General features: G+C 37.1%; 8 protein-coding genes, 2 long non-coding RNA genes and 1 pseudogene across 13 annotated transcripts in view; 3 read left to right on the plus strand and 8 right to left on the minus strand.

Annotated features, from left to right (window-relative positions):
- Positions 1-25,058: 25,058 nt before the first annotated feature.
- On the minus strand, positions 25,059-30,678 carry LOC122137420 (spectrin beta chain, non-erythrocytic 4-like). The gene is made up of 6 exons (XM_042723735.1): positions 30,212-30,678; positions 29,611-29,671; positions 28,702-28,955; positions 27,850-28,019; positions 27,066-27,108; positions 25,059-26,947 (listed from the first exon to the last, which is right to left on the minus strand). Exons 1-6 carry the CDS (start codon positions 30,580-30,582, stop codon positions 26,938-26,940), a joined length of 909 nt encoding a protein of 302 aa, XP_042579669.1. The 5' UTR covers positions 30,583-30,678; the 3' UTR covers positions 25,059-26,937.
- Positions 30,679-33,146: 2,468 nt separating this feature from the next.
- Positions 33,147-33,754, minus strand: LOC122137421 (spectrin beta chain, non-erythrocytic 1-like). Of its 2 annotated transcripts, none has more exons than XM_042723736.1 (2): positions 33,586-33,754; positions 33,147-33,465 (listed from the first exon to the last, which is right to left on the minus strand). In XM_042723736.1, the coding sequence occupies exons 1-2, from the start codon at positions 33,738-33,740 to the stop codon at positions 33,240-33,242; spliced, it is 381 nt and encodes a 126-aa protein (XP_042579670.1). In that variant the 5' UTR covers positions 33,741-33,754; the 3' UTR covers positions 33,147-33,239. The 2 variants fall into 2 exon arrangements, with proteins under 2 accessions (XP_042579670.1, XP_042579671.1); XM_042723737.1 differs by having other exon boundaries at positions 33,215-33,423.
- A 330-nt stretch (positions 33,755-34,084) lies between these two features.
- LOC122137346 lies at positions 34,085-37,386 on the minus strand (annotated as a pseudogene).
- A 5,256-nt stretch (positions 37,387-42,642) lies between these two features.
- LOC122137422 lies at positions 42,643-52,239 on the minus strand. The gene is made up of 3 exons (XR_006154824.1): positions 51,677-52,239; positions 51,304-51,454; positions 42,643-42,694 (listed from the first exon to the last, which is right to left on the minus strand). It is a non-coding gene; the product is annotated as an uncharacterized LOC122137422 (long non-coding RNA).
- A 4,595-nt stretch (positions 52,240-56,834) lies between these two features.
- On the plus strand, positions 56,835-59,738 carry LOC109051776 (60S ribosomal protein L36a-like). The gene is made up of 5 exons (XM_019069260.2): positions 56,835-56,934; positions 57,336-57,441; positions 57,533-57,600; positions 58,942-59,064; positions 59,655-59,738. The coding sequence occupies exons 1-5, from the start codon at positions 56,932-56,934 to the stop codon at positions 59,673-59,675; spliced, it is 321 nt and encodes a 106-aa protein (XP_018924805.1). The 5' UTR covers positions 56,835-56,931; the 3' UTR covers positions 59,676-59,738.
- A 784-nt stretch (positions 59,739-60,522) lies between these two features.
- Positions 60,523-73,334, minus strand: LOC109051796 (glycine receptor subunit alpha-4-like). Of its 2 annotated transcripts, none has more exons than XM_042723739.1 (10): positions 72,896-73,334; positions 71,406-71,533; positions 68,595-68,662; positions 67,758-67,981; positions 67,595-67,677; positions 67,372-67,509; positions 66,637-66,851; positions 66,305-66,463; positions 61,738-61,842; positions 60,523-61,017 (listed from the first exon to the last, which is right to left on the minus strand). In XM_042723739.1, the coding sequence occupies exons 1-10, from the start codon at positions 73,207-73,209 to the stop codon at positions 60,730-60,732; spliced, it is 1,722 nt and encodes a 573-aa protein (XP_042579673.1). In that variant the 5' UTR covers positions 73,210-73,334; the 3' UTR covers positions 60,523-60,729. The 2 variants fall into 2 exon arrangements, with proteins under 2 accessions (XP_042579673.1, XP_042579672.1); XM_042723738.1 differs by having other exon boundaries at positions 66,299-66,463.
- A 2,444-nt stretch (positions 73,335-75,778) lies between these two features.
- LOC109051775 (apoptosis-inducing factor 1, mitochondrial-like) lies at positions 75,779-88,072 on the minus strand. The gene is made up of 19 exons (XM_042723740.1): positions 87,922-88,072; positions 86,592-86,725; positions 86,072-86,171; positions 85,906-85,932; positions 81,923-82,180; positions 81,752-81,817; positions 81,076-81,230; positions 79,571-79,701; positions 79,371-79,461; positions 79,109-79,193; positions 78,936-79,012; positions 78,141-78,249; positions 77,869-77,976; positions 77,542-77,630; positions 77,291-77,431; positions 76,957-77,099; positions 76,748-76,872; positions 76,429-76,619; positions 75,779-76,343 (listed from the first exon to the last, which is right to left on the minus strand). The coding sequence occupies exons 1-19, from the start codon at positions 88,004-88,006 to the stop codon at positions 76,272-76,274; spliced, it is 2,187 nt and encodes a 728-aa protein (XP_042579674.1). The 5' UTR covers positions 88,007-88,072; the 3' UTR covers positions 75,779-76,271.
- A 5,026-nt stretch (positions 88,073-93,098) lies between these two features.
- LOC122137363 lies at positions 93,099-95,034 on the plus strand. The gene is made up of 3 exons (XR_006154795.1): positions 93,099-93,210; positions 94,332-94,577; positions 94,967-95,034. It is a non-coding gene; the product is annotated as an uncharacterized LOC122137363 (long non-coding RNA).
- A 14,878-nt stretch (positions 95,035-109,912) lies between these two features.
- On the minus strand, positions 109,913-118,184 carry LOC122137347 (non-POU domain-containing octamer-binding protein-like). The gene is made up of 11 exons (XM_042723384.1): positions 118,028-118,184; positions 117,187-117,334; positions 116,911-117,104; positions 115,888-116,189; positions 115,707-115,802; positions 115,070-115,266; positions 111,693-111,877; positions 111,577-111,607; positions 110,661-110,740; positions 110,508-110,571; positions 109,913-109,935 (listed from the first exon to the last, which is right to left on the minus strand). Exons 2-11 carry the CDS (start codon positions 117,332-117,334, stop codon positions 109,913-109,915), a joined length of 1,320 nt encoding a protein of 439 aa, XP_042579318.1. The 5' UTR covers positions 118,028-118,184.
- A 315-nt stretch (positions 118,185-118,499) lies between these two features.
- LOC109083162 lies at positions 118,500-123,778 on the minus strand. Of its 2 annotated transcripts, XM_042723741.1 has the most exons (7): positions 123,473-123,778; positions 122,971-123,090; positions 122,359-122,547; positions 122,163-122,261; positions 120,762-120,832; positions 119,986-120,116; positions 118,500-119,653 (listed from the first exon to the last, which is right to left on the minus strand). In XM_042723741.1, the coding sequence occupies exons 2-7, from the start codon at positions 123,005-123,007 to the stop codon at positions 119,419-119,421; spliced, it is 762 nt and encodes a 253-aa protein (XP_042579675.1). In that variant the 5' UTR covers positions 123,008-123,090; positions 123,473-123,778; the 3' UTR covers positions 118,500-119,418. The 2 variants fall into 2 exon arrangements, with proteins under 2 accessions (XP_042579675.1, XP_018953539.1); XM_019097994.2 differs by lacking the exon at positions 122,971-123,090 and having other exon boundaries at positions 118,502-119,653; positions 123,473-123,777.
- Positions 123,779-131,707: 7,929 nt separating this feature from the next.
- LOC109083145 (melatonin receptor type 1C-like) overlaps positions 131,708-144,179 on the plus strand; it is a 13,662-nt gene continuing 1,190 nt past the window's right edge. The window contains exon 1 of the mRNA XM_019097974.2: positions 131,708-132,062. Within this exon, the coding sequence (XP_018953519.2) occupies positions 131,867-132,062 (196 nt within the window). The 5' untranslated portion in view covers positions 131,708-131,866. The remainder of the gene's footprint in view (positions 132,063-144,179) is intronic.

Consider the following 144,179-nt stretch of genomic DNA (forward strand, 5'->3'; position numbering starts at 1 on the left):
CAATCTACTCATTGGTAAAACTAGAATGCTATGGATTTAGTCCAACTGCCATCGATTTTATGAAGAGTTATCTCACATGTAGGACGCAACAGGTTTATTACACTGGCAGCTGGGTCTCACTCTAAGGTCTTGGACTGTGTGGGGTTCCGCAAGGGAGCTGTCTGTGACCACTCTTATACGCCATCTTCACAAATGCATTTACCATCTGTTTTGTGTAAAGCAACTGTACAAATGTATGCTGATGATTCCACATTGTATTATGCTGCAAAACCGTCAGTGAACTGGATTATGTTTTATCAGCTGAGTTAAATATGGTTTCTGATTGGATTTTAAAACAGAATAAGTTGGTGCTGAATCTCTCAACAAACCAAATCAATTATTTTGGGATCGAGTCATAAATTGTCATTAATACCAAAGATGAGTTTTTGAACTTGTCTGGGGAACCTATAGAACAGGTAGATAAAGTAAAATTACTGGAAACAATAGTGGATAGTAAGCTGTCATGGGTATAACATATTGATATCATAGTGAAGAAGATGGGTAGTGGTATCTCTATGGTGAGGGAAATGTCTTTCTTATGTCCCTATACATATTGTGGAGCAGGTGGCTAAATCTTTAAATTTTATGTCATTTGGATTATTGTGCCCCTGTATGGTCATCTATATATAAAGGTCAACTAAAGAAATTACAAAACGGGAAAAACCCCAAAACAGAGCTGCCAGGTTAGTATTACATTGTCCCATTAGAACAAATACTATTAGTATGCACTGTCAGGTCTCATGGTTAACGGTGGAGAAAAGGCAGGGTTTTTAATACAATTAAGATTTTAGAAACATTGTCTGTTCTTTCTCAACCAGTTTTTTCTTTTATATAACCAAATTGTTGGGTGTGATCAGGTACCATTCTCATGTGACTAGGTCTGTGGATGATGGCCCGGATGATGTTACCATGCCCAAAATCAAATGCTTAAAAGAGAACTGTTATTTATCGTGCCATCAAGTCATTGGAATAATTGCCCATTGAATATACGTAAAATGAATGGCAAAGACTCTTTTAGGTACCATCTGAGAATGCACTATTTAAATTTGTGAGTAAGGAAAGGACGTATTTATTTTATGAATGTAATACTGTATCATTTATTCAGACTATTTATGATGATGTGCATTGATGTATATAATGTTATAGTGCTATACTGTTTTTTATATTAACATTGTTATGTGATTTCTTTTTGTTGTGGCCCCCCAGGAAGACTAGCTCGTTCACTTTGGTGACAGCTCATGGGGATCCTTTTTTACAATAAACAATATATTAATTCAGTCAACTTTATTCATGTGACCCCCCAAGGGGCAATTAGTTTATATATTTTATTATAATAATAATTACAGCTACTGGCGGGCAAGTCACTGTCTTAAATGAATGAGTCATTGAATCATTGGTTTAGTTCAAAAGGAAGCAAGTAACTGATGACTTTTTGAATTGGTAATTTAAAACAGCATTTCCCAACCTTTTTTCAGACATGGCACCCTTTCAAAATCTTTAAAAAAAAACTGTGGCACCCTACACAAAACAACTGCTCTACAGGGCCCTGCTGCAGTCTAACCCGCTCTGCAACGAAGCTGATGGTTTACTTCAGAAGCATCTTAAAGAACACTTCAAGTATACAGTAGGCTACTTCTTTGATGCCCCAGTAAAACTACTAGCCTAACTTATAATGTACAAATATTATAACTGACAAGAACAGTCAGTCTTAAAATATGAACAAACAAACAAATTACAACTATTTTACTCATTAGTAACACACTCATAAGTAATGAGTCATTACTAATGAGTGTCTGTTACTAATGAGTAAAACTGGACCACATCTGCCATACTGAACTTGTGGTTACTAAGTAAATCACTATACCTCGCTCGGTTTCATCAGTAATCACGAACGATTCATTCATGCTTTTTAATGTGATGATAGGGTTACTCATTGACTTTCTTCATGGTCTACACCTGGGTCCCTTAAGTAGCACCCCTGGCCAGCCCATGTATAAAAATCTAGTCCGGCCACAGAGTCATTTACTGTTGCTAAAGTGAAAATGAAAGTAGGCTATGCAGCAGGCTCCTGGTGTGCAAATCGAAGCAATAATTTCTTTTCTTTTTCTTTTCTTTTTTCTTTTTTTATTGTTTACAGGTAAAAAGATACAGTATCAGAACTTTTAGACCTTTTCATAAATCACATCTAGACTACTGCAAATTCTTCCAAGTGATTCTGAAGCGGAGGCAGGAGTAAGTTAGGCTATAGCTTCATGCTAAAGTACAACACGACGTTTTATTTCTCGTTTAAAAATCATGAAAAGTCATGACCTCAATATGAGTTTAATTTTCTGTGGATTCCAATAGATTGTGCTTACGTCATTGATGTGGCTGCTTGTTCTATCAGTCGCAGATGGAAAATTTAGTTTTAAATACTAGGCTAACTACCAGACGACACGGAGAGGATCCTTATCCTATGATTTCTAAACCATTCGACACACCCCCAGCACGTAGCAGAGGATAAAGTTGTTTGAATGTAGGCTATACTATACTATATATATATAAGTTCACTATATATTATATATATATATATATATATATACATATATATGATTATCTAACAGGAGGCCCGGATGCTCTGGCTAATCGGGCACGGTTCTTTTAGCTTTTTTTTTCTTTTTCTTTTTTAATTATTATATTTAACCGCAGGGCCCACTAGTTTTATTTATTTTCTCGCAGGCCCCCTCCGCAAGTGCAGATTAATGAGCTAGCCTATCTTTTGACCTCCCCCGACAGCGGCACCTTCTCAACTAATAAAAAACAAATAAATCAGTTGTTGAGAAAGGCGGACTGCAAAAAATAGAATACAAAATGGATAATAGAGAGCGCAAAGGCGGGCCTGAAAAAGCCCAGAATAAAAAATAAGAACGCTCTAAGAAACTGACGCGGTCCAAATATAGCCTATTTTTTTCCTAAATCCAGCGGAGATGAGCGTAGGAAGACGATGAGCGGCCAGTATGTTGTGCCCAGTCCTGACCAGTAAACTAACAGTATTAGGAGCAGTTAAGGGTGACCCTTACGTACTCCTTTTTTCCTGGTGTTCCTGACATTTTATCCTACCGCGTGTCAAGATTTTTCCTACCAGTGTTACTGCGCATGCGCCACACGCCATAATTGCGTCACTTTTTCATCATGCTAAACCCCAATATTTAATGTATCTGCATCCACTGCAAGGGTCGGTTTAGGGTTGGGGTGGGTATAGCCTTTAATAAAAAAACACAATCTCTAGGTAAGCAAAAAAATTAGTTTTATGTTGGTTTCTTTAGCTGAATCACCCTTATAGCTTCAAACCGCGAATATAACACATAATACCTGTGTTTTTGCATTACTGTTAAGGGTGGATTTAGGGTTGTGGTAGTGTGAGATGTTAATAAACCATAATTTTCTCGGCAGCATTTTGTCGTGTCTGTCGAATTGTACTACCACTGTTCACCAACGCACATGGATATGCTTTGCCAATCAGAGCACAACCTCGCTGTTCAGACCGATGAGTCCTTGTAAGAATCGACTTGTTTCAGGAAAGGTGGGCATAGGAAGAGAAATAATAATGTACAGTAAATGTGAAAAATAATTTGTGTTGCTATTGAACCTTAAAACCGCATATAAACACATTTCAATTACACCAAATACACAAAATAATGTTCTTTTTCGCAGCATCATATGACCCTTGTAAAAGCATGCACAGGACTGTTTTTTCTTAATCCTGATCCAGCTGAATTTTTCTGTACCAATCACCGCCTGCGCCTCACAACGGGTGTGTTTCCGCTCCCGCAAACATTCTAATATTGCATATAAAATTTTCTTAGCGTCGGTTCCTTGCCCAGTGTCTGGCTGGGTCCCTGGCCCCAAAATGGCCAACACACTGAAAAAATACAGAAACAAGTTTCCTTCTGGGCCCCGAGGCGGCCCCACCCTGGTTAACCGCATACCTTTAAATAATTATACCAGCAAATATGTGGGACTCTTTTGATGGTGTTGTCAAGAGTCACCAATAAAAAGTCTAGAATTGCACCTATGCAATGTCGACTATCTGTATCCGATTGCTAATTTTAGATTCTGAATAAATGTAAGATGTTTAAACATCTCACAAAGGTTTGCTGAGCACAGCTCGGATAACAGCATATTAAAAGCCCTTTTTTTCAGATATGGACAACAAATGGTCACTGAGCATGAATCAATTGAAACTGATTCTATTTGGTTTTTCTACCATTCCTCCCTCGGTTGGTGGCTATGCAAGCCAGGTAGACACCAATTGCTTTAGTGACAAATTGTGACAACAATGTTCAATGCATCACAGAAATACAGTTGCTTACGATCCTGTATGGCTACAATTCGATTATCACAAAAAACATCCAGTAAGACGCGTTGAAAACACAGTCCTAGACTAGGCAGTCAGTAAAGTTTTGCCCTGTAAAGAGTTACCATTATCAAACCACTCATTGATTTGTTTGTTTTTCAGGCTAAATAAGCAGTTATCCTGGTTACTGTTTCACGTAATATGGATTCAGTGGAGTGAAGTATTGAAACTGCAGCTCTGTGGGGGAGACCCGTCCAGTCTGGGGATGCTGTATGACTGAGAACGATTTGCACTAGTACCAGGTCCCAGATCAGGGAGTTAAAAAGAGATAAACAAGCAAACACACAATAAACACAATAGCAAACATCATCGTTTAAGGAAGATGGAAGAGGGATTGATGCATTTATTGGTTAACCTATATTTTTTCAATTTTAATATATCTTTAGGAATCAAACCCTATGGGATGATTTAAAGAGCAGCTTGCAGCAGAGTATACGGGATCAGTCCTCAAATTAATACAGTCTCAATGTTACAGCTTCAGACTCCATTGAGGATAAATCTAACTTACTGAACTCTTTAAGTGGACTCCATCAATGTAAGTGAAGCAGCCAAGTATCTCAGTGACATGCAAGAAGTCATTCAAACAGGAGAGACTGATGCTGATGCATTATCATTCAACCACCAAGTTTGAAGAACTGACCATGAACCACCTGGCTTCAGGAAATATAGCCTCACTATGAAGTGTTTGATAATGAGGATACAGCCACACATGTGGTAACAGCTGTGCCTTGTATGGGGGCAGATGCTTGCTTTATTTTTGAGAGAGAAGAAGTTGCATCAGATGAAGACTAAAGCATAGTAGAAGGAGAATTAAAAGCTGTTCTTTGATAAACTAAAAAAGGCCATTTCAGTGGGTGCACAGATTGATCTGAGCTTCTTGAATGACAAGCAGAAGATCTGTGGTTCAAAAATTCAGTTGCAAATTTATGGTGACTTCCAGTTACAATCTAATCCAGCCTCTTTTGAAGATGCTCTGAAAGGCGTGTTTTGCTGACCTTCCAAAACTGCTGGGAGAGAGAGAAAAAGGAACTTGCAGTTCCATTGAGAGTGTGGCTTTATCCCCTTGGACAAACTATATTCACGTGCTGCAAAACTTCAAAAAGGACATCAGCCTAGGTCTAATTCATTGATATGGACACTTCAGGATAGACTTTGACCTGAAATAACTCACAAATGAATGCAGTGATACTTTAGCACGACACCACCATCCTTTGCTTCTTTTTTGCTGGATTTTGTCGATTAAAATAATGACATGACACATGGAAGAGCAAAATCTTGTGCTTTTTTTTCTTTTTTTTTTTTTTTTTTCTTTTTTTTTGTAACTGATAAATTTAAGTTGCATAAGAATGTGGCGCTCGCTGATCGCCAAAAATCCGTGGGGATATAGAAACAGAAACAGCACTGACTGGCTGAGCTTTGCGTGGAGTACTTGAAGAATGTAGTTTCAGAGGAAAGTGATCTCTTGGAGCAATGGGTGAAAGAGGAAAGAGAAGGCTGATTCTGTCATAATAAAAACATCTTCTCAACCAGAATGATCGATTTTGGTGCCATGGTTGAAGAGAATCTAGATAAAATTTTTAATGGATCTGAAAGGTTAAAAATATGGAGAAGCTATACTTTCTACATCATTTGAGTGGCCAGATGTGCTCCTTTCTAAAATAAAAGGCTCTCTCCTGTAGGTCCCTTCACATAAAGGCAAGACCAAGGATGAGTATGATTCCAAAACTAAAACACTCTGATTCACTACTCTGAACATCGAGAAATGAGGCTCCAGAGGAGCAATCTTGACTATCTTTAAAAACTTGAATGAATCATAAAACAACATGTGAACAAGCTTAAGATTTATATGTTGCATCAAAAGAAAGAGATTCAAAACAAACCCGTGGTCGGTTGCATTCTTCTCTATGGTAATGGACTACTGATGAAGGAACCCTTGATTCACTCCTCCATTCAGAATCAGCTGGTCCAGTCATTTGAACTTGGATCAGTGGTCACCAGTGTTGGTTTTGAAGGTGGGTCTCCAGCATTCGTTCTGCAACCAAAGTTATTTCCAGGTTACTGTACAAAATGAAGGAAGAGGAAAGACTGAAATCCTCTAAGTCTGTAAGCAGAGCCATGACACAAGTTAATCTGGAACAAAAGATCTCAGTCCAGAACACAGAGTATGAGATGAAATAACGCAGCTCTTGAGGAAGCTTCGAACTACACAGTTCACGAGTGATTGCCATCCACCCCAGATGTCATAGACAAGAAGCTGCATCGATGCCACAGAGAGACGTCTTTAGGAAACACTAAGCTTGATTGAAAACACAAGTGCAGTGAATCCCATGGGAGAACAACAGTGCAGTCACATTCAGGTGCAATTCACAGGGGAAGATTCAAGACATGATGAAATATCTGCCAAACCTATAAAACAAGATTTACATAACAGAATTAAATCTCAATGATTCAGTCTCCAGTCTGCAGCCTGTGAAAAAAGATATTAGTGCTCTGACAGACCTTCTGCAAGCCCCGATGAGGAGTTCCATTTAACAACAAGTGATCTTAAAGAGTGGCTCACAGTTGAAGAAGAAAAAGGAAATACATATTTAAAAGCAGTTGATGGTTTCTTCAACAACCTGCGTGACTCTGGAGCTGGGAAGTGGAATTAACTTAGACTGTACTTTTGTTAGATACTAGTATACAAGAATTTTGGTGTGCTACAATTTAGTTCCTCTTGATCTGCTAGATGATCTGCTTCTGATCGAGGGAAAAATTTCCGAATCCTCAAATGATGTTGAAGGAGAAATTCAAAGTTAAGAAGATACCACAATGCCTGGTCCTCAAACATGGCTCACAGGACGCCGGGAGACTAAGCCCCCACACCTAAAGCCCCCATCCTGAAAATGGATTTAGAAGATCTGGATAGGGTCCAAGGTAGATCGCAGACAACAGTATTTTGGTTTGCTTCAAAAGAGCACACAATCCATCTGGTTCCTGTATTCTCCTCTATGAGAATGGATTTGATGAAGCCTCCTGCTTCACTCCCCTCCATCAGGAACAAGCTTGTCCAGTCATTGAACAGATCAGTGGTCACAGTTGTAGGTTTTTGAAAGTAGTCTCCAGCATGTCCTGCAACAGAAGAGCTCAGGTTACTGGGTACAAAATGAAGGAAGAGAAAGACTGGAAAGTCTCAGTCTGTGCTACAGAGCCATGACACAGTTACTCTGACAGATCTCAGTCCAGACACAGAGTATGAGATGAAAATACGCAGCCGTGGGGAAGCTGAAATACAGCCGATTCACAGTGATGTCATCCACCTCAGAGTCATAGACAAGAAACTCATCGATGCCACAGAGTCTGTCTTAGAAAAACTAAGCTTGATTGAAAACAAGTGCAGTGAACCATGGGAACAACAGTGCAGTCACAGTTCAGTGCAATTCACAGGAGATTCAGACATGTGAATACTGCCAAACCTATAAACAAGATTACATAACGACAATTAAATCAATGATTCCATTCCATTCACTCCTGTGAAAAGATATTAGTGCTCTGACAGACCTTCCTGCAAGCTCATTAAGGAGTCCCTCCAGTTAACAAAAGTGATCTTAAAGAGTGGCCTCACAGTGAAGAGAAAGAGGAATTAAAAGCAGTTTGGATGGTTTCTTCAACAACTGCGTGACCTCTGGAGCTGAAGGAATAATAACTTAGACTCATTGTGTTTGTTAGACTAACGAGTATAAAGCAATTTGTGTGCTACACATTATAGTTCTCTTGATCTGCCAGATGACTTGCTTTCTGATCGAGAAAATTTTCCTGAATCCTCAAATGATGAAGAGAATTCAAAGAGAGAAACGACCAATGCAGGGTCTCAAACATGGTCTCACAGGAAGCATTTGTGAGAACAATGAAAAAGCACTTGAAATATTTAAAGATCTGATACTTTCAAACTGGAGATCAGACAACAGTATTTTTGATTGCTTCAAAAGAGCACACAATCCATACGCTGGTGTCCTGTTATTCTCCTGCTATGAGAAATGGATTTGATGAAGCCTCCTGCTTCACACTCCTCCATTAAAACCAGCTTGTCCGGTCATTGAACAGATCAGTGGTCACAGTGTGGTTTTGAAGGTGTCTCCAGCATGTCCTGCAACAGAAGAGCTCAGGTTACTGTACAAAATGAAGGAAGAGAAAGAGCTGGAAACTCTCAGTCTGTGCTACAAGAGCCATGACACAGTTACTCAAATGGACAGATCTCAGTCCAGACACAGCGTATGAGATGAAATACGCAGCGCGTGGGTGAAGCTGAAATACACCGTTCAAAGTGATGTCATCCACCTCAGAGTCATAGACAAGAAGCTCATCGATGCCCACAGAGTCTGTCTTAGAAACACTAAGCTTGATTGAAAACAAGTGCAGTGAATCATGGAGAACAACAGTGCAGTCACATTCAGTGCAATTCACAGGAAGATTCAAGACATGATGAAATACTGCCAAACCTATAAACAAGATTTACAATAACAGAATTAAATCATGATTCAGTCCAGTTCAAGCGCGGTGAAAAAGATATTAGTGCTCTGACAGACCTTCTGCAAGCTCATGAGGAGTCTCCATTTAACAAAGTGATCTTACAGAGTGGGCTCACATTGAAAGAAAAGGAAATTAAAAGAAGTTGATGTGTTTCTTCAACAAGCTGCGTGACTCTGGAGCTGAAGTGAATAATAACTTAGACACATTTTTGTTAGATACTAGTTATAAAAGAATTGGTGTGCTACACATTTAGTTCTCTTGATCTTCCATGATGACTTGCGTTTTCTGATCAAGAAATTTCCTGATCCTCAAATGATGAAGAGAAATTCAGAGAAGAAACCCAATGCAGGGTCCTCAAACATGCTCACAGGAAGCATTAGGGAGACAATGAAAAAGCACTTGGAAAATATTTAAAGATCTGAATACTTTCAAATGGAGATCGACAACAGTATTTTTGATTGCTTCAAAAGAGAGCACACATCCAGCCTGGTCCTGTGATTCTCTTCTCTATGAAAATGGATCTGCTGAAGACACCTGTCTCACTCCTCCATCAGAACCAGCTTGTCCAGTCATTGAACAGATCAGTGGTCACAGTGTGGTTTTGAAGGTGTCCCTCCAGCATGTCCTGGAACAGAAGAGCTCAGGTTACTGTACAAAATGAGGAAGAGAAAGACTGGAAATCTCAGTCTGTGCTACAGAGCCATGACACAGTTACTCTGACAGATCTCAGTCCAGACATGGAGTATGAGATGAAATACGCAGCCGTGGGGAAGCTGAACTACACCGTTCACAGTGATGTCATCAGAGTTACTACACACACAACCAACATCAGAGAGGTACACTGCTAATTCATGAAATACTCACTAAAGACATTTTTGAGAGGTTTTTTTTTTTTTTTTTTTTTTGTACAGTAACTATGTAGGTGTATGGGGGACTGATAATAGATTTTCCTGTTAACTGGTAAAAGTTACTTCTTGTTGTTAGCAGGTTGTTAGTAATATTAATGATTTTAATTGTTTCATTTAGGAGAAGGCAAGGAGCACAATATTTAATAGTGAGTATAACACCCGGAAGAGCATGTGTGCAGAGTAATGTACAGTATGTTTTAAATTGTTTTCTCTATCTCGCTCTCTCTCTCTCTCTCTCTCTCTCGTACTGGATTTTAAAAGAAACGTTTTAATATTTTGATTATCATAGTCATTTTTGTAAGATCATATTTGTACTTATTTTATCACATTGTTATTTTCCAGAGGGGGTAAACATTTTTCTCCATTTTGACTGAAAAAAAAACAGCTAATTCTCACAAACCAACATTATTAGTACTTTTGCAATACCATTGAGGATATGAGGGAAGTTGGTACAGTGGACGAGAGTGACATCATTTTGATTTTCTGTCCTATTGTGTCCCCGAGGCTGGAACTGACATTGACCAGCACTTGATATATTCAATCACAATACAGGTTATTTGAGTTGACTGTCACTTTTAAGTAATAAATATTTTTATTATTCAGAATATTCTGGAGTACATGATATTTTAATGGTGAGAACATTAGACAAATTTGTCTGTTTTCTGAACAGTCTCAGAAGCTAACTGTTCTAGTGGTGTTTCATCACACGTTTGACCCAGAGAAAATAGTCCCAGACAGCAGCAGATGTGTCAACAGGACAGATGTACTCACAGTGGACTGTCTGTTCTAATGAGGATACAGGATTACTGAAGTGTCAAAGAATTCAGATGCAGTTGACACAAAGTTGTGAACTGGTTAAGACAACAAACAGGTATTTAACACGATGCCCTCCATAAAAATATTTCATTTGAAAAACACATCACTGTACTCATAAGCTCATGTTTTTTTGTAATCATTCTCTACAGAGGAGGCAAAAAGGTGTCAAAATACGTCTACGTCAAAGTAGGTTAAATAATAGTAGGTTGTCGTTAAATATAACGTAAGTAAATATAGCATTTAAGTAACATTAACTATGTTGCTCATTGTTTTAACTTAATATTTTCTTCTGCTTTACCAAACAAAAAAGACTTTTTTTTACAAACCCAGGACAAAACCGAGATCAAGAACCTGAAAGATTGGCCAAAGTAAATAAGGTAAAATGTATATTGTTGTGCTTAAGTTGCTGTTTAAAATGCCCAAACAGTGTTTATCCAGAGACTGCTGTGACTGAATTTCACTATAAGTGTGTGGTCTGTAAAAAATATACAGAGGCAGAAAATGGCAAACAACGAACCTAGTACAAGTAAGTTTGTATCTTATGAGGGATCTCTCACAATAATTGCTTGTCTAGTCACACACATTAATTTTTTCATTTTTATTTTATTTTCTTATTTTTTTTTTTTTAATTTTTATTTTATTTATTTATTCATTTATTTTTGTTGAATTTGTTGCAGCCCTAGATCATACCTCAAATTCCCTTTATTTATACCAGTAAAATATGTTGTTAATTGCAGGTATTGTACAATTCCCTGTTTTCTTTTATCAAATCTTCCCCATTTATTTTCCAGAAAAGGTCAAAGTGTTCTCAATTTTGGCTGGAAAGATAAAAAACTGTCACAAGGAATTTTTCGACATTCTGAGAAACCGAATTGAGAATCTGGAGGAAGCTCGTACAGTGGACAAGAGTGACATTATTCTAGTTTTTTGTTCTATTGTTTCTCGAGCTGGAACTGACATTGACGCAGCACTGAAGAATTATGTTTACCCCTACAGGTTGTTTTATTATCATCGTCACACTATTTTAAATATAGTTATTAATTCTTAATTCTTAATAATTAATCCTCAAAGTGATATGTGTATAAGCATTTTCAGATGAAAATTATCTTTTAAATTTGTCTATGTCCTTAAACAGATAAGCTGGCAGTTCTAGTGGTGCTTCATCACACGTGTGACCCAGAGAAAACAGTTCCAGACAGCAGAAGATGTGTCAACAGGACAGACATACTCACAGTGGACTGTCTGTTCTATGAGGATATAGGATTTACTGAAGTGTCAGAAAGAATTCAGATGCAATTATGACAAAACTGTGTACTGGTTAATACAGCAGGTGGTGTAACAAGATGCTCCATAAAATAGAACACTGCTCTAAAATGTATTGAACACATACATATTATAATTAAGCTCATATTGCAATTTTTCTGCAGGGGGCAAAAATAGGCATCACAATATCCCCATGTCAAAGTAGGTTAAAGTCACTTTATTAACAAATTAAGGTTTATTAAAGTTTGCGGTATTATTAAATAAAGTATTATTAATTCTTATTATTTGGGCTTTTTTATTTATGTTTTGTTTTTTTTTTTTTTATTTGGCATGTCCTAATTCTTAGTAACACACTTTCATTTTTTTAAACTGTCTCTTATTTGAAACAGACAAATCTAGCATTACAGATGTAATTCCATCTTGGATAAAGGTAAGAACGAACTCTTTTCTGATATTGACTGTCTGTAAAAACACTACAGTGCAACAGAACAAGTTTTTTCAGAACATACAGCAGCTTTCTGATGTCCTATAGTTTGGCATGAAGAACTGATGTAACAAGTTTTCATTTATTAAGATATTAATATTTTTGTAAAATACATTCTTCAACTTAAAAAAAAAAAAATTCTACAACTTTAATATTTTATTTTATGGTGGAGTAACACCTGTTTCTTTGGAAACAGCTTTATCATTAAGTGGAACTTAAGTGCATAAGAGCTATCAGGTCCAATAGTTCTGAACAAAGCTAATATAATGTTTCAGTATATCCAGGAATTTTTCTATCCAACACTAAAAGAAGAGCAGAAATACTGGCTAATGCACAAATTACCTGTTATTTTGTTGGGGTGCAATTAACATATAGACTTTGATAGACAGTGTTTCAGAAAACACAAAACATATGAACATATGAGTACACATGAAGTGGATTATTATAGATTATTGCACTGTAGTTGTGCTCCTTTGGTGGATATATATATAATATTAGTGGATATATATATACAGTATATACAGTGTAAAAAATTTCCCTGTAAAAAAAAACGGTAATCTACTGGCAGCTGAGGTTGCCAGCAGCAGCATACTGTAAAAATACAGCGCACTACTGTTTTAGAAATTAACAGAATGATACTGTTTTGTTAAATACAGCATTTAGCTGTTAAATAACATGCTAAACACAACCACAATATTTTAGATTAAAATACTATTCTGCACTACATTTTATGTTTGTCTATGTGAATGACAAACAAAAAAAAGGAAAAATGCTAATTATTTTTTATCTTTTTTATTTTAATACAACACCATAAATTCTGCACAGTGCTTGTTTATACACTATTCAACAAAACAGGCAAAAAAGTAATCAAGAAGTATTCAGTGCATACTGTACACTATGGTGCAACAAAAAGCACCAATCAAAAAAATCAAAATGCAAAAATGGCTTAGGAAAAAAATAAAATAAAATAACCAATACACAATATAAAAATTACTTTCCTGTACATAAAATACAAATCTAGCCTCTAATCAAGATTCAGCAAACACCAGCCCAAAAACTGCAGTTTCACTAAAACAAACAAATTACTTAAAATTATTACATTTACTGAACTCTCAAATCAGCCTTTAACAAACAACAGCTCTTTTTTAAAAAAAATAAAACGGCCTCTAGTGTGCAAATCAATATTAGAAAGAGAAAAAAAGCAAACAGGGAAAAGAACCAATAAAAGCACCAATCAACATTTTAAAATTCAAAAATGGCTAAGGAAAAATGAAACACAAAAATAGACAAAACAATATAGAAATCACTCTCCAGAACATAAAATACTAGCCTGGGTGCCAGCCCGAACCCCGCCCCCAACATTTTTTGGACGGGAAGTTCGGTCTGGACTCGATCCATTGAGGAGTAATTATGCTCGGCTCCCAAAAGGCCGAGCCAATCAAATTGCCAGGGCGGGCTTTTAATCGATGATTGACAGGCTATCTGCGGTTACGTAACCACCCACGTCATCAAAGAGCGCTTGGGTTGAATGGTTTTCACCATGGTTTTTCACCAACGATGACTGCAGCTGGAGAAGTAAGATGTTTAGATTCCGCTATCACGTCTGCAATAAAAGAAATCGACAGCGCATTAATTTTAAAAGACGAACAAAGAACCGCAATCAAGGCATTTGTCGATGCGAAAGATGTGTTTGCCGTCCTTCCAACGGGATTCGGCAAAAGTTTAATTTATCAGCTGGCTCCGATGTTTTTCAAGCCAACGTAATGGGTATCGTCGTGGATGAAGTTCATCTCATTTACAAATGGTAAAATTTAATCTGACTGTCTGACTTAGAAAATAACTCATGACATAGTGACATGAAGCAAATGTTGTAAAAAATATATTGTACCTAACGTCACTTACTGCGTTGCTCTGATTGGTTGTAGGTCTATCCAATTGAGTGCAGTTTTTTTTTTACTGGTTCGGTTAAGACACGCCCCATAATTCAAGTGCAATGGAGCAGTATCAGACTCACATTCTGCCTAGAATATGAGTATGACGAAGTCAGGCTAATGAAATACCAAATCTAGCCTAAAATCAGCCCAAAATGGCATCTAGTATACAAATCAATAACACAGAAGGAAAAACCCAAACAAACATCAGCCCACTACATATTTCTGAAAAACAACAGCATGAGTTCCAGCTACATCTTAAATAAAGTGCCATTCAAAGTCCATAAGTCTTTTTAAAAGATTTGACACTTTGGAATGGATGGTCATGGTCTTCTTCTGAACAGTTTTCCCAGTTTTTTTAGATGTCATTTTTCCCCTTGCAGCCTTGGTCACCTTTTCTGGATTTATCCCAACAAAGCGTCTGAAAAGTAAGAGTAAAAGATTTTCAGTGAACAATACTTTAAAACGGTATGATTTACACAAAAAATAAATACATATTAAATCCTTTGTATTATTTCTGGAGAAAAAAATGACTGATTTTGTGTTCTTTCACAGAAAATAAGTGAAACAGCACAGGCTGTTTATAAAGTACTTTAATGTTTTTTTTTTCCTCCACCAAGATAATGTAACATGATAAAATATAAGGTCTGGCTGTCATGCAGGTGCATCGAAAATGAAATTTTGAGCTCCAAAAAGACAACAAAATTTTAAAGGTAGTCGCAAATGGTTTAATCTATGACTTCTGAAGCAATCCCATTTTTGGATGATAAGAGTATAAAATGGGAAGATCTTTTTCATGTTCATGTGTGTCAATTACTAGAAAGTGTCCTCACGACTGAAGTCATGATACCGACAGACTGCAGTGGCATATGAACAGTGAAAGTGTTAGATTTTTGTCTGTTCTCACCTAAAACTAAACCAAGTTAAACCACTGTACTTGAATTAATTATATGTATGATATTTTATGCCCTTTGTAGCTTGAAGTGATATATACACACACACAGGTGCATCTCAGTAAATTAGAATGTTGTGGAAAATTTCATTTCAGTAATTCAGTAATTACTCAAATTGTGAAACTTGTGAATTAAATAATTTCAGTGCACACAGACTGAAGTAGTTTAAGTCTTTGGTTCTTTTAATTGTGATGATTTTAAAACATCTGCAAAGGTTTCATGAGCGTTCAAAATGGTCTCTCAGTTTGGTTCACGAGGCTACACAATCATGGAGAAGACTGCTGATCTGACAGTTGTCCAGAAGACAATCATTGACACCCTTCACAAGGAGGGTAAGACACAAACATTCATGGCCAAAGAAGCTGGCTGTTCACAGAGTGCTGTATCCAAGCATGTTAACAGAAAGTTGAGTGGAAGGAAAAAGTGTGGAAGAAAAAGATGCACAACCAACTGATAGAACATCAGCCTTATGAAGATTGTCAAGCAAAATCGATTCAAGAATTTGAGTCAACTTCACAAGGAATGGACTGAGGCTGGGGTCAAGGCATCAAGAGCCACCACACAGACATGTCAAGGAATTTGCTGAACCACAGATAATGTCAGAGGGCGTCTTACCTGGGCTAAGGAGAAAGAAGAACTGGACTGTTGCCCAGTGGTCCAAAGTACTCTTTTCAGATGAGAGCAAGTTTTGTATTTCATTTGGAAACAAAGGTCCTAGAGTTTGGAGGAAGTGTGGAGAAGCTCATAGCCCAAGTTGCTTGAAGTCCAGTGTTAAGTTTCCACAGTCTGTGATGATTTGGGGTGCAATGTCATCTGCTGGTGTTGGTCCATTGTGTTTTTTGAAAACCAAAGTCACTGCAAACGTTTGCCAAGAAATGTTCTGCTGACCAGCTTTTTGAAGATGCTGATTTCATTTTCCAGCAGGATTTGGCACCTGCCCACACTGCCAGAAGCACCAAGAGTTGGTTAAATGATCATGGTGTTGGTGTGCTTGACTGGCCAGCAAACTCACCAGACCTGAACCCCAGAGAGAATCTATGGACTATTGTCAAGAGGAAAATGAGAAACAAGAGACCAAAAAATGCAGATGAGCTGAAGGCCACTGTCAAAGAAACCTGGGCTTCTATACCACCTCAGCAGTGCCACAGTAATTAAAGCAAAAGGAGCCCCTACCACGTATTGAGTACATGTAGAGTAAATGAACATAGTCTCCAGAAGGCCAACAATTCACTAAAAATGTATTTTATTCGTCTTATGAAGTATTCTTATTTGTTGAGATAGTGAATTGGTGGGTTGTATTAAATGTGAGCCAAAATCATCACAATTAAAAGAACCAAAGACTTAAACTACTTTAGTCTGTGTGCATTGAATGTTTTATATATATTAACTTACACTGTATGGAAAAACCAATATCAGAATAGCTTTTGTTTGTGTTCCCCAAAAGTCACAAAATTTTTAATTCAGGTATGCCAAAATTAGTACAAATTGCAAAATATGCTGCACAGCTGAAGAGGTTAAAGGATTACTCCACCCCAAAATTAAAATTTTGTCATTAATCACATACAGAAAAGTATGAAAAACATTGTCTAAATACTCCATCTGCTGTCAGTGGTTCAATCTTTTCTGGACCTTGACAGTGTTATTTACTTGGCAGTCAATGAGACAGTCAAAAGCCTCCCGGTTTTCATCTGAAATATCTTAAATTGTGTTCTGAGGACGAACAAAGTTTTACGGGTTTGGAACGACATGGGGGTAAGTGATTAATGACAAAATTTTAATTTTTTGGGTGGAGTAACACTTTAAATGAGAACATTATTTTAGGGGGAACTATTCCTGTAATCACATACTAATATAAACAAAAAAACACAAGTAAGTGCAAACTTGTTACCTTTGAAGCAATTCCAGTGTGCATGCTGTTTCCTCCTGGTACCGCAAATTAAAGATGTAATACAAAGAAAACAATGCAGCAAGTCCAGAGAGAAAATCTGGCTGTACACCCTCGCAGATTATTCTGCCTTCCATGCTGATCAGCCAACGTTTCATCCACTGCCCAGGAGTATCATCTGGACCTAAAAGAAATGGATTGATTAAAGTATAATTTATTATTTATTCTGGGGATTTATTCTATGATTTGTCATTTATTAACTTGGTGTAGAAAAGACAGTTTTTATTATGCAGTCCCTGACTAAGCCACACAATGTCATGTCTTTCATGATTTAAATAAATTATTTACAAAAACCAATTAATTAATTAATTAATGAAGGAACACAACCTAAATGAAAACAAGCCATGTGATTTGAGACTCACGGATAATTCATTGACATTTGAAAATGAACCTTTTATTGCTTGTAATTTGTATGAATGTCTTCAATACAGCAAAAAAAAAAAAAAAAAACAGAAAAGAAAATAAATTTAGGCAGAATATTAGGAAATGGAAGCCTCAGCTGCCATTCACTTTGAAGGCATCTTTTTCTGTAGAAAAACTGAAAAGATAACCAATAATGTAGGTTTCTAGAAATGTAGTTTTATAGGTTTGTAACAATCTTACTGTGAGTACATGATTACAACTGAACAACTAACTCGGTTTCAGTTTTTAGCTTAAAGGGATAGATCACTTTAAAATGAAAATGTGGTGTTTATCAGCTTACTCACAGGGCATCCGGGATGTAGGTGACATTTTTTCTTCATTAGATCCAATTTGGAGATTTTTAAGTCAAACCGTTGTAGTCTGTCAGTCATAGTAGGTACGTATAGGGAACTGTCTCTATGAGAGGGAAAAAACATGCACAGAGAAATCCAAATTAAAATGTTGCCCCTTGTAGCTTCACACTGTTGCCCTAAGACACCAAAAGAGCAAATGCTTTACCACACTGCCTGAAAGGGCATGTCACTTTTCATCCCTCTTTAATGTGCATTTTGATATGAGAAATAAATTCAGGGAAAGAAGAACTTTTGGCATGGCAAAAATCAACATGGCATTCCAGAGGAAGTGTAGTGCACCTTGTGGTTTCTGCCTTATATCCTTTCTGGTGCCTGTACACATGAGATTTTAATGCTGCATGCTTTTTAAACTTACTTTTACAGTTAGGTATGCAGCAACGAAACACAACATTTGAAACATTGCTGTGTATTTTCATATGAGTCACATAGGTCGCAGTGGTACCACGTTTTCCCGCAATTCTGACAAGGAAACATTATGTAAAGAACAGATGTCTGTAGTTAAATAACCAACGATGCCATCGAATGTCACTACAAAGTTTTCATAAAATGGTCGACACAGATGTGGTGCAAGACATCTTGTCATGCCGCTAATAGTTCTGCGATAAAGACAGCAGCAGCTTGAATAAGCACGTTCACAATAATCAGAAAATATGAATTTTGTTCAGGCCTCACTTACCTATTACTGACATAAAGATAGCTGTGCACGTTTTATAACACCGGCAACTTTAGCTCACGGGCATGGATTATGACCGTAATACTTTTCGATTATTAAACACGCTAACCGGATATAAAATTACAAAGGTCTCACTGAATCTTCAAAATGATTTTTAAATGTTATTGGTAACGGAGACGCAAATAACAGCGACACGTAACGTTAACCATAATGTCTCTCGTTACATAAACGGAATGCGCATTTTAGAAAGTATAACCAGGCTGGATGAAACTTTAAAATTCTTACCTGTAGCCTATGTGTGTGTGATGTGAGTACAATCCGAATCTTACGATCACTTGCTCGCTCAATGAACGTTACTGCTTGGCCTGAATAAAACACACAGACGAATCATGTGATTTAAATAAAAAAGGCGCATTAGATGTTCAAGATGTAATATTTAAAGTTAATAGGTAATTTCAATCATAGATACACCTGCAAACTTGCCTCGTGCAGATAATCCAAAATGTCGTCTTGTGCGCGTTGAAAAAAAATATGTTATAATACTGTTAAATTACAGCGCTGTACTGATGTTGTTCGACCACACAACCTGAAGAGAACAAGTCTTCCCATAATGCATTGTTTAAAAACGGCAATTTACTGGTAATACATGAAAACAGCATTTTGCTGTTAAATTTCCATGTAAATTTACGGAAAGATTTTTTACAGTGTATATATATATATATATATATAATAATATATATATATATATATATATATAATATATATATATATATATATATATATTATATTTTATTATTATTATTATTATATCATTATTATTATTATTATTATTATTATATAGTTAAAAACTATGATGCTGAAAATGACCATTCATATTTATTAATGCAATTTTTTTCTGGACAGGCATGGGGGGCAGCGGGATCTGCAAAACAGAAATCTAGTAGGTTAAAAGTACTGTCTTTGGTTACATTTGATATAATTATGACTTTAATCAAAACTAAATTTTAAATTAATATATCACATCTCAAATAAATAAATATGTTATCCAAAAATACTACAAATTAATATCTTAGAAATTGAATTTTCTTTTTTGAATCTGGACCCTTAAAAATTACTAATGTAACCTAATATAGTGAAGAAAAAAAGTAATACACTCTCAGAAAGAAAAGAAAAAAAGTTACAAAAGCTGTCACTGTGGTGGTACATTTTACAAAGGAATGCCCCCAGTGACAGCATTTGTACCCTTTTTTCAGAGAGTGTGTAAAATTTTTTAATTAAATAAAAATAGTTAAGATGCTCCATGAGGCACGTTGTGAGCTTTTTTTTTTTTTTTTTTTTTTTTTTTAGCTTTTTTTAGAATGTGTTATTCCATAACCCATATATTCAGTCAATGTGTGTTTCTTTAACGAGTTAAAAATGTACTTCATGTGACTTTATATCACGGTCTGGTTTTATAAATGTAAATGTGTTTTTTTTTATTTTTTTTTTTTTTTTTGCAGATGTGCATGAGATGACATGCAATTCCTCCCGTCCAGTTGATTATTTTATCTATGTGACTAAAGACACATACAATTGTGATGTGGACTTTATAGACGCTTTACACAAACAGGTTCAGCTGAGGAAAGTTTCTAGAGTGCAGGACAGTGAAATCATTCTGCTCTTCTGTCCTGTTTGTTCACCATCTGACATCAGTGCAACATTACAAGAGTACCACAAGAGGCCAGGTGAGATTTTAGAAAATTGAAAAAAACAAAGACACCATAAATATTTTTATTATTCACTGTCAACTTGAATAAATGTGTTCATTAGCTTTAGTATTGATCAGGTTAATATTAGTTTGGTAAATGATCTGATTTCATTTAAAATTAGCTTCGCTTCTTCAGCTTTTCTTCATTGCAAATGATTTTTCTCAACATTATAATATAGGTCTATTGACAATATCTTTCTCTCTTTTTGTCTTCAGATAAGCCTGCTGTTGTCATTTTTCTCCATAAGACACTGGATTCAGACTCTGTCCCAAACAGCAGTGGACATGTGAAAAGTCGGGATGTTTTAGTGGTGGACTGTATTTTCTGTGATGGTAAAGGACTGCCTGACTGCGAAAAAAATAGGGAAGCAATTTCTGCAGTCGCAGACTGGATAAAAAATAAGGTAATACTTATTTTTTCTAAAAATAAAATTAGTTATTGCAGACTTCAAGCAGGAGGTGATTCCAAGGTAATAACTGAATGTATATCACTGTAACAATAAATTCTGTGTTTTGTATAGTTAAGAGGACGGTGAGCATGATGACACTGAGGATCGACAAATCACCTCATCAACTATTCAGAAAGATCCTGTGACTCTGACAACTACATACCTCAACTCTTCACAGTTGAGATCCGCTTTAGCTTGTGTCTATCAAATACAGATGTTTTTAGCGAGTGCAGATATTTGCAATAATGTAATCAGTTATCCAATTATTATCCAGTTTATTTCAGCCACAGTGAACTAAAAACAAATATCATTTGTCTCAGACAAGTCACTGTCTTTGTTTGTTTTTTGACTCATATCATGTGCATGAATTGTATTTACAGAAGCCTAGCATGTTGACGGGCATTTACTGTGCAAACCATAATTCTGAATAGATAAAAACTCCTATTGACTACTAATGAATGCAAATAAATGACCTGACAATGAGTGTACAAAGGAGTAAATATCTCTTTGCTGCATGATAAAGCCCATGTATGATAACAAACTAACGTTCAGGTCTTCTAATTCCTTATGTTGTAGAGACAACTAAAACTAGTTAACAAATTCTGTGTATTTAATTAAGAGATTTTCAGTGAATTGTTTCTGTGTTGGTGTTAAGGATCTATACTGTATTTAATCTGCATGATGTATTGATAGATTCTTTCTGTTTTCTTTCTGTGCCTTTTACTCTAAATCTTAGCCTGTAATAAGAAAAATACTTATAATTACAAATTACAGTAAATTTGGTGTTAAACTGTAAAGTGTGATTGTGTCTTGTGTTTAAATGTGGAAAATATATATATATTTTTAAATAAGGTTTATGTTAATAATCAGTAATATAGACCTAAAAAAGTACATCATATATACATAATATATAATTACATAACATATGAAACTAAGACCACCAGTAGGTGGCAGCAAGTCATTGTCTTAATGAATGAGTCATTGAATCATTGATTTAGCTCAAAAGGTAGCAAGTAACTGATGACTTTTTCAATTGATAATTTAAAAGAGCATTTCCCGACATATTTCAGTCATGGCACCCTTTCAAATTCTTCAACAATGTGTGGCTCCCTACACAAACACAACTGCTCTACAGGCCCTGCTGCAGTCTACCCGTTCTGCACCGAAGCTGATGGTTTATTTCAGAAGCATGACACTTCGTACTTCTTTAATGACACAGTAAAAAAAATACTAGTCTAACTAATAGGCCTAATGTTCAAATATTTGACAAGAGAACAGTCAGTCATCAAACATGAACAAACACACAAATTACAACTAGTTTTAATCATTAATGAATAAAACTGGACCACATCTGCCATACTGTACTAATGGCCTACATAAATCACTTATACCTCGCTTGGCTTTGTTAGTAATCATATGATTAATTCATGCTTTTTTGATGCGATAATAGGATTACACATTGATTTTCTTCTATTCCTGCATCCCTGAACTATATCACCCATGTACTGGCCAGTCCATGTATGAAAATCTAGTTCCGTCACAGAGTCATTAACTGTTGCTAAAGTGAAAATGAATGTATGCAGCAGGTTCCTGGTGTGAAAGGTGAATTGAAGAAAATTTGTTTACTGTTTTTGACAAGATGCTCCAAAACATTGAAAATGCTTTAAAAACATTTGAAAAACATCACTGTTTACTTATCATCATGCACTCATTGTGATGATTCTCTACAGGGGAGGAAAAGGAGTGTCAAAATATGTCCATGCCAAAGTAGGTTAAAGCCACATTAAATATAGTCTATATTATTTATTTCTGTCACGAAAAAAAAAAAAAAAAAAACTTTTTCTGCTTTATTGTGAAAAATTTGATGCTTATGTTTGATTTCTCTGCTGTATATCCTCATGCTCAGTAATACACCTTAAAAGTTTTTCTTATTTGAAACAGACAAATTATTCAACAAACCTGACTCTCAAGACAAGGGTCAATAGTGCTTCATGTTCTGTATTAAACAGAGACAAATGTAATTCATTTGTTTAAGAAATGATTATTAGCTATTAAATGCATAGAAATTAACTCAATATTTTCTTCAATGCAACTTAATAATTTTTCTTTAATTTCATGCGTGAAAGAACTAACTTCAAATACAGGAGGGCAACCCACACTCTCCATCTAGGGCTTGTTTTGTTTCCCTCAACCCCAGTAACTATACAGTAACTACACAACTTTTGTAGATGCTTGCTTAGATTAAATGCATATGGTAAATTTATAATGAAAGAGAAAGATAAAAGAATTCAGACTGTCTTCTGAAAATAACACAAAAACTGTGGCAAATCACGAACAATGAAGTGCACTTTTTAAGTCTGAGCATTTGTACTGTTAAAATCTTTTTAGGTGGCGCCATCTAGTGTCTCAAAACCTTTATTAATGATAAAAACAGCCCCAACTTCAGATTGCCTATGAAGTGAACACAAAACTTTTAGACGTCTATAGAATACCAAAAATCCTCTTAATTATTGTTTAAATATAAAAGTTAACTTTAAAAGTGTACTGTAAAATATTCATTAGTGAATAATCAAATGTTTAAAATATTTTCATAGACGAAAAAACAATTTAAGCAAACCTGCAAAAGCAAACAGATACCAAAATCAAAACTCCACAGCAGACTGATATATATACAACCTGTATTTATGAATTAGTGCAGATATCAGTACATAAATGATTTAATGTCTCATTTCAGCTATACAAGTGATCTGCTCATTCCACTCATTTCCGCATCTCCATCATCATCATCATCATCATCCAAACTCAGTGCTTTGTTGAAGATTGAAACCCTTTTGATAAACATGCACAGCTGTTGCATAGAAATCATCTCTATATTCTCTTTCATGCAACTTAATAGTGTTTTCTTTAATTTCACGTGTGAAACAACTGACTTCAAATAAAGGAGGGCAACCCACACACTCCATACATTTTAGAGCTTTTTTTCTCCATTCTTTCAGCAATGAATTGAAATGTAAATACTTACTGGTGAGGTCAAGCTGGAGAGAAACAAAGCAAGGCTTAGCAAAGCAAAAATGAGCACATGGTCTAAAAAAAAATCACAGACGAATATATACGTTTAAAAAAAGGTAAATTGAAGTTCAAATAAAAATTATTTTAGCCTTTGCAACAGTGATCTCGTGTGGCAGCTTTAAGAAATGCAGGGATCATGCTCTTTTCTAATACTCCAGACTGTTGTTCAGGGAGAAATTGTGCTTTTTTCAGGCAGACCATAGTCAAGGTCACTTTGAAACAAATGTTGGATATGTAGAAGTGTCAAAAGGTTAAGTAAAATATGTCCAAATTGTTATTGAATGCTTTGGGAGGAGGAGAGTTGGTAGACTGGTTGTTAGGAGTGAGGTTGCTTCAGCAAGACAGAGACATACACAGCAACAATTTGCTAACAGACATTCATTCACCCTCAATCACATTTATCAGACACCGATACGCAGTGCAAAACAAGCTTATGCTCTAGTAATGCAGTTTCTATGACAATGACCAAACACATATCCACTCAGATTTGACCCTAAGCCTGACTGAAGGTGTGTGACTGTTTATTGTCGTCACAGGGTATGTGTTCTGTGATATGTGAGAGCAGGAACTCACTTATTTCTGAAAGCAAGTGCACACAATCAGCTCAACTTTTAAACTGCAGATCAATATTGCATGTTTTTACTGGAGCTGATCAGGGCTCAGGTGTGTCTGTAAGCAATGTTTTTTTGTCATGAGTGTTTTATTCACATACTGAATACAATAATGGAGGTGGTGTCCACATCTCCTTATAACATGCATTCATAAGGCACCCACAGTGAGAAAAAACTGACACATTAGACGAGTCCTAATGTTACTGATCTTCCAAACAGAGATTTGTAGATTTGTGTTGGATTTTATTACAAATGTGATTATTCACAGATTTAGGTAAGGACTAGTTTCCACACAGATTAATCTCAATTTCAGAAATTGTTTTTTGTATGGCGCTGATATTTGCTGTTGCATAGACAATAAGGGCCAGTCGGAGTTTGAACTCAGAAGAACACGTTTGTGCGGTGAAAACAGAGCTTGACCTCACCAATGTGATTTACAATGTAAATTAAAGCATTAGGACCATCATTACAAATAAGTAATTGGTGAAAAAAAACTTTAAAAAGAGAAACTGAGTTTTTCTTTTAAATGAATGATTCTGGTTTACTCTGATATTTTTATTTGTATCACATCTGTGTAAATATAATTTGCACCTATTTATTTTAAGGGGAAAATCATTGTCTTTGTCACAGGAATTGCAACAGCTGTCAAGAGACAGTTTTCTTTAAACTAAACACAAAACAGTCTCTGATGAGGGTTTTAATGGTGATTTCTTTTTACAAGGATCCTGATCTTTTGCCCTGGCCAAAATAAAACTGTAAACAGTAAAAGTTGCATTTCCGTATACAAGAGATCCCGGAAAATGTGGTTAACGCACATGTTTACTGTCTGAATTCAGCCAGGGGCATTTTAAACAACTCTTTTTTCTTTTTTTTTTTTTCTTTTTTTTTTTTACTTGTTACATTTTCATACATTGATAAAAATGATATTTTTTTGTAATTAGACGCTGCAGCTCATAGAAGTAAATCTCGTTTAGTAGTATATATACAAATATATATATACAGTCTTTTTCTTTATAGCATGACAAAGTCACAGACACCCTATTTTTAATGTGTACTAATCATTTTACAATCAAAGAGTGATGTAAGGGGGCAGAGATGATAAAAAGCAGCATATTTGTACACGTACGGAGGTGTTTGATCGTACTTCATTTTAGCTCAGGGAATAATAATCTCACATTTTAAATTTGTATCGTGATAACCTAATAAATACGATCAATGAGATTATACATAGTACATTGATCTCCTTCTGGATGGAGCTGTATTCACACACACATACACACACAAACACACACACACACACACACACACACACACACTGCCACATTATATTCACATTTTGTGATCGAGACTCTTCATCGAGTGTAATTTGGACTGACCACAGTACTTGTGAAACATCTCGCATGATTAAAACCATTACTACAAGCAGCAGGTGGAAGACATGTACGGCCTCGGGTGAGAGAATGGTGCTCCATACCAAACATTTTCCCATGATGCACAGTGCGTGTGCGTATGCTTGTGTGGGGCTGTGCAAGGATGTCGATCAGGAGGAACTACTACTTCCCAACTACCGCACCAGATTTCTCTCTGAAAGACTTCTCTGTCACTTTCTCTCTCTCTCTCTCTCTCTCTCTCTCGCACTCACTTGGAAGAGCAGAGCAGCTAAAACGAGCGGGATTGGTTACTACATACAGTATATTGCTTCGAGAAAACGCTTCTAAAATATTAAGGGCTATAGTCATCCTCAATAATCTAAAGTGCCTTTTCTGTGAGAGTCGAGCAGGGCAGCTGAACTGGCCCTCTGATGCTGGGATACGGCCTTATACTGTTCATTTTGTATTCTTTCACAGACAATCTCTTCAACACATTGGCACACGCACACAGACGTACATCGACACATTCAAGGGACATCAAATACGTCGGTCCTGAAGTCAGGCTGTCAGGACAAACAGAGCGACAGAGACAGAGAAATTCAAGTCCTGTCTTCTCTCTGGAAAGATGGAGGGATGGATGTGTAAATAAAGGTGTGGAGAGATGAGTCATTTGCTTTTTCCCGAAGTGCTGGAACCCCTGGAACCCCGGTCTCCTCGTTCGCCCCTCTCTCCTCTTTCAGCTCTATCTCCTCTCTCCTTCTCGGATGTGTCCCTCTTTTCTGAGCTTTTGTCCGATGCCTCTATTTTATCCGATCGGTCTGAACGCTCTGACTTCTCTGACCTCTCTGATCTCTCCGCCCCCTCAGATGGCTCCGCCCCTTCAGAACGCTCCTTCCGCTCTGATTTGTCGGGGTCGGTGGAGGAGTTTGTGGCTTTCTCCCACTTGGCGATTTCTTCGATCTCCTTCAGGCTAGTGTTGATGCTGTTGACCCAACCTTTCAGATCCTCCTGTAAGACAGAACACACACACACACACACACACACTTGTAATATAGACCACAATAGGCAGAATATTTACCAAACAACTCTGATCTTTTTCACTCAGGTGGGGCTTTGTCTGACATACCTCATCCTTAGCCAGGAAGATGTAGTCCCCTTCAGCAGTGGTCCTTAAAAAACATTAGAAACGCATACATTTATAAAAAGTGGTAAAGTGTTCAAAGGGAAAAATCAAACAGAATTATGTGTTTGTGGCTTTGGCACAAACAGTATGCTACAATTCAAATGTTTCCGAAAGAAGTCCCCTTATGCTTACTGATTTTGCATTTAAGTAAAACTACAGCAAAACAGTAATATTGTGAAATATTATTATGTTTCCTATTTTAATTTATTTTAAAATGTAAATTATTCCTGTGATGGAAAGGCTGAATTTCCAGCAGCTATAACTCCAGTCTTCTGAGTCACATGACCCTTCAGAAATCATTCTGATATGCTTATTATTAATGTTGAAAATAGTTGTGCTGCTTAATATTTTAGTGCAAACTGTGATGCATTTTTTTCAAGATTCTTTGATGAATAGAAAGTTTCAAAAGGCAGTTATTTTAAATGTAAAGTTACAGAGTAACAATGTTGCAAAGATTTCTGTCACGTTTGATCAATTTAACGCATACTTGCTGAATTCAAGCATTAATTAATTTATTTTTAAAAAGGAAAGAAAAGGGCAATCCTTCAGTATGTCCCACTCCATATCTTTTTGTTTCAATAGGAAAGAAACGAACACAAAAACTGCTCAAAGCACTGGGATTTTAATAGTAACTTTTCTTAAAATTCAGTTCCTGCATGGTTATTTGTAATTTTTTTGTAGATCATTAAAGGTCAATTTTAATTAATTTAATTTTAGTTAATTTTACCTGAGAATGAAGACATTCTTCTTCTTTTTATATCCGTTGGTAGTGTCAAATTCGCAGATGGCCAAGTTGAGAAGTGGCTCATCGTTGTAGGGTGTTGTTTTGTGTCGGGAATCCTTGTATAAACCGATCTCCCCTTGTTGAGCACGCAGAACAGATTTACCCACGACTTGCTGCAGGAGGTTTAGAAAGTTAGGCATAACTTTGTGAGTTACTAAGCCTCACCAAGGCATTTAGTATTGCCATTAGCAAGCAAACACACTCATAATGACATTTCAATGCACTATTGGGCCATGACCACAACTGACAAGTCCCCTCCAGTATTCAAAATAGTGTTTGATCACAATATGCATTTTAAATGATGGATTCATTTGTTTCCACATCTTTCATTATTCATAATTCGCTTGAATGATGAACCGCATGCCGTATACAACCCTAACCCTATACTGGATGTAGTATCCATTCAGTATTTCCAGATCACTCTAAATAAATCAAATTCAGGTAGGGGTTATTCACCATGCTATTTACCATGAGGTACATCATTTACCAGAATGGAATCTTTCTCTAGCTTGTAAAATGGCAGGGTAGGTCATGCAGCACCAAGTTAATATACAACAACTGATGTAATGTTCGTATACTATATAATAGCAATGCATGCTATTCTGAACACAGTGTTAACATTATCATAATTAGCTATTAGCTTGGTAACAGGATTTCTAGTGTATTAGAAGTAGTGACAAAAAGCACTTAGATTATTCATAACAAAATTATAGTTACTGGGGGAAGATTGTGAAAAAAAGTCAATAGAGATCATGTCAGGACATTGCAATTTTTATCAGCTAGTAAGAAACACACCTATTTGGGCTTCTCTCTTTCCCCTCCTCTTCGTGTTTCCTGTACAGGAAGCCCTCATGTTGAACGGTGTGGGTAGGAGGCTGAGGTGTGGATGGGACGCTCTGAGCCGGCGCAGAACGGGACCTCCGTGGCTTCCTCAGGCTCTTTGGACGAGGTCTTCGTCGTGGTTTGGGGCGGTCTCGAGCTCGAGGGCGATCCAGACGGCTCACTGGTGCAGAGAGGCTGCTGGGGGGTCTGTACACATCTCCCCTCGCCTGAAAAATACAGTTTGTGAATGTGCGAAGCAGAATTATTTATTATAAGAAAAAAAAAATACTAAATGAGTTTATATGGAAATCAGGGGTGTTCTGCATCACAATATCAAATCTTCCATCTCCAAATAAAAATATATAAACACTGTATCTGCATACGGCAAAGTCAAAGTCTGCATAAGATCATTCTTACCTGAACAATAAAATGTATAGAGATACTTAAGAGTCTGAGCTGCTGACTAAAATGTTTGGGGATCAGTCCCAAGTTTCAGAGGATGCAAGGTGACCCAGAAAGTGGAGAATTACTGAGATCACAATTCTGCTCTATCACTATTGTGCCCTTGAGCAAGACACCAAACCAAGATACTCCAGAGGCACTGTACCTGCAGTGAGTCTACTCTTATTTCTCTTTGCATGACACAAATGGTAAAAGAATCCTCAAAACTTTAAACTTTAGCGGGTGTGTGGACTGATTTTCTGCAAAACAAGAATCGCCTGAACATTCACTACTGCTTAAAAGTTTGGGTTCATTAAGAATTTGAATTGGTAAAGTATTACTTGTGTAGATGATGCATTAAAATTGTAAGGGGGAATATGATGCATGATGTGAATTAAATCTATAATAAATATTAAAGTCCAGTATGGACTCAACACATACATGACAAGCTTCTTTCTCCTGTGCTTGCTCAACAATCTCAGCCATAGTGGAACGCTTCTCCCTAAAAAAAAAAATAAAAAAAGATGAGAAAGCCAACTAAGTTAGATAGTGACCCACATACAAATAACAACACACACACTTGTTATTTTATCATGACAGGGACTTTGACTCTATGTTTTCATATTAAACTTTTTTTTATTATTTTTTATATACTATTATTAATATTTTTAATTAGGTTTTAGTTTTCCTTTTAATTTGTCATTTAGCTTCTTTTTTTTTTTTTTTTTTTTTTAGTCATTTTAGCACTTCATCTTATTTTATTTCAGTTAGTTGCCACGGCAGCGTTTCTAATTTTCAGATTTCAATTACTGAAAATCATATATTATCATTTCAAATAAGCAAACGGCAACACTTGTAGTTAAAAGTTTTAGTTAACAATAACAACACTTCATTACTTTTGTTTATTAAGCTGATTTTGATACTACTGGCTGACGTTTTGGTTTTTAGAATAAAATTTTAGAAGAATTTTTACTTTTAAGGCATCTCAGAAAGGAAGTTTTGTTCCCAAAATATAGCCAAGCAAACATACACAAACACTCACCCAGATGGTCTCTTGTCAGATGGCTCTTTCCCAGATTCTGCATCACTGGAGTCATGTTTCTGTACTCTCTGCCTACCGCTGCCCTCCTGCTCACTAGATGACTGTCTCTCCATTCTTCGACGGTAGCGTTCCTGCCTTACAATTAGCGGGAGCTCGTTAAGTCGTGCCTGGATCTCCTGCTCGCTGGAGGTCTGTCGGCCAAGCCGGTACTCTCTCTCCCGCCTCAAGTGATCCATTTGCGGGTCAGATCGGCTCCCGCGGGGGTCCCTCTGTAACCGGCTGTGGATCATCTCCAGGGAGGGGTCCAGGCCCGTAGGAGGAGCTGGCATGTTTGCTGCTCCACCGGCGAGCTGGGCTCGGTGCGCCTCCATTAAAGGTGGAACAGCTTTGTGAATGTGGTTGATTTTGGGCTGAAAGCAGTCAGCTTTCAGGTGCTGCCAAGCATATCCTATTTTGGGCTCCACCCCCACCCCACACAGCACCTAAATGGTTCAGGCGACTGTGGTAGCTGGAGCTGTCTTCTCCTAAAACACCCTGTTGTTTAAGTCCAGTGTAGCTGGAGCTGTTCACCCCCAAGACACCAACTTGTTGGTTTAAACACCCTGATAGCTAGAATTATCCAACCCTGAAACACTTTGTTGTTTTAGCCCATGGTAGGAAAGACCCTCGTGCCCACAACCCCCCTGATGGCTGGATCAGCCCGTGGTACGAGGAGCCGTTCATGACGGGGCGTGTAAGGGTTCAGGGTGGATCCGAGCCGCTGAGCAAGTTGTGTTCGCCATGGTGTGTTCTGTGTGGTGTGCATGAGGTCCGGCCCGGGCTTGGACTCCAGAAGTGAGTCCTGAAGAGGTTCATCGGGAAGAGAGAGGCGAGGAGAAGACGAGGAAGAGGAGCTGGGCACAAGACAGGAGAGAGGGAACATCTGCCTGCTGAGGAGAGAGGAGGTAGAAGGCTGCTTGTTCAGGGATGATTTCCTCCTTCATTTTCTCTGCCTGCAGATGGAGAAGAGAGATATTTGTTGTTCTTAGTTTTTATGTTATTTATATGCAGGGCCAGCGTTACGTCGCCCAAACAATCTTCTTGCCCCCTCAGTCACAATTAATGTCAAAAAGGAATTTTAATGGATAAAGAAAAAAGAAAAAAATCACAACTGCCAAGTGCATTAGCTTTTCTAACATTAATATTAGATTACTACACAGCAACATTTTAGTTTAGGACAGTGTGTTTCACAAAGTCACATTTTGATGGGCACATTTGACACATTTTGAACCTACATTGCATTGAACTTCCCATGCCATTACAGAATGCATATTTATGGAGTATGCACAAAGTTATGATTCTTTTTTTTTTTTCATGTTCAGTAAAGAGTGATTGATAATTGGTCGTAATTAGTTTATTTCACTGCATTATTAATGTTGTCGCCTCCAGTTGCAGTTCAGGCTGTTCTCACCTTACCCTTTGTGCATCCGTTTAATGGGTCGCAATGAGTGTGAAGTAGTCACACAGTACTGTAGATGCAAATTAAATATATTTGGTTGTGGTGGTATCATGGTAAACTTGTCTGTATTCAATGCAGGCCTGCTGAAAATGTGTATCTTTAAGACAGATCTGGTGTTCTAAAAACATCTTTATGTCAGATATCAAGTCAAATTTAAAAAGAAATAACAAAAAAATGTATATAGTAATGTTATTCAATGTTTTCCTATATGTTAGTTGCTCAGTAGCTTTTAGTTTTTCATAGCTGTAGCAACAGCAGGTTTGTTTATGCCAGACAAATACATGAATGGGCCACTTCAGCATATAGACAGAGTATATGTTATTCTGCCTTATGTCATCAGCCCCTTTTGTTTACTTTTCAGGACCCTCTGCAGTGTCTGTGCTGGTTGCTGACTGTTTTATACACAAGTCTTTGTTTCCATAATGACCTGGCGTAACGAAGCTGAAATGATCCTTCCACTCGTTGGACGCGGCCTTCCGGAATGCTTCATGCCGGCGAATCAGCTCCTCCACATCGTCTGTCCCCCACCCACCACCTGCCTCACGGGTATTTGGAGTGATTGGTTCCTTGATTGTGAGCCAGGACTGCTCCACTGATCCCGGCTGGTTGGACTGCAGCCTCTGCTGGGCTGGAGGGTACAAATAAAGGTGGTTTGATAACTCTGAGGAAAGCATCAGACTGGCAGAACTTTAATATGATGTTACAACAATGACATCACTGACCTTGCTGAAGCTTCTCCCAGTGCTGTTCCCATCGCTCATTCAGATCTTTTCTGCTTTGCCATGATATACTCCAGCCTTCTCCTTTACCTGGAAATATACTGTTTAGTTAGTACGGACACATCATTCTGAAGGTAAACACATTTATAATGTTACATTCTGAACTTTCTGTTCATCAAAGAATCCTGAAAAAAGATCCATGTGACACTGGATGATGTTAAGCTGACAAAAAAAATATATATAGTTTTGCCATCACAGGAATGAGTTACATTTTAAAAATATATTCAAATTGTTATTTTAAATGTGAATAAATTTCCACAATATTACTGTTTTTTTTACTTTATATTTGATCAAACCCTTGGTGAGCATGACATACCAAAAAAAAAAAAAAACGTTACAAACCTCAAACTTTTTTGAATGGTGTTTTGTGTCAAATGTTTTACTAAAATCAGCCCCTGTGACATTAAAGCTCAGATAAACCCTTAATCCATATAAAAGTAAACTTTAAGACATGAGCCTGGTCATTTGTGTTTTTTGGAAAATGCCTTATTATATGATGCCGTGAGCACTGTTAACGTTGACAAATTTTTAAATATTCTTCTACCTTCTAAAAACACTTATAAACACTAGGTGAGTCTATATAAATTGTCATTTATGCATAATTCATTTGGCACTATGGAAAGGGACAAAAATTTACACTCTCAAATGTAATGTAATGTAAATATATCTGTAGCTTTTTAAATTACATAGTAATTAAAAGAAAGTTAAGCTTATCGGGTTAACTTTAGTTCCATGTATGTGTTTGCACATTTTAAGGCGTGCACATAGAGGGTTCAGTGTTTGAGTTTGTGTGTACCTCTTCAGCTGCAGGGTTGCGTGCAGCGAGCAGCATCTTTCCCATCTCCACGCAATGCACAAAGTTCTTGCTCTTGTTATCTATTTTACTCTTCAGATTCTGATGTTGGGACATCATGCCATCCAGCACAGAGAGGTCCCTGACACGTACACAAGGACCCGCCCAACACCAAGACCCACGCCCAGACACAAACAAGAAACACGCACACACATTATCCTGATGCATATGGGTCTACTGTGATTGGTTTAAATCCAACTGTAGATTCAGGATGACTCAGATGGTTCTATAATTGATCTGGTACCTGGCATCATCAGTTAAGCCAATCTGTCCCATTATTCCATCCATCCACATGCTTAGTTCCCGCACCACAGCGAAGAACTGGATCTTATCGGTTACTGTGGTGACCTGCACACGGCTGCCCTCACATGCAACAAGGAGCTCTTTCCAGGCCTGCATCACTTACTGCTCACGGGGATAAAATGGCATCTGCCTTCTCTCCGGCATAAATGGCACGCAGCTGAACTGCGATTTCTTGCAGTTGCCGTACCCTGAGATAAAGGTTAAAAACAAAGGCAAAAAATTACTTCTATTTACTGACACTAAGGGGCATCTAAAAATATTTGCCACTTAAAACATTTATAATAAAACTATTAAAAGTAAATTACAATTAAAACAATTTAAATTTAACTCATTCTGATAGGTATTTTATAGAAGCTTTTTTCAGCCATGGGATAGAAAAATAAAAAAGGTAATTGTGACTTTTTTATCTCACAATTCTGAGAAAAAGAAAAAAAAAACCGTCAAAACTGCAAGATGAAAAAAAATTGGTGACATGTAAAATTAGAATTCTGAGTAGAAAAAAAGTTCGAATTGCGAGATGTAAACTTGCAACTGCAAGTTTATAACTTGTATTTCTGAGGAAAAAAGTCAGAATTGTGAGATTTAAACTTACAACTAAGACAAAAAAAACTCAAATAATAAAAAAAAAAACCTCAAAAAGTTGCAAATTACCTTTTTTATTTTTTTTATTCCATGGCATCAAGAAAGTTTCCATGTTACTTCAGCACTGTGTGATGGTCGTAACTGTGTTTTTGTGTTATATTGTGCTTCTGGACTGAAATGGGAAGCACCCCTTGCTGGGTCAGGAAGATGAACCAGCCTAAACACTTATTTATTTTGGCTGCTGCACCTGGTCAGAACAGGTGTTGTTGTTTTGTGTGTTTGTGTGTGTGTGTGTGTGTGTGTGTGTGTGTGTGTGTGTGTGTGTGTTTGTGTGCTTGTGTTACCTGTGAGACCAGCAGCAGCTGCAGGGAGTGCTCAAAAGAGTGCAGAAGTCTATGCAGTGTGCCAGGGTTGGCCGAGCTCACCTGACATGACCTCACCTCTGGCAGCTGTCTCATCTTCCCCTCGATCTGGACCAGCACCTACAAAACACAAACACAGACACAATGATGATTCCTCATATTTCAGTCAACTGTGAATGGGTTTCAAAAAAACGTGTTTTATTTGGCTGTATGTGTGCTTGTTTACCTCCTGACAGTCAGTGAAGAACTTGTGTAGCTGGTACGAGGCTGCAAGCATCTGCGCTCTGGTCTCCATGAGCTCCAGAAGATCTGCCCAGGACTCATTCAGCCCATCTTTCCACTCTGCAATGGTGGCAGCATCAGAGTGACTGCAGTCAATCATCTCATTCACCATCTTATTGACTGAATCCATCTGTTTCTGGCCAACTGCACGTGTCTCAGTGGAGAACTGAGTAAAGCTGCTCTGCAGAGACTGGGAAAATTAAACAGGACCAAAACAACATGTCAGAGATCAGCTCACAGAAGCTTCAACAGGAGAGAACAACAGCACAGGACTTGATTTAATCCATTTGCAAACATTAAATGTGATATCACATTAACTATTAGCAAGAGTTTAGGAAGAATGCATTTTTCATTCAACAGTAGCCTAAACAGCTTCTTTTTTTTTTTACATTATTTCCAACCAAAGTGGCATTAGCAGAAAAGGAAAATTATTTTCAGTGGCAGAATAATGAATAGGAGGATTAATAAGTAAAACAGGGTCAATATTGATCTCATCTGGATTTTAAAGTTGATGTCAGTATATATTGCATCCTTGAAGTGTGTGTGTGTGTGTGTGTGTGTGGTGTGTGTGTGTGTGTGTGTGTGTGTGTGTGTGAGTGAGTGAGAGAGCTGGTGATACCGTGACGTGCTCGAGGTCCTGGCCGAGTTCAGTGGAGCTGGCAACAGCCTCCCTCTCAGAGATCCATTTCTCCAGCGCCTCTACCTCTCGCTTCAGCTGATACAACCAGTATTGCTGCTCCAGCTTTGTTTTCCTCTGTTCCACCAGGTCTTTTAGAGATACATATAGCCGGTCTATATGAGCCTGCTGTTTGGTGATTTTGCTCACTGAGAGAGAGAGAGAGAGAGAGAGGGGAGGTAAGAGAGAAGAAAGAGACAGACAGCAGATAAACTTATTTTTGGTTACACCGCCGTACTTGTAAACAGTTAAATCTACATTCAACATCTGGGGTCGAATTTAAAAAAATAATAATAATAATTTTTTTAAGATGTCTCTTATGCTCACTAAAACTGCATTTATATGATACAAACAAAGTAAAAACTGTTACATTGTTAAAATAATTGTTTTCTATTTTAAAATGTAATTATTCCTATGAATTAATTTTCAGCAGTCCTCTGTGTCGCATGATTCTTCAGAAATCAATTATTTTTGCTTTTTTCACACATCTGTGAATATTTATGTACCTGTCTGGATGTCCCAGCTCAAGCATGCGACGGCACTGCTGGGACAGTGAGCTCACTGTCTCTGCATAATTCTCCACTGTTTGCTCTAATGCCAACTGCTCTTTCAGTAACCTAAAAGTGCTGGCCTCATCCTACGGACAAAGAGGATAGAGAGAAGAAAGAATAAATCTTGGTTTACAAAGTGAAAGACAAGCAGACCACATCACACTGACCACAGTTTTTACCACAACCCTGCTATGGTCTCTACTCTGAAAGACTTCTTTTAAATACACATTAGGCTGATGATACACAGGGCAAGTTTTTGAGCAATTTTGTTGCACTGATTTGGAGCAATGTAGTTTGGGTACTTTCCCATTTGAGAATGGGGTAAGAAATTTCTATCTGGATATTTTAGATCGGTCATGGGCCCTGTGTCTCACCTGGTTTGCCCACTGACGGCAACATTGCTCAAAATGTTGCCCCATGTATCATCAGCCTGAGAGATAGTTCACCCAAAAACCTAGTTCACCTTGAATGTAGTACTTCCCTTGCTGTATATGGTGGGTCAGAAACCACTCAGATTTAATGAAAATATCTTAATTTGTGAAGATGAATGAAAGTCTTACGGCTTTCGAATGACACGAGAAGGAGTAATTAAGGACAGAATTTTAATTTTCAGGTGAACTATACCTTTTAACCCAACATTCCTAAATACTGTCATTTAATTTATAGATGGACTGAGTTTTAGGTACTGTACATACGTTTCCTTTCTCCTCATTGAGGGGACCTGAAGTTTCTGTCCACTGAGCCAAGACTCCACCTTCGCTGCCTGGGTGTAGTACTGCTGGGCATGGTTCACGGCATCCAGCATCACTGTGCGACGTTCCATCTCTACCTGAAGCACCTCCCACAGCTGCCTCACATGCCCCGCCCCCTCACGCACAAGCTCCACCTCTGGGGTCCGCAGGGCAGCAATGGCCTCCGCCCTTTCCAGCACCTCCTCAACCCGCCCCCTCTGAGCTTGTATCTCCATCTGCAGTGCCTGCATGTCCAGTCACACACAAGTGAGCTGTCAGTCAAAGCTCTACGGCCAACCAAATCACATTACTGGAATCAGAAGCCATGAGAACCAGGCTATCAAGGGCAGCTGAATTAAATATCCCCAGGCTTAAACCTCAATTGTATCCAGAAATTTGCAATAAGACTAACGATACATCAAACAAGACAGGTAATTAATAATTAATTAATAGTTGGCTTTTAACCATTCATGTAAGTTTCCATCATTTATGAGATGATTCCCCGCCACTGAGGGAAATCTTTCTGTGTTTTCACTGTTATACAGTAGGAGGCGCTATAACACACCTTCTGAAAGAGTACTGAATTCCTGGATCAAAACAAGGCGAAGAAGCAGAAACAAACGATCATGTATGTAAGCAGATGCATATGTAAAATATCACAATCATCAAGCATTAAACACAGCATATAAATCAAAACTGCCTAATGTTACCATTGAAATGTTGACCCAGGAAGTGGTATAAGACTCTGCAAGCTTTGGGAGTGTTCTACTCCATCTATATTTGATCATCGTTCTGAATCTAATCCAGACATATTCTTCTACAAAAATGAGATTTTCTCAGCTTTTTGTGCAGAATAATGCTTTTTCATGAAACTTACCTACATTCAAGCATTTATAAAAAAAAAATAAACTAAAAAAAATATGAAGCTTAAATAAAACTTTGTTTTCTTTTGCTTAAAAAGCAGAGGCTCTGCTCTTTCTTTTGACATATTGCAAGTTCAGACATTTATACAACAAAATATTTTTGGGGCCATGAAAATTTTGTGAAAATGATAAAAAACACTGGCAGTGGCTGGCAACTTAAAAAAAAAAAAAAAACAATGGCGGGGAAAGAGTTAAGGCCAGTTCAAACTAGATGTATTATAGTTAACTAAAACTAAAACAGCAATAAAAAAAATGCTTTCATTACGAAAATAAAAAACAAAACAAACTTTGGAATAAAATATTTTTTAAAACTATTTCATTACAGTTACCACATCTCATTTTCTTTTAGTACAACTCTAAGTACTAAAATACCTAAAACAGCATGAAAACTAAAGCTTATAAATTAAATAAATAAAAAACTACATAGACGTATTTAAAAAAAATAATAATAAAAATGAAAAAAAACAACAATAAAATTACTCAATGTTGAACTAAAATTAAAGGAGAAAACAGAAAATATAAACATTTAAAATATTAATAAATACTATACTAAACTATTAGTATGTTAATGATACTTAAATAACTGGTTTACACCAAGAATGATTACTATAAAAATATCTAAAACAATAAATATATTAGGATCAACACCAATGATAACATTCTGTTTGTTATAAGTGTGTGCTGTAGCTATGTCGCCTGCTGCTTTAAATGCATGAGCTCTTTTAAGTCAAGGGGATTCTGATTGGCTGTCAATGTTTATTTATCGTTCATCAGATGGGAAAAAAAATCATTTGAAAATGATTTCAACAATACTGTTGCTTTGTGTTGTTATACAGTAGTTATAGTGTGGACTTCCCTTTTCTCAAAGAATTACAACGATTATTAAAACACTATTATTGTTATATGTCCTTGATGTGAGCGGGCCCTTTACAAATTAAGACCGGTTAATCAATCCAACTGATTGAGGATTACTGAGTGAATTGATTGACAGATTCCAAAAGTCATTTGTATCATCTTTGGGCTCTTGGCCTATAAGATACATCAATTCCCAGACCTCTCATACTTTACTCTGCTCTCTCTGTCTTTTATAGTCTTATAGTTAACAGATGTTGGCAGGAAAAACTTCTTACATCATTTTTATGAACGTACAAATAAGTTGAAGTTACATCAGATGAGTTACATTATATCTGATGCATCTGGTGTCCCAAAACGATAAACCTTCACTGTATCAGGGCAAAGAGTAGTACTGACTGTTTAAGTCACCATGATCAATGCTAAACCCTTCAAATTGTTTCAGATGGACACTTTCTCCGAAAAAAATTGTGGGGTTATGGGTATGACAACCTAATGAAGGTGATATAAACTTTATGTGCATGTTTTGGCATTCATAATGACTTAAAGGGATACTCCACCCCCAAAATGGAAATTTTGTCACTAATCACTTACCCCCATGTCCTTCCAAACCCGTAAAAGCTGCGTTCGTCTTCGGAACACAATTTAAGATATTTTGGATGAAAACCTGGAAGCCTGTGACTGTCCCATAGATTGCCAAATATATAACAGTGTCAAGGTCCATCAAAAGGTATGAAAAGTCGTCGTCAGAATACTCCATCTGCCATCAAACATGCAATCTGGGTTATATGAAGCTCGTTGACAGGAACACTTTTTGTAAGCGAAGAAAACAAAAAATAACAACTTTATTCAATAATTCCTTTGTCAACGATCTCCTCTGTGTCTTTTCATATCACCATATGCTGCGTATGCTCTATTCTGTATCATCCGCGCCACAAGGATGCGCTGTTTCTACGTGTATTTAGCTTTGATTTGAAATAAAACAGCGCATCCTTGTGGCGCGGATGATACAGAAGAGCATAGTCGTTATTTAGAGAATAAAGTTGTTATTTTTGTTTTCTTGGCTTACAAAAAGTGTTCCCGTCGCTTCATATACCCAAGATTCAAGATTTTTATTCGTCACCATACACGATTATATAGAGAGAATATATAACCAGCAGTGAAATGTGAGTCAGGTCTGCTCCCATGGACAGTGCAATTATTAAAGGATACAACACAGATGAAAATATACATAAATATATGTATGAAAGAATTAAATAAAAGTTAAACAATAAAAATATAAGAATACAATATAAAAAAGATGTATACTGTAGAATTAAATATAGAATAGAACATTACTGTGCATGAAAGTATACTGTAGTCTTAAATTTTAAGATACACAGGAATGTGCAAGAGGCAAATGTGCCATCATGTGCATTATACTGCTTAATCTTAAATAACAAGATACACAGGATGTACAAAAGGGAATGTGCCAACAGGTTGATACTGTCAGTATGTCAATATGAGGTAGAGAAGAAGAATATCCTTACTGATTAAGTGACATCTTAGAGTGTGAGACATGTAGATTGTTGTTAAGAGGCTTGGTTTTGATGTTTTAGGAGCCTGATGGCCTCCCTAAGTCTCTTGGTTTTTGCCATCAGGCTTACCCAGATTGCACGTCTGATGGCCAGATGGAGTATCTGACGACGACTTTCATACCTTTTATGGACCTTAACAACTGTTATTTAATTGCCGGAAGTCTATGGGACAGTCTCAAGCTCCTAGGTTTTCATCCAAAATATCTTAAATTGTGTTTTCCGAAGACGAACAGAGCTTTTAAACGGGTTTGGAACAAAGACATGGGGACAAGTGATTAATGACAAAATTTTCATTTTAAGGGTGGAGTATCCACTTAAGGCTTTGAAACTAAAGGTGTTAATTTTTAACACAATAATTTTAGTGACTAACTGTTAAAAAAAAAAAAAAAAAAAAAAAAAAGAACCTTATCCCACTGTGATTGTCTTTATTCTGTATTTTTCGTTTATAAAAGAAAAAAACACTGTCTGTCTGAGAAATGTACTAGAATCATGTTCTATATCAGAGTTTAGATAAAATAGTTTTTTCTTTTAACTTTAGTCTCACCTTATGGGTTAATGATTAAATGTTGGACACTCTGCCAGATTCGTGCACCATATTGCTGTAGATGCGGCCAAAAGTAACCGATCCATGAATCCATTACCTAAAGAAGGCGAAAATCCAGAAATGCTGAAGGTGTAAACACCATGTGATGTTTTCGAATAACTATTAAAGTCGGTGTACCCATGCATGAAAAACATTACAGACCTTGACAGTAGCTAATGTATTTGATGTTATTCGCCCAGCAGAAACGAACAATGGAAACACAAAATTTCTGCGAAAACATCCTTCTATTGTGCAAATAAAGTTTCGTACGCACACCTCTTGAGGTGCGTTTTAAAAAGGTCATGTGAATCCTTTGCTCTGATGGTGACGGCATCATAAACTTTGAAGTAATCAGCACGACACGATCTACATCGCACCAGAGCATCCTGAAATGTTACAGTACATGCTGAAATGCCTGAGATACCATTCCCTAACAGCATGGCATCCACCTCTGACAAGCATTGGACTGCATTTATTTTTAGGTTTTCATAGCTGCCTCGCCCATGCAGGCAACAAGTAGTTTATCACTACTGCAAAACTCTATAATATACAGGCGCTTCTACCTACTTTTCCTTAACAATATTTAGTCCAATTTTATCAGGAAGTGATGATTCTTTGCTTTTTGATTATTGGATGTAGACGCAGATTTGATGCGATATATTCCAAGTTTGCGCATTAGATTAACTCCATCAACTTTGGTTGGAAACATAGCAGTATCGTGTGGTTTGGAGTGCAACTTTGTTCTTTTTACACATGAACAGTTCATGATACAGGGTTTTTAGCGCGGCTCAGCGTGGCTCAGTTTCACTGTCCATACAAGCTCATCTCTCAAACTCAAAACTTGTCTAAGGGCGTGTGAGAGTCTTGGGTCACTCTTAAAGCGGCATTTAGCCGAATGCAACCATCTTCCCCAAACACAGCTAAAGAAAAAACGGCTTACCAAACATACGCCTCGCTGTCGACAAAAATCAGCTTCCTTTGGTTTACAGCATCAAAATAAAAGCTTGATAAGGTTAATGCTTTAAAAATTAAGAAATTAAAAAGACCCAAGACAGCTTTAGTATTGGATTTTTTTTCGATCCTTTTAACAGTTGACTTTTTTAAATAATTGAATATTTTTTTCTTTTATTTATTTGCTTAATTTTTTTTTTTCAGTAATGATAATAATAAGGAATAATATGATGAATATTAGTTCTTCGATTATTTATAATTGATATTATAATCACAAACTATCTGGCGAATAGAAAGTGACACTCACAATCTCATTCTACCAGGTCCTGGGTGACTTGGTGCATTTCTTTTGAGGGCGAGAAGGATCCGCCTCCTTACCTTCAGAGGCTCGATAAGACGCGCAACAATTCGGAGTCTAGTCACGCCATCCATTGCTCTTATCCTTCTGGTCTCCTGTGATCAGCACCAGCCCTGACTTCACACAACACCTTGCATAAAGCCTGCATCTGGGCTTTCCATTGAAGACTAAGAAAAATAACGTTCCGATAACGTGAGCTTACCTACAAAAGGATGTGCAATTTCCAACTTTTTAAAAAAAAAATAAATAAAAAAATCACTTTTCCAGGTCTCACTTGATACCTCTGGCTTGTTGCTGGCTGAAAGTGGGAGCCGCAGAGGTGTGAAGGATGGGTGGTGGATGCTGGTTGTGGGTGGAGCCTAGGTGTCGGGCGGCTGGTCCTGTATGGCTTTTTGGAGATGTGCTGGTCCAAGGTGCGTCTGAGGTGTTACAGTGGGACCAGGTTACATCGTTAGATGCGGGTGCCGTTCTGCGTTTACAACAGCTGGCGGGCCTTGTTGACTTTTGGTGGTGTTCTCCAGGTGTGAGACCAGCACTCTTCTGATTTGCACCTTCAAAACTTCAGCCTAACACCCTGATCGCAACTCTCGGGCTGTTTCCTGGATCAGCTCTCCTCGCCCTCCTAAACATACAAATGTAACATAATCTCATCATGAACGGGTTCGTCTATGCTCTGACCCTCAACCCCGTTCATCCTTGCCCAGTTTATGTTGTATGTGCTGTGTGTGTATTGTAAGATGGAAAGGGATCAAAGTTAAAGAGGAGTATCTGTCTCTTCCGAACCACGGCTGTCGAAGTATGTCCAGCCTCCTAAAATAGGGCCGCCCATTCACACACACACCTCTATATATACACACACACTCACTGCTCTCTCTCTCTCTATGCATCAGTGTGTCAAGGATCATCTCTTCCTTCACTCTGCAGAAACGTAACATGAGAAATTAAATTTACTTCATGATTCTCTTTTCAAATAAACGATCTACATCCCTCTTTTATCATCAAGAGCCGTCACTGTGTGTGTGTGCCTGCTGTGTGTGTGTGTATCTGGTGTGTGTACACGTGTGTCAATGTCCATACCGTGTGTGCGTTTGTGGTTCAATAATGCAGTGCGAGGCATTTCTCCTTTTGGCACAAGTCGCCTGCTCCCCTGTACTGCAGAGAGCGGAAAGAGTGTGTGAGAGAAGGAGAGAGAGAAACAGATGGAGAAAACAAGAGGAGAACAGAGTAAGGAACCGAAAAAAATGGGATGGCTGTTGGATGCCGAAAACAAAAAGATGGAGAAGAAGATCGAACTGAAGGTGGAAATTAAAAACCTATTGACAGATGGATGCTGAAGTATTTCTGACTTGGTTGTTAAGCATTGCTAGGGTGTTCTAGCTAGTTGCTAGGCATTTGTTAGATGTCTTAGCCGGCTGCTAGAAATTTCTGAAGGGCGATCATGGCTGTTTGTGCCAGTTGCTAAGGAGTTCTAACCATTCCAAGTGTGTTCCAGCCATAGTCCTATCTATGTATATGACAGATGTCTTATTAGCTGCTGGTTTCTATCGGGCCGTTATTAACATCATTTTTAAGCCCGGGCTCTGCCATATTGTCCGGTGAACACTCAAGAGCAAGCTGGGACTGTGCATCGGCAAACCGTGGTTATAATGCACGTATATCCTATATCTGAAACAGACTTCAGCAGATGATTTTTGCCCTAAACTAACACAAATACAACAAGACAAGCACACAACAGAACATTGTTAAAAACTGTAATATTGAAATTAATACATAGTAAAAACACAAACCACGTGTATTCTCCACCTATGAAAGTTTATCCCATTTCTTAAGGATTAGAATTTAACCAGGAGGCTGGTGCAATGGGCGAGCCATATTGCAAAACTCAGATTTTGATATTGTGAGTAATGACCACATTTACTGTTACAAGATGACGTGACTGATGCTTTAATGTGTCTGAAGCGGCGAGTGTGGCATCTCTTCCTACCACATATCTATGGTTTCAAAACTGATTGCTATAGGAATTGCTCAGGTGTTGTGGCTGGTCTATAGGCATAGTAAGGTGAATTGGGGAGGAAGTAGAAAACATTATTATGAGCATTAAAAAAGTTTATATATAAAAGCTGCTGTGATGTGAAATTTTAGATGTTTGCATTTTTTTATTTGAGTGTTGATTATGACATTGACTTACTTAGTATTACAAATTACTTAATCTGCATATGTGTGTGCGAGACAGAGAAAATGATGTGTGAGTCTAAAACTATGTTATTTTGCATATATATAGTACATCATGTGTTCTCGTGAATTGGGCCTGTGTGAAACAAGGAGGCAAGGTCCAGCTCTAAGGACATCATCGTGTCCTGTGATTGGTCCCAGCCGCATGTCTGTCATCGAAGGATGCTGAGCTGAGTGAGTCTGGAAGTGGGGGGGAGGGGGCGGGGGAAAACACACTCCAGTAAGGACAAAGAGTTCACCAATCACAGCTGGGGGACGCGGTGTCATTGCTTCTGCTGTTTCTCAGGTTACAGCCTCACATTAACTTGCGTTTTCCACGGCTACGTACCACTATCTAAGAGTGAAGCGTGTTTGTGTTTGTGTGTGATGCCTGTAATTGCTCTCTCAATTCAGCTGGCAGCTCCTCAGGGGCTACAGAAATCAGTTGCCAAAGGTTCGGGAAATACTGGCAGCCATCTTAGTTCAGCCAAACAAAAAAAAAAAAGTGCTAAAAATGAAGAAACTGTTCTCCTGCAAAAAACATGCCATGTTGCTGCCCATATTTCTTGCACATTATTGGCCACCAAAGAGGAAACAGACAGTATTTTTAAATTGTTAATATGCCTAATTTTTTATGTACTGTAGCAAAGTTTGTAGTACTGAAGAGATTTCAAGACATGTATCCAGAGCCCCCCATCACTGAAAATAAATAAGGATAATATGAAACTTATGAATTTGAGTTAATAAAGCTTATTATAATGGCTAGGTATCCTATGTTTCTTAATTACGTTTTCTGGTGGCTGTGGCTTTAGCTCAAGATGCACCAATACTAAATCATTACATTTGAGTGAGGATGGGCCACGGGGTAACGTTTTCTCAAAAGTTACAGCAATTAACAATCATAAAAACAATGATTGGGTGACTTTTAAAGGATGTATTTTTCTTTGATGACGAAATTAAACTTAAGTGCAAGTTGTGCACCACCAATCTGTCAAAGAATTAACATTAATCAGACATCATTATCATATGCATCCACAATGTGTGCTACAATTCTAACTTGCACAAGTTAATTGTGAAAATGTAAGTTGTAGAGGTGTAACGATTCACTTGCATTGATATTACAAACCCTGACGATGCATATGCATCGATCTTGAAACATGATTTTTGAATCATGAATAGCCAATTTCAGACAGTAATCGATTTAAAACGCTAAGAATCGATTCCCTCCCAGAATTGCAATTTCTATAGCGATTCAATGCTTTCAAAATATATACACATTAAATTACTACAATCACAAATTGATGGAGAGGTTAATACAGTGTTCGTGGCCTCGGATCTCTCCTTCACACGCTCCACTGTTTAGGGACTCCTTAGGGACTCATGGCAGTAATGCTAAAGTGAAATAGTTTTACTTTTCTGTAGTTTTTCAAGGTCGAAAGCTGCGTATTTTATTGCATGGACGGCGGAGCAGAAATGTAAGTGTCTAAAGCATACGCACAGTTCCACTGAATGATAAATGGGTTTTTAACAATGGTGCTGAAACTGAATGTACGAAAGAAACTGTTAAAATAAACCACAGCATTAACAACAACCTTGAAATAACAGCGCAAGGTTTATTTGATAATCAGATGCATGAAAGTAGCGTTCGTTGATATAGAAACAGATATCGGGTGTGTTTTCTTTCAGAATCATCATTCGCCGATGGAGAGGAAAAGTTAAATACTATAGCATTTTATTTTATGAAAATGAGATAAAGAAGTTTTCGCACTGAAAGAGAAGTGATCTCGCGCTCATAGACGTGCCAGGCTATATCTGCAGCTAAGCTGAATAAAAAGCAGAATGAACTGATGAAACGTTAAGACAAAAAAACACAATAAATAAATACAATTTATGAGTGATGCAGGGCTAATTGACATGTCATTTATTACAGTACAGAAAATATAAAGTATAATATAAAGTATATTTTCTACCTTATTCTGTACAGTAAATTTAAATAATTGTTTGTAGTAGCCTATATAAAACAATCATAAAATTGCTATTAGGAAAACATTATAGATTACAAATGATTGATTATTGTCCAGGAGTGTATTTGATTTCTTATAGCAAATTCAAAGTAATAAATAAGAAAATAATTCCTTGTAAAAAATAATAGTAATAATAAAAATAATTATGATAATACATACATACATAAAATTTTTGTATTTTGACCTTTCCGTCCCTTCTGAAATGATGGCTACGCCCCTGGTGTGACAAAATGTTAGCCTATTCATAATACTTTTAAAAAGCTCTTTTTTTTAAATCTTGGCTTACATAAATTTCTACATATGTCATGTCCTGTCATGCCATAGCATCATTAAACTAGCATCTAACAATGGACAAAAGTGTTTTTCCTCTAACCTATGGTTCTGTAACCATAAAGGCTGCTGTGTAATTTGCACCCTGACTAAGCATTTAAATAATCCTGTGAATGCACTTAAAGAATGTAGAATCTAATCGTTATAATCGAATAGAATCAAATTTAATTGTGAATTGAATATAATTGAATCGTTCTAAATTTGCAAAAATTGTTCTTGAATCGAATCGAAAACCTATGAATCATGAATCGAATCAAATCGCTGTCTACCCAAAGATTCACAGCCGTAGTAAGTTGTAATGTTGTATACATAGCTGACTGATCTTATATAGGAAGCGTTTGCTTGTGTTATTTAATCCATTGATAAAGTGCTTCAGTTTACCAGAGTTCATTCACTTTTCAGCTTTAGCCTCAGCTCACGTAGATCAAACAACAGTTGAATGATTGAATATTATTGAATAGTATCAGTGTAACTAAACTGATGATTTTATTATTTGAACCAATCACATTCCTTATAAAATGTCATTTTCCAAAAACACTGATTCATTAAAAAAAAAAAGATACATCTAGAATTCTACAGAATAAAAATAAAATAATTCTAAATTCTACAATGACCTGCACAACTGTAAAATAGATCCTAGATTTCTGACACAGCTGTAGTCCTGAAACAAAATCCTGAAGAACTGGGAGAGAAAAGGAAGCATGTTGCAGATTGCACAGAAAGCAGAATTAGACTCTCCTTCTTCAAACTGAACAGAACAAGCAAACATCTGACAATTCAAAGTCAAATGCACAACACGCAAAGACATAAAACTTTGTCTTGACTTAGTGGGGGAAAAAAAACTATTTTCTACATCAAATATTCAACATATACACATAAGCCCATGCATATGCTGATGAATCTTATTCACTGCAGGATTCAGATTATAAAAAGCTATTTCACTCATGAGATTGGTTTGCATGTTTGATATGGTCCACTGAAATCACCCGAAATAAAGCTTTGTGAAACACTGGCACTGAAGTACCAGAACAACATTAATCACAAGTTTCACAAAAGGCCTGGAGATACATGACAGTCACATCCACATAGAGCAGCCAAGAAGCTGCTGATTTCCACTGGCATTTACAGATCAAGAAAAGAAAGATTCGCACCATTTATTACAACTGAAGATATTATGTAATGCTATGATATTACACTTTCCAAACCATGATCTGACACTGATCCATGTCAGGGCTGGGCGATTCATTGAATATTCACAATATATTAAAATTTACTTTTATAATGATAACAATATATGCAACACAGACAATGCTGTGATGATATCTTAATGCTTTTTAATTGTAAATTACATTTCCCAAAGACTGTCATTAGAGTTGTACACTAGCAATTCTTCTTAAGACAAAGTTAAGACAAAGATGTTTCAATAGTAATGTTCATTTAAGTCTGATTGTATGGGATTAGAAGGTTGTAGCAATAAATAAATAAAATAGTAATGTTGTATTTTTGTTTATCAATTATATGCACATAAATTAAATAAAAATAAAAATTAACATAAACCAATATCCATACAAATATAAATCTAATTTTTCCTGTATATTTAGAGAAAAACAGTGTGTATACATGCCTTTAGGTTAAAATTCTTTAAAAATTTTGAATATACATGCTAAAACGTCTGTTTGTTTGAAATGCTGATCTTTTTGTTTGCCTGATTTAAAAAATATATTTATTTTATTTCCCTATGTCACATTCATTACAAAGAACTATATTAACAGAACCAGTATTTCTTGCCACATGACAAGATTTTTTTAAGAGTACAAACCAGTCTGATTTCTGCCTGGAAACTAATTGTTGATTTTAATAATTCGAGTAAGAGGGCTCCTCCTCTAGGCAAGCTCTGACACATAAGCATAAGAAAATACACGAGTGACATTTGAAATCAGCTTGAATAAAGATTAGCTTAATTATTATAAAGTAGTGCGGTCAGCCTAAATGCTACAGAGTTTAGAATCTTACATCATCTATTCTTTGGTGAACTGTAAATAGCACCGAACTTCATTCAGTCAAACATGGAAGAAACATGAGAAGAGAAAACAAGGCCAAAACAGAAAGATAGCAGGCCCACAACATCTAATAGGACATTCAGACATGTTGTAAATCAGTGTATTGCGGTACAAATCAACCACAGGAACACAGTGACGAATCAGGAACAAGGCATTTGAGATATTATTAACCAAATCATCAATGCAGCAAAATGATTCTGAAATTTCTAGTCAGATCGGGAATGTTTACCACTTAAAAACACACTAATCAATTAAGACAGAAACCTTTGTGGAAGAGCTCCTTCACCTTCACCTATGTTTAGATCTTCTTGCCATCACAACCCCAATATAATACAAAAATAGAGAAAACACACTTGCAACACTACCACATACTAGCATCTCGGTCCACACAGCATCATGCATCTACCATAAACTCACACACACGTATGCCACTTCATGGATTCAGATAATGAATTCATATTTTGCACAGTTTAATTCTTGGTTTCGGTTTTGTAAATATTTTTGAGACAATTCAGCACCACATCAGTGAGGTTGATTCTCAGCTTTCCACCTACTTTCAACATGAAAGAGGAACAGTAGCAGCATCTACGCAGTCATACAGTGACACACAATGCATCATGTCATGGTTCCTTGCCATTTTCTGTGATCAGCAATACTAGCAAATATCCCATTAAAACCCATCATACCTTTAGACTGATTTACATGATACTAATCATATTAATGCCCCTGCCATCACACAAGGTGCTCTATGGTTTCAGACACTTCACAGTGCCATTCGAAACCCAGCCATCACACTTCAGCAGCACCAGGATGTCCTGTCGTGTATCAGGCCATGATAAGCAATCTTTCAGGACAGCATGTACCGGATCAGAACAGGTCACCTGGGATCAAATATTGTATTGCAGGGCATCATAAGGCACCATAGACCAACTGAAACTGAACATGTTATATAACATTTAATGGCAAGTGATATTTAAAAAATAAGATAAGAAATAAGATCTTAAATAGGAACACATCGAAAATGTAAAAATTCTAGTTGACACCAATAAGCTGATAACTGGCTGATAACCAATACATGGCCAATAACACACGAAAATCTAAAACCAACATTTGTCATCAATGTCAGATCAGTGTTTTGGTGTTTAAGCAAATGTAAGCATCACAAACATTACAATACGGATAGCCATTTATTTTGAGAATGTGAAATGTTCTATAAAAGTGAGATAGCAGCATCCTTCAAGAAACTGTGAAACGGTGTAATCTTAGCTGTACTGTAGTGTTACACCTATAAGTTAGATGACTGCAAAAGTAATCTAAAATAAAAATAAAAATGGTATATTGAATAAATGAGCATGCATACCTAAATATCCAATACACATTGAAACAATTTATGTAAAATTTATTTAACCTTGTTATAAATGAGTAAATATGGAAGTAACGAAGAGCGAAGAAGAAATCCTGCACACTGCCTGATACTCATTGGATCATAACCAACACTGGATTTCCTGCAATCTATGGCGATTTTGGGATTTCTTCTTATCTCAACACTAATTTAAGGAAAGAAAAAAACATGCATGATTTTGGACACTCCTTTTTGAATAAACATCCCAAATTCTACACCTATATGCCAGAATCTGTCATCAGTTCATCTTCAATCAACCCCAAATTTGTTCTAAACCCATTCTCAACCAACCATCAAGCATTCGCCTCAAATCTATTCTCCGTTCATCCTCAATCAAGGCCAAATGCCCTCAACTAAACCACAACCAAAGCTCGGCCCATCCATAATCAATTTTCAATCTAAATCCTTTTTTCAACTAATCCTGAATCTTTTCTCAATTCATTCTAAACCATTCCTGAATCTGTTCTCAGTTTTCAGCTAATTTTTTTGTCTTATTTCCTTCATACTTCTCATGCGCTCCAAATTCAACTGAGAATTCATACTGGCTCAGTAATGTTTTTCACAATTCCCAGGATAAAAGTAAGGTCTAGGAACAGAATTTACATTTATTAACCAAGAGTCACCAAGCCACCAAGGCTGCATTTATTTTGATCAAAAGTATAGTAAAAACAGTAATATAGTGAAATATTATTACAATTTTAAATAAAATAACAGTTTTTTTATATATGTATAAATTTTAAAAAGCAATTTATTTCTAAATATTCAGCAGTCACTACTCCAGATGTCAGAGACACATGAGCTATCATCAGAAATCAGTCTATATGCTGATTTACAGTTCTTATAATTATCAGTGTTCAAAACAGTTGTGCTGCTTAATATTTTTGGGCAAACCATTTAAGGATTCTTTGATGAATAGAAGGTTCAAAAGAATAGCATGTATTTAAAAAATAAATCTTTACTGACACTTTTGATAAATTTAATGCATCAATGCTGAAAAAATTAAGTCCTTTTGTAAACAATTGCATCCTTATAAATTTATATATATTTACGAAGAAACTGTGCTCATAAAGCCAATGTGTTGGAAAGGAGTCAGAGCCCATGCAGTTACCTGAAGAGCACCTTATGTACAAAGTGCCCACCTGTATATTCATTTTTCCCTTCTTTACGCCATCCCATTTCTTTAATTTCATCATCTGTGACTCACCTGTTCGATCTTGGCGAGCCATTCTTTGTTACGGGCCAGTTCGGCCATGAAGGCCTGGTGCTTCATCCATTTCCTGTGCAGCTTCTGAGCTTCATCTCGAGCTCCATCGCGAGCTGTCAGCATCCTATTGGCCTCTGGGAGCTCTACTCAGCTACACCATACACACACATGCACAGAGCAGTCAGCAGACAGCTACGACACAGACACACTCTGTCACAATCTTTTAGCCATCATTTCCACACGCACACACACAGCACCAGGCCCTCTACACTCCACATCAATACAACACTGCAGCACCACGAAAAACCTCTTCACCTGCACCACCAGCACACACACATCCCAAAAATGTCCAGAGCAGAGGAGAGAGCAGCACCTCAGCAGAATGTGCAGCAGCAGTGGGGTCTGGAGCTCAGGGGTGGGGGATCCACTGGGTCCTCATGTCCTCCAAGTTAGCGTCCAGGCCCCTGCAGTTCTGCTGCAGTATTCGTGCGTCAGTCCAACGGCTCAGAAAAAACAACCGGTACGCACACACACGCAAGACAGACACCCACTGAAAGTGCTTGGTCTCCTACAGAAACCTTCGGTAGGGCTGTTTCCTGTAAAAAATCACTGCATTATAATCCTTCAAGCCACATGAGAACCAAAAGCAGCGTCTTCGCCTGCTTGTGTCCACGTCAGGGGCGAAGCTCTGGTTTGAGCGCTGAATGGATTCGCCGTCCTGCTGTCGACGTGGGTGGATGTGGGGTTCGGAGGAGTGGGAGGAGTCGCTGATGTGCGTGTATGTTGGGGGGGGGCAGCAGATTTAGACACCTAAAGACACAAGTTACCCTCTTTGAATGAGCTCACGCACTCGCAAACATCGTGCTGCGGAGGATGCGACGGCTGAATGGATGCACACGTGTGCTTTTGTGGGCAGATTCTCATGTGCTCTAGTGTGATTGCAATGCAGCATGCTGCAGTCTCTCTCTCTCTCTCTCTCTCTCTCTCTCTCTCTCTGTCAGCGCAGAGAAAACCGCCTCAATCCTATCAACAGACTTTACTGCAGTGCCTCAGATTGAGGGAGGGAGGGAGGGAGAGAGCAAGAAAGAGGGAGAGGCAGAGAGAATGATAGAGAGAGGGAGAAAGGGAGGGGGTGATAGAGGATGAGGAGAGAGAAAGGAAAAAAATAGGCTTAAGGATGGCACATTGGCTACAAAGGGAGATAGAAATACTGGACAAACACACCTTGTATAGGCAGGGAAAAGGGGAAATGGGAAAGACAGGTGTAAAGAGAGGGAAAAGTAAGCGGGCGACATTTTTTAGTGTAACTAGGGATGTTTAACTGCACCACGAGGACAGATGTCTATGTGTGTGTGTGTGTGTGTGTGTATGTGTGTTGGGAGACAGTAAGCAAAGGAGAACAGATCGGTTTAGAAAACAACCACAGGGATGCTGAGGAACTGGAGGTCACAGCCTCAGCAGTAGTGTTGGGTAGTTGCCACAGGGGTGTGTGTGTGTGTGTAAGAACATCCAGAAGGGAAGATGTGTCTTACATGAGCACTGAGAAGAGACTAGAAAAATTAACTGGAGAGGTGGATTGTGTTATTACAAAGGTAAAAGGGGACATCCAATGGTTCAGTGGGAGATATCTTGACTGTGTGTCTATAAGGAATCTGTCATCATTTCAAACAGCTGAGTGAGAGCAGGGGAAAGGACACACACGTGTCGCTGTAGCATAGCTGCTTCCAATTTAAAGAGACAGACACATGTTTTAGAAATGCACACACCCAAGAAACAGAGGTTTTGGGCTGGAATACATCTACAGAAATGTACGGATATGATTTCAGAAACAACTGAAGCAATTAAGCATCAGTGTTATTAACTGCAGGATTTGGATTAACAGGAAATAAAAGACAAAAAGTGTACCATGTGCCTTACAGGATCTGTATGAAACCCTGCGTGCTTGTCATATTTTACATTTGCTGATAGTCTAATTAAAATTTTAAAAGTTTTGTAGCTTTAAGCCTATTATATTTGAGATCACATTTATGCTACTGCTGTGGTTTTCAAACTAGGGTATGCAGATTATTTTAGGGGGGGGGAATCCAAAAAGAAATTTACACTTGACATTTTTAACAGTGAGGAATTGGAAATTATAGATATTAAGAAAAGACATTTCTTAAGAATTCTTATGAATGAAAATACATATGTCTTTATATTTGTATAATTTTGAAGGCTTACAAAAAAAAAACTTGACGAAAAAATGTTTTTGGTTATATATGCATTTAAAAATGTAGGTTACTAATTTATAATTGACATCTGCCACTATTTTAATGCTAATAAAGTAAGGAGACAGTAGCTCAGAGATAGAAAATCAAATAATTATAAAAACCTAGCATTTAAATGAATCAGAACTGCCAGCCTCAGATCTTGGTTTGGATATGGCCGTACTCCAAAAACGAATCAGCATTCTGGCACGTCTGCAGGTACAGCTGAAGGTGGTGGTGAGAAATCCTTCAAATTCAAATGAAAAGTGTCCTTATTGCCTCTTTTCATGATACAATCTGTGATATAACTGACCGAAACTACTGTGTTGTAGTGTCACTGCATTAGGCTGTTTGCTAATACTATTAATATTATGCTTAAAAGAGGCACACAAATAAGCTTTTTTCATTATTATTTCATTTCATTGTTTGTTTGTGTTTTTCTTTTAACTATAATAATTAGAATAACAATTAAATGTTCTGTAACCCAGTGTGCCCAGTCCAATAATTACAGATTTAAAGAATTACCAAACTGAAACGCAACATATAGGAAATGAGCATGAAAGAGATATACAAATATTCACCTTCGTTTTCATAATTTGCTGGACGTCAGCATAAACTTGTCTCCTTCCCTGTTTAAATAAACCCAGAGGCCTCCAGCTGTTTGGCGCCCCCCTGTGGACAACACGCTCTGTGATGTGGGGACAATGCCCTTCTACTACAAGAAACCACATATATTTAGGGATGAAATCATTTACATTTTTACATTTTCTATTTACACACACAATTATGTCACAAATAACGGGTTAGCACTACAAACAGCATGCCAAAGAGAGCCATTCATTTAAAGACCTTTCAGCTGTGCTGCCATTCAAGACTGCATAAAGAATAGGATTCAAGAAAACTCAATACCTTTTTCTCATTCACACACACACAAAATAAATAAATAAATAAACACACACACACACAAATGTTATGTCTATCTAAAACCATTTTTGCTTATTAGCATGGTTGAATTTGATCTCTGAAGGTCAGCAGCAAATACACTGGTTAATAAAATAGAATTTTTGTGTTAACATTTAATTTTATTGCAGGTTTGCATAATATTCTGAGTTTTCCTTTCACAGTTTTTTATTAATTTTGGAAATACTGAATCTGTTTTTGTGCAAGAGAGATGAGTAAATGCTCATTCACATTTAATCTCGAACTACAGTAACAATCATGTTCCCACATCACACACAACACCTCTGCACTTACTCCCGATTTCTCTCAACATGGGAACAGGAGAACTGTCAGTTAATAAATGGGAAAACAAAGTAACTCACAAAGTAATGCACAAAGTAAGGCATTACATATTTAAAAAATTAACTCATATTTTCTTGTAAACTAAAACGTAATGCGTTATTTAACTAGTTACTTTAAAAAGCAATCTGATTACGTAACTCAACATTAATTGCAATGTTTTACCCCCAACACTGCTTACAAAAACAGTTGATGGAACAGTGCTTACCTGGTGCACTAACATTACTGGTGTTGAAAAATATCATTGGCCAATGTTGTGTCAAGGGTTGGTGAATCACCAGGGATCCTGCAACATCCAAAACATTGCTTTATTTCTAACAAAGCTTTAATTTCAACACATGGATGTATTAAGCTTGGATGTATTATTTATGGGCTTGCCAATCAGACACATTTTCCTCAGTCACTGGCCCTTTAACAACAGAGCAACCTCACAATGTTTGTTCTTTGTCTTTTCAAATTATTTCCCTTTAATTAACCCCGTTAATCTGCAAGAAAGGAGCCAAAGGCGAACATGTACAATCAGGTGTTATTAATCCAAGCTCCGTGGAGATGCAGCGTGTGTGTGTGGATGGTTGAGAGGGTGTTTTTTCAATCCAAACGATTGCATGTGCATGCACGGTTATCTAGTAACATCTAGCAGTCAAATATATTGTGCAGAATGCACCTTGAAGTCACTGGGTCAGGCAGATGTTATTACAGCTCATAGGGAATGACCTAGTGAGTGTTGCCATGGTGATAGTGCCAGTCCATATCAGCTTCTCAGACGGCCAGCAGGCACAGCAGCACAAGCAGAGTGGTTTCCTTTTCTGCTAGCCGTTTGTTCTTTATACTTCATTATTCACTGACAAACCAAAACTGACAACAAACAAAGACAAATGAGACACAGCAATAGAAAAAGAACAGTTTGAAGATTATTCTTATTAAAATATCACCATGTTTATAACATCACTTCTTATTTCAATATATGTCTTTGGTTATTTGTCATTTAGTACAAATATTCCCTATAAACAAAGCCTACCACCACACCTGTTATATCTTTCTGCCCCATTTCCAAAAAAACACTCCAGGTTCAAGATCTGCTAACGAGTTACAAAAATTAACTCAAACACCAATGAAAATATAAACTTAACACTGAAACAGCACAAAAAAAGCATACTTTCCTGGTCTTTGAAACTTCTCTTCCCTTTTATAATTGTGTTTTTGAGAACAGACTTCTTCAGTTATTGTGATTTCAACTCTAAAATCAGGCAAAAGTAATGTGTAAATATAAATATTTGTAATCTATTTTCATTCCGCCGTAAAAACAGTCTTTTTTGTGCCACAAACAATTGTATATTGTAATTTAGAGGTATTTCCTCGAAATTATGTGATACTAGTCGCATTTTCAGTCATTTTTATGAAATGTTGATCCTTTTCCAAAAAAAAAAAAAAATGTTTGGTAAATAAAGTCGCTGGTCGTCTTTTCTGAGCAGATATGAAAAAGGAACTCGCGTTTTGGTCACGTTTCGAAAAAATATCGCGATACCTGGTTATTATCGAGCTTTTGCGTGTTCTGTGATATTAAAATAATTAACGTTACACATCAAATAAAACAAATACTACTTATTTGTATTCATATATATGCTTGGTGTGTCGACCATTAGGTGGTAGCATCGTGCAACAGCAAACAGCGCGAGACCCCAAGTACTCTTAAGTGACGTCTACACTTCCTCTTATGAAAATCAAAGGATAAAATTAAGAGATGAATTAAAGAAATATGGAGTGAACACATTAAATCTTAAAAACCTATTTAAAGTTGGAGATCAGATAAATAAAGCTTTGTGTACTTTTTTGAAAGAAACTGGTTTAATGAAAAAAAAATGTAAGTGCTTGGGGTTTATTGTATTAATTTATTCATTGGTTTCCTTAATGTTTTATAGATATATATATTTTTTCTTCTTCTCTTAATAAATATACGTTTCTGGTCCACACTCCAGCACAGTAGGGGGCGGATATGCATCTTAAACGTTAGTTGCCACCCGCCATTATAAATACAAGAAGAAAAAGTACACTTCCTCTTTGCTCCTGCTCCGCGAGGGCAGCCATGGTACGTAATATTGTCCTGTGGAATTTCATCCAAAATCTGTTTTAATCCTCAATATGAGAACAACCTAGCCCCAAATAAACTATACGGTGTGAATGTATACATTCTCGGCACCATATAAAATGTTTTATTGGGTCGTTTATGTGACGAATGAGATGATTATTGTCTTTTTGCAGATTTCCCAACGCGTAATGCAGATGGTTTAGTTGTAGCCGCCTCTGAGTTGTATTTTGGGATCATCTTAATAAAACACTAGTTTTTTTTGTCTTAATATATTCGAAATGATTATGCACACAGTTTAACTTAAGAAATTGTGTGTGTATTTAGTGAAAATGCCGATTAGCTTGAGCGCTAACGCTAGGCGGTGTCTTGAGATCTCTGACGACACGCGTGTTTATCTTCAGGTGAACGTACCGAAGACCCGCAGGACCTACTGCAAGAAATGCAAGAAGCACCAGCCACATAAAGTGACCCAGTACAAGAAGGGCAAGGACTCTGTGTACGCACAGGGTAAGTTCAGAGAGCTGACTGAGAGATCAGCAGTGTGCTCTTTGTCTGTAAGTTAGACCTCTACCTGCATTTGTTTGTGTGTTTCTTCCAGGAAAGAGGCGTTACGACAGAAAGCAGAGTGGTTATGGAGGACAGACGAAGCCTATTTTCCGGAAAAAGGTAACGTTATGCAGATGGGTGTATGGATGCAAGAATTGCCATGCTTAACACAGACCAGCAGTTTTCAAAGTCTTTTATTTTAATATTGCGCCAAAGCTATGTTGTTGTATTTTAAAGCAAGTTTCTATAATTAAAACACTTTAGGTGTCGTTGCAACGCAAAGTAGTTTACATATACTTAAAATCAGCGGTGTAGACCTAGAGAGGTTAATTTTATTTAATTATTCAGCAAAGGGTGTAACGTTTCTTTATACAGTAAAACTAAAAGAAATGTATGGTCATCTAGTTCTTGACAAAAATGAGGCCCACTGGTGTAGACTGTGGTTGAAACTTATCAACACATGGAAAACTACAAGCCTGCCGTGTCTTAGGGTTAGTGTTAGGACCGTATATGTATTTTCTGACATGGTTAAATGTCTTTATATGGCATTTTACTAAATATTGCTGTATTGGAATTTGGATGAATATTGAGTGTATTGAGGGCGAATTCCAAATGGCTTTTTTGTGCCCTTGAAGGGCACTTCAGGAAGGGGATGCCATTTGTAGGGATGTTCCAAACAAAAGTGAACAACTGAATCCCTTTACGAAGGGCCCTTCCAGAAGTCCGTTATTGTGAAGGGAACATGCGATGGTCACTTCACGGAAGTGATTTCTGTTTGTGATCATGTGATCCGCGGTTAGATCTTGCGATGCTTTTTTTTTTAAATTTTTGGTTGATTTTTGGTTTTATTTTAGAGTTAATATAAATGTTTTTTTAAATTTGTCTATTTAAATGTAAGACACTATTTTTCATCAGTGATGGAAATAAGATTTAAGATGGTAGTGCAAGCAAGTTTAGTTTGAAAAAGTTTAAAAGTAAATCAGACACAATTAGGCAATATTTGAATAAAATATTAAGAATAAGAAATATTGATTTGCAACAACTGATGGAGTGCTGAATGCTGCACACATGCAGAGCGTTGTCAATGTAACATTGGGTCAGTCATTCCCTTCGCCAAGGGAGTTCCAAACGCTTATGAGACCGTAATGCCCTACACCCTTCAAGGGCTCTGCCCTTCGAAGGGACTAGGGCATAGGGATGCTCACTTCCATTTGGAATTTGCCTTAAGACTCTTTACAAGTGGTGTAAAGAGCTATCCGATTACAAGTGGAATGTACTAAATACAAATGAATGAGGTTCTTTGAGCTTCAAAGCTTTGGACGTTCCACTAATGACCCCCTAAGCATTTTATTTGAGTCTAGATCTACTTTGTTTGTGGGAGTTGGAAAACAGAGGTTTTGCTATAGATTGATTGGATTGATGTTTGCATATCAGGTGTGATTTTTGTCCCTTGTGCCGCAGGCTAAAACCACAAAGAAGATCGTGCTGAGGCTGGAGTGCGTGGAACCCAACTGCCGCTCAAAGAGGATGTTGGCCATCAAGAGATGCAAACACTTTGAGTTAGGAGGAGACAAGAAGAGAAAGGTAAGGAATACACATCAGCTGACCAGACTTGACATCACATTGGTTAAAAATATAATATTTAATAAATATAATTTAAACACAGAATTTGGAACTATTTGTACTGATAGTAAAACTTTGGATGCACGGGAGATTATATATATTTTTTTAAATCATTAATTGTTTTGAGGGTTTTCATTATGGAAAATCTGGAACAAGCCTTTCAAGGTGATTTGTGACTTGCATCAAAATTCATTTGATATGTAGTAAACATTTATGGTTGATTTCATCAGCTAGAAATTGCTCTTCTTGTGAGGGCAAACTTTAAAAAATGTACAATGCTGAATTTTTAAAAAGTTGTACAGTATATTCAAAAGTAATGGAAATTTATTTGAGAAAAAGGTATTTTATAGTGTCTATTTGACTAAAAAAAAATCAGTGGTGGACCTGTTTTTTAACTTTGAAATGTGAAGTTTAAACATTTTTTCCATGATTTCTTAATTATTAGAATTAACCACGTCATAAATGTTTGGGCTTTCAATTAAATATTTTCCCTTAACTAGGACAGAACCAATGAAAACTGTGCCTAATTTCTATTCTCGTCTCTCTTACAGGGCCAGGTCATCCAGTTCTGAGCTGGGCCAAATGCTTCTATTGTGGTTTACCATCACTGTCAATAAAAGTTGTATACAGTTGTATGCTGACTCTTGCCTTTCATTCATCATCAGTATCAAACAGTGTTTCCAAATTAAGTTCCACACAAGTGCACTGTAGGGGACCGAAATGGCAGCTTCATAAATGCATACAGAAGTGTTGCTTTAACAGCAGATCTGTTATGTGTCTCGTGCATCTGTTGGGGTAAAGCAAATTATGCATCCAGCAGCAGAAGATAAATCTTTACTTAGACTCTTACGCAGTTTTGTGTGTAGTCAGGGACAGAACAAGGAGGAGACACACCACACATTAAAAAATGAATGTGAGAAACACTTAACTTGGCAGCTGTCGGAAAGGAAGTTATGTCTAAAAAAGGCATCCCCTGGTGTTTTTGCGCTATAAAGTGCACGCATTACATTAGATCAGGGTTCTCCAACCCTGCTCCTGGAGAGCTACTGTAGATTTCAGCTCCAACCCCAATCAAACACACCTGAAGCAGCTAATCAGGGTGTTCAGGGATACTTGAAAATTACAGACAGGTGTGTTGGAGCAGGGTTGGAACTGAAGTCTGCAGGATGGTAGCTCTCCAGGAGCAGGGTTGGAGATCCCTGCATTGGATCATCCTGAAAAGTGCATTTTTAGACCGCAAAATTCATGATTACATTGTCAGTTTTGATAGCCAATTTGATGCATGTAAATAAAATGTACTTTAGAGATTTCAGTACTTTCCTATTTATGTGGACACCTGTACATACATGACTAAAAAAAAGGCTGCCAAACAAACCGTTTGTTTAGAACATTTATTTTTAATAATAGACAAGTGTGCTCCATGAGAGAAGAAAAAAAAACTTGCACCTCAAAGGTCAGGAGTGATTTAGCCATTGCAATTTAAACTAAAGGTTTAGATCGTTTCAAAAGTGGTCATACAGGCATGTGTATTTGTCCACTCCAGCAGAGAGAACGTGTTGCACCTTTCCTCAACTGGATTGATTTTAAACGGGCTCACACAATGGGATACTGGGATTTCAGAAGGAGTCAGGGTTGCAGGGCAGGGTGAATGTCCTCATTTCTAAGCACTTTGTACGTGATCCAATAGAACACGTTGAAAACGAGGAAGCTGAGGGGGAAGACGGCTCGCGAGATGGTGTCGATCCGCTTTGCGCGTTCTACGAAGCGGCGGCGGATCTCGAACAGAACGTGGCCGGGCGGCAGGCCCACAAACATGGCAGCAGCCTCAGAGAGAGGCCCATCCCCAGACAGACAGCTGTCCATCCCGTATCCCGTGAAGAACAAGTCCTGGTTCTGTGAGTCTAACTGCTCTTCCTGAAGGAAAACACCACCACAAAATACATGAATATACACTTTCGTTCAAAAGTTTGGAGTCGGCAGGATTTTTTTAATGTAGTAATCAGTAAACCTGCGAAATATTACAAATGTATTTATTTTAAATATTATATATGATGGGAAAGCTGAATTTCAAGTAACCAGTGTTAACTTACATCCTTCAGAAATCATTCTTATATATATATATATATGTATATATATATATATATATATATATATATATATATATATATATTATATATATATATATATATATATATGAAGAAACAATTTCTATGGGCCACTTAACATATTTAGCTGCTTTGTAAAATGTCTTTCACTATTTTAATTTTTTCACTATTTATTTCACTATTTTAACTCTTATCCAGCTCTGTTTATCTATTAGTAATGTATTTGTTTTCTTGTTTTAACTGGGAAACATTAGCCTACTATAGATTAATGACATTTATTATTTATGTAGAATTATGTATGGAAAGATTACCAATTAGTTATCGAACTTGCATTTTTATGAAATGGGATAAAATATGAGAGTGATATGAAAGACATGAAAGTAGCACAGTTATGTTGTCATCAACAACAGCAACATATCTGTGGTAATTTAGCCGTCATTATACAAACAAAAACAATGGCCAATCAGAATCAAGTATTCAAAAGGTAGGAGTGTTTGTATGTAAATGTTTAATTTGTGGGTGCATATACCCGTCCACAGGCACTGCAGTGGCGTTGTGTGCTTCTGCTTGGCGTACTCCCTGTGACATTGTTGCTTTTGTTCTTCATCTCTGCTCCTCCAGCCTGACCAGATGCCTGAAGACAATACAAAGACACTTGTTTAAAAACATCATTTATTTAAACAATAAAATATTCTCTTCCACTGCACTCCTCAACAGACCTCCCTGGCTTCTCTGTAACCATGCATTACAGATCTGTAAAGGGGGTCACAATGTACCTTAAAAATCTCTAGTGGGCATGCACATTTCTACAGTAATATCTTTCATTTGTCAAGACGTAACTAAGTCAGTGATCAGATTTCACTCTGAGCCATCACATATAACAGGGAACCATCTCAGGAATTCTGCCAAGCTTTTCTCAAAGTTATGAACAAATGTTCTTCCAGTAACGTTAATAGAATGGTCATTCAAAGTTATCTGTTCTCAAACGTTACCACAAAATATTATACATTTATACATTATTATCTAAAACACCTTAGTTTCACATCTGTCTAATATTTTTTTTTATTGTGATAACTTGTTTCAGGATGTTAAGAGAACATTCAAAACTAATGTTTCCATAATGTTTGGAAAATTATAAAATGGAATGTTCCTTTAACATTAGCATAACCAAGAAAAAACATTTTTAAAACTCAGCATTTTAAACATTCAGCAATACCATTTTAACTTATTGGGATCGTTAGCTAAATGTTCTTCGAACATATTTTTGTGAGCCAGGCTTTCGTTTTAAACAATGCATTTACTCTCTAAGATACATATATTTTCTACATAAAAATTGTCTTTATTTGTTTTTTAGTCTAAATACGTTTTTGTCAGTTTCAGCGGTTTTCTTTGGCTTTGTCTTTCCTTTCTTGTGCCAGCTTTCTTTGGCTTTTCTCAGTCTTCCCTTTTTTAAAGGTTACTTATTCTTGGTGATATTTCAGTATACAGGTTTTTTTGTTTTTTTTTTTATATTGTGAAAAAGTTCATTATTTTCCATAATGTAATGATAAAAATTAAACTTTCATATATTTTAGATTCATTGCACACCAACTGAAATATTTCAGGTCTTTTATTGTTTTAATACTGATGATTTTGGCATACAGCTCATGAAAACCCAAAATTCCTATCTCAAAAAATTAGCATATCATGAAAAGGTTCTCTAAACGAGCTATTAACCTAATCATCTGAATCAACTAATTAACTCTAAACACCTGCAAAAGATTCCTGAGGCTTTTAAAAACTCCCAGCCTGGTTCATTACTCAAAACCGCAATCATGGGTAAGACTGCCGACCTGACTGCTGTCCAGAAGGCCATCATTGACACCCTCAAGCGAGAGGGTAAGACACAGAAAGAAATTTCTGAACGAATAGGCTGTTCCCAGAGTGCTGTATCAAGGCACCTCAGTGGGAAGTCTGTGGGAAGGAAAAAGTGTGGCAAAAAACGCTGCACAACGAGAAGAGGTGACCGGACCCTGAGGAAGATTGTGGAGAAGGACCGATTCCAGACCTTGGGGGACCTGCGGAAGCAGTGGACTGAGTCTGGAGTAGAAACATCCAGAGCCACCGTGCACAGGCGTGTGCTTTTGAACCAGAAACGGCGGCAGAAGTGCCTGACCTGGGCTACAGAGAAGCAGCACTGGACTGTTGCTCAGTGGGTCCAAAGTACTTTTTTTTCGGATGAAAGCAAATTTTGCATGTCATTCGGAAATCAAGGTGCCAGAGTCTGGAGGAAGACTGGGGAGAAGGAAATGCCAAAATGCCTGAAGTCCAGTGTCAAGTACCCACAGTCAGTGATGGTCTGGGGTGCCATGTCAGCTGCTGGTGTTGGTCCACTGTGTTTTTATCAAGGGCAGGGTCAATGCAGCTAGCTATCAGGAGATTTTGGAGCACTTCATGCTTCCATCTGCTGAAAAGCTTTATGGAGATGAAGATTTCGTTTTTCAGCACGACCTGGCACCTGCTCACAGTGCCAAAACCACTGGTAAATGGTTTACTGACCATGGTATTACTGTGCTCAATTGGCCTGCCAACTCTCCTGACCTGAACCCCATAGAGAATCTGTGGGATATTGTGAAGAGAAAGTTAAGAGACGCAAGACCCAACACTCTGGATGAGCTTAAGGCCGCTATCGAAGCATCCTGGGCCTCCATAACACCTCTCAGCAGTGCCACAGGCTGATTGCCTCCATGCCACGCCGCATTGAAGCAGTCATTTCTGCAAAAGGATTCCCGACCAAGTATTGAGTGCATAACTGAACATAATTATTTGAAGGTTGACTTTTTTTTTGTATTAAAAAACACTTCTTTTATTGGTCGGATGAAATATGCTAATTTTTTTGAGATAGGAATTTTGGGTTTTCATGAGCTGTATGCCAAAATCATCAGTATTAAAACAATAAAAGACCTGAAATATTTCAGTTGGTGTGCAATGAATCTAAAATATATGAAAGTTTAATTTTTATCATTACATTATGGAAAATAATGAACTTTTTCACAATATGCTAATTTTTTGAGAAGGACCTGTATATCTGTGTGTGTGTGTGTGTGTGTGTGTGTGATATCAACAGTGACAGCATATTTGTTCCTTGGGGAAAAGATGCTTTTTTTGAGCATGAGATCCAGTCAGTTAGGTGCATTTGTGTGTTTGTATTGAATCACATTGTGTACAGGTCGCTGCTTTGGGTGACTTTAGTGCACATGAGATCAGACAGCCTACTGCACCGTTCTGCCTGTGACCAAACAGTTAGTCAGATTGTGTATGTGTGTGTTTGTATGTATGTGGCTAACACCACATGCATAATGGGGTGTATGTGTTTTTATATGCACATTGTGCCTAAAAGCTTAAGTGCAGTAGTGTGTAAGCATGTTTGCATGTTACATGCCTAACAGCATGCCTAAGGCAAATGAGGGGGCACAGCGCCACCAACTCACCCACTGGGTCTCTCCCACACACAAACACAGCCTGCCCTGCAGGGCGATAGAGGGGAGATGGAGGAGGAACAGAAAAGGACAGGATAGTGTAATATTTATTCTCTCTGCTCTTTGTGGCAGGACAGTGTCTGCTGTGTCCAAAAGAAAGCCATGATGTTCTCTCAGCTAGCTGGTTAGGAGTAAAGATGGGGAAATAACTGCAGTTTCTGCTGACAAAAACTCCTGAGAGGAGTCTGGGAACAGTCTTCTATTCCAGGCAGACAAAGAGCATCTTTGGGTCATAATACAGCTCAAAAATCCAACGACAAAACAAGATTTTTCGTGTTACATCAAGAAAATGAAGCCTATTTTTAGGACCATTAAAAGTGCATTGCGAAATTTTCATGACAAGCATAACTACCCCCACCCCATTCTCATTAGCATAATGCATCTGGATGTTTTTCTTAAGGGTTTGTTTGCATTTTTTAATGGAACACATATTAAAAAAAGAAAACATTACATATTACTTTTACTCAAATAATACATATATACACACACACATACTACATAAAAGTACATTTATTTGATTAAAAATGTTAATATTGTGAAATATTAAAATCTAAAATTACCTTTTTCAATATTAATATATTTTAAAAGCAATTTATTCATGTGATGGCAAAGCTGAATATTTAGCAGACATTTCTTCAGTCTTCAGTGTCACTTGAAAGAAATCATTGTTTTTTTTTAAGTTTTGTGAAAAACATGATTTTTCACAAAGTCTCTGACTGTCAATTTTAATCAATTTAATGCATCTTTGCTAAATTTTTAATTTACTAAAAAAATCTTACTTAAATGGTAGGGTAAGTACATGTATTTGTACAGAATGATAGTATTTGTTAAACTGAAAAATATATTTTTTGATTTTTTTACCCTTTTAAGGTTTTTTTTACAATTATGTTCATGACAGGCTTCATGAGATTCACCTTGATAGTCACTGAGTATAACAAAGCAAAAACATTTCTTAAATCTGAACATTTTCAGTGTCAAAACAGGGTCTTCTTAATAATCAGACATCTTAATATTTATAAACTATAAGAAAGCCATTTGTAGGTTAAATTCCCCCAAGCTCTGTAATGCTCTCAGACCAATACTTTGTTTATTTGAGCACCCAGACCAACTTGACCCAACAACAATGGATCAACCAATGGTGAGCTTTGAGCAGGGCCATCCATCTTGCCAACCAATCATAGCTTCAGGTTCCAAAAACCTGTCTGAATACAATTACTGTTTTAGCATTTCCATTTGGTAAAAGAGAAATAATGCTTAATTTATCAGTTCAGCTAAGCTAATTTTGTATTCTGCTTCACTGGGACATTTTCCAGATTTAAAATCCTGCAGCTCCTTCACTTTCTTCCCATTCGTGTTGTCCCACATTCTGTGTGTGGAAAGAACAGTATTACTTGGTGCAATATTCATGACATGGCTTTATGCCATCGCTGACCTTCCCTCCCTGCTCTGAAGGGGCCAGCAGGCTGCTCTCATGAAAGATCACAGGCACACAGTGATTGTATAGTATCTTAAGGGCACTCAACGCACGCAAACATGTCGTGTGTGTATGACAGAGGAGAGTTTCAGACTCACACTCACAGCTCTATAGCGTTGCTCTTCCCGCAGTTTTCTCCTCAGTCTGAAGAATTCTTTGTGTTGCCGAGAGACAAAGTTAACTGCTGCATACTCCAGCAAAGCAGCAAAGACAAACAGCAAGCACACTGCCATCCAGATGTCAATGGCCTTCACGTAGGACACCTGCATGCATGCACATGAGGAATATTCTGGATTTAACAAAAATGTTGCATCTGACAAATGCTGTCAGTTAACATAGAAATCCATTTTAACAAAACATGCAGGTTTGGAATGACATCAGGGGGATTAAATAATGACTGAAAGTGGATGATTGGATAGATAAAGTAGATTCCTACCTTAGGCAGTGATGCTCTGGATCCAGAGCTCTGTGTCGTCATTGTGAGAACTGTAGTGATGCCCAGGCCAACACGGGCCGGGGCGGCATCCATGTTGATCCAGAAAGAGACCCATGACAAGATAACTGTTAAGAGGCTGGGGATATACATCTGGATCAGGTAGTAACCCATCTGCCTCTCTAGATGAAATTTCACCTCTATACAGGTAAATTTACCTGGGTGAAACACGCAATCATGTTAGACAGCGGAAATAAATGCATGTTATTTGTATTCACCAACAGAGATGGGTAGTAACTATTAAATGTAATCTGTGTATTAAAATTAATCAAAAATTAAGTACTATTAATGTACTAAGTACTCTCTCTAAAAAGTATTGCGTTATTTATTACTAATTGCTTTCTAAATCCCATATCAGCATCAACCAGTTGAACAATACAAGAATAGACATGAAACTGCTCTTTTAATTCTATCAAATAAATAATGTAAAACTGCATAAATTATTGTTGAATGGACCAGAGTATTTAAAATGAGAGGGTTATATTAAAAACATGCATTTTAACATTAGATGCTAAATTTTGATGTTAAATCCACTATTGTTTGACAGTAATTCCCTGCTCTACTTTTTCAAAGGAAAAGTAATTAAATTAGAGTAAGCTTAGTAATGCATACACTCAACACTGGTTGTAAAATCAGTAAAAAAAAAAAAAGTATAATGGTGGAATTGCACTAGCATACCAGTGTTGTAGTGTTTTGTACAGTATCCCAAATCTTTCTCCTCTTTCAGGACAAACTGGGGCAGCACAAGTTCATCAGCCACTTGCACTGGGCCTTCATCCAACCACTGAAATATCAGATCATTCATAGTGTAGCCAACTAGAGAGAGAAAGACGGAGGATAATGAGCATATAAAAGAGAAATAAGATAAGCATGAGATTAGTTGATGGAGGCTCAGTCATACAGCTCTCTAACTGCATAGTGCAGGTCTGTATGTCCATTGGAAAATTCTTCAGATCCATAGGACACGACAGAATCAGAGTGAGTCTGAAAGAGAGAGATATTTCGGATGATCATTCATGTAATGGTTTGGAATGATAAGTAATCTATGGGGGGTGATGTCGCACCTGATACTATACAGCACGTTTCCATTCTGGAAAATTCTCAGCAGTTTGTTGTCCGTGGTGACCTCGTGAAAGTTGGCGCCTTTCTCATTGGCAAAGAACAAGTCTGGCTTCCAGATGGAGTCCAGCATGGATGGGTCCAGATCCAGGGAGTCATCTGGATACTCTTTATAAGCCAGCCGTGGGTCATTCCACTGCTGCCGGAGAAAAACGTTCAGCCGATAATCCTGAGGAGTTAGTGTTCAGAAATACATCAGATCACATTCACAGCAGCTGAGGCAAAGGCATTTGCTAAAACATGACAGATGTTAAAGTACAACAATTATTTCCACTATTTATTTACTTATTTATTGATGACAAGTTAGTGGACTTAATTCATGTAACAGCACTGGACCTTTCCATATCACTCCACTTGCCTGTGTTAATTATGGTTGCCAAATTGTGTCTAAAATGTCAGTTACTAACTTCTTAGTAGCTTTAAGAATTTATCATTCATAAAACTGAGTCTGATGATTCTAATCCAAATAAAGATTGTCATGTTCAAGCATGATTCTGATTATTTTTACTCTGTACCAAGCATATTTCTGATGAGCTTTATATGTGTAGGCATCCTTCCCATGTAAATATATGTGTTGTGTTGTGTGTGTGTGTGTGTGCGTGCGTGCGTGCGTGTGTGTGTGGATTCCTCAAACTCTAAACCAATGTAATGTGTAAATTTAATGGTCATTAATTTAATGCATACTGACAAATTCTCCCTAGGAGATATGAGTGTGTGTGTGTGTGTGTGTGTGTGTGTGTGTGTGTGTGTGTGTGTGTGTGTGTGTGTGTGTGTGTGTTTACCATGGTGGTCTCTGTGATGGAACCAAAGCTGTTGATAAAAATGTTGCAAGTAACATTTATTGGAGGACCTAAAAAATAAAAGAACAACACAATATGAAAGATTACCATACTTCTTAAAAACTTAAACCAGCTTAAACTGCTTTGCTGGTCTTTGCTGGTTTAGAGTGGTCTAGCTGATCCCCAACCTGGTGTTTAGCTGCTCAGCCAGCCTGGCCAAAAAGTGGCCAACACCTTTCTAAAACCAGCATACCAGACCAGTCTGGAAAATCAGCAAATCATATTAGGCTGGTCTAAGCTGTTTTTTCTTCATCAGGAATAAACAATCCACTAAAGATTTTATTCGTGCAAATCTTAGCCGAAAGAAAAACATTGAAAACTCAACCTCTGCATCTCCCATTTTAGCATATAAGATTAGATGAACAATTCACACAGAACTCAACTTAAGTGTCTTGAATAAAAAGAAATCCACAAGCAGCAAATGGCAACAGATTCCGGTTTCCAATAAAAAACACAGAAGAGGTTGTCCAAGACTGTTAAATCAAATTACAAATGATAAAAATAAAACATTTTCGCAAACATAGAGAACTAGTCAACTGTAAAATACCACATTTACTTAAAACAAACTACACAGCTATTCCCTGCTATTCAGCCAATGTTTAAAGAGCATTCAGTAACTTTGTAAATATTTGATTGCAGCATTTTATTTATTGATTTAACGTTCATGACATTAGTGATATATATAGCTTATCAGAGGGGACATTTCCCTCCACACATGCTGACATCCACATCTCTAAGATGTAGAACAGATATGAAATATACACGAGCTCAGAGACCCCAACTGAGAGAGAGCAAGAGATCATGAGAAAAAACGAGAGGAAGGAATGAAGAAAAAATATGAATAAAAAAAGAAATTCCAGTTTTAAAAAACATAAGAGAATGAGAGGAAAAGACTTATTTAGGTCTGTGGGTTAACATGCACTTGAGTGGACAGCACAGCAAACTAAATGCCAGCGGAGAAACTGCCCCTCACAGTGGCTGTTGTGACACTTTTTACGGCGAGAAATCTAGCGTGAGCTGACAGCCGTATCCTGCATGTTTCTGAAATCATTCTCATTGTGGGGCTGAAATTCTGTCTCATATTCTGTCGGTTTTTGTCTCTGAACTCATGTGGGTTTCTCTTGCTGAATGGTGGGGACGGTAAAAAAAAAGACCTGAGAACCCACTGGGGGGGGGTATGGGGTCACATAGCTTAATGAGATCTTATGTTGCTCTGTGTACAGAGAATGTAAATATATTCTTTGCTGACTGCATCACATTTTCGCAGAGTTCTTGCCAAAACAATCTATGTAAAAGAGATTAAGCCGCAACAGCAGTTTTACTTACTTCTGTGTTGTTTGTATGATGCTGAAAAATGACCAAGATATCATTGAAAGTAAGTAACAGAAGAAAGTGAGAATGAGTGGAATCCTGGAGTTCCAGCCTCATGTGTGTCTGTCTTTACAGCAGGATTCAGCAGAGGGAATTCCAGGCTAACACAGCTTTGCGAAAATATAAAGTGGTGAGAGATTTACTGGTGAGGTCAAAGGAATAGTTCACCTAAAAAAATGAAGTATCTGTTTTTGACATGTCCACTGGTGGAGAAGAAACCTGCTCAAAATAGTTAAGGGCTGCTGCTTTGAAGGACTGTCAGTGTGGATGTCTTTAGTATGGTCTGCATGTGATTGCTTTTATTATACAGCTAATAAAATCATCATATAAGTTAAATGCATGATTACATTTGGAAGAATGCTAATTTGGTTTCCAAATGTCCAGTGTATACATATAGAGATGATGTAATAAAAAATGGGGTCAATAAGATTATTGTTTTTGGAAAGAAATGAATACTTCTATCCAGCATTTTTATCACTTCATGGACATTGCCATTGTGAATGCCTTCCTTCTTTACAAGGTTATCACTAAAGGTAAAGGACAGGTACCAATGCACCAGAAGGCATTCATTCAATTGATCGAAAAAGACAAACATTGAAAACTCAACCTCTGCATCTCCCATTTTAACATATTAGATTAGATAATTCACACAGAATTGAACTTCATTTCCTTGATTAAAAAGAAATCCACAAGCCGCAAATAGTAACAGATAGTTTCCAAGACAAAACACTTGAAGAGGTTGTCCATGACTGTTAAATCAAATTACAAATGATAAAATAAAGCATTTTCACAAACATAGAGAACTAGACAACTGCCTCATTTACTTAAAATGACCTACACAGCTGACTGCGCTATTCAGCCAATGTTTAATTAGCATTCAGTTGTTTTGTAAATATTTGATTGCAGCATTTTATTTATTGATTTAACGTTCATGGCATTAGTGATAGGCTATACATAGCTTATCAGAGGGGACATTAAGCAGCACAACCTTTTTTAAACTTTGATGACAATAATGCATGTTTTTTGAGCACCAAATCAGCATATTGGAATGATTTCTAAAGTATAAGACTGGAGGAATGTCTTTGATATTCTTTGCCATCACAGAAATCAATTTCATTCAAAAACATGCAGAAAACAGTTATTTGAAATTGCATATTTGACAATATTAAAAACATTCAAAGATCTTACTGACCCAAACCTTCTGATTGGTAGTGTGATAGAAATTGGCTGACAGTGACCGTTTTTGCAAATCAATTGCATAAAGATGAGCGTTTCACAGTTTTTGATGCACTCATCACTTGCTATACTCACAGAAATCACATTTTCTTTGATAAAAATTAAAACTATAAATTACACTAGAGCAGATTGGAGCTGAAGTCAAACCTTTAAAGTTAGGTCTGATTCGAGCATCATATCCAGATGTTTTTCCCATTAATTGATCCAGAAAATCAGATGGTGACATGGGCTTCACCCTGCTGCTGGGCGATTTCAGCTCCTTACTAAACACACACCTGGGAAGAGTAAAAAAATAAATAAATAAATAAATAAAATACACATCAGAACATTATATCTACACCTGCCTCCAACAGATCATCATAGAGAGCTGTTTTTGTTTTACAGTGGGGTCCAAAGTCTAAGACCACTAATTTGAATCTTTCAAAATCTTAAATTTGTAATTTATATTCTGGTTTTGTTAGCAACCAGATCTCACTCCACAATTTATATTAAACAAATGAAACTTGAGTTAAAATGACCAGATGACCCAATTTACAATGTGGGTGTTTGGACTGTATATGTGTGTGGTTTTATTAATTAGTAAGCTCTCTATGAGCTCTTTCAGTTGTTCATTTTAAAATTCACTGTGGCCAAAAGCCTTTGTTATCATTCCATTATTGACTGAAGGCTTTGGTAATAATGTATGCCAACTTGAAATATTAATGGTAGAGGGAAATCTGGTTGCTAACAAAATACCTGAGGAGTCTACTTACAACCTTTAATAAGGCTTTAAATGAGCACATCAGAACATCTGTCTCATGTTTTATTAAAACTCCTCTCCACCTGACACGTTCTGTCTGTTTCTCTGTGCAGCTGCAGTAAAAGATAAGATAGCGGTGACATCTTTATTGCCTTAAACCTAATTGAAGGTTGTTGTAGGTGTTAATATTTTATTTTTTTTAAAAAAAGAATTCAGTAGAAGTCCAAGCAGAGAAAAGGACAGCACTTTCTCTCACACACTTTGAATCTTATTCCATATTTAGAGAAATTTTCTGGTCCAGTTCCTCTTTAGTTTCCCTGTCTGTTTGTGAGCAGAACTGTGGCAAATCTGATTTGTGAAAGTATAAAGTCCATCTCACACAGCGCATAGGGGATGGAAATAAGACACAGAATGAATGCATCCTCAGGTGAAACTGACAAGCCCTTATTGTCATTCTAAAGAAACGTCTCGTTCCAGACAGGCCAATAATAGTTCAATCTCATTATGTGAACTTCAATAAATCTGCAATTTCTGTAACAGTGAAAATGACTTCAGACAGAGCTGTCTCTATGTGTCAGCCTCATACTTCAGAGACCCAGATACATAAAGCCAACAAACACACACACACACTCAGAAACATAAGAACGCTCTCCGGGATTTAAATAAACCTATCACCCATGAAGACTACTGAACTGAATACACAAGCCAAATATGGACAACTGAGCACACAAAGGCGAACAAGTATGGAAATTCAAACATTAGGGAAGAAACAGGTCATTTTAACACCTGAAAACACTTCAAACTATGTTTAAATCTTCACAAACTACCTCTACAAGTGTTTTAATGAATCACATGGTGATGCTAGTGAAGAATGATGGCACACCTGTGAAAAACTCACCTGATGACCCCTTCAAACATCCACCAAACCAGTAAGAGCTCCAGCAGGATCCTCCAGAACAGAGAAAACATCCTTTCACTATTCAGCTGCTCTCTTTTTCTCCTTGGTGTCCTGTGGCTAAATCTCAGTAAGCAGATGTGTTTTGGAGGGGCAGGGCGCCCATTCCGATGCACTCTGGTCTCTCCTCCACTGCCATCTGACTGAGCACCACATCCTGAGATGGCCACACTAAGAGACGTCTGTGCGTGTGTGTGTGTGTGTGTGTGTGTGTGAATACAGGGGGTCTTCAGCTCTTTTTTTCTTTCTGGCCACATGCTAGCCTGAGGTGCAGTTCTAGCATGGAGAAGAGAGAAGGCAACAGGGCGTAAGATGGGTTTAAAGACTTTTATCAGAATAAACAACTGAGACACGACTCCACCTGAAGGGCTCCAGATCCACATCCCAAGACAGACTGCAGCAGAGGACAAACATCCATCCATCCATCCATCCACCTCCTCTGATATCTTGAGTATCCTGAGTATATTCAGTAGATGACACAGAACAAGAGCTTCCTGTTATTAAACAGCAAGAATTTAGGTTCAGCATTTAGATTTTAGGTTCTGTGACTTGTCACTATTTCTTCAGAACATTTTTAATTAGCTTTATGTCTCTTGCATTTCACGTCAATAGTCCTGTGGTGAAAATATAATACGTTCTCAGTTAATATGAAATGTCCCCACAAGTACAGTAATACCAGTAGAGTTTGACCTTGTGGGGACACTTTTAGATCCCAATGAAAAAGAGAAAAGAAAAAATATATAAATCATAGAATGAAAATCTCAAAATGTAGAAAGTTTTCTGTGAGGGGGAGGTTTAGGTGTAGGGTTAGAATAAGGGGATAGAAAATACTGTTTGGACAGCATAAAAACCATTACGTCTATGAATTGTCTCCATAATGATAGGAATACCAGTGTTTTTTGAGAGCGAAATGTACAGCATCCCCGTTTCCATCATTCTCCTCCATCATACTGATTTACACAAACCGGCAGCTGTATAGGAGAAAGACATGGAATAAAGAAGAGAGAGAAAAATAAGACAAGAATATAGTTAGTGTGGGTGTAAGAAAAACAACTGAAAGAAATAGAAATCCGACTGAGCTTTATGTGTGTGTTGAGTCACAGTGGATAACTAGGCCAGTGTTAATTTTAATGTATCTTCACTCCAGAGTGAACCGAACGAACCGAAAGAATAACAGACCCAGTTTTCTCAGAAATCACACACACTCAGTGGTCATGTCGATGATGTGTTAAAACATTGCCTTGACCTCAGGAGGAATTAGAGCAAATGCCTAAACTACATCACACACTTTTGCTCTCAGCTAACGTAATTATCCAAGACCCTCCAAACACACACACACATCACTCCACTGATTTCTACTCATTAACACAAGCCTGAAAGCAGTATTATTAATTAATGAATCGTAAAATCTGAAATCTCTCGTCAGTCTCCACAGAAGTTAAAGGTACTCAGGCAATCTCAACTGAGAATTGCTGGCTGACTCCAGAGTAACTAGCGAGGAAGCAGACATTTATGTGTTTGTGTGTGGGCCTATGTATGTATGGGTCAGTGACAAACACCCTGTTCATATGCTTTAGAGAATATTACAGTCCTGAGGAAGTTCATTTCAGAAACATCTGATCTTGTTTTTGTGGACAGTTTTTTGTCACTGCATCATGGTGCTTCTACGGAACGGAACTCAGTTATTGAAATCTGCCAAAAATACAGACTACCTTGCCAAAAAAAAAAAAAAAAAGTTTACTCCGAAATCTTATTAACTGCAAAGTAGTGTGTAAAACATTTATTTTTTGATTGATGATATTACTCCCCACTGATAATCTTCAGCTCCAAAGCAAAACAAAATTACTTGAATTGTGAATGTTATCCAACACGAAGGCTGTGTACAGAGAAATAATGACAAAAGTTGTCCTTGCAGGAAAACAATGCGACTCTTATGAACTGGTTCCTTTTAGTGAAGTAAGTATTCAGAGTGTGACCAGAGCAGTCCAATGCACTATTAATGATTCTTATCAGCCGGTTCTTTAACCAAATTTTAAAAAATGAAATCAAATTAAAATAATACTAATAAAAAAAATCTAACCGACCTTAGTGAAAAGCTTAATCTGGAAACTCTTGAAATCTAGGGCATGTTTGATCCTCTTTTTTGAACATACATACATACACACATATACATATACATATACGTATACACATATACATGTATATACATATATGTGTAATATATATATATATATAAATATATATATATATATATATATGTTTATACATATATAAATTTTTTCCTGCAAAAAAAAAAAAAGTAGAGCTTAAAAATTAATTACTGTAACTGTCAGTGAAGTCGAACACCTATGAAGGCATAATCTGTACATGGTACTCAACTGATTAAAGATTATAGTGTGTCTGATGTATCGAAATAACATTAACAAACAGTATTTGGAGACATTAAAATATTTAAATAAACATCAAAGGCTATTTTTTTCTATGGCTATCGCTCAGCAGGAAGACAGAAAGAGCAATTTGCTATTACTCTGACCTTTATATCAGAGCACTGGTGCATAAGGAAATAGGTCAAGGCTATGTTAGTAACATGTTTGCAGGCAATCACAGGTTTAATGAGCCTTAACTTATTGCATCTTCTCTACGCATTTCAAAAGCCTCAGGGTCACACCCATATCCATACACACAGGCATTCAGCCTCAGCACTTACCAAAGGGTATGTACAGTAAGTTCCTCTGACCTCTGGATTGGCCAAATAATCACTGTACATTATTGTGTTGGCAAATGATTTAACAAACACCAAGTCTTAAGACAAATTCTGAGACGTAATTAAAAATAATTTACTTTTATTTAGTCTTCATTTGTACCAGCTGCTTTGATCCTGCAGGCAGAAAACACTGTGTGACCGGGTGTCAGAGGAATGTCTTTCATCTGGTTTTGTTTTATTTGAAAACCAACTTTATTGTATTGAGGTGTTTGGAAGGGATGCAATAAAGTAGTGAGATAAACACTTACTGACCTCAACAGAAAAAAAACAACACACAGCACACATTTTCTTCAATACAAACAACAGGTATAGATTTCCCTCAGTAGAAAATAGAGTGGTGCAGTTTTAAACAATCTAAGGGCACAGCGCCATCTTGAAGCCTGGAGTCAGCATGGCATTTCCTGATCTCAGAGACTTTGAGGTCAAAATGGCAGAGGACAGGCTGGTGTAAGCCCGTGTATGTTTGTTCAGTGTGTATGTGTGTGTCTTTCCCAAGTTCACTCCACATAGATTTGGACTGAGTGCCCTGGATAGAATAGAAAGAGAAATGATTGTTCAGTCTTCATGGATGTTGAAAAGCTTGGCCACCTCATTGAGATCGGCATGTTGTTCTCCATCTTTGATTATCTACAAATAAACAGACAAAACAACAATGTAAAAATCTAAAATAAAAATAAGATGGATTAAGAAAGGGAGTGATATTTCTGCTCACCTTCCTCGCGATGGGCATTCTGTTGAAGACGTTCCACAGTACAATACCAACCACCACTTGGTCCCTCAGGTAGAATATCACTCCTTTCCCATAATCCTCCTTCTGCTGGATAGAAGGTGGAGTGGCCGTTGTTTTTGCCTTTAATGCCCCGGCAACTGCCTCTGTCTCACTCTCTGAACGGATTCCGGTGCCTGCAAGCAGAGAAAATGTTGTTTTAGTGTGTATTTTTGTTTGCACTCTGCTATTGATGGTACCCTGGAAGTGGTAATTTACAAATCCATAGTAGTTGCGATCTACATGTTAGCAAATGTTTGTGTACCTGACTGTTCGGTTGCAGCTTTTGGTGTGTCCTTGGCTGTGGCTTTGGCAAATACTCCCACGGTGGGCAGACTGCTGTCCACTATACCGATGGCTTCATATCCTACATCTGGACCTAGATCACTCCTGAAGGCAAGGGCACATTGTGAGAGCTGAATAATGCAATTAAAAACACATTAAAATGTGTGTTTGTTGAAGATGTGTGATTACCAGAACATTGACTGATGCCAATAAGGTTTGCTGGCTCCGGTCATGTTCTCTCCAGCAAGTCTGCCGCTGACCACTGCGTGATCGTGATGCTCTACACGCCGACGGCCCAGCTTGATGTCATAGAAACATGCAGCATCGCCTGCCTAGAACACAAACATTGAAGAACCTTACTTTTAAAATGTGTGATAGAATCAGAACCAGTTCAGTTCCTATGAAAACTGAACAAGCCATTCTTTAGGATCTTCTGGCTTGGTACTGTCTCCTGAATGCCAACAATATCAGTGGTATTAAAAGACCTCCTTTTTTTGCTGGAGAAGACCTCAGCCTTACGTACCACCCAGATGTTGGAGCAAGCCTGAAGCTCAGCATTAACCCGGTACCCTCCGAAATCAGAGTCCACCTCCAGCCCGGCAGATTTGGCAAGTTCCACACTAGGCTCCAAACCTACTGCTGCCACAATGTGGTCTGTCTTAAACTAAAACAACATGATAATATAAGAATTAAAATAAATAACTATATTACAATGTAATTAGCATACAGATGATCAGGCCAGATAATGACTGGCTGATGGAAAAGCAGACTCACCAGTCGTCCATCCTTCAGTTTGATCTCCAATTTATCGTTTTTGTAGGTCACATTTTTCACTACAGCATCTGTGATTACGCTCACACCCTCTATGAATGGTCAAAAGGTTAGCTGTGGTTAGCTTAAGATTTCAGAATGCCTACATCTGATCTGGACATTTACAGCTAAAGGAAGCAATTTCTGTGATAAACTGAACTAGGAAAAAACACAATAGGTTTCAGCCAGGTTCCTCAAAACCCCCCCCCGCCCCACACACCTCAAAACACACAGTATTTGTTGAGCCAATGTTGGGCTGCTTAAGCAAATGTCCTTTATTCGTTCTCTCACCTTTTCTGACTTTTTCAGTGGTCCAGTTACTCAAGTATTCAGGCAGTACTTTTCCCATGTTGCCCTTCTCTGGGAACATCTGGATCACCTCTAAACCAACGTCAGTGGCTACAGAGAGAGCAAGGGGAAGGTAAAGGAGAGAGCGAGAGTAGTCAGTAGCATTTTCATCGAAATGAAAAAAAAAAACTTTATAACATGAGAACCTCAAAACACACTCTCTCTCTCTCATACACACACATATACATGAATGACAGCTGAGTGTTTGGACTCACATCTGCGTCCCAAGGCACATGCTAGCTCGCTACCAAGAAAACCTCCACCAATGATGATAATGGACTTAACCTCTCCGGAGATCTTCTCTAGAGATCTAAAATCTTCAATCTACCAAAAAGAACATATGAAGGTTATATAAATATATACACACACACACATACATACATATACAGGGTTCAGTCCTTTTGACCAAAGTCACTACATTTTTTTTTTTAAGGATTTACAGGAAGATATAAAAAAAAAAATAAGTAAATAGAGAGACTGCATCAAAGAACAATTTCAAGTGAATAAAATACTTTACACTACATGATTTTCCATTTCCAATTTCCACTATTCTAGGACTGTAGGAACAAGATATAGAATTTGTGGCCATATAGAATGCTAATATATATATATATATATATATATATATATATATATATATATATATATATATATATATATATATATATATAAAATATTGAATGTCTCACTATGCTGACACTGTAGATTCAGGTATAATCATATTCTGTCAAAATAAAACCACGTTCACAACCCATTTGACGTGCGAATGGTGAAAAGTTTAAACAAATAGGATTTTTTTTCAACAAGAAAAAAAAACATGAAGGACTTTATCCATCATCTGATAAGGAAAGTTTTCATTGTCTAAATGATGTATTGCATGCTGATAAATCAAACTTTTTTTTCCTAATTTTGATTTCATGTTGACTTCAACATACTAATAGAGGATCTCATTTGGACACTACTGTTTAATTCTACTTGTCCAAAAACCCAAAATGTGCAGTAAGACATACTTTTCTGAAGAGGGTTGTCCTCTTCATCACCTCCTCTCCTGCTCTTTCAATCACTTGCAGGTTCCTAGGCACCCCACCTAATACACACACACACACATATATATTTATAGGACAGTCAGCAATAGATTTTACACCTCTGTGGGTGTTATGTGTATATTATACATGCATTTTACCTGTGGCAATCAGACACTTTTCATATGAGATCTCTGCACCATCACTCAGTTTGACTTTATTTCCTCTGACATCCATGTGTACCACCTACACCACAGATACAAACACACACACACACAGGGGTAGGATGAGGACAACTCATCCACACACACTTATGCATCCATAAAACATTTTCTCCTCTTGTGTGACCTCAGCATTTTTAGATTCGTTCATGTGGATGTTATTAAGAGCACAGCTTCACGGTAACATATCAGAGTTTCCCACCTTACGGCCTGTGAGTACGGCCACACCCCCATTCTCCACTTTAGCAAGATCCGCGGGACTGACGTAGAACGAAGGAGGCTGGAAGTAAATGCTAAAACAAGCATAAATAAAAAATAGAAAAATTAGCAATGGTCTGAAACAAAGCCAGCACATTAGTGTGTGGCCTGGTCTTATGTGTTCTGGAAAATTCTGACACACACCTCCTCTCTTTGCCATTCCATTGTTTGAAGTGCAGTGTTTCGATGGCCTTGGGGTCATCGGAGAACCAGAGTTCTTTAGAGAGAGGAGGTCTCATGTAGGGCAGGTCAGACTCCTCTGTTACAATCAGCACCTGTGTAACAAACAAAAATACACTTTTTAAAGCCAGATATAACAAACACTGCGCAACGATACAATCAGAGGACTTTTAAATCTACAAATCTTCATCATTCACCATGGATTTAATGTAGTAACACTAACTGCACCACAGTATTGTGGCAGAAATATGGGAAATTCATATAGAATTTTATTATATTATTAATGTAGACATATTAAATATATTAAATGAGTAATTTAAAGTGCATTTAAATGTATTTAGACTACTGTTTTTCATACAAATACCTAGATGCCATATAGTAACATTTTTATCTTGGTATTGAGGCACTCTATGTGTGGTTGTATGTAAATGTATTCTACTATGGAAGACCAATGGTCAATAAGAATAAAACTCACACAGTCAGAATAAATACATTTCTACATATAAAAATGAAGTTGTAACCATTTTTACAGATGTCAAGGTTTTTGATAATGAACATTAATTTACATCTGCATCCTAACTCAAGCTACTGTCAAAAGTGCATTTCTAAGAGACAAAACGAAAATGTAATAATAAAGATACACGTCCAGCAACACAAACCTGTTTCGAGATTTGAATAACAGCCCTCATTCAAACATGCTGAAACTAAGAAGTTAGCATTTAGCATTTATTTTGTAAAGGAAAAAAGATGAGAATTTAAAAATGTTTAAAGTCATGATCTGACCACAAAGAGTAGTTCAAAAACACAATTAACGATTTGGCTTCTACAACTTTCACTTAGGAGCAAAAATTCAATTTGAAATAAATAAAGATTTGAAATATATTGTCATAATTATTGAAATCGACTGATATGAAACATTCATGTCCCTGGACCACAGAACTTAAAGGGTCAATTTTTCGAAATGTATGGTTTGTTTGGATAGGACAATATTTGGCCGAGATACAACTACTTAAAAATCTGGAATCTGGAGGGTGCAAAAAAAATAAATTAAAAAAAAATCTAAATATTGAGAAAACTGCCAAATATTGAAATACTGAAAAGTCCTTAGCAATGCAATGAAGTCCTTAGCAATGCATATTACTAATCAAAAATTAAGTTTTTGTATATTTATGGGTAGGAAATTTACAAAATATCTTCATGGAACATGACCTTTACTTAATATCCTAATGATTTTTGGCATAAAAGAAAAATCAATAATTATGACCCATACAATGTATTGTTGGCTATTGCTACAAATACACCCTTGCTACTTGAGACTGGTTTTGTGGTCCAGGGTCACATTTTATCATGATTTTTTTTTGGCCATATCACCCTGCCCTAGTAAACCTCAGCTCTAAGTATTGGTGATTACAGTATCATGTGAGTTTTATCATAATTCTGCCAAACTGCCACCAAACTGACAGACTCACCCTGGCACCAGGGTCACGTGCCCGGATGGACCTAGCTGCAGCGAACGAAGCCGTGCCTCCACCAATCAGCAGATAGGGAGCATGTTCAGGGACATCCGAGGGAGCAGCAGTGGGTTCAACGGGCTCAGCAGCAGGAGCTGCTTTAGGAACTGCAGCTGGTTAAATAAAGAGATGATTAGTACAAACAAACAAGCAATTTTTGAATAACTTGACCCGAACACTGAATTAGTGAGTGCACATAACATTATCTGTACAAGAATATGTGAGTGATCTCAGGAACACAGCGCTAAATGAGGGGAGAGATTAGCATTTTATAGTCATATTAGTTCAAGCTGTACCTCAAGTAATCTGGAAAGTGGCTGCAAATTGGTCGTAAGTGTGTGACCATGTACCATTAGCATTAGCCATTAGCATTACAACAGTCACACAAAACAACCATTCAAAGGAATGAAATACTTGAGTGGGGAAAAATATAAGGCATTAAAAAGAAGAGAGGACAATGTGGTTTATACAGACAAGAAAAAAAAAACGATCTAAGACAGATCGTAAATTAACTCAAAAAAGAGCATATGTAGTTTTGAAATAGGTGTCCGTATGTGTGAATGAAGTAATTATCCGTATCTTTATCAGTAACACGTTTAAACTGATTCCCATCCTGTCAAAACTGGACTCTTACCACTCTCAGAAACAGACGAAGCCTCTGGAACATGCTCAGCGATGATTACAGCTGTAGGCTCTGTTTCTTAATCCCGATGTAAGAGAAGAGTAAAGATGTTAACCTCAGTTTCCAAAAATATTTTCCTCCGTTAAAAAAAGATGGACTTCCATGCAGATGTGTCAAGCTTACCACTCTCAACTACAGGAGCTAAGGGCTCTTCGTTCTGTGTAACTGCTGGAGCTTCTGCAACAGGTTCGATTACAGAGGCTTCAACAACAGGCTCTCTTATTGGGCTTTCCACTGTGGGTTCAGGAATAGAAGCTTGTACAGTTGGTTCTGTTACAGGTTCTTCTACAATGGGTTTAGTTACGGGAGCTTCAGCAATAGGTTCGCTTTCAGTGGACTCCACATCAGCTTCTGTTAGAGTAGGTTCTTCAGCAACAGGCTCTAATGCCACAGAATGAGCAAAACACAAGAAGGTTTGACTGAAACAGAAGAAGCACCAGAACAATCCTCCGCTCTATATTCTTCGGTTCTTACCACTCTTAACTGGCTCTGAAGATGGTTCGGGGATTGATTCCAGAGGTGCAGCATCTAAAGCAGGATTATGAATAGATAACTGACTTCATGAAAAACATCCTTAGCATTTTTTCACTGCTCTAGATCGAACATTTTCATGGTTTGATGGGTTGTATGAGTGGATCATTTGGGGTTAATTTTTTCCAATGAAAAAAAGGACAAATAAAGGATCCAGGATCAGGAATGAATTTGTAGGATTGCAAAGGATAAAAACTTGAGGAAAGGTTAAGTTATGGGTGAATTTGAAGGTTTCAGGGTGTTTTTCCTCTTCCTGCATTAGTTGTAAAATCTTCTATGACAGGATCTTCATGTTTTGTTGAGGATTACCATGTTATCATGAAGAGCATCATATCTTCTGAAATAGTGTCTGCACATCAGAGACTATCATGATGGACAATTCTCTTGAATTTTCTCTTAAGACTTCTCAACATTTACATTCATCTCCTTCCAAGAATCTAACTCCAAAAAGAAGTTAAAATGAGGCTGGGTTCATGTGTCAGTGCTAATTAAAAGGTCCAACAGAAACTTGGGCATAAACAGAACATTTTTCCAGAACAAGTCCTGATGAGAGTTTCTCCAAAACATCAGCTTCATTGAGCAAGCGGAGGACAGGACAGATACTCCAGACAAAAGGATAGTCTAGCCATCTAAAAACCTTTCCAAACACTTTAACATCAATGAAGATGTTAAAGCAAGAAAATGAACAAGGAAAAACAGCTTTTTTTTCTAAACAACACAGTTAGTGGGACGAACGGAAAATGAAGGAAAGAAAAGAGTGTTGTCCTTGTGGTAGAAATGTTTGGTTGGTGACAAAGACAAAATATGATGCAAAATACACAACAGACAAATGAAAGACATGACGAAGACGACAAGACAAGCATCAGGCATGTCCATCAATGAAAGAACTTCATAGAACATCACCTCAATCCAACCATTCTTGCCTTATTGGCAGAAAGAAAACTTAAAAGATTACCCTCTTAACTTGAAAAGGCATAGTAAGTGAAATTTAGAATAAAAACAAATGTATAGTCAGGTGATTGGGTGAGGAATGTCAATGGAGTTACCCACAAAGCAGTCACACAAAAACAGATGCTCACAGTCAAACGCCTGAGAGTGGAGACCGTTCACCATGTATGAGTAGAAGAGGAAGGTAACAGTGACAGTTCTGGAGTTATGGCTGACAGTTTACATTAGCCCCTTTCACACATACAGACTTTAGTGGAAAATTACTGGTAAACTGCCATAAAGAGATCATGTGCGAACAGGACCTTTTCAAAAATACTGGCAAATTCATTCCAGTTGCCTGTGTTAACGCCAATTTAATGGTATTACTGTGTGAAAAGGGCTATTTATAATTCCTGGAAGATTATTTTAAAAGTTATTTAGAGAAAAGTGCATATAATGTAGAACTGTTAGAAGAGTAACACACAACATTAAAACAATGCAAAAGACAATTAATAGGAACATTAAATAGACAGTCACATGCAGTGTGCTGCGCAGTGTCCCAAAAAGCATGTACAAGTTAATGTGACATAGTTCAAGTACATTTTACATTCATTTCTATTAAAGCCTATACTGTATAAAGGGATTAAACAGGAAATGGTGATCATGTATAGCCCACAGGGCACTAACTGAACATGTTTGACTTTCTCTTCGGTTTCATTAGAAGCTGATGGTTGATCTATGACAAAACATACATTCTGGATAATAAAAAAAATATATAAATAATTCTAACTTTGAAGTCCAAATCTGGAACTCCTGCGGTTGTATATTGTGTATTAGTAGAGGCACATCTACACTATCATTCAAAATGCTGCAGTTGGTATGATATTTTCATGTTTTTAAAAGACGTCTCTACAACTGTTATAATATATTTTGAAAACATAATTTATTTTGTTTATTTATTGAAAATGTATTTAATTTAAGCAAGCAATTACTCCAGTCTTTAGTGTTGAATGATCACCTCAAAAATAAATCGAATATGCTGATTTTGTGCTCAAGAAACATTTCTCATTATCAATGCTAAAAAAAGTTACGCCACTTATTTTTGGTGAAATGTGATATATTTTGTTCAGAAAGTTCAAAAGAACAGCATTTGTTTGAAATAGAATTTCTGTAACAATGTAAAATACTTTACTGTCACTTTTGATCAGTTTAATGCATCCTCCTTGTTGAATAAAAGTATTAATTTCTTTCAAAAAAAATAAAAATCTTACTTGAACGATAGTGTATATGCATTTTACATGCACATCCATTTATTGATCCTAAACATTTCCCTAATTACTAGTCCAGTGTTGCATGCTCATCTACTGAACTAGCATGCTAAAACAATTTTTAGTAGAGTTCTAGTGGCAAACAATATTAAGTTTATCATCACTGTACAGAATACAAATGGCAGAGCGCTGTTATGAATAAAGACCATATTAATAAACTAAGAGCTCATACCACTCTTGATGCCTGCACAATGCATCAGTTTTTTAAATGAATTTAATGCAATGGATATTTTTTCAGCCCTTAAACGAGAAAACCTGTTTACAGTTAATAAATTACCAAGTAATAATGAAGCTGCAAGCATTTATTTCTTAGTTAATCAAGGCAGGGCTGTTTTAATGCCATGCCAGCTTCCTTGGCTATTTTCATGGCAAATAATAAGCTGAAATGGTAAAAAAAGGAACAATTTAAAAACCCTATAGAAGGTTGTTATAGTTTGCTTTAGATAAAAACTCTAAAATGAATTCAGACTTGACTGATACATTTTTATTTAAAGTGTTAGCTCAAATCACATGCAAAATAAAAATGCTTTATATCATGAGAAATAAAACTAAATATTTTAGAAATAAAACTAAAAAAATAAGTCATTAAAAAAAAAACTATTTAATACCAACTAAAACTTATTCTGAACCAACCACTTTCTAAGAGTAGGTAAAATCAGAATAACTAAATTACAAATGATTTTAGCATTAAAAACAACTATAAAACACAATTTATGAAAAACTTATGACCTAATTTAGATTGTATTTAACAGAAATTTTACTAAATAATCTGGATTATGTTAAGCAATACTATGCTATGCTCATACCAAAGTTAAGATACTAAACTAGCAAACAGGAGCTGACTTGATCATTGTACTGTACATAATACAATGTAATATACTATTTAATGTGTTCATGTTATTAATCCCTTTTTCAGACTAAACAGAGTTAAGAATTCCAAGAAACATTCCCGTCTGAGACTGTTGTTTTATCCTGCATGAATACGACGTTCTGTGCATGTTAACACCCATATGTGCACCAGTGACACAGGCAAATACCAACCACAGCCATACGAACTCAGAGCACAACAGCACTGCATTACTTATATCAAGTCTTTATCTTAGTTTCCCAATCAGTTCAGAATTAAAAAAAATAAAAATGACACTGTCGTCAGATAACTAGCAAATATAAGAGAAAGCTTAAGTTTTGCATTGAATTCAGCAACAAATGCACAGGGAGCGCAGAGCTCTGTGTGTAAGGCTGTGAATGATGTGCATATATAGACAGACAGATAGAAAAAAAAAAAAAAACTTTCATCAGCGTGTAGAATAACTACTCAACTTCTTTTTGATTCTGCCACAACTTCAGCTGAAACACAAAAGACAACATTCCACTGAATTAAACTGCATATATATATATGAACTGAAACAACTTGATAACTGCTAATTAAACGAGACCAGTGATTTATTATTTGGTGTGTGTTCATGTGTTTAGTGTATTTACTTACCTACAGCCTCAGCAGCTTGTGGCCCTTGTTTTGGTCTACTGACAATTTCTGTCATACGCTCATTATATCTTTCCTTGTCCTCTGAGACAGTGCGGTAGGCTTAAAACACACAAACCAATAAACAACAATCACTTTAAACTCTGCAAATCTAAGAATCAGCTTATTAACCTGCTTCACCAAATGAGATTCATATCAGATTCATGTGTGATAAAGTCTGCTACATGTTAATACCAGTTATATGTATGGCACACATCTATCATTTTTAACAACCTGGCAGAGCATCACACAGCAATGGTATGTATAAGGTGTATATTAGCATATCTCGTACATTTGATAGACACTTTTTTTGCGTATGCTCATGTAAATAAACATCAACATAATTCACAAACTAACCACAAACACTCACAAGTAGTAAACAATTTTAATATCGGTAAAACTTGAAGCAATTACCTAAGGAAATATATTTGTGCACTGTCAATATGGGACTGATGAATAAGCCAATCATAAAGGGGGTACTTACATAAACTCCTGCCCCCAGACATGTTGCTCCAATCAGGACGTAATACAGAGTGTTTTCACCACCCCCTCCTGCCGGCCCTGATGACATCTGGGCATATTTCTGAACCATCTCCAGCCTTCTCCCATGTCTCAGCGCTGAGAAGTCAATCATAAAAACGATATACATTTAGATACACAGCATATTAAATGCAACATCTGGGTATAAAGTGTCTAACTTTAATGTTTCAAATAACTCTTGTGAAAATAAAAATGACACAAAATATGGGTGTAACAATGTTCCATCATTATTTAGCGTAACATATTTTAAATTAAAAACTGAAATATGTTAACACTAAAATGTTATTATGAACCTTTTAAAAATATTAAAAACGTCTTGCGGACAAATGGATAAACTCTAGTGATGTCAAATGGAAAAGATACTGGCAAAGATTGGGGGCTGCACTGTATCAAAAAGAGAAAAGAATGATTCTTGTTCTAAACATGCCTGGCAAGATGTTTTGGCATAGAAACTATTGTTAAAAAGAATAACATTTTTTCATTCATGAGGATAATTTTTAAACAAGACAAATTCTTAAGGTATGGGGGGGGGAATTAAAAAGCGGTCTGTTTTATTTCCAAAGAACAAATAAATATGTCTGTAATCGACATTTTTTTTATCAGGGTCTCATGAGTCAGATAACTACTTGAGTTGAAAAACCTGTATCGGAAAAATTATACATTTTAAATATTAAGTCTACGCAACCAGTATTTAAAATCAACATTTAAATGTCTGTTTTATTTAGTTGGCAAGTACCCGTGTAATAAGCGGGAAAGATACAGTCAGCCGGTCATTACTGTAAAATAAACTGTTGCTATACAATTAACTACAGTTAGCTGTCAGAGCCACAAGTGTGTGAGAGGCAGGCTTGATGACCACCGACCTTGGCCCAAAGATTACTGCAACTCTTCGTGCAGTCCTGCATTAAACCATACAGCGTGTTCGTGACAAAAAAAATTCCTTTGACAGAACTCCCACATAGCGTTTATCTTGGCTGAAATTGCACGCGACTCCGTGAGGAAGTTTGTCCATATGTGGTGTGAGCGCAGTGCTCAATGAAAGTTCAACAGTTTTTATCTCCTCAATTCATTTAAGTGTGTCTTATTGGTTTCAACTAAGTTAACTGGTTACACGGTCAAAATAAAGTGCCTAGCATTTAGCCAGCACCAAACTGGACCCTTGCCCTACCAGCGCCTGGACTTGTGTCTCCATAAACTGTGCAAAGCTTCTGCTAGAAATGAAGCTCACAGGTGTTGAGCTGAGCCACAGACTTCTTCCGCTTTTCTCAACTTGCCTGATTTCCTCGCATTCTGCAGACACAGCGTGGATGAGGCCCGGGCCCGAGCCAGTTTATTCCATACTGTCTTGCACTTAAACATCGCGGCTCTGCTGTGCTTTTCGGAAAGACAGCCTTGGGAAGTTCACAGACACGCTCACCGTGCAGCTCTAGCTAAAGGCCGGAGACCTTCAGGTCACAGCGGTCACACAACGCGCTTCTTCTTATTCTTTTGTTTTTATTGTTTGTTGTTAATCTTGTTTTAGTTGTTTCACCCAACAGCTGCGAGATGGAGTGTGTGAAGCACTGCTCTATAATAATAGAACATATATAGATCGTGGATCAGTGAAGCCTCAGTGAGCGGAATAAAAAAAAATGTATATCCTGTTGATTAAACCCGTATCTCTCAAATATTTTAGAAGGAGGTCATACACCTTTGACTGTTTCTGAGCATTCTGAAATACATTATTAACTGAAAAGACACTCATTTCCATACCTCTTAGCTTTTCAAACAAGCTGGTTTCTTTCTCTTCTGTGTATTTTTCAACAAATGTAATAAAACATGTTCAAACTGTTTCTGTTGCTCCACAGTAAGTGCAGCAATCTGACTCACATTTTCCTATCATATACAGGGAGTAATTAAGGTTGGATGACCTAAACGGAGTCTAGTTATAACTGAATCTTCTCTTCTGTTTCCATATGGACTTTCTCTCAGTCCCAACTTTTGATTGAATGTTGAATAGATGTCTTCCTTTTGACTCTTTATTCCAGTCTTCTCTTATTTCTTTAGGCATACACCTATCCTTATCATTTATTTTTGCCATGCCAACTGTAGTATCTCCTTATCGGCATTTGGAACAGCCAAGGAGGGTATCACAGGTATTACTACGTAGGACGTTATTTTTTACCATCTATTCCTATTTCTTTGGGCTCATTATCAGCAATCCACATCAAACTACTGTACTGTTAGTAACATACTACTCTGTTCCCAACATTTTTTGTAAAACTTCTTTGACTGGCATGGGTATTCTACTTGCCCCCTTACAGAACACCAATATGCCATCTTAACTTTAATCTCCGGAGTTTTAACGGCAAAACTCCGCCATTTCCCACCTGCATATTCTGAAACGGGCGATGTTTAAATGCCCGAATTCCTATTCTTAATGCTTGTGCCTGTTATCCCACTAACTTCTTTAGCATAGATTCCTGATGCCGAACCTATATATTAAAACTGCCATAATATATTATTGGTGCTTTATCATTGCAAAAATATACTCTCTGCAATGCCTGTCTGGTTGCACCCCAAATCTAACCCTGCCAAAAATTATCTTAAGATATTTATTCCCCTTTACACTTTGTCTATTATGTTCTTTATGTGAGATGCAAAAAGTTAGTTTAGAATCCCTCCATACTCCAAGGAACCTAATTTCTGTTACCTGCTCTAAATGTTTGCCCCGTAAAATTTTATTTTTACATTTTGGGATTTCTTCTTTGTTGAGAAACATATCACTTTACGTTTTTTTCTACAGACACAGTCTAAAACACTCCAATTAAATAACAAACATATTTTCCACTTCATTAACTGTTTTCATGCACCACTCTCTCCCACAAACTCAACATTTCTTCCCCTTTTTCACAACAACTCCTACAGGCACTTCCGGTTTCCTCTGACGGCCCGCACCTCTTTCGCACTGAATTGGCTCCGGCACGACGGATTATTTAATAATTGGTTAGTGTTTCTGTCAGTTAGACTTTATCAGTGTTACTCAATTGGCATAATTTGTTGGATGCAAAAGGTCGTGTTGACGAAGAGACAGAAGGACCTTACAGAGGCAAGTGCATTTAAATTTGTATTATTTACAAACTGGTGTTTCAGTTAATTTTGTACTTCTAAAATAGATTTCAATTATTAAATATATATATATATATATATATTATTTTGCTTTGACTTACGAACTGATTGAGAACAAACGCACGCACAAACTTTTTTATATGCAGCCTGGAATTCTAAAAGGATGTTTGCAAGAATTTAAAAGCTAATTCACACCAACGGACGATGAACAACGCTGACAATCAAAATGGAATTTTCTGTCATTAATTTAAGACCCAAAATATGAAAGCTATTATATCCAGCAATGGCAGTTTTTTTGTTTGTTTTACCAAATGTTTTTCATTGGTAGTATTTTGGACTTTTTTGTTGCGATAGATAATTTCTATGTCAAAGTTTCTTTTCTGATATATTATATAAGACAAAACAGAGTTAAATAAATGTGGAAAGCACACAGCGCATACCGGACACTGCCGTTCAAAAGTTTGGGATCAGCGAGAGTTTTAATGTTTTTAAAGAAGTACGAGGTGTCTATGTTTATAAAGGGCTGCATTTAAAAATATAGACAAAACAACGAGGGTTGCGAGTAATATTACAATTAAAATGGTTGTGCAATCAACTTTTTTTAAAATACGTTACAACATAATTATTTGTGATTGCTGAATTCATCAGACATACTCACTCTTCAGGTCACACGATCCTTAAGAAATCATCTCCTATCCTGTGCCTCAATGTCGAAGCAGTTGTGCTCCTTAATAGCTTTGAACGGTGATACTTTTTTTCAGGATACTAATGAAATAAAAAGTTAAACGCATTTAAATAAACTATTTTGTAACAATATTCACAAAAAAAAATTTACAAATCAAAGGTTTGGGGTGAATACATACATTATTTGGGGTGAATACTACACTATGATTAGTCCTTAAATGTTAGCTGTTATCTGTGTCAGGATCACAAAAAACAGTGAAATGTTTCAATTTTTTTATTATTTTTTTATATATAATATATAATATATATTTTTTTTTTTTTTTTTTTTTTTTTTTTTTTGGTGGAAAGTTTTTTTTTGCCAGTAGAAGCTTTAGCTATTATTTAAAATGCATCTGATCCCTCTACACAATAATCCGAGAAACAAGTTGTGACCCCATGAACACCACAACATCTTAAGCCCCAGCAAACTTTGCAAAACACTAATTTTATGTCACTGCCAAAACATGTGGCCAATGACTCGAAGACCCTGTGACGGGTAGGTTTAGGGGCAGGATTCGGGGTTTAGGTGTCGGAGTTTGTCTGAATTCGTGGAATTAGCACACCTCGTAAAATATGTATGAATGCTGAGATGCCGTGAGAATTTGTTTCAGTTCTGATTGAACAAGTAACAGTCAGGGGTGGGCTTGGGCGATACCTGCTGGATTGCTCGGTTGGGTAAGATCTGTGGAGAGAGATAGATTGGATAACCCTCCGCCTTTGCCTGTGGAACAAGGGTGATCTTCCTTCCATTCCCTCGTCCTGGACCTCCTGTTGACTTTGACCCAAAAAAACACCAGATTTTTTTTTTACATACATGTAAAATATTTAAAGTGAATATTGTGGTTTTTGCAGCCAGACCTGTGTACATGCATTTCACTGTAACAAATTAAAATGCAGGAAGGCAAATGTAAACAGGGTTGAAAAGTGTTTGATTTAATTTACCCTGTAGATCTCCATCCCCAGCGGGAGCCTTAAAGGGACTGTATCCAGAAATGAATTGAGCCCAGCTTGGGTGGGCCCCTTATGCTGCTTATTGATTTCTTGACTGAGAAGATGCTTCATCTATGGGCGAGGGTTTATCAAAGTGCATGGGAAACAGCTCCTGGCTGGACATTCCGCGTTTGTATAGCCCTATTTTTCCTTTTTTATTCATTTCTGTCTCTTTTAGTCTTTTTCCCAGCAGTGACCTTTTCTAAAGTAGAGATTAGCTTTTGTCCATCTTGTCCTCTGCAACGCTTGCCTTTCTAGAAAACTTTAAATAAATTCATAGCTACATGTTACATATACTGTCCAGTGTTGCTGGCGGCATTCATAGATTACAGCTTGTGATTTGTCTTTGTACAGCTGTTACAAAGAAGAAAAAAACAGCATATATTTTAAAACAAAATTATCACCAATCCATTCCATCAGCTAAAAAGGTATGGAAAAAAGAGTTACAAAAGTAGTTCATTAACCACTTATGTTTTATATAGCTAGGTCTTCTAAACCACCTTGAACTTTTTGACTTGATATTTTGGAGTTATATGTTTCTATACATTTTCTTTGTTACACAACTGTTATAATTCAACATTGCTGTTCTAACGTCAATTTGTTTGTATAGGGTTACAAATTGTTTGTTAATGAGACAATAAAGCCTTTGAAACACAATAACTGAACTTAGCTTGAGCTGTTACATGCTACATTCATTTTCGCCAAGAATGTGGCTAAAGGTGAGTATGGCCAGTAGTCAAAAAAGCTCTCACAAAAGCTAATAAAGAAGAAAATGTTTCTCTTACATTAGAAAGTCTATGGCATACCAGGCGCTTCCAAGAGTCTAAAAATTCCTCGAGAGACACTGCTGGCGACGCAACTATTAGTTAAAATGTGTTGTACCAGAAGAAACCGTCTAATTGAGGAAGAAAAGCACAATATCATAGAATTGTGGAATTCAAGCAACTGAGAAAACCTTTGATTCTACTGCGACAGAGACTTCCAGATGACCTGGATCACCGGAGGCGCAAACTTTCAATTCAAATGAACAAAAAAACATGCACTTGCTGAGGAACGTTTTATGGGTGATGTGACCAAACTGGAACATTTTGCATGCATGGATCAGCGGTATGTATAGTGATATAAATACTAATCATTTTGTCACTTGAGGGGTGTTTGTGGGGTAGTTTCTGACGCGTGAGACCCAAACAAAACATTGTCCTCCAAATACTGGCTTTAGCAACTTTATTCTCCACACAACTCATTACTGGTCATTTTTAACTCCCACAGTTCTGCGACAATGCACCTAAAATATTATGGATGCTCCACAATACCTCAGACACGGTCAAAAAATGTGTTGCTTCCCCTCTAATTACACACCCGCATTCTCTTACCAATTTGACCTACCCTATACCGATACTCTTGGGCCCACAAATGATATTATTATACACATATATTTATAATTGTTTTATTTGTTGTATAGGGCCCTAAATATGTAAACAGAGGATTTATTTGGTACCAGGGGTCAAAGAGTATAAAAGTCTATATAAGTTCTATTTAAGTTCCTTATAAGGACACTTCACACAAACACTATCATAAGCATATAGTTTGATCCGCCCATTCCCACTCACAACCCACATTATGGGGGTGGTTTTAATACGAAACTTCATTTACAGTACATACCTTTTCCTGTTTTTGCCCTTACTTTAGCTAGAGCTATACATAAAAACAGCAGTAACATTTTACATACGACGAAATGGCAGGTAAGATGAATTAATATAAATAATATATGTGTGTGAGTAAGAAAAGTCCATTTGTAGGCTATATCTCGAATATTTTTAAAGAATTCGCAGAAGAATAATGAGATGCAAAGTGAAAATAAGAAAACGATGAAAGGTTACCAGTTAAAGGAGACTTGAGGGCGCCGTTTCAGTTTTATGGTCAGATTTAAGGCATTTAGCAGACAGTCAATACTGTCTGCGACTGAAAATATTTTAGATTTACGAGTTTTCGTTTTTTTTATTCGGCATACTACTTATACGCACTTTCACTCTAAAAAACGCTGGGGTTATTTTTTTAAACCCAAAATGCTGGGCTGAATCTGTTGGGTCATTTTGTTGGGTTATTTTATTACTTTTTAAACACTTTGGAGTAGTTTCCAGTGTTCCAGGTGTTGAGTTAAACCTGCTGGGTTGCAACCATAGACTGTATAAAAACATGAGAGCGATTATGAATCTCAAATGAACGGAGGAGCCCCCCGCACATTTGCACGATATTAGGCTAAATCGTGCGCACGATTTACTAATTCGCTCCCCTCAATGTACTCAAAACGTGCACACGATTACTATTGCGTTCCCTCGATTTACTATTTCGTTCACTCAATTTATAAATTATGCGCACGATTTAGCAAATTGAGGGAACGCAATAGTAATCGTGTGCACGTTTTAGTACATTGAGGGAACGAATTAGTAAATCGTGCGCACAATTTATTTATTTTTTCTTGCATGTCATGGCGGGGCCCCGTACAAATGTGCAGAGCGAGCCGTCGCCATCTTGGAAGCGCGTCACCGCGCGAGCGGCGCGACTCTCCCGGAAAATCGAAAATGGGCAAAAAGGCGGGAGCTGGTTGCTGAAGCCACGCCCACCTAGCGCCCCGGCACAAGAAGTCCTCAGCAATCCACCTGTCACTCAAGTGGCCACGCCCTTAATTATGCAGCACTTTAAAAGGCTTAATATAATTTAAACGGATGAATTATAAAAAAAATTCAACCCCCTCACAGTTGTCATGAAGGGCAAAATAGCTATATAGACCAAAATCATTTTTTGAACCCGGCTGTAAACATGTTTTTTATTGCTGTAAAGTTGGCCATTTTAACTTTTGCAGCCAGCCTCAAGCGGCCAGTCGATGAATTGCAGCTCACGAGAGAGAGAGCGGGAGGTTGCGGCTCGGTTGCAACCATAGACTGTAGGTTGCAATCTGTTTTTATACAGTCAGTCTATGGTTGCAACGCTGGGTTGTTTCAGGCCAGCGCTGGGTTATTTAACGCGCCTTGAAGATGTTTAAATCGCTCCGGTGACTGTCATTTTGGAAGGACAACGGGGCAAAGCCACTGGTTTCAACTGTTGTAAGGTAAGTTTATTTAATGTTTTCATTAATAATTATTTAAATTGGCAGAATTATAACTTTTTTGCGGCAACAATACTGTTAAACTTCTACAGGCCAACATTAGTTATGTTAAATGACGAACAGTTTACCTCAAACGTCCCATTCTACGTGTGTAACCTACTCGCATGATCGTGTTTTAAAAAGTGAAAATAAGTGAATAGGACTTTCTGCTCTAATGTAAACGCCTTAAAAAGAACCGACGATCCAGTTCAAATAAACCGGTTCATCAGTTCTCGGACAAAGTGATTCCCTGATGGATGCTTGTGTGGTTTATAATGTCTTTTTGCGTAACTTACGTAAAGAAAGGTTTTTGGTAAGTCATAATTCAAAATGTTGTGTTTTTTTCTTGTCAGGAGAGCACATGGATGCATTTATGAGAGAAAAACAAATCGAATGCAGTTTTATCAAGACGTCTAACGGTAAGTTCATGTTTTTATTATACATTTTATATACATAATTGTTGTGTGATAATAACCTCCCTCGAGGCCGCTTTAAACGCACATATAATTTTGTTTCGTGCTTATAGTTAAAACTGCACTTTGTAACTCTTTTGTGTTCTGAATAATTACATAATTTATAATGAACGAAGCCATGATATACCCATTTTGCTCAAAGTAGTGTTTTTTAACTTTTCCGTAATCGCACGGCCAATGTTACCTGTAAGTGACTTATCCTGCGGCATTTTCTGTTGATGCCTATGAAGTATGATCTCACATATCTGTGTGCCAGTGACACAATGCATGTGTGTTGTGTTTGCAGCCAACGCCAGTAATATAAAACTGGTGATTATACTGACTGGAACTTGTCCACAATGATCACGCAGTTTGAAAACTTTCCTGCTCCAACCAATCACTATAACATATTCGAAGCTTCACTGTGAACATACTCGCCGCAGTAGGCAACTTCATAATCGCCGAATGAGCATAATTTCATGATGGACTTCACACGGATGGTGAACTGAATCATTGCTATTTAAAACAATCATATTTTGTTTTTACTATTTTATAGGTTAGAACAAACATGATTCCTTAACTGGGCAGAGCCACAGAGCTTCCATTTTGCGTCGTAGCGATTTAGAAATGCAGAAGCAGATCTCTCAGGCATTGATTATAATAAATGGAAAGTAAGGATGTTGCGGACAATTTTCAAAAGGCAATTGCAAATTGTTATATTTAATTGCCATTTTCACCCATGTACGGGACGCATATAATCTATCCCCACCCCCCCCCCCCGTGGACATATGTTTCCAAACACGCAGTTGAAAGCATTTCCGACCACCTGTTTTCCGACACCCGTTTTTTTTCTTGTTATACGGCACATGTATCCATTATAGTTAATCGTTGGGGTAAGCCCCCCCCCCTCCTCCCTCACCCCGTGCCTATGCGTCCCGTGGCCCCACCACCCCGATACTATGGGTGTCAATCGGTTGGTCAGGTTTGAGTTTGTACCCCAAATCTCTCATGTGTGCGTGTGTTTTGTATCAGGCGAGATACTCATTGCAGTTTTACAGTTTATACCTATGATCTTACTTACTATTGTCTTCCTCAGTGTGAAAAGAGCATTTGCCCCGTTGAATGTTGGACTATTGCTCATAGTTTTAACGTTATGTGGCTATTACTTGTTAGCTTAGGGGCGTTTAGTTCCTCATTTGGGGTAAAATGACAGATTATTTATTGTCGTTAACGGTTGCCAATACTAGTAGAGAGACCCATGGTTGCACCCATGTGGACTGCTTCTTTAACACGAATCTTCTCGCGCTAAGTGAAGCGCTCCTTAGTTAGTTGCCTTACACATTATTTCAAATGCATTTTGGCATCAATGGTCTTTGAGTGCGATGTCTCACCTCCCAATACAATAACGCCTAACGACGTATGAACCCCGGACACAGTATTCTCGACAACGGTTTCCATGTGCGAGTGATTAGATTGCGTAAACTCAGCATGCTAACAGTAAGTGCGATTTCTATTTTTGGTTTTGGCAGGTTACATGTAGCGGACACATGTGAAAAACAGGCGGGGTGGTGTAATAATCAACTTCCTCGATGTCCTCTTGGTCCACTTATCCGATGGCACCTGTCTCACCACGTAAACTGCCCTAGCACTGTTTCCTTTCTTTATTCCGAGGTCACTGTAGCCTATCTCTCCGCGATCCCAGTAACGTATCAGATCTTAGATGATGGATCTTTGCAACCTCAGAGAGACTTTTGACATTCGGTGAATCGTCAAGTTGTGCAGACCCAGGACAACTATGTGAGCACCCGAGACAGCTATTTCATGACCCCCAGGTTTAAAGACCTTTGTCTCCAGTAAAGCCATCTTGTTCTCAAAGAACAAACTTGCGGAATCTAAGATTAGAGTACTCTTTGAACCATATCAAACTCCGTCTTGCCCCAAGGGCGTTTCTGTAATTGAAACAATGCTTGTTCTCAGCTCCGGGTCAGAGCGAGGCGAATCCGCGTCCCTACCCAAAGCCTGGTTTCTCTCTCCAACACCGGTTTTTTCCGCCATTCTTTCATGACCCGGGCGAGTTGTTGTTTGTTCCCCTGCCTGCTGTGTGGCATCTGGCTGTTGCTTTAGTTCGGTGGACACCTAAAAATATCCAAGCCGATTATCGTCGTAATGGATTTGGCCCACTAGCCCCCCTCCCCCCCCTCCCCCCCCCCCCCCCATGTGACCGCACGATAATCACCAACTGATATCAATGGTATTGAACTTTGACTAAAAACTGAGTGTTTACTGTTGCACTTTTGCATTATTTACACACTATTTTCCTATTTTAATACTTGTAAAGCTGCTGTTGACGCTGTATTTTTTCAATATGACAGGCTCATTACTCATTAATACATGGGAAATACAGTTGCAAATGGACTTTGCTTTTCCATTTGAAATCTGGCAAATCACTGTGCAATTCCGTGAAAAAAACGCAAAATAGTAATGCAAGATTTTGCAATTGTTGTTTGGGATTACGTCACAATTTGTCACATGTGGGGCGAGGAAAACGCGCCAGTGAAAATATAATTTGCAATTCATTTCAAAATTGTCCTTCCTCTTAGACCAGGCTCTATAGCAGAGTACACTGCTCTCAGCTGTAGATCTTTGCTTCAAAGCTTTCTAAGTGTTTGACAATAGTTGATCCAAAAATGAAACTTCTGTCATTAACTTATTCAACCTGGTCTGAAAGCTCTCTCAGATTTCATCAGAAAATATCTTAACTTGTGTTCATTAGATGAACGCGAGGTCTTACGGGTTTGTAGCATTTGTGAGGTTGAGTAATAAATGACAGAATTTTCATTTTTTGGGTGAAGACTATACCTTTACTACACTAAGCAGTGTAATCTTGATATACTTGATATAAATTTTAAGGACATCTTACATGATTTGCTATTCTCTGTCTTTTAAATTTCCTATTTGGCCATGTCAATTTCACTGTGTATTTAAATAGTAAGACATCGTCAAAATGTAATGTTAAAACAGCAGAGACACGGGTTCCAATTCAGAACTACCATTTCTTATTTATTGCAATGTATTTCCTGGATTTTTGCCATTTGCTGGAAACACACCAACAAAAAGAAGAAAATTGAAGGGTTTTCATTGGGTACAAATTTTGACTACCTTTGATGGAATGTGGAGCTGGCTTAAAAAATAATTTTTTTAAGTCTAAATAACCCTTATGTCTCCTTTTCATTATTTCTTAATCCATGATTGGTCTTGTTAAGACACACAGGCAAAATTATTATAATAACCCAGGAAAGAATTAACCCCAAACCCCAAAATGCAAACACAGCAAATGTAAAATTACCTATATTCTTGGGTTTGTCTGCAACAACGCCGCCTGCTGGGGTAAAGGTGGAAACCACATGACTGGGATACGGGAACTCCAGCACTGTATTTCTGTCCGAGCAATATTACCCCTCTAGAGCTCGTTTGGTATTGCCAATTTGGGTTATTTTTACAATCCCAGCCATTGTTGAGTATTCCAGGAGAGAGTCGGGTGTGTTTTAATTGCTGTTTGATGTGGACTATGACTATTTTTATTTGACATTTGGATTTGTCTGTCTGTTATGGCTTTATCCTCGGTGCTGTTCCCCAAAAAAGAAACCTGATATGTCAAACTATTAAACTGTCTCTAGTTAAATGTTTTAGCAAGTTATATTTTTGCTGGGCAACAAACAAGTAATGCCAATCTATAGTTTTGAAATATACATCACTGAAAAAACAGTATGATGTTCCTTTCATTCCAAGTTACAAAAATAGCAAGGGGTTGGGGTGTGTGGGTTATTGTGTTCACTTGGCTCAAGGTTAAAAAAATAGGGTACGGTGTGTAGAGTTGTACTAATATACCCCTGGCGAGTGAGTGATTATTGCAACAAGGGATTCATGAGAAGAGAGAGAAATGAAACGAAAAAAGGATTTTTGAAAGCGTTTTATTCAACACTACTTTTTCAACCATCAGTGTGGTGTGTAACAAAACTTCAATAAAATTAGCAAATTTGCACACATGCTGTCCCAACTGAAATAACAATTGACGTGTAGGAGATGTATTTTACATTATCATTATGATCAATAAAACACATAGTCCTTAAAATAACCTGTCGAATACAAACTAGTCGGTGTGATGTGTGTGTGTGTGTTATGTGTGTGTTGTGTGGTGTGTGTGTTTAAGCTTGTGTTAAATGATCAGATGTCAGTGAACGGCAGACCATAACTAAAAGTTGCATTTAACAGTTGAACATTTAGAGACACCAATCCTACGTTTTGGGCCTTTCTTCCCTACGACCAAGACAAAATGAAATTTCAAAAGAAATAATATAAATATGTTAAGAGTAAGTACTATGGATGTTTCATTGCTGTAACAACTAACCCAGAGTCCGTGTTAGTCTATAAGACGGTATCTCACCATTAACGCTAACACCAAAACAACGTAGCGTCGACTATCAACTCTCAATGAAAAAACGTCTACACTGACCACTACATAGATACTGTCAAAGGAAGGACTGCCATCACACAAAGGAAAAAATTTATGGTGCTCATATAAGAAATGCTGGGTCTGTCATGGGGGGGCTCTTACTGGGGGGGGGTGGCTCCAGCATTTAGATTAAGAACTAACCATGGAGATACTGTGGGGTGTGTGAAGTGAATTAGGTGATGTTGTAACTTGCGTCCTTATGTTACAAACCTATGTAAAGTATGTTTAACAACGCATAAGACCCAGGTACCCATCCTCCCCCTAACAATCTGCCTAATAAACAATAATAGATTTTTATATTTAAATAACATATAAATGAACATTTGACTTATCAAAGCGTGCTTTCCTTTAGAACAAGTCGTTGGAACAACTTCGGATTAAACTGGAAGGAGGTGTTGACCGAGCCCTCATCAAGAAGTTTGCTGGATGAATCTTCAGGACAAGAAGTTGCTCGTGAAATGAAGGAGCGTGAAGTAAAGAGTGCAGAAAGAGCCAAACCACACAAGCGCCGCATCAAAGCTCGAGATTCTGATTGATGTGTGTGAGCAGAAAGGGACTAAAATCAGGTGAAATTAAGTTAGCATAGCATGCTTTGAAGAACAGAGTACATCGATCTTTACAACAGCCTAAAACATAGACAAACCATTTACAATTCCTGAAAGAGGAGCTGACCTGCAGCCCTGCGACCAACGGCCATATAGTACAATCCAGGAGTACAGTCACCGAAACATTAGTAATCATATTGTAGTTTTTCCTTTAAAGATGGGTATCTTCCTCGTCATTCTAAGGGTTTTTTTAACAGTTGAAAAAAAGGACCCACTTTTGTTACTTACAACATGTTTGTAGAATATTGTTTTTTGTTGGTTTTGTGTGGCATTCATGAAAAGACTCAGAAAGATCGTAATTAAAAAACACGTAAAAGACGTTATGTGACTAATATCTTTTTGTTTCCCACAGACAAACCAAAAGTTTTCTGGTCACATGTGAGTAAGAGGGTAATGCAACATGTTCCTCATTTTCCCCGGCATTTCCCTTTGTTTTTCTCATAAATTTATAGCCTTTTCAGACAGATTTCATTCTTGAATGTTGCTTGTGCTTTGAACACGTTGCTCGTGTTGTCCCATGATGAGGCGGGGTACAAAATGGACAGTAATCCACTGTGGACTGTGTGTAATTATTAATAATGAGAACTTTGCAAACAAAAAAACAAAAAACTAAAGGGATCCCAAAAAGATGTTGGTAGGCATTCTTTCATCACCATGTTTTACATACCATTCTTTTTTTATAAGAGACTAGACTTAAGAAATGCTTATTTGTTCTTGCTGTTTGTTTTTTTGTCCCTGCATACATGTTCCTTCTTTTAGTTGGTGTTGGTATTTGCTCTGTGGATCTATGTATTTTATCTTAGCTTGATCTTTTATGCTTCTTCTGTTATGATTTTATTTCTCAGCATTCTCTGAAGGCCGTATTTTGAAGTTTTGGGCTTTTCTTTGGGGTTTTTTTTTTATTTTTGAGATCGAGAAAGACACAACGGCATCTGCAAGCAAAAAGCACTTATGGCCAAATACAGTAACGCTGCTCGTCATGGGAGACTGCTTTGTTTCTTGTTGGTGTAAATGTGTCATGGATGTAAAGACTGGTGCAAGGGATTGGAATGAGAAAAATATGTCCCGGGAATGACTCCACCTCCGCCCTTTGATGGAGACACCTGCCCTGCTCGTTAATTGTCAAACCGAAAGTCCTGTCTTTATCCAGGCAATGCCAGAGGAATGTAGCTGGCAGAGTACAGTGCTGGTACCAGATGGTGCCTGTCGCCATCTTAAACCAGAAATCTGTGCAAACTAAACTATACAACATTGCCCAACGATTCTGATTTTCTGATTGCCTTGTCCACTGTGGAGGGATCATTTGTTCAAATCCGTCATCCACAGTCAGGCTGATCTGTTGGTTTGTTACATAACCGTCCCTTCTGCAAGCATTTAAAAGCAAGAAGTGAACAGTGAGGCATCCCCTGGCCCTTACCTAATCAGTAACACTTTAATTTAGGACTCTCTGTCACTGTTATAGTTAAATGGTTTCTTCTTCCTTTATTTTTAGAGGCCCCAGGACATCCTTCGTTGAGATCCTCAACTCCTGTCAATAACGCTGGAGAGCCGTGAAAGACGGGCATTATAATAAAAGAGAACAATGATAGAGTAGAATGCAAAAGCTGACCCCGCATCAACCCCAATTCACCCTCAGGAAGCTTCTGATTTTCAAAGCAACGAAGGGCAGAAACTGTTTTTTTTTTTTTTTAAAGTCCATAAACAAAAATTTACAATTTTACAATTCTGTCCAGAGCTGATGTTATGATGTTTAAAAACTGAAACATTAACAACTGAATATTGTTCTGTTGGGCAGAGCTCCTCGAAAAACTCTTTTGAAACTAAAATGTCTGTTTTAATAATTAAACAGAGTCTAACAGACACTTTTGTGTATTTCTGTAAAGCTAATTTCGGGTCTGCATTTAGCAACATTTTGAATTAGTTGAAATAATGTTAGTCAAATCAAGCTCATCAGTCTTCCATTCCCCTTATGTAAGGTCGGGCTGCTCTGCTTCTAAACGGGAAAAACAAACAGGATCAACATCCTCATCCTTTCCACCGACAGAAGAAGAGGAAATCTCTAAACATTGCCCATTCTAAAGAAGTCATTAATATTTCATCTATATTTTTTCCATATTTGTTATATTTCGGATTAATTAGAATTATGTGTATCACGGAGGAGCGGAACTTTGAGGGCGCCACGTTTTACACGGATCAGATAATTTCATTTAAGACACATTGGGTTCCCCAAAGCCCCACATAGCTTTTCTTTAATTTTTTTTAACTAAATTACAATCAAATTCGCTCTGTATACTGCTTTTGAACTGTTTGTGGTCCTGTCGACTAAAATCACCTACACGTTAATAATGAACAGGACTGAATCCTATAATTCACATGTACTTTAATATTACAGTAAACCTTTTCATTACATACAGTGGGCAAAAATCAACTTTTATATATTCTTGATGTCAATAAAATAAACATGGTTATTCATATTTTAATAATACCAGAGGACTTTTAAATTTAACAATAAACATTGCATAAAAACATTTAGCTAGGTGTGAATAAAAGTGTTATTTCATCATCTGAGTATACTATATTTTTTATTAATATTTCTCTGGAAAACAATAACAAGTATATAATCTCTGTAAGAAATCAACTGCAACAAATGCTGCTTGTTTTTGCTTAGTTAATCATGATTGCCCCTTAAATAAGTGGCTTCCTGTGGGAATCGCACGACGCTAACATCCAACAGGTACAATGAGAAGCCTGTCTCTCTTTTTCTAAGCCGAGCTGTACAAATGCGGCAACATAATCTAACGTTGTGTTCTGGGCACGCTGTGGTGATGTAATTCTATGAATGCTGCTGCGTTCCACACTGGACGGAGCGTATGTAATCCAGGGTATAGACTATGAATTTGAATTCAGTGCTTGGGATCAAGCTGTCTAAAAAGGCAAGCGTTGCAGAGGAACACGACAAGATGGAAAAAAGCTAATTTTCTACTGTGTTAGAAAAGGTCACTGCTAGGGGGGTGAAAATACAAAAAGATAAGAAATTAATAGAAAAAAGGAAAATGGGCTTTACCAAGGCTGATGTCCAGCCAGGAGCTGTTTTCCATGCACTGATAAACCCTCGGCCCATAGATAAGTAGCATCTTCAGTGTCAGAAATCATGAGCATAAGGTGGCCCCTCAAAGCTGGGCTCAAATTCGTTTCTTGGAAACAGTCCCTTAAAGCTCCTGCTGTGGATGGAGATCTTAAGCAGGGTAAATTAAAACATACTACGTCCTTCAGCCTGTTTACATTTGCCCTTTTACATTGTTTCATTTGTGAATGTGAAATGGCATACACAGGTCCTTTAAAAAAACCACAATATGCACATAAACATATTTTTACAGTATGTAAAAAACCAAAAAAAACCAATGACTTTTGGCTGGTGGGCTCCGAATCTTGTGGCCTTTTTTTGGGGTCAAAAAAGTCCAACAGGAGGTCCAGGACAAGGGAGGAAGGAAGATAACCTGGGTGCACAGGCAAAGGCGGAGGGTATCCATCTACCACTCTCCACAGTATCTTACCCAACCGACAAATCCAGCAGGTATCGCAAGCTGGTGACTTGTTCAATCCAAGAACTGAAACACAATTCTCAACGGCATCTCTGCCATTCGTACATATTTTTACGAGGTGGCTAATTCGTACGAAGATTCCATACTAAACTCTACAACTAACCCCGCCCCTAAACCTACCCGTCACTAGGTCAAGAGTCAATGGCCACATCTTTTTGGCAGTGACATAAATTTAGTGTTTGGCAAAGTTTGCTGCTTTAAGCTGTTGTTGGTGTTCATTCACATTGTTTCTAGATTATTGTGTATAAGGGATCACATGCATTTTAAATAATAGCTAAAGCTTCATTGGCCAAAAAAATGCTACTTTTCAACAAAAATATCCATAATATATATTATAAATAAATATATATATATAATATATAATAGGTATATGATATATATACTATATATAATAATATATATATACCACACACTGACATAAATTTTGAAAACATTTCACTGTTTTTTTGATCCTGACACAAATGACAGGCTAACATAACTGACTAAGGCGTATCCATATCAGCAGCACATTTCGGGTGGAAGAGTGAATGAAGTAGCTATGTCAGGTTAATCACTATATACTAATTAGATTGGTAAGAGCAACTGAATGCTACAAAAGTAGAGAGAAGTGCTTCCGATCATTGTTTGCTTGTTAGCACAGTGATTACCTCCAAAGAAACACTTGCAGCCATCATCGCTTTGCATCAAAATGGCCTCACGTGCAAGATATACTACTACACAAAGAAAGCATATTGCACCTGAAAGAACCATTTTAACCAGATCATCAAGAAACTTCAAGGAAGAGGCTCGACTGCAGTGAAGAGGTACTTCAGGACATCCCAGAGTGGTCCTAGTAAGCACTAGGACTGTCCTCCTCCTAACGAACTCGTGTCTCCACGTGCCGAGCTTGCCTCATGGAATGGCAGCAGGATTGGTGTGAGAGCATCTGCACACACAGTGAGGAGAAGACTTTTTTTTGGACAATTGCCTGGTGTCAAGAAGGCAGCAAAGAAGCCACTTCTCTCCAAGAAAAATGGCAAGGACAGACTGAAATTCTGCAGGATCTCAATCCCATAGAGAACCTGTGGTCAGTCCTCAAAAGGTGAGTGGACAAGTAGAAGCCCACAAATTGTGATCAACTCTGAGAATTAATGAGACAAGAATGGATCAGTATCAGTCAGGATTTGGCTCAGAAACTAATATCCAGCATGCCAGAGTGAACTGCAAAGGTTATAAAGAACAAGGGTCAACAATGTGAATATTGACTAATTATATTTTTTTGCCAATTAAAGCCTCTAAAACTGTATGATATGCTTATCATTGTTTTTCAGTATCCAATAGAAACATGTGGGGGAATATCTATCAAATACTGAAAGCAAAGAAACTCTGCAAAACACAAGATTTATGTCAACTGGCCAAAACTTTTGGCCATGACTGTAGAGTGAGGAACATATAAATTCATACGAATTGGCCACGGTTCTAAAATATGTATCAAACTGGGCGTGAGATAGTGCATATCTATATCTATGGTTCCGTATTTTTGCATAAGTATGATTGTGTATATACAGTGGTACGGAAAGTTCAGAGCCCCTTAAATTTTTTTTCACTCGTTATATTGCAGGCCTTTGCTAAAATCATTTGTTCATTTTTTTTTTCTCACTAAATGTACACACAGCACCCCATATTGACAGAAAAACACAGAATTGTTTGACATAGTTTTTGCACATTTATTAAAAAAAGAAAAACTGAAATATCACATGGTCCTAATATTCAGAACCCTTTTGCTGTGACACTCAATAATATTTAACTCGGGTGCTGTCCCTTTCTTCTGATCATCCTTGAGGATGGTTCGAACACTTCATTTCGAGTCCAGCTGTGTTTGATTATACTGATTTGGACTTGATTTAGGAAAGCCACACACACCTGTCTATATAAGACCTTACAGCTCACAGTGCATGTCGGAGCAAATGAAAATCATGAAGTCAAAGGAACTAGCCTGATAGAGCTCAGAGACAGAATTGTGGCCAGGCACAGATCTAGCCAAGGTTATACAAAAAATTTTCCTGCTGCACTTAAGGTTTCCTAAAGCTACAGTGGTGCCTCCCATAAATCCTTAAATGGAAGCGGGTTGGGATGACCAAACCCTTCCTAGAGCTGGCCGTCCGTCCAAACTGAGCTATCGGGGAGAAGAGCCTTGGTGAGAGAGGTAAGAGAACCCAAAGATCACTGTGGCTGAGCTCCAGAGATGCAGTCAGGAGATGGGAGAAAGTTGTAGAAGTCAACCATCACTGGCAGTCCACCACCAGTCGGAGCTTTTATGGCAGAGTGGCCCCGAACGGAAGCCTCTCCCTCAGTGCAAGACACATGAAAGCCCGCCATGGAGTTTTTGCTAAAAAACACAGAAATAAGATTCTCTGGTCTGATGAGACCAGGGAAGATAGAACTTTTGGCCTTAATTCTAAGCGGTATGTGTGGAGAAAACCAGGCACTGCTCATCACCTGTCCAATACAGTCCCAACAGAGTGAAGCATGGTGGTGGAAGCATCATACTGTGGGGGTTTTTTTTCAGCTGCAGGGGTACAGGACGGACTGGTTGCAATCGAGGGAAAGATGAATGCGCCAAGTACAGAGATATCCTGGACGAAAAAACCTTCTCCAGGGTGCTCAGGACCTCAGACTGGGGCCCGAAGGTGAACCTTCCAACAAGGAACAATGACCCTAAGCACACAGCTAAAATAACGAAGGAGTGGCTTCACATCAACTCCTGAAGGACTGTTCTTGAACTGGCCCAGCCCGAGCCCTGACTTAACCCAATTGAGCATCTCTGGAGAGACCTGAAAATGGTTGTCCCACCAACGTTTACCCTCCAACCTGACAGAACTGGAGAGGATCTGCAAGGAGGAATGGCAGAGGATCCCCAATCCAGGTGTGAAAAACTTGTTGCATCTTTCCCAAAAAGACTCATGGCTGTATTAGATCAAAAGGGTGCTTCTACTAAATAATGAGCAAAGGGTCTGAAAACGTAGGACACCATGTGATATTTCAGTTTTTCTTTTTTAATAAATCTGCAAAAATGTCAACAATTCTGTGTTTTTCTGTCAATATGGGGTGCTGTGTGTACATTATGAGGAAAAAAATGAACTTAAATGATTTTAGCATATGGCTGCAATATAACAAAAGAGTGAAAAAATTTAAGGGGGTCTGAATACTTTCCGTACCCACTGTATATATATACACACAACACTGAATATGCATATGTTTTTTTGTGTGTGTGTATGTATATATATATATATATATATATATATATATATATACATACATACACATACATGCATATAAGCCAAGTCAGAGAGTGAACTTTATTTCTAAAGTGCTTTATACCATATAGAATTTCACACCAGCTTCACAATCGTATCAAATTCACATTCTGCTGTAAAGCAGCTCTAACGAGTAAATAGTGTCATTCTACAGCTCAAGTCAGTTAAGTATTGATTCAGGTCAGTTGCATAACTGTGTAAAATTCATCATTCATACATACTATATTAGTGTATGATATCCATATGCATATACAGTATGTGTGAGTGCTATGACAAAAACATGTGCTCTAATGCACTCTGAACAAGCAAAAGACACGAGAGCAGTGTTTTTACATTTTTGACATCTGTGTGTAGTTGGCATGTATGTGGCTAATTGTTTTATGTTTGTGTGTAGAGTTACTATGCAGAAAATAAAAATTTTTAGAAGAGTCAAAACAGTTTTCAAAGAAGTGTTTGCTTTTGAAACATGTGTGTGACGTTTTGTATGTTGTGTGTTTTGTGTATAGAGTTCTGAGAAATGGAGGCGTAGTTTCAAAAACTGTAAGCAGGCCCGAACACATAGGGCCCTGGGGGTATAGCAAACCCAAAGGCCGCCCTTCAAAGTAGCCTATCTTGGGTGCCAACAAACCTTTCTACAACAAGAATAATTTGTTTTTTATTTTTTATTTTTTTAAATCAAATCTCAAACACACAGAGATATATAGATGCGGGGGTGTATGCATACTATTTTCAGTCGCAGATAGTATTGACTGTCTGCTAAATGCCTTTAAATCTTACCATAAAACTGAAACTGCGGCCTCAAGTCTTCTTTAACTGGTGACCTTTCATCGTTTTTTTTTAATTTATTTTCACTTTCCATCTCATTATTCTTCTGCGATTTCTTCAAAAATATTTGTCATATAGACTACAAAAATGAACTTTTCTAACTCACACACATATATTATTTATATTAATTAATCTTACCTGCCATTTTCGTCGTATATAAATGTTAATGAGATTCTTACGTATATATTGCTAAAGCAAGGGCAACAACAGTAAGGGCAAAAAATCAAACTAGATGCTTACGATAGTGCTTTTAAGTGACGAATCCTTTTAAGAACGCCCACCTGGGCACCTCTGGTGGCGCATTTTGTATTGTGGCCTACATATTTAGTATTTTATATATTTTTGTTTGTGTTTTTATGTATTTGTATATTATAAGTGACCCCAGGGCCCATATGCTATGGGTCTTTTCTGAGGTAAATAATGTGTTTCGTGACTATTCATTTACGTGCCCTAAATTTAGCCAAGATTTACTGACATACTGCTGATCCATGCATGCAAAAAGTTCCAGTTTGATCACTCTAGAAACTCCAGTTCAAACTAATTTTAGCAAATTTGGCCTTTTATGTTCTTCTTGGTCAAGCATGTTTTTCCCCCTCCTTTGATCAGGTCATCTTGCAAGTCTCGGCAGTAAATCGAAGGGTTTTTCTCAGCATTTGCTTGAATCTAAGTTTATGATAGGCTGGGGCTTTTTCTTCCTCAAAACACATTTTTAAACATATAAGGCTGCCAGCTGTGTCTCCAGGAATTTTTAGACTCTTGGAAATCTTCCTGTAGCCATAGACTAATGTAATAAAAAAAAAAATTCTTCTTTATAGCTTTCGTGAGAGGTTTTTCAACTTGGCCATACTCATCTTAGCACATGCATGGGCTAAATGAATGTACGTGTAACAGTCCAACCAAATAAAATTGACTTTAAACAGCAATGTTGAATAATTATAACAGATGTGTAACAAAGAAAACCCATAACTCAAAAATATTCAATTATATATTGACATGATCACTTTTAATATGCCACTTAAGTCCGTTATTTGTATCTTTTGCAGTAGAGTGTCAGTAGAAAATATCAGTTTATATTTACAAGCATTCATTTTTCCATTAATTGTACTAATCTAGTGAGATTTTTTGTCTGACAACAGCCAGAGCTCCACACAGATATCAGATCTGATCATCATGCAGTCTGTCTGGAATGACATAAAGAAACAGAACAAACTGAGACAGACTAAAATCCAGAAGAACTGTGGCAACGTCTCCAGGATGCTTCAAGAGACCTACCTGTGAAAAGTATTTGTTAAAGAATGATTCCTGAAGAACATTCAGCTTTTAAACCTCCTGGAGTTCTTAAACACCTTTTTTTTTTTTTTTTTTTACGTTTTAATTCTAGTTATTTGTTGCTTATTTTTATCTATGGACACAAAGGCTGCATCCACAATCACATACTCTTGTTTTTTTAAAATAAGCATTTACTTCATGACTGCAAAAAGAGTATGTTCTATATAGTATGAATGCAATCTGCACGTACTACATGGCATGCACCATGTTGTCATTGTCACGTGATCTATCAGCATGCTCTCCCGTGGCCTCATGGGATAGTAAAGTGTCTATTGTATGCACATTTCAGAATCTCGACTGGAAGTACAGTATTAGGTCATCTGGGTAACTACTCTTTTAGGAATACTGTGACTTCAGGCATTCAGTTTTTCGCCTACTATATAGTAGGAAAGTAAGTGATTCTGGATGCAGCCACAGTCTCTGTAAATTAAAGATTTGAAGACAATTTTTTTTCAGCATTACAGCAGACGCCGCAACCAAAGAAAAATCTATTATCCTACATTGTGAGAGACAATGGAGTCAAAAAGTTCAAGGTGGTTTAGAAGACAAAGGGTGTGTATGTGTGTATATATATATTATATATATAAAACAGAAGTGGTATATTGAACTACTTTTATAAATTCTTTTCCATACCTTTTATCGATTGAATGGATAGGAGACAATTTCATTTAAATATGTTATCTTTCCTTCTCTGTAACAGCTGTACAAAGACAAAATCACAAAATGCAATCCATGAATGCTGCCAGCGACACTGGACAGTATATAACATGTAGTTATGAATTTATTTAAAGTTGTCTAGAAAGGCAAGCGTTGCAGAGGACAAGATGGACAAAAGCTAATCTCTACTTTAGAAAAGGTCACTGCTGGGTGAAATACAAAAGAGAAGAAATTAATAAAAAAGGAAAAATAGGGCTATACAAAGCTGAATGTCCAGCCAGGAGCTGTTTCCATGCACTGATAAACCCTCGCCTATAGATCATAAATCATAAGCATAAGGGCCCCTCAAAGCTGGGCTCAATTCGTTTCTGGAAACAGTCCCTCAAGGCTCCTGCTGGGGATTGGAGATCTTACAGGGTAAATTAAAACATACACTTCAACCTGTTTACATTTGCCTTTACATTTTCATTTGTGAATGTGAAATGCATACACAGGTCCTACAAAACCACAATATGCACTTAAAAATATTTTACAGTATGTTAGGGGTGAAAAAAGGAATAATGTAGCGAATCGACGCGTTTTTGTAAAAAAAACAAAAAAAACAAAGCGAATGACTTTTGGCTGGTGGTCTAGGAATATGGGGGGTTTGTTGGGGACAACCTGGATTACCGGCAGCCCCCTGCTGAAACAGACCAAGACAGAAAATTACATACTGTACACTTTGCATGTTGAACTGAAAGCTGTCAATGTGCGTTGAGAAATCTGTACCTCACTGGAAGCCAAGCTGGCAGCCCCTGCTGTTGTGGTATTTCCACCCATCGGGTTCCTGTTCATGGCCATTCCCTGACCTTTCACCCCAAGAAAGAAAAATCAATGTTATGTTCAAATGGGTAAAATAAAAATAAAAAACCTGACCAGCAAGTGAGAGCACCAAAGAGAGAACCAAAAAAAGACCAATCATGTACCGTGTTTTCTCTACATATTAAGTAGGGCAAAACAACAGGACTCCCCTCATGTTGTGTTCCAGTAATTCTTTTGAATGATTTTTTTTTCTTGAACACTAGTTATCGCATACATACACTATATAACAATTCCCAATTCCTAAATCCTTTTTGGGATATTTTCCTGCCTTTGTTAAATTTGTTTCTGGTCAAGAATTAACGTCCTACAAAAAAATATAAATGTCCCAGTATTCAATATTATTACCAAATAGTGGGTGCAATCTTTTTATCAACTTGCTTTCTTTCAGTTAGCACAGGTCTTGTATATCTTTTTGGAACTAACTGATTATAGGCCTCATTGATCTGTTTATGCACGTCATTTTTGAGTGAACATTGCCGAAATTATCCACAAATGTTTGTTTTTTTTGTTTTTGTATAAGCTCAGATTAATGAGGCTGGCGATCAGTTCTAAAAAATAAATACACAACCTGTGCTAATTGATAGAAAAGTGGGTGACAAAAAGACTGAATCCAAGACTTGGTGATATTATAGAATGATGAGAAAGACTGAAACAATTTTTAAAATTAACCAGGAACAACAAAGTAGGTAAAGGGTAGGCACATTTTCAGCACAGCATGTGGGTTTAGCAATTCTTGCTGTGACACTGGTGTTTTAAATGTTCAGTAGTCTAAGTGTGAGTTCAGTGTTGTTAATCACTGAGAGTGTTTGAGTGTGATACACACCTCCCATATGCATCCTCATGTCTGGATCTCTCTGAAAAAGCAAAAACAAAACCCATGAATTAAAAATCCTCAGAAATACAAACAATAACTGTGGAGCTTGGAAACCCCAGACTCACTTTCTCAGAGAAGTTGCCTCCCTGCCCCTGCTGTCTCCTCATCAGGTCCTCAGAGTGAGCACGGAGCTCCTCCTCTCTCCTCCGCCGCTCCTCCTCCTGACGCAGCTCCATCTGTTTCCGTTTCTGCACCTCCTGGCTATGAGCCTCCTCCATTCTCCTCAACTCTTCCTGTCTGCGCAGGAGATCTAAAGCAAAGAGAGAAACAGACGTGGCTAAGTGCAGTGTGATTGCTGATGGGATGTGTAAAACTACAGGGTTGCCTGAATTACTAGTCGTCTGAATTGACTGGTTTTAGGTTCCCCTTACTCTACTTGATTTCAAAAATTGCTAGACAAAGTGCAAGGGGTCTACAGATTTTGCCTTGATATTACACTTGCATTAAAAACAATGATGATGATGGGACAGTGAAGAAAAGTGCAAGACATGACAATTGCAACTGTCATCTGTGTATATGGAAACCAGAAGTGCTTTAAAACAGATGAATTAAAGGCAAATTTTGTTTGCAAAAAAAGTTTTAATTGTATAGAAAATGTATAACAATTAATGCCATTACATGACGTTAGCCTAGAGTTTCTGCTTGGTGAGTTTTTTTTTTTTTAAAGATCATCGATAAGGCCAAAACCAAAGACAAGCGCAGGCTTGTTCACTTTACTATTGATGATCGCTCTGTTTAAATAATCAAATATGCAATCTGAGAGAAGTGCTGATGCCCAAGAGATATTTAGCAGGTTAAATATCTAAACTTATCTGCAATTCAAGCCCTGTGAGTGTGAAATGTGCTTTCGCTAAAACTGACCAGTCAGTTGTGTACAGGGTGCAAATTACGGGGGGGGGGGGGGGGGGGGGGAGGAGGTCTGAACCCCCTAAAGAAAGCTTGATGCCCTCTTGATGGACGTCAAAACTAGATGTAGGGGGGGTCAGATAGAAAGAAGGCTAGCTTTCCCATAGTATGGAAATTTACTTGTAAATATCAATATGCACTTCTATAGCCCTGACTTATTTTAAAATATAATTCTGGCAGCCCCTGAAATGGGTCGTATTGGCATGACCCGAGCACTTGAAAAATTTCGCTAAAGTGCTCAAAGACGTACATTTATTGCTTAGATGGAGAAAGAACACCTAAAATGCATGTGTAGATTCAGACGAGTGACAGTTTATCCTCTTTAACTTAGTGCTGTTGAACTGAATTTATGGAGCAAACTTTTTGCTAAAATAGCCAGAGCATTAACAGCAACACTGAAACACAAGCGAGCGCTTCTGTCAGTCAGATGCAGGTGAAAGTTTCATGTCTTACTACAACAAACACTGCGTGTTTTTTCAGAATCTTCACTGGCTGTTAGAAAGACAAAAACAGGTTACATAAGTTTTTTACCTAAAAACGACCCACAAACACGTCAATTAAAGCATGCAGACAAACTTGTGTAGCAGGAAAATGGTCTTCTCCTGTCAAGCTCTAAAAACTGATGGCTGAAGGTCTGGAAACCTGCCATGAATAGCTCTCAACACCACTCACACCTCCTGCAACCCCCCCTCTCCCCCACACCTGCAATTCAGATCAGTGAAGAGGAGGTGTGCCAGGTCTTCTGGAAGCAGAAAAGGAAAAAAAAACACCAGGCCCAGATTGTGTTACACCAGTCTATCTGAAATCCTGTGCTGACCAGCTGGCCCCCATCTTCACACAGATCTTCAACAGATCACTGGAGCTGTGTGAAGTCCCTTCATGCTTCAAACACTCCACCATCATCCCCATGCCAAAAAAATCCAAAATTACAGGACTAAATGACTACAGGCCTGTGGCTCTAACGTCTGTGGTCATGAAGTCATTTGAAAAACTAGTGCTGGCCCACCTGAAGGACATCACTGGACCATTACTGGATCCTCTTCAGTTTGCCTACAGACTAAACAGGTCTGTGGATGATGCAGTAAACATGGGACTGCATTATATTCTGCAACATCTAGACAGACCAGGGACTTATGTGAGGATCCTGTTTGTGGACTTCAGCTTGGCCTTTAACACTATCATTCCAAACCTCCTTCTGCCCAAACTAACTCAGCTCTCTGTGCCCACCTCCATCTGTCAGTGGATCAACAGCTTCCTGACAGACAGGCAGCAGCTAGTGAGGCTGGGAAAATACACATCCAGCACCCGTATAATCAGCACCGGAGCTCCCCAGGGCTGCGTTCTCTCCCCACTGCTCTTCTCCCTGTACACCAACGACTGTACATCTAATGACCCCTCTGTCAAGCTCCTGAAGTTTGCAGACGACACCACACTCATCGGACTGCTAAGCGAATCATCGGCACAACCCTCCCTTCTATTCAAGAACTTTACTCATCCAGAGTGAGCAAAAGGGCTGGCAAAATCACTCTGGACCACTCACATCCAGCACACTTTCTCTTTGAACTGTTGCCATCTGGTAGACGCTACAGAGCTCTGAGCACCAGAACGACCAGACACAGGAACAGTTTCTTCCCCCAGGCAATCCATCTCATGGAATCCATGGCAGCTTTCAATGGCCAATGCCCGCCCATGAGGCTGTGTGACCGACATGTCATACAACCAATTACAGTTCGTTTCGTTCAGCCTCACGTTTGAGGGCGTGGAAATGTCACCACAATAACAGACTGGTGTATAAAACTCTCTGACATATTTTTAAGATTCTATGCCAAGAATTTTAAATATTTCATATACTTTTTAAAATCGAGCATTTAGTTGATCCTAAAAAACGCTCATTGTCAGTTGTAAACACGACAGCTTTCTTATTTCGTGAGGGGGTTTGGCATCACGACATCTTTGTTTTCAGGCAGAACGTTAAAGAACGCAACACACACACACACATCTCGCGGAAATCCTGTATAATGCAAACCAATCCGATGACGACTTCGAAACTCCTGAAGTGTTTCCCCTTTTGTGTGCCGTCTGCATCAGACTTTAACCAGCAGTCTGTGGGGGTGACGTCTGAGGCTGAGACTAGGGTTTACCAAACTAGAGTTGTGAGCGAAAAGCAACTGATAAAAAAAGCTGATAATTATTAAATCATAAAAACGTAAAATAAATAAAACAAACAAACAAAAAAAAGCAATCCAAATTTTTTAAAGGGGTTGTCTAACGCTGTTTTATGCATTCTAACTTATTTACATGTGTGTTAAATTACTGTTAAGTTAATGAATTTGTTTTGATTTGTAATTGTACTCTGCATAATGACAATAAAGTTTTTTATTATCTATTCTAATAAAAAAAAAAAAAAAAAAAAAATGATTGGAATATTAACTTGAATTTTTATGGGAGTATTTCAAGCAAATATTTGAATGAGTTCGGCTGACAAAACATTTGGGGTTAACCCTCCCCCAAAAAATTGCAACCTGTGTGTGCTCACCTTGTCTCATCAACATGACTTGGTGCTCATGTCGTGCTGCTTCCATTTCAGTCTCCAGCTTCTCTTGGGCCTCTTTGATGTTTCGATCAACTTGTTCAAACTGCTGCTTTTCCATTTCCATTAAGGCCTTCCAGCGCATAGCATACTCGTACTCAAACGAGCCTGGCTGAGCGAACCGGGGCGGCTGCTCGCGTTCTCTAGTGGACAGATAGAGGAAGACATGCCAGTTTATCTATGTGGTGGGTAGCCATGTAAAAAGTAGGATAAATGTACACTTAAACAGTCATTAATCACAAAAATGTATCAACTTTTGATCAACTCTTCTTTAATTATAATGTGATATCCTATTATAAAATCATAACCCACACCTCTGAGCATTTTTTGTTGTTTAAATACATAAAGAATACATTAAAAAAAATGACAAAAGGATGCATTTACAATTTTTATTAAATTAAAATATTTTAGTGCACATAGAGCTGCATTACTTTTTATAATTTTTTTAAGCGCCCATAACCTCTCCAGATCTGAAAAACACTTCTTAAACACCATCTTCCAAGTTTTCCATGCTTACAGGAAGCCTGGGTAACCATCTGGTTGCACACAACTGTTTACAGTGCATATGAGAACATGAACTCACTTGTGATATAGTGGGTTTTTGTTAATAAGTCTCTCAGGAAGTCCTTCATCCTCATCAAGCTGCTCCATCGGCTCAACGGTAACAGGCCTGGGGAAACTGAGTTTGGGAAAGAAAGGTCAACTTTACTAAACCAGCTACCACTAACACACAATTAAATAAAATGAAAGCAGCAGACACTCACGTGGTGAGAAGAAAGGCTCCATCTCCACAACGGTCCAGAGCTTTCCTGGCAGAGGGTTTGTTGGCAAACTCCACAATGCCCTTCCCAGTTGGCCTGCCACGATCATCGACGATGACAATGGCCCGTTCGATCGGACCGAACATGGCGAAGGCCTCCTCCAGGAGCTCGTTGGACACAAACTGAGGCAGGTTCTTGACCATCAGCGAAGCTCCGTGAGTGGCAAAACGCACACGGATCTGGCGACCTTTGAACACAGTGTCATCCAGTTCTGCTTTCGCTATGTCTGCAAGAGTCTTTGTTTCCTAATGAGAAGAGAGCAGCAGGTCAGGGTTAATGCTGCATTGGTTCTTTGCTGTCTGAGAATACAAACATCACTGAAAAAAACTATTTAATTTTTAAGGCATAACCTTTATTTAAGAATTTAAGTCTTTGAAAGGAACAAATTAAAATGGAACACAAAGTCTCTAAATGTAAATGTCTTCTCTTGGCAATGCTTCAAAGTTGTAAAATACCACTTTAATTAAGAGAGATTCTTAAATCAAGATACATTTTCTTGAGAAGCAAAATGACGTCAAAGGGGAAAATAGTTTTCATACCCAGATATTTGTTCTTGTTTTAAGCATAGACTCACTAAATTTCATTCAGTTTTTTTTAAAAACATGACTTCATGTTCAATTTGCATGTTATGTTAATGTATCTTGATTTAAAGATGTTAAGATATTTATACTAGAAAACAAAGCAAAAATACTAAGGAATATATATTAATTTTTTTGCAGATGCAGCAACATTTAATGCCATGAATTTATAAATTTAAGCCTTTCTTCTCCAATTTAAAACCTCTTTAGGCCTTAAATGTAGAAAAGACCCGCATAAGCCCTGATCAAAACACGATCTTTGACTAAAAATGTAGTTTAACATTACAAAAAAATAAATAAGTTTGGTTATGAATAAACTTTGTCAGGTCAATCTCATTGAAAAAAAACTAGCATAGTCACTTTCTGCTTCGATTTCTTTCAAACTCACCAGCCTGATGAAGCCGAAGCCTCTTTCCTTGTTGATGAAAATCTCAGAAGGTTTTCCATACTTGGAGAAGAGCTTCTCCACATCCTCCTCTGAGGTTCCAGTGGGCAGGTTCCCCACAAACAGCCTGCTCCTCTGCGTGTAGGTCTTCTCGCCTGGCTTCTTGAAGTTCTGCAGGTCTATAGTGAAAGCAGCATCTGCAGGAGAGAGGGTTCAGTCAGCCACTATGACTTTAACAAAGTCAAAGATGTGTCCCATCAGCCCACAGCTGTTACTTACTCGGGCTGCTCTGCTCTCCAGCATCAGTGTGCTGTCCATTGCTGTCGGCTCCTGGGGGCTTCCTCTGCTGTTCCTGCTGGGGGTTGGGCTGCTGTCGGGGTGGGCCGTGATTCTGCTGCTCTGAACGGGGTCCTCTGTTTCCTTGCATCTATTAAGGCACATGAACATCAATACAGACTTGATTTCATTGGTTTTTAAAACCTGAGAAGAATAAGGCTCATTCAAAAGTGTAAACAAGGCCATGATGGACGTTCAGACATTTCAGCATCCTTTAATTACATAATGAAATGCTTAATGACAAACTCTACAACACACATGAACAAGAGACACTGAAAAAAAATCAACTAATTATGAATCTCATCACGTTACACGTTAAGATAGGACAACAGAGCTTGAAAATGTACTTAGCATTGGGCATATTTTTTGAATTATACATTTAACGAAGAAATAAGATGCATATTTAATGTCCAATGCCTTAATGAGTGTTTTAACAGATGATTTCTTTATTGGTGGGTGCAATTTGGCCTTTGTTTTCTATGATTGTTTGATTCTTCGTTATATATGCTAACGTATGCTTTGTTCACTGTTAAGATTTCAAGCTTTAATTACGAACATTAGTGAGTGTAGCTTGGTGCATGCATTCTTACATTATTAATTATCTGATTTATTAATAATCGTGTAACGTTATGGGTTTGCAAAGCGAAGCCGAGCTGGACAGATACGCTCAACACGGCAAATGGCCCGGATTCGTCTCCAGCTCATATGCGCAAACACATTCATTCATAAATGAAAGCATTCATCACATGCATAGAATATAAAAGCCATAACAACGTCTAAATACCTTTTATAAGAGTATTTAATTCGCTCCAGTAACACACGCAGCGTTGATCACAAAGAGGAGAGAGGCTGAACGCCGCACACCTGAACTTGCTGCCGGATCTAGCTGCTCATTGGCTAGCGGGGGTTTTCCGGCGTACGCTCTGACGCATTCGATTGGCCAATATCACGTCAATAAAATGACGTCTACGAGTTCCAAATGTTCCATTGGTTGTCGTCGTTTTTAAACCCAGTTGCTTAGGCCAAAATCGTTTTTTTGTTCGTAGGAAATGACGAAAAAACAAGTTAGTGAGCTTTGCATGTAACGTCACCTCTCTGTACGCAATGTTGATATTCTCTGTACTTTTATCTTTGGTATCTTGGCATTAATATATATATATATAAAGATTGAGAAATGCTAATGTAATAATTGTGAACTCCTGGCGCCGACAAGTGCAAAGAAAAACGCAATCAACAAATCCAGTGAAATGAACCAATGTACACTTTTTATCTGGTCATTCTCAGGCATAACCTTTATTAATTATAATTGTATTGTTTACACAATGACAAGAACTTTAAACGTTTTGGAATAAGTAACTGAAGTGAGGGGTTTGAGGTTAATTTATATGAGCCTTTCAAGTTTAATATTATAATTGTTTTTAAAATTGTGGATTTTTATATATCATCATATACATTTCTGAAATGTTATCTAATAGGATAGAAAGCGAGACAAACCAACCAATACCATAAAACAGCAAAGAACGAGTACATTTACTAATATCTGTTATGTCAATACATATACAAGGGTCATGAAAAATTACTGCATAACAAATGACCATAAAAAACAAAAAAAAAAATAACATTTTGATTAAGTTCCACCTGTTTCTAAAACCATATGGTGCAATGTGTAGTGTCACCAAAAAAAAAAACACAAATAAAAAAACACTGACAGATTGGAAAGTTTGTATATGACACAGAGTGTAGTCAAATAGATAAGCACATTCAGCATGTATTAAAAAATAAACCTAGAAAAATAATCTATTGTCAAAATAAAAATAATTGTAACAATGCCCACATCCGATTACAGATCCGTTCTCCACATTCCTCCAAGGCACGCAAGTGTACAACTGCGGCAAGAAAAAACAATTCGTGTCTGCTTCTGCCTTGGATCCAAATTTTAAAAATAGACCATTATTCTAACTTTTCTATTTACCAAAACAGCTTACAGAAAACATGTCCGACGGGAACCAAATACAGCAGTACTATTACCACCGGTCTACTCAGCTAAACAAGTCCCTTGGTCAGACAAAGCATCAATTATTTAATCAGATTTGTGAGTTTATTTCCATGCAGTAAGGCCAGCTTTCTTCTGCATTATGTGATAAATCGAATGAGGCCAATATGGAAATGTTAATCCTATTTGGGTTTGACTCTCTTTGCTCCTTCCTTGTAGTCCTCCAGGGTGAGTTTGTAGCCCCAGTGCTGCAGAGTCTGTCTGACCACCGGGGAAACACTGGGGTTGTCATAAGCACAACCGGACCGGACCACTTTTGTGATGAGATTCTGCCTCCACCGACCTTTGACTCCTGCACATTTGGCCCAGCGACTGATCTGACGTGCATCGTCCTCTGTTCGCCTGCCGTGGTAAAACCTGCAGGGAAGATGGAACATCATGTGTGAAAGACTCTAGTCTTCAATCCTCAGTCTCTTCAGAAATCATTCTAATATGTTGATTCGGTGCTCAAGAAACATCTCTTATTATCGATGTTGAAAGCAGTTGTGCTGTTTAATTATTTTTTCTATGATCATTTTTTCTTTGATTAATAGAAATGTCAAAAGAATATTTGTTGCACTTCAATGTAATTTTGTGCAACTTTCCTGCCACTTTTGATTAATTTAATATGTCCTTGCTCAATAAACAAATTACATCTTTAAACCCAAACGTCTAAACAGTAGTGGATAGTGAGTTGCAGCAGCTCTTGCCTGCAGTACCACTGGAACCAGCCATAAGGATCCTGGGGCACAATCCAGCCACTGCTTTCCCACATCTCTAGACTGCCTCCACATTTTACATTATAGATGTTCACGTTTTCCCTGTACGTGGATGAAGCCACCTGAAATAAAACCCAAATAATAAAAAACAAAAAACAATGAAAAAACAACTCTCAACGGTGTAACACCTGCTTAGAAATCCACAAAGTTTAAATTATTTCTCAAATACGTGCATACAACAGCAGCTCCAGGCTGGAACCGAATACGCTGTTTCTGTCAACTGTGAATGATTGCTGGCTTGTGGCAATCTAGGTGTCGTCAACCACAGCATGTGGCAAACAACTATACATTCATTTTTATCAAGTGCAAGCAAGGTCTTTTTGCTACATAACCTTTCATGATTTTTCCCTTTTGCGTGAGAGTCTCGTCACATGCTCATAGCCCTGAGCTTCAAACTAAAGGAATAAAACCACTCAAATGACCCGGTTAATCTGCTGACATAAAATGCTGCATAAAACAACATGAGGCAAATAACACATAAAAATAACCGTAGAGCTGTAAAACTTATATTAACAATGATCATAAAAAGAAGTACTAATACACAACATTCAATTGAGGTCTCTACAGCATAAATCACACACACAAAAAGAGTAGACTCAGCTCTTTTATCTGCTATAGACACTCTTAATGAAAATGTTTATGTTAACTTTGACAAATGTATTTAGTACTGAAATGCTCTGTGCTAATGAAATGATAATGATTAGCACCTGTTTGGAGATGTTTAGCCCATCCAGCCAGTCTTCGGGAAGCTCCTGCCAAACATCTTTGTAATGTTGCTCTGTTTAAAAAAAAAAAACACTCTTGTGAATACTTTAAGATTTACAGTTGAGTGCAGAACTATTGTTAGACATTTGAGTGCATAACCAAACTCTCTGACTGTCAAAAGAGATGTGGACAGGCAGAAATGTAAAAAAAAAATTAAAAAAAAAGTAAACACTTGTCCTGTGTTCCTTGCTCATGTCTGAAGGACTTGTGAAGATTTTTTAAAGGAAAGTACAGTAAACAAATGAAACTATTTCTGCCTGTCCTGACCCTTAAAATTACTTTTTTCTTTTTACTTGTCCAAGTGAAAATGCAGTTATTAAAATTGGTCAAAATGTATTACAAGTTCCATAAGCTAAAGCTGTACTCAGTGTATGTGACTTTGGAAGCAGTTACAGTCTTACAGGTCTCTATCAGCTTTGAACATCTTGCCACTACACTTTTTCATTTTAGCAAAACTGCTCAAGCTCAATCAGGTTGCAGAGAGATAATTAATGGACAGCTGTTTTTAAAAGAATAGCTACAGAAATGAAAATTACATCATTTGCTCATCAAGGGATCCTCTGCAGTGAATGGGTGCCATCAGAATGAGAGTCCAAACAGCTGATAAAAGCATCACAATAATCCACAAATAATCCACACCACTCCAGTCCATTGATTAACATCCTGTGACGTGGAAAAAGTAACAAAGTTGTTCGTAAGAAACAAATCAATCATTAAGGTGTTTTAACTTTAAACCGTTGTCCATTATTCATAGTAATGTTTTCTCCACTGAAAATGCCTGTTGTCCTCTCACATCAAAATCCACCAACATGTTCATTTACACAGTAACAGTGTTGGATTGTTTTTGCTTGTAAACTGTGCTTGATCTTAGATTAGACAACTTTTTCACTGGAGAAAGCAATATTATGAATGGAATATTTGTATTTCAGCCAGAAGCAATGGTCTGAAGTTTGAAAATATGTCCTGTTGAAAGATACATTTATTACATACATGCAGGTTTGCTTTCCAAGATGCTAAATTATGGACTGGAGACATGTGGATTATTGTCGGGCTTTTATCAGCTGTTTGGACTAGTTCTGACGGCACCCATTCACTGCAGAGTATCCACTGGAGAATAATTGATGCAATGCTAAAATTCTCCAGTCTGTTCCACTGAAGAAGCAAACTCATCTACATCTTGGACGGCCTGAGGGTGAGTAAATTTTAAACAAATGTTCATTTTGGGATGAAAAAGAAAAAAAGACCATTTAAATTAAACAAATGTTCTTTCATTATTTAACAAAGCATTTAAAGTCTCCATTGTGCAATAATTAAAGCTAACATCTGATCACAGTGAAACATACTTGTGATACTGGAGTAGATGGGCCTAAAATAGGTACCCCCAAAACTGCCTGCCTGTAAAACCTCTTTGGGAGTCAAGTTAGGTGTGAACTCTGGGTGGTCTGTAACAACAGAAAAATGCAAAATTAGTGAATGAATAAATGAATGAATAAATCATAAACCTACACCAAAAAAAAAAAAAAACATTCTTGACTTCACCTTTAAACACAAGTTGTCCTTTCTCATTCCTCTTTATTTCAGAGGTATTTTTGCCGCCATCGGAGTTGTTTTTCTCATCATCCTCAGACCAGTCTGTTGAGTGGGCAGATTTATTTTTTCTCCCTTTGTCCTTGTCTTTGCTAGAAACCTTCACTTCAGTTTTTGTAGAGTCAGCTTTACCAACGAGAGCTGAGGATCAGAGAAAAACACATTACAAAACACAAGCTCTAAATAATCTGGCTAACCTAAAAAGCCTTCATCTCTGAAACATAAATATAAAATATGTAGCCTAAATTACAATAAGGAAAAGTGCAAAATAACAACTATCTGTCCGTCAAGAACTTAAATTAATATATATATAATATATATATATATATATATAATATATATATATATATATATATATATATATATATATATATATATATATATATATATATATATATATATATATATATATATATTCTATTTTCTTCTGCAAATGTGGATAAGAAAATAATGTGTTGGATGAGAAGATTTTTTTAATAAGTAATTAAGACCCCTGCTCTATATAGTATGAACGTGTCTAGTATGAATGTCATCTACTGCATTCGCCATTGTCACGTGACTTACCAACATCAGTTTTTATCAGTACTGATAATTCAGGCATACTTCTTTTGTCACATACTTTTTTTCACCTACTATATAGTAGGGTAGTATGCGATTTTGGATGCACCCGAATAACTGCTGCACCTGCGACCATTATGACACCTGAGGTTACAGAAGTTACTGTCTAATGACCTTAAAAGAAGCTCAGTGACCTACTAATTATAAAAGTTAAACAACATTTACTAATAACAGAAAAAAAGTACAATACATTTTTAGTTATTTTATTTTTATTCTCGTTAATGAAATGAAAAAAAAAAAAGTTTAAACGGTATGGCGTAATACGATTTTGATTTTGTTTTAATAAAGACTATACCAGTATAGTATATGATTATAGTATAGTATATAATAATATGCTTGCTGAACAAGTGAAGCAAATGTGAAAAAGATGTGAAAACGTAGAAGTTCACCAAAGCTGATGCCACTAAGATAGATAGATAGATAGATAGATAGATAGATAGATAGATACCGTCTGATTTCTGCACTGCGGCGCTCTTTCCCTCGTTTTTGTCTTTTATTTTCTGTCTCTTCTTCCCAGGCGCCTTTAACTCATCCGGATCTGTTTTTCTTTTCATCGTTCTACTGTCTCTTTCATTGTCGTCTCTCATGTTTGAATGGCTTTTGTAACTTAAGGACATTTGTTTAATGAGAAATAGGTTATAGACGCAAGGACAATTTGCTTAGAAACCGGAGCAAAGAGTTTACTCATGAACTACACAAACTGCTGCTTGAATCCGCCGATTCCGCGTTTATGCAACACGGTGAAGAGCGCATGCGCGCACGGGACAGGCTACTATTGGGCTACTATTGCCTGTATGTTTTTCAACGAATCAAGACAACTTAACTAATATGTAAAACGAGTCAATTCAATTGTTTCTTAATTCATATGAACATACCGAATCTTAGTTTATCCTTTAGAAAGAGTATGCACTAGTTTTCCCAACGAGACCTTAACTAGAATTCAGTCAATAGTTTGTAAAGCTGTTCTAGCTACAAATTTTAATACAAAGGAAAAAGAAAAAATTCATCGACTCATGCATGTTTCTTCTATAAAATGTTTTGTCAATTTATGATAATTAATTTTGCAGACAGACTTTGGTATTCAGATTTTAACATTTTATTTTAAATGCAGTATTTTAATATAAATGTCATGAGAGTTTGTATTCTGTAGGATGTTATGGTAGGCTATATTATTATGATAACCCTCCAGGTAATTGTTTGATTTATTGTTTAACTCTTAATTATTACATTTCTATCTATCTATCTATCTATCTATCTATCTATCTATCTATCTATCTATCTATCTATCTATCTATCTATCTATCTATCTATCTGTCTGTCTGTCTATCTGTCTGTCTGTTTGTCCGTCTGTCTGTCTGTCTTATAGCTTCTTGCTTTGATTAAAGGGTTACTCCACCCCAAAATGAAAATTTTGTCATTATTCACTTAGCCCCATGTCGTTCCAAACCCGTAAAAGCATCGTTCATCTTCAGAACACAATTTAAGATATTTTGGATGAAAACAGGGAGGCTTGAGACTGTCAACTGCCAAATAAATAACAGTGTCAAGGTCCAGGAAAGTACTGTATGAAAAGCATCGTCAGAATACTCCATCTGCCATCAGTGATTCAACCGTAACGTTATGAAGCAACGAGAATAATTCTTTTTCACAAAAGTACAAAAATAACGACTTTATTCAACAATTCCTCTCCTCTGTGTCTCTCCAAATCAGCGTAGCAGTACTCAGGCGGCTTATGCACTTCTGTATCAGCCATGCCACAAGGATACGTCTTTTTTACATGTATTTATGAATTTACTATTTCCAAAGTTTTTGGTTATTTTATCAAATCTAAGTTGATTTTAGCTACTTTGTACAACACTAAAGGATCTAAAAACATATTTAGCATTTAATACATTGTTGCAAATATAACCTTAGGAGTACAACAGCTTGTTGCTGGGGCAATACACTTAAAGAGACATCTTTGTGTTTTATTAACCCTTTAAAAGTGCATTTAATAGTTATTATGTGCTATTCCCTTGTGAAAACGAAGTGTGCTCAATTGTATTAAAAGAGTATTAAAAGTATTAAAAATATTCTTTTTAAAAAGTGCACTTGCAGATGACATAATATAATTTAAATTAAAGGCCACTTAAGTGTACTTAAAGAGAGTACACTTTAATGACAATAGGTCTTAACATACTTGAGTGCACTTTATAAAAATGTAAATATTGTGTTTTAAATAAGTACACTTATTTTTATATATTTATCAACATACTAAAGCATTGATTTTAAAATAATTGATTTTAATTTAAACTTAAGTGTGTTCTCCAAAACTACATTTTTTAATGTATTTTAAATGTGTTTAGTCTATAATATATTCTGTGTGCATTAATGCAATTGAAATGTATTTTTCTTCTAAACTTCAATACACTTTGTTATACTGTATACTCCAATAAAACTTATTGTTGAAATTTTCATCACCAGCTCCTGCGCTATGAACTCTATGAAGTTTAATATTTGACATACAGTGTCATTTATGAGAGTACTGTATTTGTATGTAATAATACTGTAATTTACATCTGTGTACAGAGTACTTTCAATGTCATGTTGTTCTAAGTCTTAAACACATTTAAATGCATTAAATGTGAGTGAGTCATGAATAAGTCTAACCATATCTTTGGACTAACTACACAATGAATTAGAACAAATTTGAACTTGAACAGAAATGGAAAGCTTGAAATAACATGTTAAAAAAAGTGTCTCTTTTGTTTAATGTGCAATTGGATGATTACAGATGAGACTTTATGTGAGACTTTATGTACTGCAGATAATGAATCAAGTAAATATATCTTGATATAAGCTTTCTTTATCCTTAATTTAGTCTTGCCATTCGTGCGGATTTCACCATAATTGGCAGTTCTTGCAATATGGACTCTGGAGGTGAATTTAAGTGACTTTCATGTCACTTTTAAAGCACCTCCAGCTGGCAGAGAATAAATTTGCATTTTCAGTAAGTCTGATTTACGCAGCAAACATATTTTGCTTGTTAACAAAAATAATCTACTCTAGAGGGAATACTTAGCTGTTGTTATAGATTAAGTTAGGGCCACAAAAGTGCGCATGCGCAGTAACGTATGTTTTTGTTGTTGTCGTTGAAACCGTCTATAGAGGACGAGGACTGTAGCCTGTAGCCTGTAGCGGTGTCTGTTTCTATAAAGTGGGGCAATTCCAACTTTGCAAGGACAGTCTGGCGCTTCTGTCTCACAGCCTGTAAGTAATTTTTCATATTTAAAGAATTTGCCACTGAGGATTCAAATGCGAGTTTTGAGCAGTGTAGAGTAGTGCTTGTTGTATGTCATTCTCCAATCACAAATGCAGGCATGGTTTTATGTTAACGCAGCGCGATATGCAACATGCAAAAAGACAGTAAGTCATTATAATCAGTAATTATGTCCCCACTGGATGCAGCAAATGCCTCGTTTATAATGGGTTTTCAGGTTTTGTCTCGTTGCGCGGGGGGACTCGGCATCACAGTCTGGTAAGGGGCATAACATTTCTGTCACACGCTTGAGACACTTGGCCAATCACAACTAGTTGTCCAGTCAGAGCACACCTCGCTTTTCAGAGAGATGAGCCTTGTGAAAATCGACATGTTTCAGAAGGCGGGGCATAGAGGAGCAAGAATAATGTACATTATGTGGAAAATAATGTGTTTTTTGAACCTTAAACCGCATAAACACATTGCATTACACCAAATACACCAAATAATGTACTTTTTTAGCAATGTCATATGACCCCTTTAATCATGTTCTGTAATTAATCTATGACTGCATTCTGATATTGGAATGTGATCGCGTGTGTGAACCAAAAAATAAGGCTGCTGAAAATACAATATTTTATTTTAACTAAACGATTTAAAATTAAATTTAACGCTACTGAATAAAATATAAAGATACGATCTTGTAATATTTAATGTACATAATCGATATTATAACCACCAGTAATATTCAATATATCAGCCACCTCTAGAAATAATGCTATTGTTTTTTTGTTTTTATTTTTTCCTTTTGCATTTGAAGAGCGAGATGTTCTGTTACTGCTTGTCTTTGTAATGTAATTTTTTTTTTTTTTTTTACTTATCTGGAGTTATTCATTCATTTTGCAGGATCAGTACAGTTTTGTTACTGGAGATAAGTTACAGTGTGGAAACACAGACCAGTACTGAAGAGGTGACGTTTTAAGTTTTTAATGAATTGTTGCCCAGCCAGCTCACCCTGATCACACATTATAAGCTAAAAGTGCCATAAAGTCACTATACCTATGGATCTCAACTGCTTTGAATATTTTCGATTTGCAAGTGATATATTCCTACCTGTGCATTTACAGACCCCCCTCTAATCATCATATATTTTACAGGTAACAAACCAAAGGATGAGGACAGTAGCTTTGCTGTGTCAGTCATGGAAAATACAGGAACATTCTTCATGAAGAAGTGTGAGAGAAGCTTGCAAGGCAAGTTGAGAGAAAAAAATTGAAGCTACCTTTCTTAATTTTCATGGATTTTGGGATATTTATACATTTTTTTGGTAATTGATAAAAAATGCTGTAAAATTGTTATCTTATTTTTAAAGCCCAGTGTCAACGTGTGGTCAGGTTTTTGTTTACATAATATATGTGTGTATACTGTGTATATTTATGTATATATAAATACAAACACATGCATATATTTAAGAAAAATATGTTATGTTTATATATTAAATATATTTATATATAATATAAAATATAAGAATATTAATATATAAATGTATAAATGTAAATATTTTCAAAATATATACTGTATGTGTGTGTATTTATATATACATAATTAATATTCACAATACACATACATGTATAATGTAAACAAAAACTTTTATTTAATCACGATTAATTATTTGACAGCACTAATTCTACCTCTCTACCCTCTTACTGCTAAAATTATTAACATTTTGCTTATACTTTGGACTGCAACTGTGTCTATTGCTTTCACTCAACTGGACCATTTATAATGACTGGATATGTTTTATAACAATTGTTGTTCTTCTGTTTTTGTTTGTTTGTTTGTTTTTCTTTCCTCAGGGTATTTTTTTCTGACTTTCCTGCCTCTTTGGAACATTTCCGTTCACACAGACTGTGGAGAGATGGTGTGCAGCTTCATGACATTTGAAGTTTACTTCCGATGGAGAGCTTCTGGGACATTGACAGACAGCACTTCCCAACAAGTTCATTTGGAGTTCTTTTTGTAATGAATTAATGAATTTATTTTAGTCAAATTTGCATTCACTAATGCTGGGGTAAGATTTTGAAAGAAAACTTTCGGTCCTGTTTAATGGTGGTGCTAGTAAAGGTTTGAGAACTAATGGCCTGGTTTCACAGACAGGGCTTAGTCTAAGCCAGGATCATAGTTCAATAAGGACATTTAAGTAATTTTCATTAACTTGCCTTAAAAAACATTACTGGTGTGCATCTTGAGACAAAACAAAGGCACTGGTATTTTTAAAGATCAGTCAGTGCAATTTTCTTTCAGTTGAAACAGCTTAGAATTGCATTTTAGTCTGGGGCTAGGCTTAAAGGGAAAGTTCACCCAAAAATTAAAATTTGATGTTTATCTGCTTACCCCCAGGGCATCCAAGATGTAGGTGACTTTGTTTCTTCAGTAGAACACAAACTGAGATTTACCATTGATGGAAAAATCTTAATTTGTGTTCTACTGAAGAAACAAAGTCACCTACATCTTGGATGTCCTGGGGGTAAGCAGATAAACATGAAATTTACATTTTTGGGTTAACTATCCCTTTAAGCCTTGTCTGTGAAACCGGGGGTACAAGTTACAGTTTGGTAATGTTTTACAATAAGATCTCATTTGATGTACATGGAATGATAATTTTCTTGATTTTTTTAAGTGTGTGTGTGTGTGTGTGTGTGTGTTTGTGTGTTAGTAATCCTATACGTTATGGGGACCAAAGTACTCCTCAAGGATAGTAATACAAGTAAACTTTGACCTTGTGGACATTTTTAGGTCCTCAATGAGGAAACAGGCTTACAGATCATATAGAATGATGTTTTCTGTGATGGCGAGATTAGGTACCTTTGTATGTAAGTATGTAAGTGATTTTGCATTGTTCTCCAGACTGTAATAAGTGAGTTAAAGTGTTAGTGTTGGCTTTTTCTTGTGCATCAGCAAAAATCGTTTTTGTGTATTTGTTTAAGAGATTGTTTTGTCAATAAATGTAGAGGGTTTTCAATTGTGTGTTTGTGTTAATTGTAACTAGGTAATTAAGAGATTTTTTTATTAAAAATATACTAAATTTCAACTTCATTGCAAGAGATATATGACATTGAAGTATAATTTAGTTCACATTAATTGCGTACTCAGAAGTACATATTTACCATATTTCAAAGAAAATATAAAATATACTCAAGTCCCACTTAAGTGGTTCAAAAATATCACTCAAAAGTTCAACTAATTGTAATTAATGTAATTTTAAACAGTAATATATTTGAAAACAAGTACAAATATTATGCACTTAGGTGGTCGAAAACATTACATTTAATTCACACAAGTGTATTGTTAACTGACATTAAAGTATATTTTAGTTAACATTAATTGCTTGTCATTTTTCTTTTATGCCAAAAATCATTATGACATTATGTAATGATCATGTTCCATGAATATATTTAGTAAATTTCCTACTGTAAATATATCAAAACTTAATTTTTTTTATTAGTAATATGCATTGCAAAAAATTTCATTTTCTCAATATTTAGATTTATTTTTGCACCCTCAGATTCCAGATTTTCAAATAGTTGTATCTCAGCCAAATATTGTCTTCCTAACAAACCATCATCAGTGGAAAGCTTATTTATTCAGCTTTCAGGTGATGTATATATCTCAATTTAAAAAAAATTACACTTATGACTGGTTTTGTGGTCCATGGTCACATATATTTGTGTGTGAAACACCTTTTAACAAAAGAGTCAGAAAGTATTAGCATTCAGTGAAATAGATACAGGAATCTGGGAACTGACTCACAAATGAACCTTATCACAGAGTTTATTCAGTGAAAGCTGCAGACTGTTCTGACACATATGCACAATGAGGAATGACAGGAAGACTAAAACACTGGTTCGACAGAACCGGAAGACTCCACCGAGAATTGACTGATGATATTGTACACTGGCGTGGAACATCCCTTCAGTTAAAGACAGACACTAGACAGACATTTAAATCACAGAATTGTAAACAAGACATGAGATACCTACAGGCATGAGCTCATGGTTGTTTATGATGCCTGTCCTCTGCTTCACTGCCTTTTCTGCATTATAAAATAACTGCATAACTTAATTTCCCCAGAAGGCACTGCAGTGATTGGTATAATATAGCCTCCCTCCACCGTTTCCCAGAAAGCTTGCACTTGTAGCTACACCATTGTTACACCAGTGTGAATGTAAATATGCATGAGATTAAATGTGGATGATTATTTTTAGCTACAGATTGTTTTCTGTTCAGCAGTCTCAGCTCTCAAGTCAGGATGCCACTGTTTATACGTGGCCTGCCATTGTTCGTCAGCTTGATTGTTGCAGCCTCTCAAACATCTGTAATATTGTTTTAAATTAACAAATAAAAATGAGCTTATTAATATCATGCAGCAGCAAGTGTGTGTATTTGTGTGGGTGGCTGGTTGAAGCGATTCAGGGTTAATTACTTGTGTGAAGCAGAAAATATTATTTTGTAGCCTATAGGACATTTAAAAAAAATATATATCGACGTATCATTTAATTTTTTTTTTTTACTTAAATCGATCTTTAAAAAAAAAATGTAAAAAAAATTATTTCGACAAATTATCGAATGAATTCTATAAAAATGCATCGAATTGAGTTGAATGTGAAATTAAATAATAGGCTATATAAATATAAATATCAAATTTTCTGCGCATACACAGTTTGTGGAGGTTTGGCGTCGCTAGCAAAAAGTGGTCTTTTTAGACAACCTCTTTAAAATAAAAATAAGCAATTTATTTTAACTGTGGTAAGTAAAACTATAAGGTGCTGTATATAAATTTGAATTATACAAATCCTTACTGAAAGCGCTTACTGTTGCTATGGTTGCCTCTTTACACCATCGTGAGTTCGCATCGATAACTTTTTCTGCTTACCCCCCAAAAAAATTATAATAAAATGTATGATATATTAATATACATATTTATAATATGTGTATGTAGCCTATATTATAATGTATGTGTATATATATATATATTATATATATATATATATATATATATATATATATATATATAAACCTCCACACTCAGTTTTTTAACGGTTCGCAGAGGTGGTGGACTAGACTGAATCCCAATCTCGTTACGCTCATCGCGGCTCGGTTTTGGAGCTGCACAACTGACCGTGCGCTGGAACGGAGACCGGGAGACTACGGGCGCCGGGGATGCGACGCAGAATGTCGCTGATGTGTGTGGCGTCTGAGCAACAGCCCGGAGTGTGTGTGGAGTCACTGTGATCCGAGGTGACTGACAATCCAGATAACTGTGGGGCTGACAATGCGCCCGACTACCAAACATGCATTTGAACTGAATGGGGAGCTACTGGGAATTTCGAAGGGATCCTTCTGTGACAGTTACCGTGCTAAGGAAGTTATGTAAAAAACGGCTTTTATACTGCATTCAATTTCAAGTGCTCAGAGACATTTTATAAGTGGAATGGATTGGTTATATTTTCTGGAGGAATACCGGTTCGTTCCAACTTTGCCGTTTTTCCTCGAAGAGTGGATCAAAGGAGAAACTTTAATGTGGTTTTACGCTTTTCTCTAAGAATGGAGTTGATGAAGGCGAACTTGAGCTGTCTGGATAGTTTATCCCGGGGAAACAACTGCCTCCCCGCCAGGGGCACGTCTCCCGGGGTAGCGGCCACCCTCGCCGGCGTGCTGATCTTCACCACCGTGGCTGATATCGTTGGAAATCTGCTGGTCATCCTGTCTGTGTACAGGAACAAAAAACTCAGGAATGCAGGTGTGAAGAGATACAGAAACTGTAATGTCAGGCAAACATCACACATCTTTAGATGAGATTAAATTTTTAGATGATTAAAAATGTGTAGAGTAGCCTATGCATCTGTAACCGTGTATAGCTAAAAAGCATCTAAACGTATTTAGGATAAAGCAGCATTGGATATTTATGTTGGCTGAAGTTGTTCTCAGCTGCTGGTGTCAGTTTGGCATGAATCATATTTTATTTCAGTTGATAGTGGTTTTTAATTAACAGAAGGTACATAGAATTTCTTTTCATGTTATATCTATCAAAACACTGGCCACATGCTTTTCTCTGTGTGTCCAATGTTTTGATGCACCCTTTTCTCCAGAATTACATAAGAGACACCAGCAAAACATGGCTGTCTTTTTAATGTTGTGCAACAACACAAGATGTTTAATGGCATAGTAACTTTTCATGTTTTTGATGTGACAAAAGAAGTGTCAGTAGAATGTAACCCAAGGCACGATCACCTTAACAGAAGCACGTCAGCAAACAACTCATTTTACAGGGCTTCATTTTATACTGCAGGCAGTGTGATGAACAAACAATTACTAGATATGTGAGACTGTTATAGGGCTGCAGGAACATAAAATGCACACACAGTCTCTCCAGTGCACACACATACAGCGATGTCTAAAAATCTGAGTCCTTTAGTGAAAAATTTCTTGTATTGCTTTTTCTGATTTAATAGATTTTTATTGCAAATAATATGTTCAGCATAAAAGTTAAACTGAAAGGCATAATGAATTTGAGAACTGCTTGGCATTTGCACTCCACAAGTTTGTGTAAAACCTGATGATCTACGTTAAACAGCATACTTTAAAAAAATATTCCAAAGAGGCATCAGTGCTTCAGTGGTGGAAAATCTGACCTTTTGTGCAGCAGAGTTCACATGGTCAAGGTCCCATATTTGATTATTTGACTAGAAACAGTACAGAATCATTCTTATTCATTCACAACATAACAAAATACTGAAATGTATAATATTGCTTTCTAAATTGTCAGTGTCTTCTCAGACTTTTGGACCTTTGTATTTCTGTTAAAGGAGTCGTTTCTTTGCATGTAATCTATACAGGTGAGAGCGAGAGAGCGGAGCTCTGCCTGCGAGGGGTAGATATCTCTATCGATTTCACTGCTATGAGTTCAGGGTTATTTTTCACGTGATTACGCTGTACTAGGTACGAGAATGATAATGATCTGAGCTGGGCAGACATAAACCCAAAAGATTCCATCAGAGCTGAAGTGCCTTCAGGAATCACAGTTTTGTGAAAGGTTCCATTTTTAGGTTCTTACACACTAAGAAAAAATTATTGGAATTGGTTCTTTGAGGAACCCAAAGTGGTTCTTCTATTGCATCACTTGGAAAACCCTCTTTTGAAACCTTTTATTTTGAGATTACGTTTACAAATGCTTAAAGGGCTCTGGGAGATGAGAATTTTCCCTTGATTTGAAGACAGTGGTTAATTGTCCCATGTGTTGGCTTTCCACAGAAAGGCAATTATGAGATGCACATCATTTATAATGAGAAAAATAATGCTTCAGTTATGGGTAGTGTTGTTCTCTTTGCATATTTTCTGTCATCAGACCGTTCCGATCTCTGCAGCTGCTCCTAACTGGTTTTGGCATCGTGTCAAAATGTCTCTGCCTCAGATCGATGGGTGTTTTCCCAGCCTGCGCTGAGCCATGAGCTACTTGAGCAGATGTGCAACCCTGTATGTTTGCAAAAGAATGGATATCCAGCATTAATCCTGACAGAGATGGACAAACACCAGAACGCTTAGTTTCAAAATGATCAGTGTCTGCACATACGGCGCTGATTCCATCTCAGTGTTCAGGATGTGTCAGTAAGGCTGTTAGGGACAGTGTGGAATGTTAGATTTCCGGAGAACTCTGTAACATCAGAATCCTGTGTGTGATGGTGTGGAAAAAAGAGGCAAGCGATCTGTTTTGTGCAGGTTTCAGTGCTTGCTTTTTATATTCCTATTTTAAGGGGTTTTAATGTCTTTAAGCGCAGGACAGTGGAGAGAGACATGCAGGGAACCATTGGGGACAGAGACAGTGGGATCAGGACATGACACGGGCTGTTTATGTGTTGTGGGCATGTACCACAGCTAAAGTACGATTTTTTTATTTGTTTGTAAATGTTGTTGTCGGGTTAATTTCATTTCTTAGTAAGTATTTTTAACCAGTGAAGGACAAACAGTTTGTGCTTGTTTTTAAGTATTACATAATGAATACTACACTATGTTGTACTTTAGAATGACAACTGAATGCACTGAAAAAATCAGTAAATTTAACCATAAAAAGAATAATAGTAACTGCCAGAAATTTCATCATAAGGTTATATACATTTCAATCCATAAAAAAATGACTGTATCACAATATTATATACATTTTTATCCATAAATTAAACAAAAAACTTGCATAAATGTCTGTCACAATGATAAACTGATGTCAAAATGTTGACTATATGGGCTTGTACTTACTGCAGTAAGAAGGAAAATAATACTTGTATACGGCTTTGCAAAAACTGCACTATATGGTCAAGATATATGACTCAGAATTTTGGCACAAGGACACTGAAAACCTCATTCCTCTCTCTTTTCTTTTTAGTTTTCTCTCAGCTCAGTCTATTTTCTATAGACGTCAGGTTCAGTATGGGGCTTTGCAAGTTCTGGCAGCCTGAGTTTGGGTTTAATCAATACATCTCTTACCTCCTTTCTGCTGGCCCGTCTTTAGACTAGAGTGCTGATTGATAGCTTTTTTTTAATGTCCAGCATCATTGGCGTTCGCACACGCTGTTCAAGAGATTCTGGCACATATTAGATCTGCCCAAGTCAAGCATCTCAACTGGTCTGAATCATCTAAAACGCCAGTTATATGAAAAAAGGTCTCTCATGCTTTACCAAGGCTGCTTTATCTGATGACAAAATACTGTTAAAAAGTGCAATGGTATTGTGAAATATTATTACATTGAAAATAGTTTCTGTTTTCTGTTTCAATATATTTTTAAAATGTCAATCTATGTTCCTGTGATTGCCGACAAATAAAAAGCTGAATTTTCAGCAGCCGTTACTCCAGACCTTCAGTTGTCACTGATCCTTCAGAAATCATTTCTAATATGCTGATTGGTTCTTCAAGTAGGTTGGAAAAATAAAAAAGGTGGAAAATTTCCAGTAAAGTTCGAAAAAACATTCCGGAATTTTTGGAAACTTTTCGGAAATTACCAGAAATTTTCCACTCCTTTGCAACCCCCATGCTCAGGTAACATTTCCATTTCCATACAAAAGTCTGTACTCTCACGTTTGATCAATTTAATGCATCCTTGCTGAATAAAAGTAATAATTTCTTTCAATTACCAAAAAAAAAAAAACCCAGACTGACCCCAGAGATTCAAATGTTCTGATGGAAATTTTCACTTCTGCATTATGGTGTCTCCCATAGCATAGCAGAAGAAGCACAACTGCAGTTCATCCATTACACCTCACCTGAATTAGCAGCGGTGTTTGCATTGGCACACACTCAGGGCTCTGATGGGCAGATGGCTTTCAGAGGAGAAGCAATGAACTACTCTCAGTGTAGTAATACTCACAGATGGTAACTGAAGGTACGCCATGACAGTGTTAGGACTTCTCTACTCTTGCTAAGGCAAGCATACTGTTGCTTAAATGTAAAGTTAGGTATTGAAAAAACCCCTAACTCTAGTCAAAGGTTAGCTTTCTGCAGACTTCACTTTCCAACCTACACCGTCACACTTGACTGTAATTTAAATAATCCTGAAACACGCTGATTAGCTGGTTCAGGTGTGTCATTAAACATGATTTCTACCTTGATTTGTGCAGCTTGTTGAAGAGAACACCATGGCCAGCCTGCATAGCAACATCATGACAGTCACCACAACTTAACCCTTAGCATCCTGGCAGCAACTTTTGCACTTCTTCAGAAAATGTGAAAAATAGTTGCAATCTTGTGTTGTTATGCACTGTAAATTTCTGGTTAATGGGCACATCAGTCTATGCAACACACACTCAGTCAATGAGAATGTATGGCCTCATAATGCACCACTTCCCTCACATAATATGCCACACAGAAAAAAACACACACACACACATCTAGCGTCGTCAACATAATTGAATGTGTCTCCAGTTCACACTGAGGCATGTTAATGCTCTTATATGGTCATTTCTGATCTGAATGGGTTTGAATTAGATTGGAATGCATGTGTGCAGATGAGAATTATTGAGATGGAGCGTTACAATGATCGTGAAAGTCTTTTGATGGCAATGGTAATGTTTTTCTGGCTTGAGCTGCAGCCTCGGGCTCCACGTCCCCCGTCCTGACCGCTGCACCACACTCTCACTGGGACACTCTGCTTGGCAGACAAGCTCAACAGCCAATAGAATAGCTCACTACAAATTGCAAATGAACCTCTCTGAAAATCTAATAGCTTTTAAATAATAATAGAACAAACATGATCATTTGCATATCGCAGTATGAAGATGTTGTTTAGATAGCTGGAGTGGGTTTGATCCGTCTGTTTGGCAGAGCTCCTGAGAGGACGGTGGCTGTTTATATATGACTGGCTGGTGTACAGGAATAATTCAGCATTAAGTACTTATGGAAATTAAGGGGGGAAATGTTCCCCTTCTTTCTTTTCAGGCACTACGCATAAACACTGGCGCACACACACTCGCTGCTTTAAAATATAGACTTTTTAACAGTATTAACTACATTAGTTAACATAAACATAAATACTAAATGAAAATACTTCTCTGAAGCATTAATTAATCGTATAGTTTAATCATTATTGTTTACTAATATATACTGTTAACATCAGTATTAAAATTGATTAATGTTATCGAATGGACCTGAGCTAACTGGACTAACCAATGAACAGTATTACCATTAACATTTGCTTACAAAGATTAATAAATAATTTGTAAACAAATGTATTGTTCGTTTGTTAATAATTAGTTAAGTGCATTAAATACAGGTTAACAAAATAAATCATTATTGTAGTTGTTACCAGACCAAGCTTACCACAACTTAAAATATTCTTCCCCCCACTTTCATATATCGTTAGTAAAATGTTGATTTTGACCAAATAGTTTTGAATAAAATAATTTGAAATGTATTTATTTTTAAAATTATTTGTGGTTTTAAAATAAAAAAAAAAAAAATATAGATATATATCTATATATATATATAGTTAATCACTACATAAAAAAGAGATTATGCAATGCTTCATAAGTGTATTGCCCTTATACCGTTCATTTTTTTGTCCTTCATACCTTTTTTTCTTGATTGCTCTCTGTCTTTTTCTTTCTCAGTGCTTCCACTCACTGAGATATTTTTATGCAACTGGAATGTGAAAGGTAATGTGGGTCTGTGTGTACATAACCCTAGTACCTGTGTATCTAAGGCTGTGGTTTATATGTGTTTCAGAGTAAGAATTGGTGGTGGTATTTACCAGTATCTAATGAAATTTATAATCCAATAATTTAACAGACCATGGTTGGCAGATTTTACTTATGTTCCACTAACTATATAATCCTGGACATAAGAGCGAGAGATAAAGATGAGGGTGTGCAGAGTTATAATAGACCGTACCTGATCGGGTGTATTAAAATAAGACAGGTAAAATGCATTTTAATATTAGCTAATTCCAGCAAATATATGCTCCAGGGGGACAAGCAGAGCCAGACTATCCATTAAATACATTTATGGCAGCACATACGCAGCCAGATTCAGCGTCATCCTCCACAGCTATACCGATAACCTTGAACTGGCTCACAGAGGTACTGGGGAAAAGAAACAGGTAATTGCATTTTAATTGTCTCCTCTGAAACTCATCCACTAACTACAGATTTCTTCTGTTTCCGCACACAGCCAGATTTAGAAAAAGTTCAAGTCAGTCTTTCGGCTTTTTTGATGTTCCATCTCTCTCCAAAGAAACTATCAAACCACTCTTATATTACTGTGTGCTTCCTATTGCTTTGTTTAATGAAACTTTCATGAAAGTGTATATTGCCTTTCACAAAGATATAATAATTACACTATATTATTTTGTGTAATTTTAAGAATTAAATCAATTACAATATAAAGTACATTTGTTTTATATGAAATAGAAGCAATAGGAAGCAAAAGGACATGTGCATGTCTGTGTAATTGTGCATGCATGTGTGTGTGTGTGGGAAGATTGCATAAGCACATTCAGCCTTGCTTCAGTCCATCAAACACCTCAGGTACTGATGCAGTCTGTGATATTTTCTAGGAGAGGTCACAATATATTGTGGCATGTTATTTTATAGATTCCTAACATTTGTTGTAGATTCTTTGTTTTAATATGGTATATTTCAAATGTCCTCAACGGATACCTCTCTCAATATACATCATTTTGCAAAGATCATAAGTTAAAAAATCAGATTTCATTAGAATGTGAGTTTTATGAAGCCATAATAAGTTGCAACAAAGATGTGAAATCTATTCTGGTCTTTTCTCAGCATTGCAAGAAGACTGCAATGTATGCGTTTCCAAAGCCCAAACATGGATGGAACTCAGAACATGCTGACACCTTAAAACAAGCTTTCCTCAGACTAGATTTAAGTTTCTCTGCTGTTTGCAACAGAGTGAAGTTTGAGAATGAATTTGGATATTTTTGACAAGACGCTTGCTGGAAAAAAAAACTTTCATGTGCATCCATCTTCCGGTTTACTCTCCTATCAGATTCTTCCTTCCTATTGTTTGCCCAGGTCTTTTATTTTTTTTTCCCAGTTCTCCTCTGCGCTGCAGAAACTCAAAAGAGCTTCTGAGTTTTTCGAAACAATATTTAATGTACTATATATATATATTTGGTGAATGTTCATGCTGCATCAGGCTTTATTTTTTCATAGTGACTGGCTGTCTGTACAAAAAAAAAATTGTAAATGGTATCCACACAAATTGACATTATACATATAGAAAAAAAAATTAATGAATGTGTTAACTATAAATTTCTACATTTTGTCTTTTCTCTAATATTATTAATTTATTAATTTCTGTTTACATATTATACATTTATTCATTTAGTAGATGCTTTTATCCAAAGCAACTTGCAGATGAGAAAGTGCCAGCAATTGTTACAATGCTGGTGTGCTAGCAAAACGCTCGACGAAGGAGATATAGAAAAGGGTACTTTTAATGATCCACCGGAGAACAGGGGCACAACCAAACACAGATCATCGTTGCATTCAACATAGTCATCAAACATCAAACGATAAACGATAGCGGACCAACTGAACCTAAACAGACAGGGTATTTAAACACAAGGAAAGTAATCAGAGGAATGGAAACAGGTGGGGAGTAATCAATTAACAAAACGAGGAACGGAACATGACCAAATAAGGAGCACTCAAAAGGAACAGAAGTCCATAATTGTAACAGCAATACGCAACATCGTCACTATTTCTTTGGGTTTTAAAAATTGAAACTATATAGGCTGAATTCAGAATAGCATACTCTTTCCATTTCTGCCAAATACCCTGAAGATATGACAGAAATAATAACAGTAGCCTATACGATTTCAAATTCTGGAATAATATTTCTTCATACCTCCCATTAGGAATAAACTCTTTAAAAATTGCTTTTTGTATTTCAATGACAACTTGCATCTTTCATGTCTTAACTCCTAAAAACACAGAACATTTGAGATATTCTGAATACATTTCAAACATTGTCACTTCTTTTATGGGTTTAACAATGTAAATCATAAGCTGAATTCAGAATTGCATAAAACAGCCTAAAGATATGACAGAAATAGTACAGCAGCCTATGCTGTTTCAAAAATTTAACAATAATACTTCTACATAACTCTGGTTAGGGATCACTGGCTTAAGTGATATCAGCTGTAAAGGAAGTCAAGGTGGAGCAATTTTGATATGATTCTGATGAATCATGCACCACCATATTAAGAATGTAAATAGGTCTGTTTTGATCTTATGTTCTCCCATGTGTCTCCCATGTGACTTACTTACACATACTGCTCTTAAATATATGATTCAGGCTTGTAGAACATAAGTCTTTGTGTACAGAAGGAAACCAATTAAACCGTTCTGTCCAGGATAATCATGTGGATTTATAGAGATCCTCAGGCGGTCGCTCCTGCCCAGGAACTGTCCTGATCTGAACCGCAGACAAAATAAGTGCTCTTGTCTCTTTCCCGCTCTTCCTCTTTCTCTCCCAAATGTGATATATCAGCCTCTTTAAAATAAGCCTGTAATTATTACACTGTCTTTATGTCCTTCAACCTTGATAGGGAATAAAAAACAAGAGCAGATGCATCTCTGTTCAAGCTGGAAGACAGTGATAGAGGAAACGTTCAGCATTCACTCCTTATCTCTCATGATTTGTGGTGTTATTAGATGTTGAAATACAGCTCTCTAAAGGTTTGATACTCTGATGGTACCTTTATTGTGGTTCATGTGACAGGTTCATGCAGATATAAAGCGCCGCCAACTTCAAGAGCACAGTGAGGCCAACTGCAATTCAAATCCAGCTCAACCTCAACTTCTAGAGGGACCAAGATTAAAACAATGTAAAAATGCTAAATGAAAACTTGCAACTTCTATATCTTTGCTTAAGCGAGAGATTCTTTTTTAGTTTTTGTCCAAAAAACTTTCCCGTTCAGAAATGACGTCTTTTTCCGGCGCCAACAGCACTGACTTTCCATATAAATGTCATTGTAAATGTCAGCGCAAAGGACCCGCAGTGACCTGTGTGCAATTCCCTGACCATTTGGACTCTGTTGCCAGAGGATCCATTTCCAGTGACTGTTTGAAAAAAGTCAAAAACTGCTTTTTCAAGCCTGAGGTCCGACTTGAGCTTAGATTGAGGATTCTGCTCTGATCTCAGTGATGAGCTGCAGAGAGTCAGACCACTGAGGCATTTGAAAAGGGTTTCAGTTGAATAGATATTACAACCTTGAGGGAATTGTATCTTGAAAATATTTCTAATTGTGCAAAATGGTTAAATTTGATCGGCTGAGTTACACAATAATTAAATAAGAAGAACTTATAATCAGGATTCCTACTGGAATGAAAGTAAAAAGGCACTATATTTTCAGTCTAATATTATGCATACCTCATATTGATACCAAAATGACACAATAATTAATTTGCCTATTTATGTGCAAATAAAACGTTCTCACACCAAATAAGTTAGTTCTAACAAAACCGGATTATTTTAAATGAAAGAAATAGCTCATGGCTGCAGTAAATCATTTACATAAAACATTTCTCTCATTTTGTCATTTATTAATCTTTTTATATATTGACACTCAGAAATAATTAATAGGCTGCTTTAAAATCTTTGTAGAGTCAATTAATTTCTAATAATAAATAATATGTCATATATGTGTGTGATTTAGTTTAAATTATACTGATTTTTTCGACTGGAAATTATTATTATTTACATTATATGCATTATAAATGTAATATTTAAAAGCCATCATATTAAGAATAAATAAACTGTAAATTATGAGATCTCTGGATTCACCTCTAGATATTTTTTTTTAATGAACGTAACTTTTTTAGGTTACATAACAACACTTTTACAGTGTATTTCATGATTTGTTTTTTCCAATTGAATATTAATATTGAGAATTTGAGAACTGATGCTATTATGCAAGTATGTATTATAATTTTTGCATACACTTTTTAGCACAGAGAGCTGATTGTTTTGTTGTCCAGCGTGTAATGCCTCGGGTTATTGGACTCATGCTAGACTGATGGCGGGAGATGGTGATCTTGTCAAAGCACACTTCCTGTCAGCTGTGACTTCGGGTTGATAAATGTTTGGCAGGCTGAGGCACTAGTCAAAATGCCACTGTAGATTTAAAGGAAATGCTCAGATAAATCATTTCTGATGCTAAAGGTGACACGATGAAAAAGGTGCAGATTTAAGGCTGTCTAAAAAAACGATTTTGTGTAAGTGTGCAATTGCGTTCAGGCTGATGTAATCTGTAACTGACTCTTGTTTCTCTATTTCTTTTACACGACAGTGTGCTGTTTGTTACAGACAGAACAGACCTTGAAAGTGTTCTTCAATCTCAAGTAGAAAATGACCATACACAATGCACTATTTAGGGGTAAATAAGGTACAAAGATGTAAACTTTTAGCTTATGTGCCTTAGGGTACCATCCCAGTGACAGCATTCTACCTTTTTTCTGACAGTGTATATAAAGTGTGACCCAGTCTGAACACTTTATAACACTTTGCATGAGTGGAAGTCATAGGTGATGCCAGGTTTTACATGCACAAAAGGCTGCGGGTCTGATGCAATTTGAATCTGTTTCACTCATAAATGCAACCTTCGTGAGTTGTAAAGCATTTTTAGTTTTCTTGGCACGTAATCTTCTCGGCTCCTTTGGGTCGAAATGGAGATGGAGTGTGATGGAGGGAAACAGTCAATGAGAGTTCATGAATGGAAAATTGTGAGCAAAACAAGACCTGATCAGTGTTGCGCAGAGCCAAAGAATAATTGAAACTCTAGAAATGAGCTGCTTTTGAATTCAGCAAATGATTTGTAAATGGGTTTAAGGGGGCAGCTCAATCAGAAATGCATTTTTGCACAGACACAATGAGGTCATCTTTGGAGAAGATGGATGTTTCTGACCGTTTTGTTTTTGAGATAGAACATAAGGCTGAATCACTTAGCTTTTAAAGACATTTTTTTCTCTTTGTTATCTTTTAGAGTGTTGTGAACAGTGTGAGGAGACTTAATTTTGGCCTCTCTAATTGAGTTATAAATTATACACCAGTGTCTGTATTCTGTGAGTCCACACACAGTCCTGACACAGACCTTCACATACACACACTCTTTTAAAGGACACTGACACGCCGTCTCAGAGATGCACTATGCTGATATTACAGAGCAAGAAAAGTCAGTGAAAGAGACTTACTAATACTATCATATTATTATTATTCTTTTTTTCTTTTTTTACTTAAAATTCAGATATCATTTTTCTGCTCCTTTTTTTTTGATAAATGCTGACAAATACAGTACATGTTTAGTGTCTAATCATTTGTTGCTTAAATTTGAAAGATTTGAAATGTATAATAAAAGATATGAAATTAAATATTTATTTTAAATTAAAATGTTAAATTTAAGTTACATTTACATTTTTAAATGCAAAATAAATTATAAGGGTAAATAATGGAAAAGGATAAATAATGAAGTAATAATTAATAAAAAGTACAATACAATAAAACATACAATAATAAAAGTGAAGTTGACGAAAAGGAATAATAGCAATAGGCAAAGGCATCCTGTGCACAGCAGTCTTTGTGGTCCCCGAAGGGCCGTTCACACTGACAGCGATTTGCAGCGACAAAGCAACCGGAAGTCATTCATTTTCAATGGGAGTTGGTGATTTGAAGCGACATGAGCAACAGAGACCGACGGCGATGCAACAGAGTTGAGCAGAGTTCAACTCTATGCAAATGTACAGTGACATAATGTGAGTTTGTGAGATAAGATGACAGTGAGAGTGCAGACAGCGGAGCATGTGTGATCCAACACATGATATCATTAGATACAGGATTTTTTGGATGAACTATCCCTTTAATTCACATAACCCCCTTGGGTTATGTGAATTAAAGGGATAGTTTTATCCAAAAAAGAAAATTCTCTAAATTTACTCAACCTCATGTTGTAGCAAACGCGCATGACTTCTTTTATTCTGTGGAGCACAAAAGATGAAAAGAGGTTTTGAAAGTTGTCTCAGTGTTAGGGTCTAATTTATTTTTCTGAGCTGTTGTATTTGGGTTGTCCATAATCTTCTGTAATTGTAATATGGTTTATAGTCTCTTTCTTCATTTTGTCTTCTGTAGAACACACAAAAAAAGCTTTTTTTGGGTCCATGCTGCCCACAGAGGTCCACTGTTTTGTGACCTCAGTGATTTTCAAAAGATCTGCTGGTTTTTTTAACAATAAAAGTCAATGGGGTCCAGTTTTTCTTTGCTATTGTATTTGGGTTGCCCAGTAATCATAATTATACTATGATTTATAGTTTCTTTTTTCCTGTGGACCACAAAAAAAGGTAATTTGAAAAAATATTT

Source organism: Cyprinus carpio, chromosome B5, assembly GCF_018340385.1.
Source record: "Cyprinus carpio isolate SPL01 chromosome B5, ASM1834038v1, whole genome shotgun sequence".
Lineage (NCBI taxonomy): Eukaryota > Metazoa > Chordata > Actinopteri > Cypriniformes > Cyprinidae > Cyprinus > Cyprinus carpio.

Excerpts from the sequence above, each read along its gene's own strand:
- LOC122137420 (XM_042723735.1), bottom strand. The coding sequence starts at position 30,582 with ATGGAGGCGCACCGAGCCCAGCTCGCCGGTGGAGCAGCAAACATGCCA. Across the intron at positions 28,020-28,701 it reads AAAGAGAGAAGCCCAAATAG|CAAGTCGTGGGTAAATCTGT; the intron begins GTGTGTTTCTTA and ends AACCTCCTGCAG. Across the intron at positions 27,109-27,849 it reads AAGAATGTCTTCATTCTCAG|GACCACTGCTGAAGGGGACT; the intron begins GTAAAATTAACT and ends ATGTTTTTTAAG.
- LOC122137421 (XM_042723736.1), bottom strand. The coding sequence starts at position 33,740 with ATGCAGGCCTGGAAAGAGCTCCTTGTTGCATGTGAGGGCAGCCGTGTG. Across the intron at positions 33,466-33,585 it reads GGCTTAACTGATGATGCCAG|GCGTGGGTCTTGGTGTTGGG; the intron begins GTACCAGATCAA and ends GTTTGTGTCTGG.
- LOC109051776 (XM_019069260.2), top strand. Across the intron at positions 57,442-57,532 it reads GGACTCTGTGTACGCACAGG|GAAAGAGGCGTTACGACAGA; the intron begins GTAAGTTCAGAG and ends TGTTTCTTCCAG. Across the intron at positions 57,601-58,941 it reads AGCCTATTTTCCGGAAAAAG|GCTAAAACCACAAAGAAGAT; the intron begins GTAACGTTATGC and ends CTTGTGCCGCAG.
- LOC109051796 (XM_042723738.1), bottom strand. The coding sequence starts at position 73,209 with ATGTGGCCAGAAAGAAAAAAAGAGCTGAAGACCCCCTGTATTCACACA. Across the intron at positions 68,663-71,405 it reads AATCAGACCTAACTTTAAAG|GTCCTCCAATAAATGTTACT; the intron begins GTTTGACTTCAG and ends TTTATTTTTTAG. Across the intron at positions 67,510-67,594 it reads CACTATGCAGTTAGAGAGCT|TTGGCTACACTATGAATGAT; the intron begins GTATGACTGAGC and ends TTCTCTCTCTAG.
- LOC109051775 (XM_042723740.1), bottom strand. The coding sequence starts at position 88,006 with ATGTTTAAGTGCAAGACAGTATGGAATAAACTGGCTCGGGCCCGGGCC. Across the intron at positions 86,172-86,591 it reads GTCTGGGGGCAGGAGTTTAT|GCCTACCGCACTGTCTCAGA; the intron begins GTAAGTACCCCC and ends TGTGTGTTTTAA. Across the intron at positions 77,977-78,140 it reads ATGTGCCTTGGGACGCAGAT|CCACTGACGTTGGTTTAGAG; the intron begins GTGAGTCCAAAC and ends CTCTCTCTGTAG.
- LOC122137347 (XM_042723384.1), bottom strand. The coding sequence starts at position 117,334 with ATGCAAGGAAACAGAGGACCCCGTTCAGAGCAGCAGAATCACGGCCCA. Across the intron at positions 115,267-115,706 it reads AAAAACCCACTATATCACAA|AGAACGCGAGCAGCCGCCCC; the intron begins GTGAGTTCATGT and ends TCTGTCCACTAG. Across the intron at positions 111,608-111,692 it reads GAGGCAACTTCTCTGAGAAA|AGAGATCCAGACATGAGGAT; the intron begins GTGAGTCTGGGG and ends TTGCTTTTTCAG.
- LOC109083162 (XM_019097994.2), bottom strand. The coding sequence starts at position 123,641 with ATGTCCTTAAGTTACAAAAGCCATTCAAACATGAGAGACGACAATGAA. Across the intron at positions 122,262-122,358 it reads AGGACAACTTGTGTTTAAAG|ACCACCCAGAGTTCACACCT; the intron begins GTGAAGTCAAGA and ends CTGTTGTTACAG. Across the intron at positions 120,833-122,162 it reads CATCTACTCCAGTATCACAA|AGCAACATTACAAAGATGTT; the intron begins GTATGTTTCACT and ends TTTTTTAAACAG.